General features: G+C 47.2%; 3 protein-coding genes across 3 annotated transcripts in view; 2 read left to right on the top strand and 1 right to left on the bottom strand.

The window, feature by feature from the left end:
• The first annotated feature begins 22,229 nt into the window (after positions 1–22,229).
• On the top strand, positions 22,230–47,393 carry LOC144139196 (uncharacterized). Its single transcript, XM_077671624.1, has 15 exons — positions 22,230–22,381; positions 24,095–24,162; positions 28,690–28,796; positions 29,775–29,971; positions 30,711–30,943; positions 31,545–31,719; positions 33,223–33,297; positions 35,522–35,632; positions 36,901–36,954; positions 37,586–37,657; positions 38,670–38,744; positions 43,205–43,273; positions 44,179–44,281; positions 45,977–46,149; positions 47,018–47,393. The coding sequence occupies exons 2-15, from the start codon at positions 24,137–24,139 to the stop codon at positions 47,087–47,089; spliced, it is 1,542 nt and encodes a 513-aa protein (XP_077527750.1). The 5' UTR covers positions 22,230–22,381; positions 24,095–24,136; the 3' UTR covers positions 47,090–47,393.
• Positions 47,394–57,588: 10,195 nt separating this feature from the next.
• LOC144138116 (nuclear receptor subfamily 1 group I member 3-like) lies at positions 57,589–83,740 on the bottom strand. The gene is made up of 4 exons (XM_077670223.1): positions 78,318–83,740; positions 63,951–64,995; positions 60,258–60,414; positions 57,589–57,889 (listed from the first exon to the last, which is right to left on the bottom strand). Exons 2-4 carry the CDS (start codon positions 64,991–64,993, stop codon positions 57,686–57,688), a joined length of 1,404 nt encoding a protein of 467 aa, XP_077526349.1. The 5' UTR covers positions 64,994–64,995; positions 78,318–83,740; the 3' UTR covers positions 57,589–57,685.
• Positions 83,741–110,740: 27,000 nt separating this feature from the next.
• LOC144138115 (polycystin-1-like) overlaps positions 110,741–121,896 on the top strand; it is a 113,762-nt gene continuing 102,606 nt past the window's right edge. Inside the window, exons 1-3 of the mRNA XM_077670222.1 lie at positions 110,741–111,502; positions 118,990–119,178; positions 120,646–120,959. Of these exons, the coding sequence (XP_077526348.1) occupies positions 111,406–111,502; positions 118,990–119,178; positions 120,646–120,959 (600 nt within the window). The 5' untranslated portion in view covers positions 110,741–111,405. The remainder of the gene's footprint in view (positions 111,503–118,989; positions 119,179–120,645; positions 120,960–121,896) is intronic.

Below are 121,896 nucleotides of genomic sequence, written 5' to 3'. Positions count from 1 at the left end.
GAAAACCGGCCATAGCCTCCGGATATGCGTTGTGGTATTCGAGGAACCACTGTAGCCGCGTGAAGATCATTCTTTCCATGACTTTGCCAAGGCAGCTTGCCAGGGCAATGGGACGGTACGATGCCAGATCAAGGGGATTTTTGCCAGGCTTTAGCAATGGAACGAGACGGCTTGTCTTCCACTGTAGGGGTACGACACCATCTGTCCATGTCTGGTTAAATAGGTCCAGAAGCGCTTGTCGAGCTCCAGGGCCTAGGTGGCATAAGGTGGAGTACGTTACTCCATCATGACCCGGTGAAGAACGACGCCTGCAGGATGCCAGGGCTGCCTCTAATTCTTCCATTGAAAAGAGAACATCCATACGTTCTTCACGGGAACAAGGAGCTTGGCTGTTCCTCGCAGATACAACGTTATCAGTTGTTGCAGCAACCCTCACGCAGAAATCCTCCGCAACTTCCAACTCCCTACGGTTTTCATGGAGTGCCAATGCCTTGAACGGGCATCGCTGCTGCACAGGCATCGCCAGTCCACGCACTGTTCTCCATACAGAGGACAGAGGCTTCCGAGGGTCGAGAGACTCACAAAATGATTTCCACCTGTGTGCCTGGACCTGCGCGATGAGTCGCTGTATTTGCTTCTGTGTGCGTCTGGCAGCCCTTAAGTCATGCACGGATTTTGTACGCCTGTACCGTCGCTCGGCGCGCCGCCGAATTGCTCGCAGGCGTTCGAGTTCGATATCAAAATCCGTGACTCTTGCAGATAACGAGGTATATCTCCTGGATGATTGGGTTGCATTACTGATAGCAACCTCGAGGCTTGTTGAAAGCCCATCTCGGCAGGCGTCCTCCATCGTGGATTGGAATTTAGGCCAGTCAATATAAGCGGTTACAGTGGGCGAGAAAGACTGATGGAATCCCGTAATCTTGATGTATGTGGGAATATGGTCGCTGCCGTGAGTTTCAATATCAGTGAACCAGCGTAGACGGCCAGCCAAATGAGTTGAAGCCAAGGAAAGGTCTAGAGAGCTCCCGTATGATGTGCCACGCAGAAACGTAGGGCTGTCATCATTTAGCAAGCACAGTCCATATTGAGATGCCAACGATGCGAGTCTTCGGCCCCTGTGGTTCATCTTGGAGCTTCCCCAGAGTGGGTGGTGGGCATTGAAATCTCCGGTGATGATCCAAGGGCCGGGTGCTGTTCTGAAGACATACTTCAATCTCTGGACGTCAATATTAGCTGATGGAGAGATGTACGCACCGAGAAGGGTGAAGGAGAGCTTGTGATTCTTTACAGTGAGGCACACATATTGGTTGGTGTCATGCGGCCGTAATGAATGCACTGTATAGATGAGTTCTCGGCGGATGAATACCACTACTTTGCTGCGGTTCCCACAGGTTGAAGATTCGATGCTTTGATAGCCGGATAGTCTAATGGGAGGGGGTAGGTTTGGTTCACATATCACAATAATCGGGAAGAGATTCGTACGCACAAATTGGCGAAAATCAGAGAGTCGAGGTTTTAAGCTTCTGGCATTCCACTGCAAAATGGAAGCTCCACGTATTTCCTGACGTACTGATGAAGACACCTTGGCCATGTTTTCACTCGAGGCTAGCAAGTAGTGGATCCAGGGCGTCCAGGACTTCCATAGCGCACGAGGCGGTTGGCGTCTTTAGAGTATAAAGAAGCTTGCGAGTGGCGTTGATGAGCGCCCTGAGCACTGCGATGACTTGCAGATCTTCTTTCTTTGAAGAGGCATTCGAAGACTGGTGAGACTTAGCATCCTCCCGTCGGGGCTCCGTAGGTGACAGAGACGGCAGCCTGGGCCAATCCTCCGCCGATGGGGACGACTTCCCAGTTTTGTTGGCTTTCTCAGTTGAAGCTGTAGCCAAGCAGATTTTTGGCTCCGCTGGTGGTGGCGTTGCAGGTGGAGGTAGCGACTTGGGCGGGGGCGGAGGCAGTGCCTGCGACGCTGGAGGATCCTCACGTAAGATGTCGTGGACGGCCTTTGTCACGAAAGCGCTCGATGACCTACGCCGTCGCGATCGTCGGCGCCTTCGCACTTTTGCAGATACGTCTTTATGTGACGAGTGGTCTTTTACCATCTGCTTCAGAATCTTCTGTTCCTCTTTTAGGCGAGGGCAGGTCTTTGAAGAGGCATCGTGTGCGCCTTGGCAGTTGGCACATTTAAGGACACCTACGGTGCAAGCTTTGGCATCGTGAGATCCGGAACATTTCGAGCATACAGTGGTGCGTCCACAAACGCTGCTGACATGGCCGAGCTTCAGGCATTTGTGGCACTGTAATGGTTTCGGCACGAAAGGCCGAACTGCGTGCCGAAAGTGGCCGACCTTCACATGTGCCGGGATGCAGTCACCTTGAAACACCAGCTTAACGCAGCGTGATTTTCCCAGACGAGTGACCTGCTTGATGGTCGCGCCTTCCGTCGCCGGTTTTATGAGAATGGGTAAGTCGGCATTTGGAATGGAGACGTCGACATCATAGACGACGCCCACGGACGCGCCCTGGCCTGGAGATATGTAGGCACGAACTTTCATTTCCCCCAACGTGGTTAGTTGGTGCAACGTTTCAAATGCAGCTGAATGCTGAACGTCTATGGCCAAAATATTCTTTCGTGTGTTGATCCTGACCTCCTTAATTTTCCCCGGCAGAATGGATTCCAAGGAGACAGAAATCGCTTGCCGGTTGAGCATCCTGAGGTTGTCGTTCGGGGACTCCGGCACGAACAAGACGGTGTGAACAGGGGGCCTTGCCGGGGTAGTAACAGTCGATGCGCTCGACGTCGAGGATGTTCCAGTCGACCGCGAAGCCGCTGCCCGCAGCCTTCTTTTAGCCTTCTTACCGAGGACCAACTCGAAGTCGTCGTCAGTGCTGTCATCGCTGGGCACAGAATACAGCTCGGTGTCCTCGGAGCCCGCCTCACTCGGGAGGCAGATTCGTTTCCTTGGCGTGGCACTGTCCGACGGCGGGTTACCTGGCGGAGTGTCCGCAGGCTCCACTTCCATCATATCCGCTAGCAGGGAGCGGTGTCCCGACGAGATAAACGTAAAAAAACGCAAAAACTAGAAGACCGACAGAGCAGCGATCCGCTGAGAAGCACTTCGTCGTCGTCTTCCCCACAAAAGAACTGGGGATATTATTGTTGAGTACAAAAAAACTGGGGATATTATTGAACTCAACGTGGAGGTCAGCCTCATACATCCCAGACCAGGGGAGGGGGAGTTGAAGTTTCAAGTTTCAAAGAATAGAGAGAGAGAGAGAGAGAGAGAGAGAGAGAGAGAGAGAGAAGAAAATGGGGAGAGGGAGGAGAGTGGGGGAAAGTTTATGTCGTATTCGTCTCGTCCATGGCTCGACGGCTACTAACGCTGCGCTAGTCCAGTCACTACCAGGAGGAAGCTGAGTAAGTGCTAGAAGACCCCCCGTCGGGTGGAATGTCTCGCGCCGTCCCGCCATACCTCCTGCCCTCGCCCTCACACTTCCGCCATACTTTCCTCCTCCACTTTCCTACTCGTTTCATCTCATTCGCCTTCGGTGTCCCCATCGTTCCCTTGGTTACAAGGAGGGACGACGGCGCCGTGAAACCACAGGAGGGGACGCTTAAGTGCTGCGCACACAAATGCGATGCGAGCGGGTATTGACAATAGCGACGCGAATTTAATAATCCACGGCGTGCGGATCGTTCGGCGAGCCTGCCTGCGAGGCATACCTAGCTTTCTCGCTCAAATTTTCGACCTCTCAGGAACCTAGCAAAACAACTTTAGCAAAATGATATTTGGCATAAAGCCAGAAGTCAACGTGAAGATGAAAACGCTAAAAGAACTTTCCAGGATTCTGAATACATTTTGCGTAATTCGCTGTCAAATCTTACTTCCCATGCATTTCTATGGGATAGTTTCCATGGCTCAGAAACCTAGTCGCGCAACGTGCGCGACTTGAAACTGTGCACAAAGGAAGTTTTCACCCCAAACATTAGCTGTGCAAAATAACTTTACATTTCGCTAAAAAATTACAGAGTAATCACTGTTGAAAGGACTGCCATGAGCGGGAAAGCTGCACATGTGGCACATGGGCGACGAGCGTGAACCGACAATGAACATCGTGAGTCAGAGAATGTCGCAAAGCACCCTTGATGCCAAAGCGCCACCTTAAAAGAGTTTAAGGGCGCGTATGCCAGATTCTAGACAGACTTCCTTTGTCGTTATTTCACCTCAAGCTGCAACGTGTGCGACAGACTGCAGGTTCCATAGCGGCCTGACCGCAGACACGAAACTACGACACGCACTGGCCGAAAAAAGACACGGCTTTCACACCACCCAACGCACGCAGCTTCGCTGGGAAACCACCTTTACAGAGTGGAAAGGCTGGGGTTTGTTTTACCAGCACAACTGTTCAAGTTTTCGGCTCCTCCGTGGAGCTTTACCAGGAATCTCAGCCCAGCCTAGCTCACATGACGGTGCGCCTATTGGAGAGCGTCCGGGGTCATCCAGGCCTGTCCGTGGGCTTGTGCCACATGAGGAGCTCGCAAAAAAATACAAAAATACCGAGCACACGTGAGCGTTCGCCTTGTGAGGAGCGTCCGGCGTGGGTCAGCTCGACATTCGAGTGTATACACTCTGCCCAGCGTTCGTGTCGTGATCGCTCCCGTGGTGTTCTCATCGCCACTTCACTTGCGTTCACGCCTGAAATGGGGAGCCCAGGCGCCGAGTTTGCGCAACAGAATCCGAGTTCGCGAAGACCGTTGCCGCGGGTTCTAGCGCGTGGTAACATGGTCCACTTTGGAGAGGGACATGAAAGCCTGCGGGCAAAACGATCCAGGCTGGCCAGAGATGCAGAGCTTTCGGTGGAAAGTGCGGAAATCCCTGTAAGGAGCAACAGCCGCGTCTCCGGCAAATGTAGGGGGACACGAGCTCCGCTGTTTCTCCGGCCTTGCACCAAGCTGCGCCAATTTTTTTCTAACTGCTAGCAGCTCCGTATTTTCATGTGCGAAATGTAAATATCTCTTTTACGGTTCACTTGAAAACTTTGAGAACTTACTTTCGCGAAAGTTACAGGCTCCTTTGGCAGTGATAATACAGTTAAACCTGGATATAACGGAGTTGGACAAAAAATCGCAATTTTTTTCGTTACATCCAGGTTTTCGTTACATGCAGGTTTTGAGTTAAAGCTGGCGGGATTGAAGCAGAAACGAAACCAATATGCTAGGCATCAGTGATGCTGAACTCGCCCTTGTTCAAGGATATATTTCACACTGAAAAACTGCGTGATTTGCGCTTGCTGCTACTACTACACGGCCCCCGAATCCACAAACGTAACTAAGCATCACTTTTTCTTTTTGATACTTTTCGGTGCCTTAACGCGTTTCAAGAACCAAACTCATGCTGAAAGGGCGCCTTTTCACCGACTTCATGCTCTTTTCTGCAGTCAAAATTGCTGAAGGGATGCTATCTGGGACACTGTACCGGGCGGTGACGTTCCTCTTTCTCGCCGGCGGAGGCGGCATTTAAAATTGCGAGCTAGTCTTGAAAAGACCAATCTCTCCGTATTCAGGCAGCAGAAGTCATCCACGAACCCATACCACAGATATAAGGGGACACACGTGACTACAGGCCAACAGGCAGGCCTAGCAATTGACCGACACCGCACTCAGACGTAAAAACGCAAAAGAGACAGCTGTGTGGGCGAAATTCGCTAAATTAGTGCGTTTTTCCAACCGATTGTTTGAGAAAAAGGGCAAGAAACCTTGACTCATCCGCGTAGCAAATTCGTTCCGTCCAGGTTAACCATCGCAACTCGTTCGTTACATAGAGGTTTCGATTCGAACACATGGCATTCAATGAAGGTGGAAATGGGGAATTTAAAAGCTTCGTTAAATCCAGGAATTCGTTGGATAGAGGTTTGCTACATCCAGGCTTAACTGTAGAAGGCGACACTCCTCTTTTTCTGCCTACCGGTTATGAGGGCTCGACCTATTTACCGGTTTGTTCGGTATACCCCTCCGAGAGCATCATTAAATGTGTTCGCTGACTGCTACGAGTCTAAAAATATGCGAATACATTAAGGTTATTCAAAATACCCGTTCAAAGATCATTCAGTGGTCAAAGAGGTGACGAATCGCTCCCTTGAATGGCTTCGCTGCGGATCAAGCCGTTAAGAATTGTGATCACTGCTCTGTGGAGCAATGTAACAACAGTAATTTTAAAACGCCCATGGCGTATTTATTGCATTGTAAAAGGCCAGCTTACGCTTTTGGTAGAACTTGCGGAGTGTTTCATGATCGTATGGAAGAAAGAAAGTAAAATTCGAAAGCTAATTGTAGTCATCCCCTGTAAAGAAATTATTTCCAACAGTAACTACATTGCTGAAATTCTACCTAGATAATTTATTTCGCTGAAAAAATATTGCCTTATAAGAGACACTGTCTCGTAATTTGTCTGGTTCCCCGATAAGTCTAGAAAATAGGCGGACACGTAGAAAGATTGATTGATTGCTGTGAAGCTGGCTGTTAAAAGAAAAGGAGTAAATGATGGAGTAGAATTTTGAGCTACCTTCCTAACAGTATTTTTAAAATAACTGTTGTGAACTGTAATAATAAAAAACAATGGAATTTCAACTGCCTCCTCCTTCGGGTCTTTTGAGTGCAGGGAACGATAGGATTATTATTATTATTATTATTATTATTATTGCATCCTTTTATATTTCCTTGAATGAAGAGTGTTTCGAGCGCCTAAATGACCCCGCTGTTTGGCCGAAAGACTGCCTCTTTAAGGAGTTCCGAGGCATGTTTCGCGAAGGCATGCTTCACAGCTCTGAGCGCATCACGTAAGAAAAACAACCATGACTAGTTTAGATGTTTTTTATCAGAATGTGCGAGGTCTTCGAACTAAGGCGACTGAATTTTTTGGTAACGTTCTGGCTTCTTGCTTTCCGTTAATAGCTATATCTGAAACTTGGTTGTGCCCTGATATCCTATCCAGTGATTATTTTCCTCAAAATTACCATGTATATCGTAATGATCGTGCTTTAACGGGATGCAAACAAAAAGGGGGCGGGGTCCTTCTCGCCGTTGACAAATCTCTCCCGTGTGTGCTACGTAGCGATATTGATAACGCAGATGAGTCTTTATGGGTCGAAATTCATTTCTCTAAATCTGAAAAACTTCTAGTTGGTGTTTTTTACATTCCTCCTGATGTAGCTCCTGAGGCGTTCAATAAGTTAATCTCCTCCATTGAACAGGTGCTTATCACTCATGGCAACCGCAAAGTCCTCCTGCTTGGAGATTTTAATGCTCCTGGCGTGGAGTGGAGCCAGCTAACTTGTTCCCACTACAACCACCACATTGAACAGAAGGGTAATAGGTTGCTAGATTTTGTGGCTTTCACTTCTATGGCACAGTGTAATCGCATAAAAAATTGCAGTGGAAATATTCTGGACCTGTGCTTTTCGAACTTTGATGGCGTTAGTGTGTTGCACTCTGATTGTTCTTTAGTAATACCGGACAGATTTCATCCTCCTCTTTCTATTTCCTGTTGCCTCCCTTCATTGCTCCACCGTTCCGTAAATTCCAACAACACGCAACCTCATTACGCTTTCGCCAGGGGAGATTATGCTGGGCTGTATGGCTATTTTTCCGCTGCCCCTTGGTCGACCGTCATTGACCACACTGATGTCAATGAACAAGTCGACCGTTTCACAGAGATTGTGCTTTCGGGTATGAAGGAATACATCCCGCAATATTTACCGAGGAGGTTCAAGTTTCCACACTGGTTTTCCTCTGAATTGCGGGATGCCCTGAAACTCAAGGAACGTGCGCACAGAAAGATGAAGCGCTCTGGTGCCAACCAGTTTGCTCAGGAATTCCGGCGCCTACGTGCCCTATGTAAAATATTGCACAAACGTGATCATACTTCGTACCTGGCGTCGGTAGAAACTAAAGCAACTCACCAACCGGGAGCCTTCTGGAAATACATTCATTCTAGATCTAGTACAACTAAAGATTCTATTCGTCTTCTAGACTCCAACGGCGATGAGGTTGTCAAGGTGGCCGACTGCTTTGCTCGTCAATTTTCTTCTTTTTTTGGGATTAGCGGTGGTAGTGACAACAGCAGCGCCCCTTGTCACCAGGGCGAGAACTCCGGTTGTTTACAACTGGACGAGAACATCATTCGGACCAGCATCAAGCGGCTCAAGCCCTCGCTTTCTTGTGGGCCAGATGGTATTCCTGCTGCAATCCTAAAAACATATGCAAATATATTCGTTCCTGTGTTCACTTCAATATTTAATAACTGTCTCCGGTCGGGAACGTTTCCTCGCTCATGGAAAATCTCTCGCGTATTCCCTGTTTTCAAGTCAGGCCTAAAAACTGATGCTATAAACTATAGGCCTGTCTCGCTGCTTTGTTCTGCCTCTAAAATTTTCGAGTTATCTCTTCATACAGTCTTGTCTTTCTCATTTAAACATGTCCTCATTCCTAATCAACATGGATTTATGCGTGGTCGTTCAACTTCCACGAACCTTGTATGCTTCATGGAGCAGGCTGTCCCAGCAATCGTTGGCAGAAGCCAACTGGATGTGGTCTACTGTGACATGAGCAAAGCCTTTGATGTTGTCAACCACTCGTTATTGCTTGCAAAGCTCACTCTGTTAGATGTACACGCTTCTTTGGTGGGTCTTATACGTTGTTATCTCAAGGAGCGATATTGCTATGTAAGTGTTAACGGTCAAACATCATTTAGGTACAAAGCAACCAGTGGTGTACCCCAAGGCTCCGTTCTGGGTCCCCTTCTTTTTTCCATTTTCATTAACGATGTTGCTTCTGCCATTCAAAATTCTTCTTTTTTGTTGTACGCTGATGATATAAAAATCTTTAGAGAAGTGCGTAGTGTTCAGGACTGTAATTCTCTTCAGGTTGACATTGTGTCATTCCATCGTTGGTGCACCAAAAACGACCTTATTTTGAACCCTTCAAAAACTAAAGTTGTCTCCTATAGTAGAAAAACTCAACAGCTGCAATACCCTTATGAAATTGCAGGCACCACACTGCCGAGGGTGACCGAAATTCGAGACTTGGGAGTACTTTTTGATTCTCCTCTGACTTTCTCTTCCCACATTGCACAAATTACCCGTCGGTCTCTTCGTTGTCTGGGTGCTGTTTGCAGGTATTCTAGAGAGTTTAAAGTTCCGCTTCCTTTCTTAAAGTTGTATTCGGCTCTCTGCTTACCTCTTCTTGAATACGGGTCTGTTGTCTGGAATGGAACTTGCAAGTCCAATAGTGACCGCATCGAAAGGGTTCAAAATAAGTTCCTTTCTATCTTTAGGCACCGTTTCCGTCATGTACAAGAAGACGCAAACGGCAGCATGTCTTGTCTCAAAAGTATTCCTTCCCTTTGGTGTCGACGAATGAGAGCTGACATTATCTTTCTTTATAAACTTCTTCATGGTGATATTTTGTGTGATGACTTGGTTGCACTTATCAATGTCAACTTGCCGAACAAACTTTTCCGAAGATTTCGAACTTTCAGAACAGATGCTTTAAGTAGACGACGCTCGTCCATCTGCAGAATACAATGTGCATATAATGAATATTCCGATCGTCTTGATATTTTCCAGAGCTCTTTGTCTTTGTTCTCTAATGAATTGAAAACTGTTGTAGCTTAAGTGCCTTTATGTCATTTATGTGCTGTATTTCTGTTCCATATTTAGTTTATACAAATCATCATCTTGCTTGTTTGTTTTTCACTTTTCCTGATTTTGTGTTGCTTGAATTTCTGTCGGTTTAAGTGTCAGTGCTTGTAATGCTGAACTTCGCTTTTCCATTTCGAAACTTCTTAGCATTTTGTTACAAAACCTTTGTTTTATGTGTATAATCTATCTCCGTCATGTTCATTGAGTATTTGCTTGTATATTTTCAATTTTTCACGTGCCTTCAACGTTTTTGCTGGCCGGGTGTCATGGCTTCTAACACTAGGCTTCCTTTTTTTTTTTTTGCTGTTTTGCATTCTGGGATCTCTGTAACTATTTTTACCTTATTGTTTCTTTCATATATATGGTTTTCTGTGTTGTGTTGTCTTGATTTTAGTTTGTTTTTATGAATGCTTGTATATGGTGTACCAGTACCAAGACCCTAGGGTTGTTCCTGGGCACCAAAAATAAAGGTTGATTGATTGATTGATTATTATTATTATTATTATTATTATTATTATTATTATTATTATTATTATTATTATTATTATTTGTCTTTACACTCTTGCCGTTGTTTCTGCTGTATTACTGTCAAACTTTGTTGCTCTGCCTGTCGTGTGGCCTTTACGACAGGCAGAACAACATAGGCAACTTTTTCTTTTTTTTTTTTTTCTTTTTTTTTGCCTGTACCCAGGCTCCGCCTGTGCTTTACTTCTGTCATCTTCACTACTTCAACTTGTGTGTGTCTTGTCGCTTGTTTGTTTCTTGCTATATGTTTCTTGTATTTTGTTTTTCATGCAACTACTCGTGCGCCAGCACTCAGGCCTCTGGCTGTTCCTGGGCACGTAAATAAACATGATTGATTGATTGATTGATTGATTGATTGATTATTATTATGATTATTTCATGTTTATGGCGCAAGGCCAACTAGGGCAAAGAGCGCCAAAACACTCAGTTTTGGCCAAAACAGCCAGAACGATAGGAGTTTGTTCAATGATTTAAAATACGATTGGGGTATGAATCGGACACAACAATACCTGGGGTTTGTTTCATGCGGGAGCCTATTCTGATAGCGCAGTTGTTTCAAATGCGACAGCGACAAAACGTTGCCGCGATACATACGCGCGCACGTGTCTCACGCATCCCTGCTCGAAATTTATTCCGGAGTTGCCAATTACGGTAACTGCCGCTTCCTCCCGGAAACGGAACACCGGAACACGCCTTCAAATCGCCTGCGGGCGAATTATCCGTAGTTTATTTCTTTATCACCCCGACAGTCATAGAATCACTGAAACACCGGCCCTGCAACTCCATAAAGCTGTGCTCTCACTGTAACTGTCTAGCGCCACTCTCTTTAACGCCTGCCCGGCACAGCTGTTCGCAATCTGCACCTCGTTTGATCATTGATCCGGAACCGATACGATCGATACATCGTTATTCTCGGTGTACTCTTCCTTTCCGTTCCTATTACAGCGCGGACCATCAAGCCACGAATACGGTAACCGCAATTTGGTTGCAGAACACCACAGGGTGCAATCACGAGCGCCTTCTCCCTTTCTTTTTGTATACTGGAGCTGGTTGCTTGGATTCTAAACCAGTCGTCTCTAACTACCCATTCCAGGCGGTTGCCGGAATAAGCGTTCTTTACTTTATTTGGAAGGTTAATTCGCGAACTTCCGGATGGGCAATCCGGGAAGTTCGTAAATTGCACGGCGTGTGCAAACAAGGTTGTGTTTCGATGCAGTACTGGGCTTTTAAAAAAGAAAACTCCAACTGCCGAAACGCCAGGGGCTGTTCTAGTTAACCTGAAAGGGCCGCGCTCCATTCTCCGCGCCAGCGCATTGGAAGCGTGTGTTTTATTACCCTTTTTAGTTCACGCGGAGCGCGTTCTCGAGGAGGGGGGTTCGTTGTTTGTCGAGAGATAATGACTCTCCTGGGGTATTGAGTCGAGAGCGTCGATTCTCTTTCGGTGGTTCGAAATTATTTCTGCATACCTTCGTCGGCGGAGAAAAAAAGGTGGGATGAATATGGCTTCGGCGTCGCTAAAGAAAGTACAGAAAATATGAACGCGAATGCTGCGAGTGAACAAAATAAAAAAAAGGAATCAGACGGAAGTAATCTTTAGTGAGCATCAATGTGATGCTATTACCGTTCTTGCTAATGTGGGACTTAACTGCGTTGACGGAGTGCTTCCTCTTCCCCTTAAGCCATCCTCCACTCTGTCCACCTTGCACGCTTTTCCTCCTTCCCCTCCTTCTCTTCTTCCTCTAGTCCTTCCCACCTCCCAACCACTCTTTCGCCCACCTTGGTATCCAGGTCATACCGACGCAATACTGCAGAAAACATTTAGAAAGCAAAACGGTTAGATAGATACCGACAGGCAAAAAAAAAAAAAAAAATGACCACCGTCCCGCCCTGCGAAAGTGGACGTCCAGCGAAGCTGTTTTTTTAAACCACTACACATGCTCACGGGGGAGATATAAAATGTTCCTCGTTGTCTCGGCGGGCTTGTCGCTTGCACTCGGCTTCTCTGGCGGCAAATGCTGGGTCCTGCCAAGCCCGACGCTTGCGCGCGCCCTCGAATGACGTACACCCCTTTTTTGAGAGCAGCTGCGAACATCATCTTTACAAGCAACACATGAGGAGAGGGTGAAGGGGGGGAGTCCCATTGTTTATAGGCGCCTTATAATCCATAATCCATCATGCGGTTTCGGTGCTTGTTTTGTGGTTTTATTACATGAATTCTGAGCTCTATGCTGTATGCCTGATTACGCTTGTGCTTGGCGTCTTGGGCGTGAACTGCTGGGTCCTGTCCTGGTTTTTTCCTTACGATGACACGAAATATTCCGAACAACGAGTGCCTAACAGCTTCACTCATAAGCGGGGTAAATGGCGTTATTGGAATGCATGGTAAAGCATATTTTATGTGCGGTGGTGGTGGTTGTTGTGTGGGATAAGGCGGGGTTAGCCTGCCTGGATATGCCGGCAATTGCTCCGCCCAAGCTTCTCCTAATTAGTTTATGTTAGGGTCCTTTCACCACGAGTTTGCCAGTTCCGTCTCATGAAGAAAGCTTAGTAGAAGGCGTAACACGTCTCTGCGCAGCATCCTATGACCCCTTGGAAAGACGACGTGGTCCAGGGTGCTGTGTGGGGCTGCCAACTTTCGAATCACTGAGAGCATTGCAGTCCGCTCGACATCATGATCTGGTGTACTAGTGGTGTACATCCCCTATCGCAGCACATGACAAAGACAGAGGTGATCGCACGAGGCCCACCTTGAATAGCCATTCTGTGGTCTTCGCTGAGTTCGTTCGGATGCGGTACAGAAATGTTGCCTCCGATCTCGTAAGTCCCTTTGTGTCACAAGGCTGATGATAGGGATCTCCCAACGACTTGAAATGTTCGACGACTGTTCGCCTGAAGTCGTTCCAGTGATCGGCGGAAACCCTAACATTCGGTGCAAATTGCAGCGCGTTTCGTGCCAACTGATCAGCGATTTCATTGCCCTTGAAGACAACATGGGATGGAATTCATTGAAACCGCAGATTAGAACCTTTGCTTCTGAGTTCTTGCACAAGCCGTAAGAACGCTGGCAGACCCTTTTTGTGGGGATCCCACGCTGCAAAAGTTGTAGTGCTGCTTTTGAATCAGTCAGAATTACAATCAGTCAGAATTACAGCAGCCGCGATGGCAATGCACTCGGATTCGGTGGAGGACACCACATGATCCAGGCGGGCAGCTCATGAAACCTGGTTATCAGGAATGATATACGCCGCTGCACTAACCCCTCTGTGTGGATTGACTGAGCCATCCGTAAAAATTTGAAGGTGATTGGGGTAAGTGTTCTCCAAATGTTCAAGAACCAAAAATCTGGCTGCTTCCACTGGCGTGTTTCGCTTGACTCTCATGTGAAAAACATGCAGCTCACGCTGAAGGCTCTCCTAAGACCATGGCGTTATTGAGATGGGAAGTTTCCCCAGCCACTGATGGCACAATATCCTCAGAGTATTAAGAGCAGTGTGCGCATGATAGGCCGTCCTTGTTCCAAGCCGCCTTATTATAGCTCTTCGAGGACTGGTTTCCCCTAGACGCATTACCTGAGTCAGTAACTTCTGTGACGCCATCAAGGGGAGTGTAGCGACTGGCTTTTCCACATGACCTTCTCGTTCGCTGCTCCCTGTGGAACTCCAATTGAATGTTTGAGGAAAAAATAGCACTACCAAAGACGGGGGAGAAGAGGAACGCGCACACACAAAACGCGCTGTCCGTATGCGTCCCACGCGCCTTTTTTCGGTAGCGCTATTCGTTCCTCAGTAACGGGAAACAATCTCGACGATGCTACTAGCATTGAAAATGGCTGCTTAAACGATCAAGGGAGAAGGGAAACAGCGATTGCATTCGGGCTGGGGATTTGCGACTTCATAACTAGAATGCTATAGAGGTCGGCTGAGAACTCGATGGAGGGATGAGCTACGAAAATTGGGGGGGAGGGAGGGGGAGGGGGAGAATGAACTCAGCTATACTCGGTGACAACTTAAGAACGGCACCGAAAGTTGCCGCTGTGCCTTATCACCGTAGCCGGATGTTTCTCCGCGCGGCGCAAGTAGGGCGTTACTGGGAATATTTCGAACATGGCGTGAGCCGTTCCCGTGATTTTTTGGACCTAATATGCTTATAAACTACTCCAGTGACGACAAACAAACTGCGTGAGACAAGGCAGACGATATCACGCATTCATAGCAAACCCCTTTCAAAACGCGCGCGCACTGACGTCACGGGTCCGGCGCTTTGGCGGAGTGATACCCTACGTGAGGTGGTGCCGTTCTTGAGTTGTAACCGGGTATAGCACAAGATAGGCGTGACTGGAGATCTTTGGAAAAGGCTTTCGTCCTGCAGTGGACACAACCAGGCTTATGACCATGGTGATGACGATGATCATGATGATGATGATGAGCTAAAGAAAATTATGAGCATATTATGACCACATTTGTGCCACTATTACGATTGAATGACGAGAAATTGAATATTATCCGGGGTCCAAGGTGGGACGGTTCCTAGTAATTTGTACGTAGGCCGTGTCTAGTAAAAGTGCTGATCATTTGAGCTATGTTTCATTGATCTAACACAAGTGCCTGCATCGTCCAGCGGACCATTTGCGGGGTTTCTCGAAACCAAGATGTATAAAAATCAGCAAACATTAATCAAAATAGCAATGTAGCACAACAAATCATTAAAATAGCTCAGAGAAACAAAAAAAAATACCCAAAACGCTTGAAGCCTTTACACCTAATGTGGAATAGGCGATCTATGTGTTACAGTCTGTAGTGCTTTCCCATCGTTAATGGTGACGAGAACGTTTTAATGCGCTTATATAGCGATGGTATTCTCAATTTTTTTTGCTTTGATCTCGCTGTCCAAATACGTAATCAGATTGCGTTAACTACTGGTTTGCATACCAGTTTCATTGTTGTACGACGAAGAAACTAAGATCTGATAGTGCTTTTCAGTAGTAACAAAGAAGCTTCCAAACATGTCTCATTTGGGAATTCCCTATTGTGCTACCGTTGCAGAAACCCTGGAAGGAAGTCAGGCGCCTGTCACCAGCCCTGCAGGGGAGGGGGTGCATCTGCATGTCCTCAACCGACGCAGGTACAGCAGGAAAGGAAGGTGAATTCCTGAAAATGTGGTACTGCTATGTTTGAATTTTCTTTACCCCAGTGGTTTCTGCATAGTATTAACACACGGCTCGCTTTTTTTAAATGTGGCAAGGATACAGTTAGATTTTTCAGGCACAATTGTATGAAACGAGCACGCTTTTTTGTAATCTGTTCTGCTATGAGTAAGGTTCTGTCAGCACCAACTTTATTTAGTGCTACGTGCACATTAACTTAGAGAACTTTGGAAGTTCATTTATGAAAATGCCATAGGCAGGTGATCCTGGCAAATATTATCCCGCCTTCTGGGCCCGAAATAACGATGTACAGAAACTAATGTATTTTTGAAGACCAATGCTTCAACTATTTTTTAACCGTAATCAGCCAAGTAGAGCTTGAGCATCAATTGTACTAATATCCTGGTAAATGCGGGCTGATTAATGTGACCCGGTGTAACAAAGAGCAGTGCAGGATGTAACAAATCCCACTTCTGCGATGACTAGTATTCCATTATAATGCAAAAGCGTTGTAAAAGCCATGATGAAACTTTAAGCACTCACAGACGCGGTGTTAATAAGTCGGCTTGGTTGTGAAGGTGGCGAAATAACCCCCTCCCGCCCCGTAGCACACCTGTAGCCCTCCTTTACTGAGCACCTCATAGACCAGGTCCTGTCCTGTACTACACATTTGCCACATTACCTCCCGTCCCTATTCCTTGGAGAGCTTGGTCACCATCTTGCTCCGGGGTCACCCCGCCTGCAAGTCTCCATGCGATGCTATGGCCCCTACTCGTGGAGCACATGACTTCTGAGTGGGTTGGACAGGCAGCCAGCCGCCTTCATCGCCGCCTGCCAGTGCCGCACCTTCGTATACTAGCCTGAACAACACCTCCACGGCCCAATGAACTAAACCTCCGCAATCCGAACCTGAACTGTGTAATAATGTGATCTCCCTTTCCCCCATACTCTAAGTGCAGCTTTGGCGCATAAACACCAAATATTTACTTCAAATCCAGTCGTAGCAACATAATGCCACGGAAAACTCTATGTAACACCGAAGCAGTTGGTCTAGTATGTTCATTATTGCTGGAAATGATGTAGTATTTGTTGCGTTTTATTATTTAACACTGTTTTGCAGCGTCAGGTAATGGTCATTCTTTTTTGAGTTATAGGCATACCATTCCAAGAACGGCTCCAGAATACAAGTGCATGTCCTAGGACTCAAACAGTGAGTACATATCCGAATGCAGGTAGGCTATTAGAATTTGTTCTCATGATTCTTCGCGTACAAGCTCTATTTATTTTACATTTATGTTCCGAGTGCAGCAGCAGCTGAATTATTGCTTCTGTTGCGCCAGCCAGAAGAACCCGAAACGGCCAAAAAGCAGTTCAAGCAAACACAACGCGTGGCTGGTTCCAGAAGGTTAGAATATCTGAACTGCCTGTCAGAGACCATTATAGTAACAATTTCACAGGCGTGTCAATTGCTAAAATTTTGAACAAAGTGGTTGCACTGGTCAAAAGTCTAGAAAGCGAGAACAGAATGGAGCCCACAGTTCAAGACAGAGTTGTTTTGGTGCTGATTGTGCTGAAGCAAACGATGTCCTTTTCTTCGTTAGCTGCACTTTTCCAGTGCGGCGTATCATAAGCGCACAGCTATTTTGTTCACACACTTCCTCTTGCTGATGAAGTGCTCCAGCCAGCCATTCAGTGACCGTCAAAAAGAGGACCTTTTGAACAACATGCATGCGTGCTTCAAACATTACTCGAGGTTGGGGGGTGTGGTGGTCCGTGCAGAAATTGTTGTTGAAAGGTCCACTCCTTGACTTGCCAGTTACTGTCGCACTCGCACTACAACTCAAATTATACACGGAAGTTTCTTGTTTGTGTTAGTCCAGCAAGAACCTTAACTTTCATTAGCAGTGCGTTTGGCGCCCCAACAGATAAGGCAATCACGACATTGGTCTGGGCTTCTGGAAGAGTGGGAGCCATACACTGATGATAACGTGGGAGAGGAGCCACGGGCTTTGTAACTGATATAAGCTCTCCAGTGCTTGAGCAGTTGGGATTGTAAGACCCCCTTTGTAGGAAAGGCGAGTAAGTTCAGCTGCCCCGATGCTGTCAGTACTTCTGACAATGCTCAAGCACGAGTGCATGTAGAACGAGTTATTCAGAGGATAAAAATATTCGAAATGTTCAACTCTACCATTCGACGACAAATGTTGTCACACATTGGTCAGCTGTTTACAGTCGCATGTGGCCTGCCGAACCTGTGTGTGCCAGTACTTCCTGATGACAAATTTCTTTGAGTCCATTAGGACACTCCTAAACGTGGTACGAAACGAAAAAACAGGACCCGTTGCTTTATTCCTGCGACTGCTGAGCTATGCAATAAAGCTGCGTAACCTTCCTCAGTTCATATTCTTTTTATTTAGTGCACACCCTTGTTATAGTAGTAAGGCAGGACACCACCTAACTGGCATAATCGACTTTGCCACCTGCGTGATCTTTTTTGTCGAGTCAGATCCAATATTTCCCAAAGCCACTCCTGTGAACGACAAAAAACGGCCCATGCAGGTCTGATGAGCACAGGAGCGGCAGCGCCTAGCTCAGTACCGTTCCGCCACATGGGAAGTTAGATACACGCTAACTCTGCGAGTCGTGCAGCTTCAGTTCCGGTTCCTGCTGAATTGCAGCATTTGGAGGCTACACGGAGTGTAGCCTCCAAATGCTGCAATCACCTTTTGTACCTTTCGTATCCCCTTTTGTAATCAACTTTTGTAAGGAAGCTAGCTCTCGTAAAGACAACGCTGTAGAAGAGCAACTGACCTTGAATTGTAAGATAGATTGCCAGCCCATCTTGTCGGCGAAGGCAAAGAAAATAAATTATTGAAGCGAAGCTTCTTGGTCGCACTCGTGACGTTGTCGCAACGAAAACTCACGGCAGGAAAACCAACTTTACACATGTGGAGGGCAAATGGTTATAATCATGATAATGATCATGCTGAAACAAGATGAAAACGCTTCCCGTGGTCTGAATCGGACGTGGGTCCCTCGCGTTATGAAGCCGGTGTGTATCCTATTGCGCCGTCATCGCATTCAGGTCGCTCAGCATTTTGTCACGCACGCGTTGGCTGTGGACTTCGGCTGATTTGGAGTGGGCATTTGTCTTTGGACTTTGGCAGCGAGAATTTTGGGTGAAGATGATAGTATCACGAAGACGAGAGGTGTGTGTGTGTGTGGGGGGGGGGGGGGGGGGACGCTCAGCTTTCTCGTGAAGGATTCATTTGCTGTTGTCTGAATTTGGACTTTGACTCGCAGGCCGTTTACACTTTAATCGTTGACACGCTTTGACTTTGATCTCAGCGGCTTTTACATAGGCACTTTGCTATTTGATTTTCGCACCCAAGAAAGCTTCGCGTTTCAACCAGTCGTCGTCGTGTCACGGCAGAGATTTGAACTTTTTTTTGTTTTCATGACTGCTTACGGTCACAGAAAAGGCGATCTTCCCGTTGAAAGCTGTCACTTAAAGAATAATGTAAAAGCAGGAGAAGTAGGCATTAAAGACCAACAAATGTCTTCCTGTTTCCGCATTCTGTCGATTCCTTCTTCACTAGAGAATCGATACCTTTGGAAAACCAGAGAAAGCGCTCGCAAGAAAAATAAAATTAAAAAAAAAACCACTGAACGAGATCCATTTAAGGAACGCTTTAAAAGACGCGGAACCGATATGGGTGGTTGTTATGTGCTGATCGTCTGGAGATAGTTAAATGGAGCACGTCAAATAAGGACAGAACGATTGGAGCGCAGACTCCGCAGTCGAGGCGTGACGACGGGTCGTCGAGCGGCTTCGACCGCTTCGAAGTGTTGTTCGCCGCCGCCAAGCCGACCGTGCGACCGCAGAGGGGATGAGAATCAAAAGTTTCTGGGATGGAAAGGGCGCTCGTTTTCAAATAGCGATTTTGGATACTTTTGACTTACCTAGTGTGCATACACTTGTTTTCAAACTTTAGTGTGTATACGACAAGGTGTAGACACTTCAGTGTACTCCTAGTGTTTACACCTTAGTGTATACACACTAGACACTAGATAATGTATACACACACTAGATGCTGGTGTGTTGTAGGTGTGTACACACTAGTGTGCATACATTTGTTTGTGTACATTTTAGTGTGTATGCACTTAATGTATAAACACCGTACTGGGGATCCTCGTGACTCATTTCGCGTGTATAAACTTTCATGTATGCGTTTTAGTGTGTATATACCTAATGTAGCACACTAGACTGTGGATGCTTGTGACATGTTTAACATGTATACACATGTGTGTATGCATCTTAGTGTGTATTCGCTAGAGTGTATACACTTTAATGTACACGCTAAACGCTTGACTCTTAGATGTGTACGCACTAGCGCATAATCACCAGTGTACAGTCGAACCTCGTTATAACTAAGTAGTTTCGGGGCAGTAATTTAGTTCATTATACCCGATTTTTATTGTAACAGTAGTGCTAAAGATAGGTTCAAACCAGTCGGTAATCTGTCCGCCGCAAAAATTCTTGATACAAAAACGCAATATTTTATTCCTCGGACCTACGATAAACAAGGTAACCCTTATCTTTCTCCTTGTGGCATTTCAAGCTCAATGAACCAGAACATGAAAAGGGAAATTACCACAGAACAAAGCTCATTTGACAGAACAGGCGTACGTTCATATTTTTTCGAGGAGGGATGTGATCTTTGTATGGTGGCTATTCACAGCACTGAGCCGGATGAAGTTTTCCACAGTGTCCACGAACAAAGGGGCCTTTTCTACTTTCGCACTTTCGGACGCCTTGAGTTTTCCGAGTAGCTTCTCAGCCTCCTGGTCAAATATTTCTTCGTTATATCCGATAGTGCGCGCGGCTCTCGCAGTTCCCCTTTCGTTATAAAAGAATAAGTGTCACTGGAATGAAGCGTGACCAGCCAAAGTTCGTATTTAGTTCGCTATGGCCGATAATTCGCTATATCAGTGTTCATTATAACGAGGTTCACACACGAGATTTTGAGATTTTGGGTGCTTTCGAGTTCTCCAGTATGTGTACACTCGTGGATGCACTTGTGTTTATGCACGTAGAGAGAGAGAGAGCGATCTTTAATGAAGTCTGGCGATGTTAGCTGGGCTAAAATGCCTAACTTGCTACGCCAGTTGATGACGTGATGAAGATGATGGCGATGATGTTCAAGAAGTTGATGCGTACAGATACGTCGAGTTATTCACAGCGACGTAATGTACACACGCAAGTGTATATGCTTAATATATACACCCGGGCTTTTGGATGCTTGAGAGTTATTTAGTGTAGATACACTTGCTAAATACCATATGACCACGTGCGAAAGAGCGGCGTCATGCCAATCCTTTCAAATTTCCTCGTTGCCGCTACAAAGGTTTCTCATCGCGCAATCTCGCTGTAATTTCTTTTAAATTGTGTGCGCTAAAAGCCGAGTTGCAGCCGTTTCGCGCGCCCGTATTTATCTAACGAGAGCCTAAGTACTTCAGATCGAGTACCGGCATTCCCAAATGTTCTTCCAAACGCAGTGTGAGCGATTTGTTAACCACAAATTTGCGAAGTTCAGCACGGCGTTAGGGTACAGTTAAGGGGCCTACACTTGCCTATGGAGGCCTATGTGTTTTAAAATACGTCGTGTAGCATCCCATAGTGCGCTTTTATCACTTCACTGTATTCATCGGAAAGACGCGTTTTGGCAGCCGAGCTCAGAAGATTGGACAATCAACAGTTCAAGCTAGAGACTATTCTAGGGCAAAGACCCCTACAATCGATTTCGCAGAAGGAAACAAAAGCCCTTCTGCGTTTTATGAAGGACACAGGTTTCGCTGAGAGACTCTAGTGCCCACGAAGGGACTAAAGTGTGTGCGCGACCCCGCTCCTATCCCCCCTTTTTCGCCTGCCATCTCTTTTATCCCCTGAACACCCCTTCCCCAGTGCCGAGTAGCAATCCGGGCTCTAAGCCTGGATAACCTCTCGGCCTTTCCTTTCGCTTTTCTCCTCCTCCTCACTGTAAACGCAGTAGCCATGGCAGAATGTAGACGACTTTATAGAGTCACCGCGGCGTATTGCGGTTATATACTAACGTCTTGAAGTGCGGGTTTAATAGGTTTTTACGAAATGGATTCCATGAGGTCTGCTTCTGGATGACCAGCCTCAAGAATAGTACATGGTGGTATGAATCGCCTGTGTCTGCTTCGTACATGAAGGAACGAGCGAGGAGGAATTATCTTTGAGGCGTTGTCTGGAAGGCGGTTCAACAGAGTTTCGAAGGATCATTTCAAACGGCATGACATCTAAACCGGCCCTGGGCGACGCAGATGGGGTCGTAAAATCGTTAACAGTGATCCCACGCGTAGTGCTTCGTACACTCGAAGAAACCAAAAATATGAAATGCGACAGATTGCAGTCACGGAGACACAAACCATGCCCCGTTGAAACCAAAAAGTTCTCAAGAAGTGTAGCAATAAGTTTGAAAGGCGCAGCAATTCTTCATTGCCTCGCAAACGGCGACGTAAACTAGGCCTGTTCGTATGCGCAACGCCGTCACACGTGATGGACCCTGTATGGACCTGAAAGAAAGCAAAAAAAGGAAATGCCTCAAGCTCGTAAATCGAGCAGCCCCGGGCCACGATCGTAATATACATATACACTTGTGAGAGGGAAGGAGTCCAGATGCCGGCCGGATCGAACGAGGACGCGCGCGGGACAACCACAGGGAGCGCGACCGATCCCCGCCGCCGCTCCGGGACCTTTCTTCCCAGTGCGGGACACTTGGGGCTTTGAAAAAGGAAAAGAAGGAAGCAAGCGGGAGAAGCGCGGCGCGCTCTTCTGCGCATGCGCCGAGGGCCAGCCGTCGCGCCTTGGAGGCGCCGGCTGCGTCTCCTTGATGCCCGGCAGTGCACGTCCCCCCTGCCCGGGTCTTCAGAAGAAGCCGACGGCCTTCTGAGTGCACGAATTTGGAGGATCGGTCGAAGGCTGCGAAGGTATGTTGCGCACTCGAAGCTGTTATAGGCTGTCGTCCGTATTTAGCCAGTTTTTGCATGCACGCTTGACTGATAAGAAAAAAGAATGCAATGCATGCGTGACCGACCATGCCTGCCTGAGGAGTAAAAGCATTAATTATTAAAAATACTGGCGAGTATTCTTGGGGGTATACAGTAACATTTGCTGGATGGGAACTGCAAGTCGCAAATTTTTTTTTTTGAGGGCATGTTCTGGATGAGTGGGAACATAATTTTGCATAATTGACTGTCCTAGTTGGCATTTCATTATGTACAGTTCAGCGCAAAAATAGAAAGGGACTAGAAAAGACGCTCTTGCGTGGTCTTTTCTAAACCCTGCCTATTTTTGCGCCGAACTGTACATAACTTTACAGTTTCCGGGCCTCGCTTCTGTTTAAGTTTGTCGTCTTCTCAGTACAATTTTTAAACTGGTTCACCACCACGAAACTTGGGTAGACAGAGGGTTATTCAACCTTTCTCCTTAAATTTTGCGCATTTCTTTGTTTTTTTTTTTCTTTTTTGAAAGAACAGAAGGTGTGTCGGAACCTAATTAAAGCTAAGCAATCTAGGTTTCTTGTTAAAACATGGCAGTAGACTTGACGTTTCTGTTTCAGTTTTTATTTTATTTTTATTACATTCGGCGTCGACCACCGAATGTAACCTATAAACCTTCACCCTTTCCTACTTCCCTCCATCCCCAAGCCGACCGACGTGCCCGCCCTCTCTAACGAAGCTCTGTTATGTCTTTTGATATTATTTTTATAGCGTGTAGCCTTTCCTTTTGTTGAGCTTTGCAGATTTTGTTCTCACTACGTGTTTTATTTTGCAATCAGCTTCACTTTTTCTCCGCTTAGTGGCGTTCGTGCACAGAAGTACGTTATTGCCGCAATTACTGTTTTTCTTTTACCTTCCAGGCAGCCTACGTTATTCAATTATCTTTCGCCGCATTCCCATTTTTCCATTCTTATTTTCTTAAGTAACAGTTTTTGACGTAAAGGAGCATTCATGCTAGTTTCGAAATTTGAACGAAGTCGCAGACTTCAAACTGCTGGAGGCGAAATGACCTATGCGGCGACAATTTTGCTGCAGTGGACATTTAGAATAGCACCGTCGGTGTACGCATTTTTCCGACTGATGAAAGCAGTGTTGTAACTGGATATCGACGTGATTTAAACAGCACGGCGCAAACGTCTTTTTTTTTATATAATAGCCTAGAACGGTATAGTTGCTCTAATACAGCCTAGGAACCAGTTTCGCTTACATAACGGTACTACTGTGCACAATTACACCACGGAAAGTATACAGTTCTGTTCGTATACGACTTTGACAGGCTTCTTTTCGCTATGTTGGTGCCAGGCTGGGTATTCACCGTTCCAATTGTGCTGTTTTTTTAGGCTCCAGTCCCCAACTTCGCTTGAAGGAAGCCGTGTTTATTTTGGCCCACACGACGCTCGCTGCAACTCTCCGTAGAGGAGGCCTGCTCGTGGGTCTGCGTTTTGTGGTTGATGCCGAGTCATTCATTCCTTCGTGGAGGCTCGCGTACCCGGCCATCATTTGCATTGGCCGGTCATCGGAAGCTGTCTCGTGGTGCATACGATTTCCCCACGTGGTGATGCAGCATATATTTTTGTGTGCCCCTTCATCCTCGTGCGTGTGCGTCTGTGCTTGATCGTACTTTTTTTGTTTACGGCGCAGGTCTGACACGTGTTTGACCTCCTGCCGGCGCAGCCCGGGATTATGACGAGGACATCATATATCCCAAAGTAAGCACCCTGAGAATAAATTGGCTGTGGTAAACGAGCTCGGCTTATTTCTGCCACGTGGGCTCATAGCCACTGCCGAGAGCCAATGATTAGTGTAAAGCTTCATAGTCCTCGCATACGTTAGGGAGTTTTGCTCCGACAGTTTCACGCGGCTTCTTGGAAATTTCTTGCGGCTACATGGAAATGTTGAGTATCAGTACGTTAACTGTAGATATATTTTAATCAGCTGGGCCTTGCGAGTGTTCCGAAGGGAATGTTTACGTTCCTTTTGTGTGCTCTTCACTGCTTGAATGCTAGCGATGCGAAGTTATTCGAACGCGATATATTTTTTCCTTCCACTAAACCGAATCCCGTTTTTCCCCGGTTGGAGTTGATGAAGGTGCGAAAAGGTAAGGAAGCTTCGACTAGTAAAAGCCCTACAAATACCGTATTTTTGCGCGTATAACCCGCACCAGAAATGCGAAAATTTCAGGGGTGAAGCAGGGGTGCGGATTATATGCGAGGTATTTCCTTCGATGCAGCTTCAGCGAAATGCGCGTTAGGCCGTGATGCCTATACAACAGTAATAGGGACTAAGCCACTGTTATCCCATTTACAGTGCTTATTTTGCACACACAGCTCAACAATATACCAACCTGACAAAATGTATGCGGCAAGTCATCTAGTTACATAGTCAGCTAGGTAAGTTCTTTTGCATAAACAAATATGTAATGTTGCTTGAGTAGTAGCTTTGGTCCGTCCTTTTATGTATAAAATATGCGGGCAATACGCGGGGATATGTATATATATATATATATATATATATATATATATATATATATATATATATATATATATATATATATATATATATATATATATATATATATATATATATATATATATATATATATATATATATATATATATATATTTATTTATTTATTTATTTATTTATTTATTCGCCGACGGAGATGGGTGTGCGGGTTCTTTGCATAGACGGGTTATACGCGCAAAAATGCGGTATTCGAAGAAGGGTCTCTTTTTTGTTGTTGTTTTTTACCGGTATAGAAAATTGCTGCCGCTGTAAGGAGTATAAAAGACATTTGAGCTTCTTTCGAAGTTGTACACGGGCACCCAGATAGGGAGCCGAGTGTGTTACCGCACCGCTACATCTGCACGTTCTGACTGGCGGAACAAGGGTCAGCTTAAGGCGTGCGGCGCTGACGTCATATCACGTGATGGTGAGCGCGACGGCACGTGGGAAAAACAGGTGCAAACCAGCCACGGAGAACACTGATGCTGGGGAGCTGTGGCAAAACGTGTCGCCACTTTGCATGCCGAAATAATTCGCTCCAAATGAAAAAGTAACGGGCGCAAAAGAGGCGGCAAAACATGCACGTAGTAGTAAAGAAATGCTGGTTGAGTTTCGCCAGGACTTTGCCCTCAAAGCACGTAACCAGACTTGAATGGCCGGAGGGATTTTTAGAAAGTTCACCCTGGCGACGAGTTGTTCATTATTATCTTGAGAAATTATCTTCACGACTCCGCTCAATGCTCCTTGTCGCCCTCCCAGCGATGTATCCTGGAATTTCGTGACACGACAATCGATTCGGTTGGCTTGGGTGAACCATAGAGGCTAGGACACTTTGATCCTGAAAACTGGTTGCGCCTCACCGTTAGAGGTGAGGTTAAAGGGACCCTGAAACACTCTCGATAAACGCTTTCACTCTTTCCTTCGCGTCTGGAAGCACGGCGAAAGCTGATATATCGCCAGCTCGGAAGGGCAATGCGTGATTTGCTCGTCGCAGCAGATGCGCCTTACGTTTCTGCGTTGCTTTTGCGGCTTCATTTTTAAAGGGGTTGCCGAATGCGTTCATTGCTGCAGCTGAAGGAAAGCCGGCGAATAGCCGCTACACCGTTCTAATGACGTCATACGAGAGCTCGAAGAACGCCAAAAGCGGGAAAGAGAGAAAAATCTTTTGAGCAGGTTTTTAAGCTATCTCATAGGCATAGAGCAGCAATTTTTGGCTGAGGTACTTTGTGACCTGTTATTCTAAGCTCTGGATGTGTTGGTTGACAAAGTTCGAAAAATTAAACGAAGTATTGCAGGGTTTCTTGAATGGTGAGGAGCATTAAACGACGCGTAAAAGCCCCGAGTCAACAATCCCGAGTCGTATATACGGCGGTCCACGTAAGTTGAGCCAAGAATTAAAATGACGAACACTGCTTTTACTCGGGAAGAGTTATTTATTGCTCATTGACAGTTGCGTTAACTTTATTATTGCATTTTTGTAAATGTTGGTGCTCATTATTTTTGGGCTAAAATATCGAACAAATGAAGCAAGAGAAAAAATTAAACTGATTAGTTCTATAGAATGTCGTTGTAGAATTTGCATAACTTTCTGCGAATGAATTTCAGTTAAATATAAACAAAACAAGGTACATTGCGTACACAGCTCTATGCACACCCTTGACAGACAACTTTGTACTCTGCTTTCGCAACAACATAATACAATCTACCAGACCTATTAAATTTTTAGGAGTGTTTTTCAAGGGATATTTATCCTGGAATGAACATATTGACCATATGAAACTAAAATTGTCTGAATAATAGGGGTACTGTGGGAGCTTAGCATATATTTTACCGTGATTAAGTCTTATTTACAGTATTGCCTACCAATCTGTGGTACTAAAATAGATTCCAATCTATGGGCACTATTTCTACTACAAAAAGGATCTATAGTTGGAGATTTTTGCGTCAAATACAGTTTGATTGACGTATACCAGCTTCACAAGCGGAAGCTTACGATGTACAAGTATTCACAAATAAAGAAATTCGGAAGAACATTGAACGAGCCTATCCCATAAGAAATCATTTCTTCGAATTTACAACGAATAACTGCAGACCGCCGAAAAGCAGAACTAATTACAACTATCAAAGTTTACCGTACCTAATTCCTAGCCTCTTAAATAAAAACAAGGATACAATGAATACAATTGATCAGGGACGATGTCTTATTTTTTCAGGGATGACCTGACTTCGTTTGTGTTTTCTGTCTAATGCTGACAAGGTACAGAATTTGCTTAGTTTAGGCTGAGTTTCCTTTTGTATTACATATCCGTTTTTCTAGGCGTCAGAAACTGTACATACCATGTGTACGTTTCTGTATGTGCGTTCTCATTGTAATTATGCCTGTTTCTGTTTTAAGTGCAATGCACTTCTTAAGCGACCCTGAACCTGCGTCCACCGGCGATGTCCGCGCACGTGGAGATGGGCGCGCGCAGCCTGGCCGCTGACATGGCACATACCCACGTGGGGGATTGGCCAGGAATCTCCTCGTCTTCTTTGGCAACGGGGGGAGATGGGCGCGCGCTGCCTGGCCGCTGACATGGCACATACCCACGTGGGGGATTGGCCAAGAATCGGGCGTGAGAAGGGCTAATGCACCCGCTTAAAGGAGTACTGACACGAAATTTCAAAACTGAGATCCGCTCTAGCAATCAAGTACATCGACAACACAAATAGGTGTCTGTGAATAAATGCATCTTTCTTTCTAGTTGTGTGTGTGTGTGTGTGATCTCTCTTTCGCGAACATTACCGAACCGCGCAAATTCAACTCGCGCATTCGCACTTTCACATTCTTCCCCTCGGGGAAATGCGGGGAATTTTCCCGATATGCAGAATGCATAGCGTTAGGGACCCGGTCAGGTGCGGTTTTGCACCTTTCGTTCATGGTCCTTTAGCTTTCTGTATTTAGAAAACTGAGGAGATTCATAAAAGAAAGAAAGAAAGAAAGAAAGAAAGAAAGAAAGAAAGAAAGAAAGAAAGAAAGAAAGAAAAAAGAAAGAAAGAAAGAAAGAAAGAAAGAAAGAAAGAAAGAAAGAAAGAAAGAACTACCGTACGCAGCACTTTCCGAGAACGTTTGCTCCGTCTAGACGATTTCTCAATTTCTGAACGAAAACGAGCCGAGTTCGAGCAACCAGTAGGGAAGACGCATACTGTTGCGCGAGTTGGTAGCTCATATAAAATAGTTGCGGCCCCGCTACAATGTTTACAGGTACAGTTAGGTAAGGAAATGCCATCACGTAACCATAAACCTAGCCAGTGCGCCTCATTGCGTGAAGCGCAGGGTGGTAATATCCGGTGGCCACTTATAACGGCGAAAGAGTGTTTGCTGGATCCCCCGAATGCCATGCTCCGTGAATCGTGAGAGAGAGCGGGAGGGAGAGAGAAAGAGAAAACTTTATTGGTCATCTTTGCTGAGCGCGACCATCCGAGAGCGGTGGTCCCGGAGAGCCCTTCGTCAGACGACGGCAGACCCCGTGGGCCCTGACGGCGTCTTCCACCAGCTGGACGACCGCAGTTTCCACTTGGGGTATAGAGCTGCGTGGTGATGACGCGATCCAGCGACGAGGCTTGCTGCGTTCGTCTACATTCACGCGATGCTTTGTCACGTGTGTTCAATGTTCATGCGTCGTTACTGCGGCGAAGCTTGACCGGAGGAAGCGCACGCGTGATCACTGGCGCATCCGTTACTCGCACAGGTATTCCGCAGGTTTCTTCGGATGCTTGCTGGCGGTCGTTCTCGGGTCCCCGCCGAGGTCGCCGCGGAGTCTGCCGTTCCCGCTGCGGGACATCTCGGCTGCCGTTGGTGAGCCTCGCACTGCTGCCACACGGGGATACGTAAAGGGCCCCGGGGTGGAACGCAAAACAAAAGAAGCAGTGGCCAGCTAGTGACGACAGACAGACAGACAGACAGACAGACAGACAGACAGACAGACAGACAGACAGACAGACAGACAGACAGACAGACAGACAGACAGACAGACAGACAGACAGACAGACAGACAGACAGACAGACAGACAGACTAAAAACAAAGTTCAGTTACTCAACAGCATTGCTTGGAAAACCCTACCTTTTTATTGTGTCAAACGGGTGTCCGATTGCATGCCGTCATAGGACGCAAGAAAAAGAGACAGAGAGAGAGAAAAAGCTGTAACGAATGCTGAAGAGGTTAGCCCCACAAACGGCGGGGCTTGCTACTTCAGATGGAGTGAGCATAGTGTAACGAAAAAAGAAAAGAAAGAGGGGGAAGAAGTACGCAGTAACAATGAATCAGACGAAGAAAATGAAATCACTTGAGAACGTAGAAAAATAAACAGCACTAGGCGAAAAAAATCTGAGGATCTGAAGGTTAAAGAATCTCGACTAATCCCGAGTCAGACAAAAAAGTCAAACGGTCTTTGTCCCTTGCGTGGCATCAGCGTGATTTTAACACGGACCAAGAAAGTGACTCAGTTCTAAAGAGTTTCCGCATGGCGGTCGCAGAAGAGATCTTTTCGCTGTTTCGCGTTGAGTTGCATGCTGCGGGCAGTGGCACAAGACATGCCGTATGTCTTCTGTCACAGAGGACACAAGGGCTGGCGGAAAGAGTAACGCAGGATCTGACTGTGCTAATTCTTTGAGTCACGGCCAGAACCATGATCTCTTTACAAAAGTTTTTGGTCGATTCAACTTGCTGCTGCCTGATTTTCAACGTCACTATTTTGGGTGAAAATGCGGTGTGAGCTCCTCGGATAACATCAGAGAAACGCCTTCAGCAAATACTGCACCGACACGGCCACCCAGGCTACCCGGCAGCCGAGGTGGACCTCCTGCGCCGTGTGCGGCCCAGCGGAGACGCGTCTCCTGAGACGGTGCGTTTCGCCGCCGGCGATCCAGAGTCCGGTCCCTCGATCGCCCTCGAGTTCGGGCCCAGGGCTGATGTCAAATTTCCCTACCGGCTCGTGTTGCCCGCTGCACTCTTCAAAGACTTCGCACTGCACGTGAGTCAAATCGCCCGTGTCCTTGGTGCTTTCGTCTAGTACCTTCAGGCTGACTTGATTTCATGGCTGATAGATCGATGTATCCATATAATGTCTACGTCATTGCCGAGCCCGTGACTTAAACGGAAGCTTTCTTAGTGGGAACGATGGCGTCCTCTCAAAAAGGAATGCATTTCCCCATAGACTGGTTGGTCGACCAAAAAGGTATGGTAAGATCTCTGAACACAAAGCGCGTGCGTGAAACCAGGTTTCCATTGTGTCAAAACCGCTACTTGAAAAACGCGAAAAAAAAAGCGCTGATCTAGATAAGACAATACACGCATCGATGGTGAAGGAGGAGTACAATATAATATATACCTTTATCTCATAAACCAAGTATCGGTGCACGTTCAGATCCGTAGCGGATGCGTCTACTTAGTTGCCGAAATATCGTCGCGTGGGGTTCTTCTTCGTTTGCGATTTGGACCTTTGGGGATTTCACGATCGATTGGACGCCCTTTCAGCGAAGTTTGGACGAATTTTTATCGCTCGCTTTTCTTTAGGCTTTCTTGGGGTCCGCAAATTGTTGTGTGCCATCTGCTCTTATTACATATCACCCCCCCCCCCCCTCCCCCCCATTCTTCTTGCGACCGCCCGCATGACTGGAGAATTAGCAGCGTTGGGATAGCGGTGGCGTGTCCGTGCATGTGCGAGAAGCAAATTTTCGTACATATACTCACGAGTCAAAATACGCCTGCAGGCAGTGTTCCGGCCAAACATAGACACCACCGATGGGAACGGTGCACCGGACGAGCAGTTCCTCTTCGCTGTGGTGAACCCTTCCGAGACGCTCGTCCAGCTCGGACTGGCCGTGTCTCGCGACTCGTCCCACGTGACGTTGTACTACACCGACGTGTCCATGCACCTGGACTCTCAACGGCTGGCAACCTTCCGCCTACCCAAGCAGGCAAAGGGGCCCGGAGGGTGGATCAGGTGAAGGTTCATGAAAACTATGTCATGATTTCGATCGACGTGTATACTACGATTCAGGTTACGAGGGCTTTTGATTCGGCCTTGACTTGGGACTTGTAAATGGGTGGAGATTGTGCATAATCGGGCTCACCTAAGTTGAAATTTAAACTTAAGATACAGCGCAAGGCAGCATGCTTACTGAGCGAAATCGTCAGATGCGTGCTTGAGTCGGTCGTGTAATACAGCAGCCACCCGTTGCTAAAGAATCATAACGAACGTTTTTATGCTTAAACACCTTCAATGTTATCTTTGTCTTGAGAAACCTCTAGTGTGCACTATGTTAAGCTCTTGGTATCCGCTGTCTTGCGTAGAGAGGAGGCTTCAACAGCGTTAGGCCCAAGTTCCAGAAGCAGTGGGGTTCGGGATGATCATCCTGAGTCCCCTTAACCCATTGGTCAACGCAGCATCACCGGAGGGCTGAAACAGTTTTCGTCATTCTTCTGCGTTGCATGGGCGCATGCACACTCCTAAAAATACACTTCTGCAGAATCATATCAAGGAGCAAGCACCCAGTAAGCTGTCCGCGTGTGGACCATCTGAAACATTGATGACGTTTGCGCAGGCTGAGTCTGACAGCAAGGGGCAACGAGCTGAGCCTGGAGCTGCTCAACTGCAGCACGCTGGAGGATGTGCGGTTGGCGCAGCACGTCACACGCATCCCCAAGGAGCTCGTCTTCGACCATGCGTCCACCTTCTACCTGGCGCAGGCGGGCCCCATCATCGGGGCTCCTTTCCGGGTCAGTAGATGCCGAGTGCGCTAAAAACACGTGCATTGTAGTCGGTGGGAGGATAGGGGAACTGCACGATCACCCTCCTCGTCCCACTGTTCATTAATGGTTCCTGAAGGCTTGTCAAACGCATGTGGCGACTATCTGAAGCGTTATAAAAACTTCTTCCAAGATACAGTACGCAACGGACACGCCCTTGTGTTTCGCGTTCATTGATGACACAGTAGATGTAGCCTCCACAGTGCGAACTGAACCAGCCACTTCGGGCGGAACGCCTCAGTGGCTTGGCTTGGCCATGGGACAGGCACGGATTGGATTTGTAGGACAATTTCGTGATGTATGTTTGCGCACATGTATTGACATAACTTTGCCTGAGTGAAACATATATTGCGTCTGAATTGTTACAGAAGATATCATTAAAACGCACCCTTCGGGTAGTTGCCATTTGCAACTAAACGTGTTTCTGTACTCACCGCGTGTTTGTTTACTCCGCAGTGCATCGAACCGAAAAATAAAAGGGCGGAAATTGACGCCAGAGCAGAAGGCGTTCAACAGCGGAATAGTTTTAGCGCTGGCCTGGAACTACTCTGCTAGCAGTCTCAGCTGGAATCGTGTCACACACTCTTGGGAGTGGGCTTCCGCCTCTCAAAAACCATTTCCCAGTATAGAAAATTTCATAAAAAGCATTACAATGGTTCTAGGGCCTTCATATTTTTGATACAAGACGTTTTATATTGCTTCTAAAAAAGGGTCTTTCCAACAATGCATTTGTGTTCCTAGGTGAAGCCGACGTTATGAAGATCAGTGCACGCCTGGCTTTTGTAAGCTGGCTTTGCCACACTGCCTGTTGCGCAGTGAAGCATGATCATCTAAGGAAGGAGTATGAGTAGAGAAAACGGCTCGAACTGTCCTGTTATCGAAAGAATCCCGAAACAAATTAAATGAAAATCAGCTACTAAATCACAATAAGGCTGCTAAACAATTAAACGACAATAAGGCTACTAAAAGTACACCAATTTTTTTATTTGTCATAGTTAGGTTATAAACATTGCATAATTACTGTCTGTTGTCAAAACATGGCCACCTACGGAGAAAGCATGACTACAGAAAACGCCTGTAACTGTTGTTTTGCCTAAACTATCCAGAAACAAGTTATATGACAAATATTCGCATAGACGACTCTAACATTACGCACAAGTAAGAAAACGAAGCTAAACAGAATCTTTGTAAAGGCAGCTCAAACATCGGCCGTTTCAGCCGATTTCCCAGTGGGTGGAACTGGGTCGAATTTTCTAAATGGCCCGCAATCGACGTTTAACCGCATAGCGGTCAGATACCGATTTCCAGAGGCTTCAATGACAAGGTCCTGCAGTGCGTGCCAGTAAAGCATAAATAACTCAGCGCGTAAATTACAAAAAAAGTAAGGGACCATTACCAACAACTGATGCACAAACGCTGAACGTCGGGTCGCTTCGACTTATCGCGTGTCAATTTGCTTTCCTCTTGCCTCAGGGTCGCATTCAGACGCTCCGTCTCTTCAGCGTGCCTGTCCTTGTGCCTCTCTGCCAGGACACGATAGGATTCCAGGTGAGCAGCGTTATGAGCTGATGATTTCGCAGTGCCTCGGGTAACTTTAGCCAAAATGCAAAATGAGTATAAGTCATAATGGAGCCATATTGTGCAGCGAATATCCATGTAAGCAGGAATTTGAGCAGACCGCAATGGCTACACGAGAATATTGCAGCGTGCCCTTGTAAGCGGCGAAACAAACTGCGAACCGATAGCGGAGTCACAGCGGCTTGACAGCCTAACTTACATGCTTAACTCACCACTGAACGACTATGCGGAGCTTACGTTGTCGTACGCAATGGCGTGGGGGTTATACAGTTATCCTACCCAGTGATATCACGCTAATCTATCCAGTTATTCTCAGAAGTGGCGTCTGAGGCGTGCAGCGATGATGTTAAAGCCTCCGCACTTGCGTCAAAGCGGCATTGCCTACCTTCCCATTGCTTTGCACCCACATCATGCGCGGGTTTGCGTCGCCTTAGGCCTAGCACCTACAAAAAGGTTCACCATTCACGGAATTAGCGCCTGACGTAGTTGCGGTTTACGCCCTCTCTTGTGACGGCAAACCAATGCGGCTCAGACCCATACCTCGCGAGGTCACTGCGTAAAGCCATACGTATGCACTTCCTTTGGGTATACCACGAATCTTGAGCTCGGTCACGTGCACCTACGCCGTGTCGACAGCAGCTGTCATCCGTGTTTCTCGCGTTGTCGAGGCGAGGGAACGCTGAAACCCGCTAATTATGACTGCGGGTTAATACGGGAAAGTACGTCCCTACAGCAGGGAGGAGTTGTTGGTGACGGCATATCACAATGACCAAGAAACCCACCAAAGGTGACGTAAAAGTGCTTGCCATTTAAAAGCGCAAGCAGTTAACCGTTGAAGAAGCGGCTGGTGTCATTTCCGCTGTGTGACCTAAAAAGTCGGATGGGTGAGACGAGCCACGGCCGTGGACGAGCGATCAAGGAGTCTGCTATCGCGAGCCGTGTGGAGTACGTGGCGCACTTGTTGTCCACTAACTGGCCAGAAATAAGCGAATTCCTGATTGGAGAATACGAAGCTTACTCAGGATGGTGCCGCCCTTCTCGATTTCACGAAATAACCGACTTCACTTCGTACAATTGGTCTACCCCAATGCCTCTCAACCATGAATGTACCGAAGACCCATTCCTCGGCTTGCAAAAGTGATGGGGGAACCTACGAGAGTAGGGTAGCCATAAATAATTTTCGTGAGGGGGGGGGGGGATATTACATCCCATCGGTAAAAAGCAACCTAAAAAGAAAGAGAGCCTGTCTCAAACATTGTTTGAATCATTTTTCATCCTTGTAATTTTTGTTTTCGTTTTCACATAATAATATATCGATTCGGCGTGTCAATGTGAAAAAAAGACTGAAAAAGGGGAGATACGGCGATTAGGGGCGTTTTGACACCGAAATACCCCCTTCCCCATCCCCCGCACTGCTACGACCCAGCCCCACAATGAAATAATGTTGATCGTCTCACAATGTCAAACAATTTGCACTTGTAGCTAGAGTCGCCAACATACTTATTTAATGTCCTCCTCTTGTGTCTGACTTTTGTGTTATGCGTGTAATATTGCCGAACTATTTGCCCTTGCAGCCAAAAGTCACACAGCCTTCTGAATGTCTGGCTTTCAATGGCTAAGGCGTTGCGCTGCTGAGCACGAGGTCGCAGGTTCGATTCCCGGCCGCGGCGGCCACTTTTCTGATGGAGGCGAAAAGCAAAAACGCCCGTGTGTACGAGATTTCGGCGCACGTTAAAGATCCCCAGGTGGTCAAAATTAATCCGGAGCCCTCCACTACGGCGCGCCTCATCGCCTGCGTTGCGTCGGCGCGTTAAACCCTACAATCAATCGAGTGTGTGGCTTTTTCGCATAGCTTGCATATCGTGCAAAAAGCCAAGGTTAAAACTCTGGTTACGCGAAGAAATTCTTAATTACTCTGAGTAGCCACAGTTTTAACGTGGACTTTTGTACGTTTAAACGCACAAAAATGTACGTTTAACGTGCAATTGTACGTTTAAACGTACAATTAGGTCACGCAGCGACGCCACCTTTTCGCATTTATAACAAGGTTTAGCAAAAAAGAAGAAATGAATGGGGTGGGAGGGCTTCACGGACACCTGAAATGCTTTCGCGGATCCCTTGGAGTCCCCGGACCCCCGTTTGAGAACCAGTGGTCTACACTGCTCGGCCTAACTCTGAGCACCTCCTGTTTCAGCGTGACGCTCCCGGCACGGGATCCTGGCTGGACACGGCAGAGACAGCCAGCAGCCGTGAAAGGCCACCAGAGACAGACCCCCGAAAGCGGTCGGCGGATTCGGCTCTCAAAGTGAGCGCGCCTTAGTTCACCTGGTCCTGCACCGGTGACCGCCTTTGCATGGTCACCGATTGCAAGTCTCACAATCGGAAATACGCGTACCACTAACGGAACACTCGGCTGGTGGAGTGAAAAAGAGTGGCACAATAGTCTCGCCTTCTCAGACGTGAATTCCTGCACCAGCGAAAGTTCTGTATAGGTGGCGCTTTATAGGTCGGCCGATCTTTGGGATACCAGATGCGTAGTACCCGCTCTGCCCCAGCCAAGGTACCCGGTGAGATAAAAAGCTCGAAGTCGGAGTATAGGTTGTATTCACTGGTGATGCACGCATTCAGGCAACCATGTGAGTGCGCCGTCACTGGTTACGTCGGGCCCCGCGGGATGGCGGTACTTGTCCGTGCTAAGCACATGATGTATCATACTGAATTGTGCTAAGCACACGGACGAATAGGACGCTAACAGGTCTGGGACGAGGCGCAAAAATATGACGCTAACAGGACTGCACCTCGTCCCAGTCCTGTTAGCGTCGTATTTGTTTGTATACTTAACGCGATTAAGTATGAAACATCATCAAGTAGCCCCATTCTACGACCTTTTGAACATGATGTATGTTGGACGTTCCAAACTCTACCCTACCAAGCGCAACGCAAAGTAATGCCTGGACTCCAATGTGAGTCCGATTAATAACATATCTCTGTTGACACCACCGTTGAAAATCCGGTTGAAACGAAGGAGCAGACGACGCACGCCGGTGTTTTTGTTGTTTTTTTCTGGGGTGTGCGGGCGCAGTGGCGCGCCATGTCCGTGGCACTTCGGCCATGTCCGTGGCCGTTTGCAGTGTTGCCAAGCGAAAAAATTGACAGCTTAACGTTTCAGTGGATACCATCTATACGAACCACAAGGAACAGTTTGGGACGAACCACAAGGAAAAGTTTGGGTTGCGCGTCAAGCGACGGACTCCCGGAATCGGGTGCTAGCCCAAGGAAATGCAGAGTGGGCAACGTTTCTGCAGGGTACAGAAGATAAACTATTGAAATGTTTGCATCCGGTTCACACCTTACTGAGGCCAATTTAACTATCTTGTCAGCCGTGTATGGCGATACAGAAGAGACAGCATATAAAGGATGTCCCGCCATCGCTATAAGCCTGTTATCTAGGCTAGATTTCATTCAGTCGGTATGGTTAAGCTTACGTGCCAGCTAAGCGATCTGAAAGATATGTGTTCACTAGAATTGTCCAAATTAAGACGTCTGTGCTCGTTTTGCCTCGGTTTATTACAGGGCGACAAAGGGGACCAGGGGCCACGTGGTCCGCGTGGACTGATTGGACTGAAGGCGAGTATCATCCATCTAATGCAAATAATTGTTAGCTCTACCGTGAAATATGCTGTCGCCGGTTTGGGTACAGGGCATAAACAAGTGGCAGGAGGTGAACAAGGCAATGAAGTGCTGAATTGAGTGAAACAATTGTGCCCTCATCGGCCAAACGAGTACCGCCGACAGCGACGGCATCTTCACAAACTGCAGTGCAGTCGTTATTGTTACGAAATGAGTGCGAGATGATAAATTGTTATATCCTTTAGATTTGGATTTCACGCCCTTCTCACTAAATCACCGCAGCGAAATATGGAACGACTAAGTGGATGCATAATTGCGAAAATTGATGTTACGAAATTTACATGACAATTAGTTCGACAGCTAAAGGACTCCGGCTACGGTATCGACAAAGACGGCCCCTCTAATAATCGTATTTGGCATTCGTACTTTTGCACTCCGTATGTGTCACATAATTCATGCGCGAATACCCTTTAGCTATGAAGTCCTTGAGCGTACCGAATTGAAGACTTCCCCCAGTGTTATTGCGCGGTGCCTAACCTATGGTCGTATCAAAGGGAGTAATTGCCGCCGCACATTGACTTGTGAGCGGTGTTAACGCTCACAAAACATCCCGTTTTTATGGCCACAGGGCGAAAAAGGTGATCCTGGAGCCAAGGGGGAGGCTGGAACGTCCTTCAGACTGGAAGACTTCGTCCCGGAAGTCGGTGGCCCCCATTTTTTACATCGTCTGGGATGCATTTTGTCACATATTGATTACGGTTAACAATGTGCATTCGAAACCGCGTATGTAGACCATGACAATTTTGTAATTATTGCTTTTATCAAAGAGCCTAAGCATCAACTTAATTTCTTTTTTGTATACATTATGCACTTCGGTGTGTCGAATGATCGGTTATGCCGAACTATTTATATTCCTTAATGTGGTGGTGTTGGTGGTTGTTGTGTGGGACAGCTTTCAAGTCCTTGGGAAATTCCTATATTCCTTAAAATGGGCGTATCCATTTGTCATTACAGTTTTGACTTCATATTAAAGCCGAACGTTTTACTTATATTATCGCGTGAAGGGTTGCAAGAATTATGCATGTAACTAATACACGCTAGAAAATATACTTTCAGATTTCTTAATAATTGCTTTAACACGACCAGATGGGATGAGATTCACTGGCGCTTAAGTTATTTGAGCCTGGGTTTATCGGTGTATCCGAATGATTGTTAATATAGCGCGTGCGTGAACGCGCCGATGTGAGATGTCTCTTGGGATTGCGGTCTGTGGCCTGTAGTCTTTCTCCTTAGAATACCAGTTGCTGCTGTCGGCTTTGGGCCGCTTTAAAGAATTACTAAATTACTGGGGGCTGTTAAGCGCTGCCCCTCCCTTCACCGTAAATAAAAGATAAAGCAGGATGACGCTGGGAGTAAGCATTGTGCCTCACACCTGAATTTTCTCGTGACAATTTGTGCTGGAACTCACTGGTAGCACTGGTATAGCACAAGATACCCACATTTGACTTTCCATGTTTATTCTCTACGCTCAAGATCCTTCCGTCACTTTACGATTACATGAGAGAAAAGCGTTGACAGTTTAACAGTGATGACTGGCGGGTTTTGAAAGCGGTAATTTCATCTGCTTTTTTTTTGTCTTTAATCGCACATGACGCAGAAAGGCGACAAGGGTGAACCGTTTTTTTTTTTTTCTTTAATCGCACATGACGCAGAAAGGCGACAAGGGTGAACCCGGCCGTCGTGGCAGGAGAGGTCATCCAGGACCACCAGGCCCTCCTGGCAGCCCGGTACGAGTTGTTTTTCCGTACTAACAATCTACCAACTGGATTTGTATAAGATGCCTACATATTTTTAATCTACTCTATGTTATCTTCTTTCAACTTGACACTCATTCTACACGGCGTCCCGCATTCTCGGTGCAGCCGTCGTTTTCCGTTTGTGGTCAAAAGTTGCTGACCATTGCACCGACGCTTTCTCGTAAAGATAATAAGGTTGGGCGGTAACAGCTTCCACATTGACCGTGTAGGGACAGGATGCTGGACGGGTGGCGCCACCACTCGGCGCTCCCCTAGTTAGCCGGTGCATTGAACTACGCAGTATTCCGTTGTTTTAAATGCAGAGCATTTTAGTAACTCACGATGTCACCCGCGTTGGCGTCCGTAGTCCGCACCCTACACTATATAAAGAAACAATACCTTCCGGCGCCAGGTTTCGATCCCACGACTCTGCGGGCGGAACGCAAGGTACACGGCATTTTACCGACTGCTCCACGGAGCCGACACAGAATGGAAGGTTACGCACGCGCCTTATACACCATTTTCCTTGCTAGAGAGGGGCGCCGCCATTTGCTTTTTCTGACCGGACGCTAGCGCCGTCTATGAAGCGACCGCCGAAACCTCCGCGCTGGGCTGTTAAGTGCGCCGTTCTTTGCGTGCGTGTGCTCGGTATCCGTGCATTACCAAGTGAACCGTAGTGGTTTGGCGTTAAGTTAGCGGTTGCAGTGCTTGTGTGTGTGTGTTCTGTTTTGTTTTCATCATCTGCGGACGGATTTTAGGTCTTCATTTGCTGCCAGAGCGGAAAATGCCGCTCCCGGCTGTTGCGAGCAGCAGTAGCAGTGTAGTGGTGGTGCAGGTGGTGCTCCGCAGTTCCGTGATGCAAACGTACCGGTATGGCACCGACTGACATAGAAATCGATATCGGGGAGTAAATACGTGTTTTCAATGCCACCGTGCTTGTTATGTTCACCGATTAGTCATGTTTACGGAAGCGCGGACGTCGAATGCGAAGCGCGCACAGCATATGTGGGTCACGGTGATCCGTGCTCGCGATGGACTTTCGACGAGGCGATTGCTACGCTGCTGACATTGCAATGTAATCTTACTTAACTAGACTTATGACGGTTACTGACGAAACGAAATTACCTGGGCGGAAAAATAACGCGACTGCACAACCAGACAAATTACTATTCGAAGGTTGAGCAGAAGGGTCGACGTTCGGGCGAGTTAATTCTGGTTGATCATGATCGTGATTATGATTGACCTAACTCACCGCATGTGGCCTGTCGCTCGGAGCCCAGCTTTGTGAAACCGCTGCTTGCACCACAAATGCTTTACGCGACCAGCAGTAACTGTTTTGTAATTGTAATTAGATTCCGTGACAACGCAAAAGGATAAGAAGCTTTTCCTTTGACCGCGTTGTGAACAGGTTGAGCTATTTTCCAAATGCAGCGTGCACGCGTATCTCGAGCTTCGTTTCCACATTGGGCTGCCTGCTTATCCTGCTATCGACCAGCAGTGTGCGAAGGAGAAAGTTATCCTTTCATATCGTTTGGCAGTGTAATGCGTTGGCCTGAAAAAAAAGTAAACAAAACGCCGTGATTTTAAAGGTTAGATTCGATGAAAAGGGTTTTGTGTAATGCCAATCGGCTGTAATGACCAAACAATATATGGTATTTTAAATTGACTACAAGGAACCAGAAGTTATTGTAATGTTGTATTGTATCGGCGCTCGTGAAAGATCCTCAGGTGGTCAAAATTAACCCGGAGCCCTCCACTACGGCGCGCCTCATCACCCAGAAGCGTCGGGGCGTTAAACACCATAATGAATCAATTAATCAATCAATCAACCAATCAATCAATGCTGTATGGTAAAGGATAAAGTTGCTTCTAACATTTCAGGGGGTTCCGTTCCCTGTCGCAGCTTTGCGTGTGATAAATGGATTTTGCTCAGTCTGCTTGCCGTCCAAGTGCACCCAACAAACCATGGAGTTGGTCGTTGGTACAAAGTCGTTGCGATTTATCAGCGGCATCCACCAATATCTCAACTCGGTGTGTGTTGGGAAGCGATGCAGCAAAAACACGCCGCAACCGCACTGCATTTTCTCCAGGCAGTGTCGTGCACATGCGTGCTGTCAGCGACTGTTTCTCGCTTTCTCTGGTTGTTCAATAACCCACCACCGCGCAGTGCTGACCAAGTGACGTTTGCGCCTTGAACGGTATCGCAGCATTGGCTAAAACAGTTGAAAGTTCCGCAAAAACTAAGCACGCGGTGTGAAATACCCCCTGTATACGCAGCGGAGCATGCCGCGCCGAGCGATGTTAACAGCCCAGCGCGCACAGGCAACACTGGTCGGCCGCCGAGAGAACTGGTTTGAGAGTATTTTCCTCCTTTCCCGGCTGCTTATGGAAAATGGTGTATATCCTTGACTCATTCAACCGTCGGCCACAGGTGCGCCCTCTCCCCCGCGTCCTCCTCGCCTTCTCTCCGCTCGCAACACCCTCTCTCGCCCCGTTCGGTTCGCGTTCATGTGGTGGCGCGATTTCGGCGCTATAACACTCTCTCGCGAAGGGCATTGGATTGGATTCGATTGGATTGGATTGGATTGGATTGGATTGGATTGGATTGGCTTGGCTTGGCTTGGCTTGGCTTGGATTGGATTTGGATTGGGTTGGATTAAATTGGATTGTGTTGGATTGTGTTGCGTCATAGCCGCGCCACGTTGCGTCGTAGCCTCTCCACATTGCGTAATAGCCGCGGCAGGGGGTTCACGGCACGTTTCACGTTTCACCATCGACTTCATCGACAATGTCTACGCTGGAAGACAACAATTACAACAACAACAACCAATACGTAATCCATAAGACTTGCAGGCACGCCCCCCGCGGAAATGCTCTGCATTTGATCGTGCCCCTCGCGAGGGGGATGTTTTTTTTACTTGCACTGGCTGCACTGGTGCAAGCAGTGCAACACATATCTTTTTTGCCGTGTTCGGTTCGGTGCGTTGAGTGTTTAGGGGGTGTTGTGAGGGGATATGTGCGGAGAAACGAAGTCTGGACAGATGTGTTGGGTTCTTAGGTGCACTAACGGCTACGTAAACTGGTCGGGAGCTTCTAAGGTTGGGTATGGGCTACATTGACACGGGCGCTTTTTGCAGGGCTCTACGCTTGGCTCTACCCAATATGAGTAGGAATAAAACTATTGGTATTAGTATTCATTTCTTCTTAAATGCACAAACGGCTGCGTAAACTTGTTGGACGCTTCTAAGGGTGGCAATGGGCTACATTGACATGAGCGCTTTTTGTAGCGCTATGTCAATGTAGCCCATAGCTTTTTGTCTTTCCCTCGTGCACGACGTTTCGTCATCAACTGCTGAAGGCCAGCGCCGCAGCATTCCTAGATCAGCTGCACACAACGGCTTTGCAGGAACATTTAGCTGCAGTATATTCTCCGATACACCGAACTGCACGCAGGCATGAAAAATTTGCACGAAGCAACGGATTTGCCCTTCCAGCTTGACTTACAGCTTGGAGCATCGAACGTCGTCTGCTATTTGTAATTACTGAGTATGGGCGTAAGTCATACACATGGCATGCCTCGTAAAGGTCGCCTTTACTTTCAAGATTTACCGATCTGAAAAAGTCATTGTGGTTATCCACGCTCTGCAAGCCGCACCGCACCAGAACGACAGAAAGCCGCGCACAACTACGCTGCGCTTACCGCCACCGGCATTCCACTGACGAGCGTTCACCATGGGCGGCGCTGTTCGCAGAAGCGATGGTGGTGCCATACAACGGCCACCCGGTCCCTACAGGGATCCTTATCAAGATGAGGAAATAAAATTGGGAACGCAGGTTTTTTTACCTATATCAGTTGTTCCATGGTGAAATCTGCGTTCTGACGATGCATGTCCGCTTTCTGGCCATGGCGCGGCGAAAGGCCGTGCCGAGGGTTCAGAGAGAGAGAGAGAGAGAATGCTGCTCTTTAATGTGAACTGGTGAGGTCAGCCCTGCTAGGGACAAGGCTTGCTACACCAGATGGGGGGTGACTATGTTGATGAGTGGTGCATATCAGACATCAGGGTTACAGTAGGAAGAAGACAAACATGAAGAGTTAAAAAAAAATGAAAAAAGAAGGACAAGAAAAACAAGAGATTGCTGCCAACAGAGTCCGGACAAAAAAATACAATTGAAAAGAAAATCGTTAATGGAAACGCTGGAACAAAATGAAAAGTAAACGACGGGAAAAAAAGTAACAACACGAACCCCAAAAAAATAAATAGATGAACGCCACAGTGCGAAAGAGAAGATATCGTGACACACTTGCTCTGTCTCTGATCTAGAGAGATTTGTCCAGTTAAGTCTCTCGTAGGAACTGGAGCAATCGGTCATTTGCGTGAGCTTCGTCAGCTCCTTACATTTTGGGAACATTACGGCACTCTTCAAATGCTGTGCGCATTTCCACTTCGCAGGGTACCGGATTGAAAGCGGAGAGTTTAGTTCGTCCATCCCGGAGTCAGAGGGGACCTCCTGGACAAAAGGTGCTTCTTTTCTTCTTTGGCGGTGCGCCAAGGAGCTGCATTTTTGCGCCTCGGGCTCAGTTTCAGTACGCAGGTGGCTGCAAATGGGTGAGGTATTCTATCTTCATACTACAGCGCAGTAAAAACCAAGGACCAAATCTGAGGCACACAGGACGACCGCTGACTCTCAACTGAACTTTTACTGCCGAAAAAACATCACATGTTCATATAAACGCGCACAGAGACTTACGAGGAAAACAGACAACTCGATAAGTAGGGTTTCCGTCGGAGGTGTCTGTGCGCGTTTATAAATATGACATTTCTCTGCAATAAAAGTTCATTTGGAAGTCAGCGCTCGTCCTGTGTGCTTCAGCTTTAGCCCTTGTTTCTTACTGCTCTGCAGTATTAAGGTGGATTACCAACCCGCCTAATCTCGCACTCTGCTGAAGCCTTCAATTTTACACCGTGTATAAAGAAAACGGCGCAATGGCTAGGAAAAATATGCCAAAAACTGAGCCGCTGTACGCCCAAGCAGCCAAACAGTGCGCCACTCTTTCTCTGCGATAACCCAGTGCACGAGCTGTCTGCATCTTTGATTTCTTTAAAGGGAATCTCTTTCATCAAGGGCTGGTCATCTCTAGAGACAAGAAAAACAAACGTACCAGGGCTATTAACGCTGACCCTTAGTATGCCTTGGGCTCGCTGGGATCCCATGGGCCCATGGCCGTGTGGGAAGCAGCTGATTTACGATGTAGTAACGGCGGAAACGGCTTTGTAAAGGCCTTGGCATTGTCTCAGTTGAACGAATGGCTTTTAACCTTCCTTCAAGAGGCAGCGCTGTTACGTTGAGACGTTGCAGAACCCACCAAAAATACCACACTTTTGACAGATCAGGCTCGCTTCAAAGAGAGCTGAATTTGACGCAGGGTGACTGCGGTCCGCCTGGCCCGCCAGGACCGCCGGGACAGCCGGGTCTACCGATGCCATGGGTTGACGCCACCAAGACCATCCTCCAGGAACAACGCACAGGTAGAACTACGAGTGAAGTAGGACGGGCTGTAGAGGCATTCGTTACATGAATGTGTTTTGCATCCCAATGATATGCCCATTGTTGGTGATATTGGCACTCATGCTAGAATAGGCACACAGCTGCCTTTGCCTGTTAGCTTTTCGTTCCGCCGTCCAGCGTAACAAGAAAAAAAAAATTGCGCCCACCTCCCTGCGAGGGGAACCCTGTGTAGATGCGACGCATCGTGGGGTTCACTTGGTGTTTCCGTTGGATTGATTTTGAAATCGCGTGAAACGTGTCGGGAACGCGTATGATTATTATGTTTTATGATTATTATTATATTTTATTGGCCAATCTTGGTCAATCTCTTTAAGTGGTATGCTTGGGGCTTCGCTGTCGCAACGACCTTTACTCCATCATTGTTGCTCTAAGTGGGAGCTTCTTTTCTTTCATTGAAAGTGTTACTCATTGCCCCATCATGCGTTGTATCAGTAGCTTCTTGACGTAGTTTGAATGAGTCAAGGACATAAGGCGCGTTCGTAGTATTTGATTCTGTCTCGGTTTTGTGGCGCAGTGGGAAGAGCACCATGTACCTCGCGTTCCGCCCACAGGGTCGTGGGATCGACACCGGGCGCCACTAACTATTATTTTTATAGTGTAGTGGGAGGGGTGTGGACGGACAACAACGCCGTATGGAAGGACAAGGCGAGTGAATGAGATGCAGTTGCATCTAAAAATACCGAGCGCACGTGAGCGTGCGCTTCCTGAGGAGCGCCCGGCATCGGCCAGCTCGACCTTCGAGAACACTCTTCCTTGCCTTCGTGGCGTGATCTCTCGCGAGCTCTTCTCCTCGCCAGTTCACGTGCATTCGCTCGTGAAGTGGGGAGCACAGCCACCGAGTTCGCGCTACAGACGCCGAGTTTGCGAAGCCGGTTGCCACGGGTTCTAACGTATGCTAACGAACGCGATCCACTTTGGAATAAGTGTAAAAGGCGGCGGACAAGTCATGGAGAACTTTCAGCGGAAAGGTCGGAAGCTCACGTCAGGTGCAACTACCGGGTCTACGACGAAGGAAGAGGGGCCGCCAGCTGTGCTGTTTCTCCAGCCTAGCTTGCACCACTAGTGCAAACTGCGTCAATTTTTTTTTCGCACTATGCCTGGCGCCTACTCATTCCCTTCTTCACAACTGAGCCTCCACTTATCTGCTGTGGTGGAGTGCCAGTCAAGGCTGGGAAGCATTGGCAACCTCACTCGGGTTCCTCGCCACCATACGCAAGGTCATGAGTTCGATCCCCGGCCGCTGGAGAACCTAGTTTAAACGCACTCTCCCTCTGATAACTAGTCCCTGAGGATGACAACTACTCCGACCTTGAATTGGTAATACCACTTCTAAAACTAGTAGAAGTGGAATTGATCTGGGGTGGAGAGGCCATATTGTCGCACCTGTATCCTGCTATATTCCCTGCCCCCAGTATTAAATAATCATTTAGGGATTGCAGCCTTTCCTGTTGTTGATTCATAACCTTGTAATTTCACGTGCGTACCTGCACGTTACTAATCGCCGAGCATGGGAACCTCCGCGATGTTTGCGTAAAAAGAGCCAAATCGGTAAGAGGGGTAAATTACAGTGAACCTGTATGGCGAAGGGTACATGGAAGGTTTTGTACAAGGAGCAGCTCAAAGCAGAACGCTGCGTGGCATCTTCACGTGCCCAGATGAAGACTACGGTGACGAGGCACCCGAGGCGGCTCATCTGGCAACAACGGCTTGGCACGACGCGGCGTCCTTCCTCAGGTCGAGCTCGTCCTTGCCCGTCGGAAGCCTCGCGTTCGTCATGGAGTCCGACGAGCTGCTCATCAAACTCTCCCAGGGATGGAAAAAGCTAACGGTAAGGGAGGCAAAAAACGAGATTGCTTGTAAGCTAAGCTTACATGGCTATGGTTATACATTTTTTTAGTCCGAGAACATAAACTCCTGAGGCTCCACATGGCTTTGAAGCGTGAAGTGTTTGGAAACGAATGTCTCGGTGTGTGGTATTAGCACGCAGTCACCACCAAAGTCGCACGCATGCGTGCGACTTTGGTGGTGACCGCGTGCTGCAGTTTAAAATTGCAGTTTAAAACATGATTTAGATCTGAAGCTTCCACATCTCATATGGATACGCATTTCGAGAAGATTAGTTTGTAATAGTCTCTATTTGCAAGATGAAAACATGATTTATAGATCTAGCTTATACGTATCGTCCCTTGGATAAGAATTTTAATTAGATTAGCTATCAATAGACATTGCTGTCATGGTGAGTAGGGCCAAAGTAAATGTTGGTGCAGATATGTGTGTCTCTCTTCCAGCTATAAGATGACCGCCGTCAGCGCTCAAGAGAAATAAAATCTGTTGATACCATGTTTCACCTAAATTATGTCACCTCTATGCCGTGTGCTGAAATTCTTCGCTACCCGCCGCGGTGGCTTAGTGGCTAAGGCGTTGTACTGCTGAGCACGAGGTTGCGGGTTCGATTTCCGGCCACGGCGGCCGCTTTTCTGATAGAGGCGAAAATCAAAAACGCCCGTGCGTACGACATTTCGGCGCCCGTCAAAGATGTGGTCAAAATTAATCCGGAGCCCTCCACTACGGCGCGCCTAACCGCCTGCGTTGCGTCGGCGCGTTAAACCCTGCAATCAATCAGTCAAATCCTTCGCTGGTCATCCACCTTCAGGGAGTGAAATGGCTCATGAATTTCGTCTCTTTTTTTTCTTCAGGTGGGGACGCAACCGACATGGGTCGAAGAAAAAGTCCAGGAGGTTCAACTGGAAGACATTCGAAAAGAATGAACGCGGATCGACGTAGCGTATTTTGTAAATAAATTAATTTTTCCGACTGGAACGTTAGCACAGAGAATACAAAAAATTGGTCAAGTCGCGCACAGAATCGCGGCGAGTTCAGACAATACGGGAGAAGCAGACGAAGTATCCGGTATTATGGTGGATGGAACTGTGTACCTTAATTGAAAGAAAGCCTAGCACAAAGCCAAGGACAGTGACAAGATATATGTTCTACCACTGTATTGAGATGTCCTGCTTGTGCGTTAACACGTTCTGTCTCTGCAATTTGGAAGACCAAGCTCTACCTCAGTGTTCGCCATAAAATAAAAATTCGTTGATATTCAGTGCTCCCTTCTGTGTCTCTCACTAGCGTTGTCGTTTACTTAGTTTCTAGACATGCCCCTGGTATAGGGGCCCGTCTGTATAGGAGTTGCTGCATCTGCGCATGTACTACTCTTGATTTGTACCCCTTCTTCAACCTTATCAACGACTGCACCGTCTTATCAAGCCAATAATTCACCTATGCTCCATCCTACCACTTCCAGATGAAGAATGTGAAAAGCTACAGCAAGCTGAACCCTTCCAGGATTGAGTGCGAAATAGAAAATATGCTTTGAGCTGCCTTCAGACCTCACTGATTTCTATGGTGTATTATTGAAAAGCTCCTTCAATACAGCTATACCATCCTCACTCCAAAGAAAATTGGCTGGCGATTACCATGCTCCCTAATACGATATTTGGGCGCAGCAGCAGTGCGTTGAAGCAGCACCCACTCGTGGGTTCTCTCGACGGCAGCGATGATGAGCCTCTGCGTATATGGGCGGCGCGAAGTGCGTCTCAGAAAGGGACCGCAAACTGCGTCTTTGGAAGCGAACGCACATCATAGTCACGTGCACGCCTCCCTCGCGTTTTCGCCAGGGAGTCACGCCGTCTGGCGCCTCGTGCGGGCTCAGCATACTGCTCCCTCCCCTCCCCCACCGCGCACTTTCGGAGAGGCTGCCACATGAATCACATACGCTGCTACATGAGCTGGAAAAGTACACAGATCCGCCCAAGCAGCCTTGAGAGTAGGCTTCAGACAAGCGTGGAATAAAAGACAGCAAAATCCTGAGAATTGTCTACTAACGCGTAAGCTTCTCCTTTTCAGCAACCTCGCGTTCCCTTGTTGCCATTGCAGGAAGACGTTAGCACGTGCAACGTGTTTTTTTATTGTTTCTTGTTTATTATTTTTTAGCTCATCAGGCCAGGGCGGCACACCTTCGTGATTTTGCAAGTTCCTTTTGAGCTGTATATGTTATTTTGTTGTTGTTGTTGTTGTTAATCGCGTAAAGGCGCTGCATTATGAAGTCTCATAGTGATGCGACAGCGCGAACAGACGGGACATGGTAAGAAAACAACACGAGCGCGTCCGCCGAAGCTGTGGAAGTCACCATGTGCATTCGTATGGCTTGGGGGCGCCGAAACCTACCGGTAAAATAAGCACAAGCGACTCCGCGGTCTGGTGCTCGGCTCTTGTGTGTGACTACAGTGCTTGGGAAGTTGACCGGGTTTGAACGAGAAATTGTCCATATCGAACAGGGCGGCTGCAAAAACCACTGTGATAGGTATGTACAGCACTCGCCTCGTATGCGGGAGGTAGTGGGTTCGAATCCGCGTACCTCCGGGCACCCACCCGTTTCTCTAATAGGCACAGCCATCACTGGTCGAGTGAGAACCCTTGAAAAGGGAATTTACGCCTGGAATTCTGCCTTTATGGGGCCTCCAGACCTCGAAAACACCGGGGGCGAAAGAGTCTTGCGGCACGCCCTGCCACAGGCGGTGACTGAGTTGAGCGCCCACCGTGTCTGTGGAAGTCACCGCGTGCATTCGTGTGCTGCGCCGGGTACCTTATCGGTAAAATATGTACAGGCGACTCCCGGCCTGGCGCTCGGCCCGTGTGGGGAATCACAACGCTTGGGACTTGTATACGGGAAATCAACGCTATGTAATGGGGCGGCTGGAAAACGAAACATTTTTAACATCGGAGCTGTTTAAGCTTTTTTCGGTCCATGCGGATCGTTAACAGGAAATTCCGCTCGGCGGAGTGAAGAGAGGAGGAAAAACGCTAGGACAAGAAATGTAAGGAAAAGTGGCGAGGAGTCAGGAGCCCACGAGTAGGTACAGGGAATGCGCGCCTCTAGAAAAAACGCTTCCCGTGGTCGCAAACGAACCTGGGTCATTCGCGCTATGAAACCGGCGTCTTTCCAATTGCGTTATCATTTTTTTCTTTATGCTTGCGATATCCTCGCATTCAGGCCGTACAACATTTCCTTGGGGTTCGTAGAGTGGGTGTTGGCTTTCGACTTTGGCTGACTAGAAGTGGACGTTAGGAGGGTGGATTGTGGACTTTGATTTGACTCAGTTTGCATGGACATAACTTTACTCTTTTACCATTTATTTCTTAAGAAAGGGACAGACCTAAGAAAAGCCAAGTCAAAGCTAGTGAAGATCACCTCAAGCTCCGCTGTTTCGGCAACCTATGCATCTGAATTACGAAGGTGCACAAATATATATATTTTTTTTGCTTTTGGCGCTGTTGTACTTCTGTGAGTCTGTACCAACTGGCCTAATTCTCGACTCTTGAATTATTAAGATGTTCGCGCATTGCCACTTCTTGTGTGGTGTTTTTATTTTTTATGTTGCTTTTCTTTTAATTTTCTGCTACCGACGACAGCCCAGACAACACAAACACATCCTCTGGATGTTCTAAGAACGTCCTACGGAGGACATTATGACGTCCTGAGGACATAAACTTATTATTCTGTACACCACTCGTGTATGTCATCGTGCCAACAATAAACATGCTGTGAACTCCCACAACTACAGCAAGTACTGTAACGCATTTTATTAACCTTACAAATACTTCACACACAACAAGCCAAGACCTGAGCGCTCCCCCCAGGAAAGCAGTGTAGCTTGGCAGCTATCAGCAAGAAAGACACTATATGCCACCAAAAATAACGCAAGTCCACCCTCCGTGGTCTTGTTTAAAAATGCACAAACGAAAACGTTGTGATCGGCGAACTTCAAAACACGTCGAATATGCAATGCCTCGGGTGACTAACAGATGGCCGTTAGATGGCCAACGTTAGCCTGTCGTTGTCCTTGGACTGCAAACACGTAGGGCTTTCACACTTGCGCTTAACCAGGCCTCGGTGAGGAAGGCGAACCGACCTCTTCATTGATGACCAGGTCGCCTGGTTGTACGTCTTCACTTAAATCAGGCGCCAAATAGGCATCATAAGGCGACGCGACATACACACCTATTGAAAGAACTTCACTAGACACAAGTTACTGGCTCCATACGTGCGTAAACCTGGAATATTATCTCCCATCACGCTCTGAAACAACTTTACGGCTGATATTTTGAGGACATACTGAGTACGTCATTCGAAGAACGTTTTGAGTACATTTGGAGCGAAACATACTGAGAACATCCTGAGGACGTCGAAGGAAAAGTGAGGACGTTTGTATCATTTGAGTACATCCTGAGTATGTTGTGTGTTGTGTGAGAGCTGCCATATTTGGCTATGCAGCCAAACTAGAGTGAACAATATTCCAGTTCACTGTAGCCAAACTGTGCGACTTGTAGTTCTGTTTGGTTATTTCCTCCTTAGTTTTTTTTTTCGCTTGCACCGATTTACACATTTACAGAAATAACTGTATTCACCTATTACGCATTTTTGTGCAGATGCAAAGCATTACATTCGTGTTGCGGTGCTCGGCAAAGAATGCTTACGCATTGAAACAAGCGATTACACCATGGATGTTTCCATTCACCGCAGCTGCTCACGACGCTATCAGTCACGACGTTTTATTACTGTTATTAAAGAAAAGGCATGTGACCGATTTATTTCCTCCGAGCCTTCAGTGAACTAACCGGGCGCACGCTCTCATCGTTCCAAGGAGGTTGTTGCGTCTTTCGCACCACTAGCGCCTCATGTTATGTTTCCGCGAAACTTATAACAAGCGGTTACTGTTTTCGGCGCAAGAGAGCGCTAGCGGTCCGCTTCTTCATGAAGCCATAAACCGCTGCTCTTCAGAAAGTGTGGAATCGAATCAATTGCGCTAAGATAAAAGCGGCGTATGCACTGTTTGTAAACTTTGTAGAGCTCCTGCTCGCAGAGCTTAGGAAATCGCTGGTAAGAGTTACCTGCCGCAGCCTTATTTGCCCCAGTTTTAATAAGAAGTGTCATAGCTCGGGCTCAACCGAGGCTTCAAGCTGATATGCGGCGGATGCTTGCGTGTTTCTCCCGAGCACCAGTCTTGGGCAGTATCTTATTACTCGTAACGCCGCGTTACCGTTAACTAGTGACTCCAAGCTTTGAGGAACTTCTGACTGTAAGACTTTTACTTTTTACATAGTATTGTAGCAGAGAGTACCGTTACAGTTACTACCTTTTATTATAGAAAGTACAGTTTGTGCTTCACTTGTCAGACCACGGTGCAGTTCAGACCACGGGTTCAGACTATCTTCTTTCCCATATCCTCTCCACCTTTCGCTTTTCCACAAGTCGGCTCCCCTCGCAGTTTAGAAGGGGAGGTCGCTGGCGGATGAAGAGAGCGAGAACAAGAAAAAAAAATGGCCGCGTATCTGCTCCTTTCGTTGCAAATGCCTTCAAAAGACGATAGTCTTTATCGGCTTTTGCGAAGTAAATGCCTCCCTTCGCTTTCCCGCTCACCTCTCATGTTGTTCCTCTTGCGTCGCGCTCCTCCCAAGGTAAAGACGCCAAAGGTTTACTTAAATAATTTTAAATTTCCCGCGTTCCACTGCTCCAAACCGGGTGTCTCGATGCGAACGCTGCCGTACGGCGAAGACGCGCCTTAATCGAGACGCCCTACTTCAACGTTTATAGAACCGCGTTTCCATACTCCACGTTCCATACTCCACGTGCGTTGCAAGAAGAACGTGGAACCTATCTAGTGGAACCTTGCGTAACTGTTGCCGTTTGATTTCTTAAAATGACGCCAGAAGCTATAGTGGCGCGGGCGACAGCAGGTGACGGCGGAGTGAATTCTTTTTCTACAGTTGATGAAGTATTTAATTTCGCAAAAGTCAAGCATGTTTTATTTTCTTATAAAGGAACACTGCAAATATCACTTCTGTATTGACTTGTTGTCTCATATTTGCGTAATGTCTTGTTCTTCTTCAACAATGTTGACAAGTATGAACATTACACCGGACATAGACGGGTAGATTTTGCTGTGACTATATAAGACTATTGCGCAGGCATTGTTTTGCTTTGGCCGGGTGGCTGAATCGAGTCACAGACAGACAGAAATACGGACAGACAGACAGACATACAGACACACAGACAGACCAAAATTTCTGGGTTTAAGTAGCCCAAGAAAGACTATCGTCTTTACAAAAAGTTCGGATTGTACTTCCGCCGAGGAGGAAGCTGGTCTACCCTTGTAAAGAAAGACCACTGAGAAAATGGCGCAGATAAACACAACAAAGGTGCATCAACAAAAAGGGACGCGTACACGACTGTGGTATTTAGCTTGAGTGTTCCCCCTATATGGTTCCTTTCATTTAAGGTTTTACCGCGTACAACTTTAACTACCAGCATGCCTTCGTGCATTTTATTATATAAACTTTTTTCATTTGAGAAAGATTCTATCTGCAATATATTACATGGCAACGAAAAGTAACGGCTTTACTTTTACACAGTAACTGTAACTGTAACAAGTTGCTTTTGAAAACGCTGTTCCAGTATCTGTAACAGAGTCACTTTTATGGCTTAGGTGACTTGAACGGTAACAATGCTACTTTTTAGTGACAACGTGCTCACGATTGTCGCACACCGATGAACGCGCGTATAAATGACGGTTATTACTAATGTGAACAGTTAACGCACGACCACCTATATTGTTTAAATTTTGTTTGAAGGATGTTTATAAGTTGCGTTCCTTGGCAGAATTGGTCGGTCACATCAGAAAAAAAAAAGCGCGTAAACAATATTTATGAGGTCGGTTTGTCGGCAGAATTGGTCGATCATGTCAGGAGAAACGCGGGCACCGTCTACTTTTCGGTGCTTAGCATTCCTCTCGCACACTCGCGCGGAAGAACGTTGGCCCGCTCAAATAAAATGCACGAATGCATGGTTCGAATGTCCCGTTCGTACAATCAACGCAGAATACTCACCGCCACATAATTTACCGCATGCAAGGATCCCTGTGCTGCCTGTACCAAAGGAACTTGGGGCTATCGCACAACCGGAGAGCGCGCATCATTAGCCGATGTTTATTTATTGTGAAAGGACGAATATCACACCGCCTATTAGCGTTCTACCGTTGTTGCCGCAACGTCTCCGGCACCGCAAACTTGTTTGTCCGGCTGCTCCTCCCCTCGTTTTGAGAGGAATACGTGACTCGGGGGAAGGAGTCGGAGAGGGTACCCTCCCCAGAGAAGAAGATCCGGAGAAGAAGACGCGTTATATGCCACCGAAAGCGGCTTTTTCGGCACCGTTGCCGTGGCCTAGTGGTTCAGGCGTCCGCCTCGGCATCGGGAGGTCCCGGGTTCGATTCCCCGCTCGCGGCGTTGCGGGGCTCTTTCGAACTCGCGGCCGCGCGCACACCCGGCGCGTTGGTCACACCAGCTCGGGTACAGGGGAGTCCGCTGCCCTTGACGCGGGGTTTGCAAGCGGGCCGTGCCCCTGGGAGGGACGGGGTCGCGGGGCCCCCGGGCCCCAGAGCCGCGCGGGGTTCATTCGGGGTCCTCGCGAGGAGGCCCCTCGCCGCCACGGGATAGACCCCCGGATTGACCGCTGGCGCCCCGTAGGAGTAGGTCGCCGATGCTTGTGCCGGTCGCGGCGGCAGAAAGAGGGGCGCCGCTGAAGTGCGTCTCCGGGCGCGGTGTCTGTGAGGCGACTCGGCCTCTGTCCTCGTCCCTTTTGCTGCTCCCGTCACGCCGTCCCGTTTGATGAGTGGCACGAGATGAGTGGCAGCAGGAGGAACTCAGCGATACTATATTTAGGTCCACATATTACGGGACAATGGCTTCGCATTTCTCCTCTATTTCAGACTTCAATAGCCTGCCGGGTGCACTTATATAACTCTCATCTTTACGGCATCTTAAATAGTTTCTTTTGCAGTTTGATTCATACATAGTTTTGATTCATTCAACCTTTGCGTGTTGTTTGTTATTAGCTGTTGCGCAACTGCGTGTTGTCGATTCTATTGCAAACCTATGGTTGTGGTTCTGTACTGTTTGTGCGATACAAAACATGCGTACCTTCAGCGTTAGCTACATTCCAAATCAAATGGCTTCTTCTTTTTTTTCTTTTTTCAATTACTTGTGCTATAATAAGCCATTGAACTACGTTAGCTAGTGTCTACCATGGCGAAAATTGTGGAGAGATTTTGCTTAGATGCGCTGTTTAGCCAATTCGATTTCCTAAGTATTCGTATTCTAAACAGTCGTTTTGCTCAGAACTGTGACTTGATATATATTGCAGAATGTTTGTGTTCAGTTGTTCCTTTTTCTTTTCTTTTCTTTTTTTTCTTTTGTATTTCTTTTATTTTTATGGCCTTCTTTTCTCCTGATTCAGTCTAGTTCCTTTGTTTGCATTGCTCTGTTGTTATTCTTCCTCTGGAAGTGTAAATTTAAGATTTCTGACTATGTAATTTGTCTTTGGCTGCATTCACTGTAATTTTTAAATGTACCAATATACCGAGGGTGCCGGTGCAGTATCAACTACGGGACCCTCGTGTGGATATATCTTGCTCATGTAACCGTCCACTTTTACAGGAGAATGAAATTTCTTTCTTTCTTACTGCATGACGAAGGCTCTCCCACCGACCTCTATCCGCTACTGCCGTGCGCTTCCCGGGTCCATTCCTTGCCCCAGAATTTTGTTATTTCGTCTCTCCACCTAGTTAATGGTCTACCCCTTCGTCTAGACTCCTTTCTTGGTGCTTACTCTGTTGCCCGTGTTGTCCCCCTGTTTTCATTTCGTCTCTCTACGTATCTAAAGGGAAAATTCGTTAAAACGAAATTGGTTCATTCGAAATAACGCTTTATTCGATGTGTTTCATGAACCCCCCAAAACTCATCTCCGCTTTAAAGTGAGTATAGTTGTAGCGAAGTCAGTTTCTGTTTCGAGAATTCCGCTATAGCAAGGGTGTACAGTGTTCCCGGGCGATGTATCTCCCGTAAACGTACGTATTTGACAGGAAAATCACCTTTTTTTTATTCCATTTCCTTTATTTTTCTGCAGCAGAAAGGCTGCATCACTGCATATTTTTTTTGGACCCAGGACTAGCCGTTGGCTACGGGTCCGAACAGTCTGATGATCCTTTGTATTACATTATTTGACAAATAAAATAAAATGAAATCAAAATGAAAACAAAATTCTTTTTTTTAGCACCACATCTTGCTTTTCCGGCGGCAAGTTGCTTATTAAGTCCAACATTTCCCGCACTATTTCGCATACTATTATGCGAAATAGAAGTAGGGTGACGCTGCCTGGTCCTAAGTTTCTGCGGTTTCTAAACTTGTTTTCCTTATCGAGTTCCTAGTTTCAGCTTATCTGTGTAGGCGTGAAACTCAGCCATGCATGGCATAGTTGTAAACTGGGATCATCAAGCTACCGGTAAAACTGTCACGGGACAGTTTAAAGAATTGAACAAACTGAGGATGTACAGTCTCTCAAAATTTTCTAGGCCGAGCCGAAAGTGCGTAGGCCGTAAAAAATCCAATGTACAAGCTTAAGTCCCAAACGATTCTGAGTCGTTTTATGCCGGAAAGGTGGAGAAAACACCTTTCTATCTTAGTGTCACAAAATATTATCGCCACATTTAATTATTCTTTCCTTTCAACTTTTTGAACTCTTTGTGGTCGTGAAGGATTAGGATTGGCCTAGAAAACTTTGACAAATGGTGAACATCCATATTTCTGACTTGCGCTGGAATTTAATGAGGAGGGCAGACGATTTCGGCTACTGGTGCCTTTGTTGTCCATCTGGCGTCGTCCAGAATTGTAAATAGTGCTACTTATAGATTGCAAAACCTTGTATCTGCCCCGGATGTAATAGCCGTGCTGCTACTCAGAGTCTCCGGAAGAGGGAAAACACAGGAATGAGGGGGGGGGGGGGGTGAAGAGGGGGAGGGGGGGAGGGGGCTTGTCAAAAAGAAAAAAAGAAAATGATCAAATGATCAGCAACACCCCAGTGCTCAGCACGATTAGTCAATTCACGGCTCCAAGAGCACCCTCCCCCCTCCCAGAAAAAAAAAATTGGCTGGAGTGGTCTAAAACGCAAGGTTCAATCGACTGAGTTAATTTGCAAGGAGCTTCGGGACTATCAGCTTCGGCAGACGTCCCGTCTGCCGAAGCTGATAGTTATTTAAACTACCATTCGCCTTATTTCTTTTTTCGTACTGACACATTTCCATCATAAGAGTTTCGCGGTTTCGTAAGAGAAAGCCATAGATTCTCTTCCCATAATTCCCAATGTGATTGCATCTCGACTGAAGGTACTTGCAAGTGCGTTTTGAGGGCCACGCATAAGCGCCTTAGTTACTATATTGTGTGTTTTAATTGGATGAAATACGTTTACCTGAAATAAGCGGTGTAGGAGAAAATATTCAGTTTGAAAACCCCTTTTCAAGCTATGTGAAAAAAAAAACGATTAATCCGCAGGAAAAACGCGCACTCTGGTTTCTAGAACCACCAATTCAAAAAGGAAAGGCGAAAGGTCGACGCTCACAAAATTTGAAAAGCCGAAGAGGTGAAATCAAGCAAAAGGTGACCTTGAAGCTTAAAAAAATCATGACCATTCTCACCGGCTTCTCGGAGAGGCTTAGAGTGGCCTAACGTTAACTTCGTAGCTCCGGTATGGTCGTTGCGATTGCCAGGTATAGACATTGCCAATTTAGAAGGGGGCGCAGTGGTACCTATCAGCAGCTCTCCAAACAGGGTATAGCATTCATGCGTAACTTGGTATGGTAATTCAGTCTGTGCAGCCGCGGGCCGTTGTCGGGGGGGTGATGACTAGTATTGTCGATATACAGCACTACTCACTGGTATGCCAGCTGCTTAAACGGGTATGGTTACGGAATTGTGCCGGTAGTCACAGAAGAAGAGGCTACGGACGACGCACGTAAAATCGTACAAGTTTGCCTTGAGCAAGTTGCGTCGCATTTAAAACAGAAGTAAAATTGATGCGCAAAAGACTTCAACGCTAGCAAAAAAAAAAAAAAAAGGAACACGTACGATAGAGGAAAACTTGGGCTGTTCCCTCTACGGTGTCTTGGTTTTTTTTTTTTTTTTGCGCTTCAAGTCTTTATTATGCATTAAAAAACACTTGCGTCACGAAAGTAACGGGGTGGGCTCAGTCATTCCCATAGGCCTAAATTGCTGCATCACTCTAGATACACTAATCTGACATGGTTACCGCATCATCTGGAACGGACCCATGCTCATAACGCAGTCGAGCAATTCTAAAAAACACCTACAGACACCAGGATATCTTTATACATGCGTTTAATTTAACAATAAAAACGTGTGAGATCGCATACAGTCCTCGTTTTGTGGCGCTACGGCAGCGCCGCTAGGAGCCAGTGTCAGCTCTTGCGGGCCTTAGCCGAGCGATCGGACGAGCCCTGACTGGAGGACTCCTCGGCCGATTCTTCCTCGCCGGACTCGTCGGCGGACTCCGCGGCGCTGAGTGGCTGCAGGTCGCCCGGAAACTTCCAGCGCTGTTGGCCCGGAAGTGGCTGCGCTTCTCCCATGGCGTCCGCTTGCGTCGGCACCACCACGCCCCGCACCTGCGACGAACGAGACCGTGTACAGCGAAATCCCCGTTATAGCGAAATCACTTTATTCGAAATCCCGCTTCATTCGACGTGTTTCGGGCTCGTGAAGATAGAGTAAATCATTTGTCTTTTAACGAATTATCGCTTATAACGAAGTCATTTGTCTGTACCGAGGACTTCATCATAACGACGGTATACCGTAAAGCGAATGCATACACTAATGCATTGTTCACACTCCACTTTTGTTTAGTTCTTCAGATTTCTTCGTATTAATTTCCGATTTACTACCACTCCTTGTATATCGTCTGTTTGTATGCCGTATATTCCTTAAGTATGCCGCGCATCACCCGAGAAGGCGCAACGCTGTCGGTGAGCACTTACAGTAAACAAACAAACAAACAAACAAACAAACAAACAAACAAACAAACAAACAAACAAACAAACAAACAAACAAACAAACAAAAAAACAAACAAATAAATAAATAAACAAATAAATAAATAAATAAATAAATAAATAAATAAATAAATAAATAAATAAATAAATAAATAAATAAATAAATAAATAAATAAATAAATAAATAAATAAATAAATAAATAAATAAATAAATGGTTGTCCAAACTCCCCTGCACACGCCGCTCTTTGCCGTTCCAAGTAAAGGGCTCCCACCTTAGTGGCAGATCGCTGCTATTGTAATTTCGGTTTTGTATTTTTATATGCGGAGTACCAACTGTTGTGTCATTGGTACAGGCGGCCCAGCAGTTAAAAATTGTCAAAGGGGCCTCCCGTGTTCGGAAAATTTTGGTTGTAACTAAGCAAAAGTAACTTTAACATTAGTAACTGTAACTTTACCAGCACCTGCATGCACGGGAGCAACACCGAGCCTCTGGGCAGCAATGACGAAGGGGGCGATCGCCTCCTTTAGAGCGCCCTTCCAAGCCTACGGGGGGAGTCAGTCATTCCGTTTGTGGCCGTACCCTAACAAATACGAGGAGGTCACACTAGAAATCTGAATATGTATGTCGGAGGTTGACACACGTGACTATGTTCGTACACGGCCGCATCGACGTGCGAAAACAAATATTCGCGCATAAAAAGGTAAATCATGTGTAGCGCGTAATGAGCGTACAGGCGCCATGCTTAAGCTTCTAAGTAGCATCCGATTACGTATCTAAATAAATCACCAGAAATCAGAGGGGAAAGAGAATCCGCTAGGCACGGAGAGTCGTTTTAATAAACGCACCACTGCTGACGAATCTTGCTTTTCTATCAACAGAAGGAAAGACCGCCGCCTGCATGGTTGAGTTGCTTGAAACAGGCGCACGTTTACGACTTAGCGCCTCACGGGTTGCTGCAAACAGGTTACAACAGCGTTACTGCAAGGGCACGTGATCAGATGTGCGGCGCCGAAGTCCCATGCCAACTCTTTCACGATCGTTTCAGGGACGCTTGAGCAGCGGGAACATGTTACGGGGAGAAGCAGTTAATGGTTCATTGTAGGGGCCCACAAATGCCGTCGGCTCCGAGCGCGAGCGTCTGATCGCTATCGCCGTATACAGCGCGCATGCGCACCCGTCTCTCAGCGGCGCAGCTTTCACGGTCACTGAAACACTGCTTGTTGTTGCGGTTAAGTGCGCTCGTAGAAGGAGAATTCGGACCAGTTCGGGCCGGTTGCAACCAGTTAAGTCTCGAACCGAGTGCAGGCGTCCGGTAGTCCGACCAGCGCATTTATTGAAGGACTCTGGCCCGGCCGGCCGTGGCCAGCAGCGTGATGATTCACCTCTTGCACGATGGAAGCCCCGGCCACGGCGACCGCTTTTGTGATGGAGGCGAAGAGCGAAAACGCCCGTGTGTACGAGATTTCAAAGATCCACAGGTGGTCGAAATTAACCTGGAGCCCTCCACCACGGCGTGCCTCATCGCCTGTGTAGCGTCGGCACGTTAAACCCCACAATCAATCAATCAATCAATCACGAAGGAAGCGCCCCTATGACTGCGGAGATTTCAATGGCTAGAATCTAGAAAATGTCCCCGACGACAAACCAAGCGTAGACCAAGAATTGTCAGCTTATGGAAAAAACTTTATAAAGAAATATAAAAGGTCTAGGAGCCTGCATATTTCGGTAAATCTTGCATTGCCCCTGAAAAGCGTTTTTCTAGCTATGCATCTTCGTCAGAGGTGAAGCCGACTTCAAAAAGAAATGAGTGTAAGCTTTGTTTTTGTAAGCTGGCTTCGCCGCATTATTTGTTGCACAGGGAAACATGGCCCCCTACGGAGGGGGTATGGTTATGTAACGACCGATCTTCCTAGCTGCTTTGACCTACAGCGGCTCGGGGACAATATGGGTGCTACCATGGCGGTCTTTCATGCTCGCGCTATACCATGACGCCGGAGAGGTGCCGCTGCACGTCGGCAGCTTCCTTGGCGTCAAACAGCAGGTCCGAGTCCGTGTGCGCGTCGGCTAGCTCCCGCAGGTCCGGCAGCAGCATGAGCAGCTTGGCGTACTCCACCGGCGCCATCTTGCGCCAAGCCACGTACCTGCGCTCGCGAGAGACGGTTTTTATGAACTCGATTAGGAATTCGTTTCAAAATTTCTTGGCGGCATTGTCCGCGCCCACTCACTGGCACATCTACACATTAAATATTTAACATAAATTTCACTTCCACCTCTCTTGTATATCCACTGCGTCGTTGAACAAGACGTAGCAAATAGCGACCAGTGCAGAGGCTCCCAAGGGCACTGTTATTACGCCTTCTACCTTTTACGTTAAGGTTTGCCAATAAAAAATGCTTGATAAGTTGGCTGATTCCACTTTCACAATTTGCGACGCCACTAATTGCAGAATGTGAATGATTTGATGTGGAATCCTCCCAGCACGCTCTTCAATGCAGTGCCTCAGCAAAACGTGTCACTTTCTTCAAGTTTGGGCAGACAGGGCTAGCCAAAACTTGAGCTCGCCCCGTCTACTTTGTGCTCCATGTGTAAGATATTTGTGTCTCAACCAAAACTTCAAAAATGAGTCAACAACTACCTCAACATCATAACAAAATCTCTGGTGATGTATAGATCACCTATTACCTCCCTTACAAATGGTACTTTCCGTTAAGTACTTCGAAAGGACTCGAAAGGACTTTTATCAGCAATTTATCTCGGGACTACCCTATCTCAAATGAACTCTCGTCTGCCTTTCTTGAACTGTGTCAGCTGATAGACGCGACCCCAGAAGTCAATGCCATAATAAGACCCGCTCTTCAAAGCACAGCTTGCATAATTTGAAAACACGTTACAAAATTTAAAATCAAGAACATAAAATGAAAAGTTAAAGACATTTTCTTTGATGGATATAACGGTTTTTATTTTCGTATAGATATAGCGACTGCAATCACATCCATTCACTTCCGTTTCGGGGAGCTATATCTCGCTCAAACTTTTTTTTTTTTTTAGATGCGAAGCATCTCATGGTCGGGGCTATGTCCCGCGTGCGCCGTCCGCACTCCACTGCACATGCGCGTCTCTCCTCCATTCTCCTCTCCTCCAGTTGCATAACACTGCGCATGCGCGCCTCTCCTTTATTCTCGTCTCACCGGCTGTATAAAAGCAGGTGCGCGCGCTGCGCGGCGTTCAGTCTGCTCCGAGGCACCGCCTGCGCCGCTTCTGCTTCGTTGCTGTAGGATGAGTTCGGATGGAACCAACAGCCCCGAACCAACGGTACCCACAAATGGGACATTGAGTGAACCCCCATGCTGCTTCGCATCCTACTCATGGCTCCCCTATGGGAAGATGGTGTAATTTTTCTTTTTGGAAACCGCAAGGTACTGCATGGTCATTTTAATTAGCGCATTGCCCTTTCAACTACGAAGGCCCACGTGACATGGCCATCCCGGTAAACAAATTTTTCTTTTTTCCAAATAGACTTCGTACCTAGAATAGTGCTACTTAGTCCCGGAAGGTTAATGAATAACTGAGAAGATTCCCACGCTTTCCCTGTTTTGATTGCGGTGCGGTGGTTACGTCATATATAGGGCTCCGCGTTTTCGGAGTTTCTTTTTGGTAAAATTCGGGGGCTGTTGTCCGGAGTTTTTACCTTGTAAATATCAACTTCTCCGAAATCCGGATTTTATTCCGCTCTATTTTAAACCAACCAAATTATGAGTGAAATGATATCTGAACGTCAACACCACAGAGCACTAGAAGCAAATTTCTATTGTCTCAAAGATTTCAATAGGAGACACACATATATGTACACAAGCACTAATAGTTAAAAACAAAATATGTACAGTCCTTGTCAAAATTTTGAGGGCCACGGCGACCGTGGCTGGAGCGGGCGCGCGGCCGAGCAGGGGGCGCTGCTGCGCTTGCCGTCGTCGGCTGGTTACGCGGCTAAATTGAGTGAGTGGAACTTTCGCGCTTCCTTTCGCAGTATGGCTGGCGCGATAAGTGCAGCGTGGCCGGTTTCTCAGAGCAGGTGCACTTCGCTTCAGCGCAGGCACTTCGCGCAGCACTTGTCGCTCCGGACACACTACAAAAGCAAGAGCAAAAGTTCCCCTCGCTCTCTTTAGCCGCGCAACCAGTCGACAGCGGCAAGCGCAGCGCCCCTGCTGGGCCGCGCGCCCGCTCCGGCCCCGGTTGCCGTGGCCCACAAAATTGTGACAAAGACTGTACGTTTCTCCTCTTACAACCTTAAAGTGCGTTGAAATGCCCGCTAGCATACTTTACAAGATTTTTATCGCTGACGGAAGCGTGCTTTTTTCGATCTATGATTCTCAGCATTGAAAATGCCCTTTCAACTTTTGCGCTAGAAGTAGGTAAGGCGACTCGCCTCAGCGCGCAGCGAGAAAGCATTGGCCATTGTTCAGCGTCAACTTTCCAAAGCGAGAGAAGTTTAGCAATGTTACTTATTTCATAGCTTTGGAAGTTTGCAAAATCTTTCATGAGCTGGCTTATGTCGTCAGTTTCAAGACACACTAACCTTCAAGACACACTAAAGGATTGTAACTCTGCACCCGTCTTGAGGAATGCAAAGTTTGGGAAAAGGCAGGCATGTCACAGCACGTGATGTCGCAGAAGCTTTTTGTGTCTAAACAAAAGTCAGGGTAGATATGCCTTGTTTAGGCAAGTGCGCTGGTCTGCAAAGAGGTCATAATAGCCCTCCTGGTGGGACCGGTGACAATCCATACTTATTAACAAAAAGTGCGATAACCAGTGGTTATCGAATAGTGCGAAAAGTTCCAGTGGTGCCGGTAACTTACCAGATATCCTGAAGGCCCAACTTCCATCGTCATTTTATGCCGCCGTGTGCTCTAAAATGGGGGTTATCGGATAAATCCGAATTGTCCAAAATTTCCCCGGCAAGTGTTTTTCGGATTGTTCCGGATTAATCCGGAAACCTGGAGCTTTACTCATATCGTACATTGTAGAGGGCCTGTGCTACATAGGCATGTTTACTGTGCGTATTGATAAAAGAAAATACAAAAAAAACGCAAACTTTCATTTTCATGTGAGTGGCTGAGCCGAGAGGTATATTCTCTACATCATGGGGATGCTTTTGCTGCAGAATGCATTAGCTTAAATACTTATTTTTTGTGCTTTTCATGTCACCATTTAAAAACTTACATAGAACTGTATGCCCTCTAAATGCGTACCCAAAGCTTTTAATGATTTAGCGTAATTTATTCCATACGTCTACTCCCACCCATTAAATTTGAACAGCCTGTGCGCTCTTGTGCCTAGCACGAAAAAGGCAGCCCCACTTCACTGCACACCTAACCAAAATTATAGTTTACCATAGTGGAGCATTTACACAACAACCAATTGTCATAAAATAAATTGCCGTATGTATACTCGTATCCGCACAATTCGCAAGGATGACTACAGTCAATCAATCAGTCAGTCAGTCAGTCAGTCAGTCAGTCAGTCAGTCAGTCAGTCAGTCAGTCAGTCAGTCAGTCAGTCAGTCAGTCAGTCAGTCAGTCAGTCAGTCAGTCAGTCAGTCAGTCAGTCAGTCAGTCAGTCAGTCAGTCAGTCGGGCAATATTTCAATAAATGAATATATGAGCAAATGAATAAACGGATACCTGCGCAACAGTGCACAATAGCGCTCCTGCCCCGTCGACAAGGTCTCGAGGTCTCTAAGCCCAGCCCTGTCCGGACACAGTAGCGCTATCGCCGACAACAGCAGCAACGTCAGCGCGTCGGGCTTCAGTCTTCGCGTGGCCACCAGGAACTTACGATGTAACGCCCACAAGTCTACCGGTATCAGGCGCGCAACGTCAGAAGCGCACACGAGAGGCGCTGAAGTCACCTCAGCGCCGAACTGAGTTCTCGAGGGCCACCGATCGTCGCCGTCAAAGTTCACTGCACTGCGGAGGAAACTCATCTCGAGCACTGAGGTCCTCAACAAGATCTGTCTGTCGGGTTCAGGGACACGAGCGAAGGCGTCAAGCCCCTGGGCGAAACCACTGATCTGCTGCACGAGGGTGAAGAACAAGTCCAGCAGCTCTGTCCTGGACCTCTCCCGGTCGTGCCGGAAGCGGCTGGCAAAGGGGGCGTAGGCGCAGCCGGTGACGTACGCGTTGACGAGCTCCTCCAAAAGCTCGACGTCTTCGGCTCCAAGCCGCGACGTCGGCCGGTCCCCCTTGGACAGCTGCCGCTGCTGCATCCGGGCGCGACGCTCTTGCTCGGTCATGACCCAGCTCGACTCCATTCCGATGGCGATGCATTTGGCGAACCGACACGCCTGGCAGCTCTTCCGGGAAGCCAGGGTGATGCGGCAGTTGCCACGGTTCGGACACTGGAACTTGGACTCGTTCTGCACCGAGCGGCGAAAGAAGGCCTTGCAGCTGTCGCAGGAGATGCCGCCGAAGTGGTAGCTCTTGGCGCGGTCGCCGCACACTCCGCAGACCCGCGGTGGCCAGGGCTTGTGGACCGGCTCGGTGGATCCGGAGGCTGCTGGGCTTCCGGCCGCGCCTGTGGATGCCGAGGCTGTAGCGTGAGGATCGACCTGCGCAGCGGTAGTGGCGAGGGTGGTGGCGAGGCCAGGCGGCGTGGCGAGGCTTTGAGGCTGGCTGTGGCTGGGTCGGTGGTGCTGCGGCCGCTGTTGCTCCCGGGTGTCGCTCATGGCTGCGCGAAAGCGGCATAAAAACGAGTCACTACTGATCAGATGCATAAAGGTTCACTGAAGACGTGGGAAGCCTGACGGCCCCTCTTTGTGCGATAAACTGGCTCACTGAAAAATTTAATGGACACTGAAAAACAACGCGCCACTTATACCCATGCCATGTACACGAAAAATGACATTAAGTTTTTACGGCGTTAAGATACCGAATGACATTATTTGGGTGGGCCGTGCTACACGCGAAAACGCGAAGGAATTAAATGTGTTAGTCATGATGGGGAAAATGACCAAAAAGAGAAATTCACTCATATTTTAAAAGTCTTTCACCCAGAGAAAAACGTCCCACAAGGGTTGAAAATGTTTTCTTTTGTGAAAGAAAACGTTATTAGAAATTAGTGTTTTCTTAAAAATGGTGTGAGCCGTTTCTAAAAGTGGCTCCAGCAGCTGCCGTTGCCCGTCAGCGGTAGCCATATTTGAAGTATTCAAAACGACGAGTAACGCGATGTTTTGACTTTTGCCACTGATTTATTGAACTTCATCTTCTTCAGAACTTTGCTAGCAAGAGTGCACAAAAAATCGTCTTATTTCGAAGATCATTTACGTTTCCGCGTCAACACTCTGGTGCTGAGAGTTTCGTTGGTTTCATTCGGTGCTCATCGCGTTCGAGAGTAGGCAGATTTAAGGCGTTCGTGAAGGTGAACAAGTTGTGCGGAACTCCTTAAACCAAAAATCACATTAGAGTGAATGGCATTAGTTTTTTGCGTGTAGCAGCTAATTCATGGTACTGAAACTTAAGGATTAAGCACTTAATGTCATTTTTCGGGTACGTGGGGCACGGATATTACCTTCGAAAGATTGTTTGTTTGTCACTACAAACTTTTGTCGACGGTAAACAATGTTGCGATCGTTCAGTACTTACACTCTGAGGCAATCCCGTGGTTCAGCTTTAAAACGATGCCCTTTGTTGACCAACTCATGCTTCCAACAATGAAAATTCCTTGAAAGACAGCAACATGCATACAGCAAAGCGAGTGTCGGCCTAGTTGGTGCATTATTTTAAGGGTTGAAAAAAAAAACTGCGCGTAAAAGACAAGACAACAAGGTAGGGACAGGACCCTTTTTCAACCCTTGAAAAGAAACCATGCATTCAATTAGGCTAAAACTTGTGATCTCCGCTGCGGCACGAACTTGATGTTCGCATTGCATGGTGTCACAGCGAAAGGCGATGTTTCGCATCAAATCTTATGCTCTATATCGTCGTTCGCCAAACTAATTTCATTGCTCGCTTCATGGATTGGTCAAACAAGTGCGTTGTGGTGAAACTAAACATAGGGTTGCCTTAGGCGTAGGCATTAAGTGCAACTTTCAAATTACCCTGCTTGTCCTCTCTGGCTCATGGCGCGATTGAGGACAGGCTGAAACGCACACAGAGACTGTACGCTGTCTTCGCGGCAAAGACGAGCTTTAAGATGAACCAGCACCGGCGTCATTACATACTGAACCTAGTAGAATCGTTATGGTGCTTTGTCTTAGTAACACCGTCGCCATTGTTTCCACCCTGTCTTCGGGCAATGAAGCTCTCGCTCAAGAAGAAAGTCAGCTAGAATTCAACAGTTTCATTAGAGTTGAACCCAATACTTTTGACCGGGTATGTATGTGGAAGAGAGAGAGAAAAAGTAAAGGCAAGGCAGGAATGTTAACCAGGCTTCTATGTAGGTGGAAGTCTTATTTTAATGTAGCCTTTTAACCTTTACCCCCCTCAACTTCCTTCATTGCCCAAGTCGACCGACGTGTCCACCCTCTCTAATAAAGTTTTATTGTATTATGTTATGTATACTATGTTATGTATGTTATGTTACGTTATGTTATGTTATGTATGTTATGTTATGTATGTTATGTTATGTTATGTTATGTTATGTTATGTTATGTTATGTTATGTTATGTTATGTTATTTAATTGTCTCGAAGGTGCCCGTACAACGGCCACCCGCAGTTGGTGCCATGTCCCAGGATTCTTTAGGCCGCTGTTTAGGTGCACCGTGATCGCACCATTGTTGATTCAGCGTACCGTGTTGAATTTTTTTTTTCAATGACTGGCGCTTGAATTAAAATAGCTTTCCAACTCTTGATTGCTAGCCTCAGGAGGTTTCACGCAACATGTTTGGTGAAGTGGTGAAATGCCAACGTAAAACGTTCCGGCGATGTGCAAAACTCTCCGGAGGCCCAACTCCGGATGCCATGCTTCTAACTTTTACTGAGCTCCAAAGCTGCCTGTTAACGGAAGAACGACGCAAGGCAGACCTGAGCCATGGCTGCCCTTAGCGGGGATGACAGATTTATTGACACGGTCTACACGATGATGGTGATTATGATGATGACTGGTGCATAGCCAGTGGGAGATTCAACATCCTCCCGCGCGCGCAACGTTCGTGTCTGCCTCTGTAGAAGCGCGCTACTGTACTTGCTGGCCAGAGGACAGCTTCTCCAGCTGGAACGATATACGCGCCGAGAGTCTCATAGCAAATCGGAAAGCTTGAGCGTAATGTGGGCTCTAGTCACTACGCGCTGATGTGTCGCTTTCACACTTCTTGAACATCTCCGCTCTGGTCACTACCCACTCACTTTGACACTTCTTGAATATTTCCGTCCTCCGACGCAGCTTGAACAAGCGAATCTGGTTCTTTGCGGCATCACAACTCTGAAACTTGGCACTGAGGCACCGCTAACACCCGGCTGGGAGATTTTACCATCCTCCCAGGTCTGCGAGATAGTTCATGGGGAGTAAACAACAGGTCCAAAAACCTAATTATCGGTCCAGAAGGTCATTCCTTGTACAGCTGCCGGCAAACGCTGTCCATTTTCGTCTCCAGCGGTGCTTGCGCCGTCTTGCCACCTTGAGTATTGCAGCCTGGCCTCGAAAAGGCGAAGCGGGTGTCAACCAAACTCTGCGCCTAGCGTCCTCAAAGGTGTGATGTCTTGCAGCATTGCAGCCTTTGCCGGAAAGCTGTTGTCGGGTAACTGTGAATGTCTCGGTGGGACGGTAGCTCGTGTGCAGCGAGTCCAGCCGCATCCTTATAACGGTCTTCCACCGACCTCGCATCGGCCTTTCTGTAGTTTCTGGTCTCGACGAGTTTCTTTTCGTGCTCGCTCTCAGCTCACTGTACAGTTCTTGTTGTTCTCGACCAGGTCTCGCTGTCTCCTGGCATAGCGCAGAAGCGGTGAGCAAGGGTTGCTCAGCTTTTCCAACATCAGTGAAATGCAACGACTCAGTTTGGCACTTGGGTACAACCGACCGCACAACTTCGTCGCTTAGAGCTGTTCGGCGTTTAATAACTTCTGCTAAGCATTCGCCTTTCGTTATGTCTGAACAGGAGACATGTTCGAACTCACACGGTGGAGGCAATGTCTTCTCTCGTTCTGTATGGAGCAAGAAGCTCTTGTCCGCGTCGCACGTCGCATTGGACGGAACTGTATCTGCTTGCATCTCGGCCCTATAGCAGTTGTAGTCCAACGAACTTCCTGGTCTCATGCTACCAGAAGTCGACATTGCAGACAGCGTGGTAGACGTGAACATCGACGTATCTGGCTTCTGCACGTTTTCAGTATCGGGAACGTCAAGGTGGCTGTGGACCGTCGCGATCAACTGCGGCAAAACTACTCGCGAGGTCGACGTACGCGAGCCGACGTGGGAAGGGTCGTCTGGATAGGGTGAGGTGCCCTTGCCGGTACATTTAATGCCGGGTGCCCGCAGGTCGCTCAAGGTCGACCGCAACCGACTGAGGGCCCCGCATATCCTTTCCTGATATTGCATTACGTCGTAAAAATCATGTTCAAAATCGTCTCCTTCGAGAAGCTCACCTATCGCCTCGTTCAGCTTGTTAAGTTCAGTGTCCTTCTGTTCCAGCTCGTTTATAGCTAACTGCAAGTCCAACGCAGACGGTGAGGGAACTTGTCGGAGCTCAGTCGCTGCCTTTAGCAGCCTTGTAACAGCAGCGCGCAGAACCCTCTTTAACGAACGCAGGGCGTCCAGGTCATCACCAGCTTGGTACTCGGGGGACGTACAGTTGCTCCCAAGCGTGGTACCCTGGACGTGACGGTGCGTATCTGCGTCCCGTTGGAGGTTCCGGTCGGTCGTAAGTGGGCGGACAGGGCCAGCCATGGCGACCTCCGGCTGAGGGCGGGGCAACGGCGGTCAACAGTAGTCAAATCACGGGGTTCTACGAACCTCAAGCCGGAGGGGACGTTGCATGGTCTCCTTCGCCGCACGTGTTCATTCTCCCGGGCTTAACGGCACCAAAATGTTAACGGAAGAACGACGCAAGGCAGACCTGAGCCATGGCTGCCCTTAGCGGGGATGACAGATTTATTGACACGGTCTACACGATGATGGTGATTATGATGATGACTGGTGCATAGCCAGTGGGAGATTCAACACTGCCTGTTTCGGGTAAATGCTGGCCAGTCTACACCAGGATGCCGTAGCGGCATTTCTTGCACTGGTAGTACGCGTCACACTATACGGTCAAGAAGGGAAATGACCTGCACTCGGCTGCTGGCGAGAATCTGACATCCATTTGCGTTCACAATAGCAACCTTTCGTTACTACAGGAAGGAAAAGGACGGAGTCATCCTTGCTGTTCCGCATACGGAGGAATTCAGAGCGAACACCGGTGTATCTTAACAAGCTAACCTTATGTCATCACCCCTGCGTCCAAGGTGTCGTGTACACGGTGGCGTGTTTCCAAAGGCTTCGCTGCACAGAGCACCCATGTGACAAGTGTGATGTCACTGCGCGCGCTAATCCTTTGAGCGCCTGCTAAAACGAGCCCACCGTTCAGGCTCTGTGGCCTCGATTAGTACTGAGTACTAGCACTTACGGCTTGGGTTGCAGCCCCAGCAGGTCTAGCTCTAACTTTTTTCATTGTTTACTTTTTCTTTCAAAATTTAATTTTTTACTAAACGCAAATCTACGCGTTTGTTTTGTTAATAAAAACGATTTTGTATGTTCTAGGTCGCTTTAGGTTTGGGGCGCAGCCAATGACGATATTTAATTACCGTTCCGCATTGCGCGAACAGACATGTCGCGTAGGTGCTATGTGCAGCGCAGCGTTTGAAAATACGCTACCCGGTGAGGTCGGACATTTTTTCATTGACTGGCGAGAGCATGCGATGAAGAGGTAAGTCTTGTTTAAAGAGCTTCCCAGGAGAGGTGGCCCTCAGGCCTCTTTGGAAGCAACAGCGAAAAACATTTCGCGCCAGCTCCGCCGGTTTTTGAAGGACACAAATTTATGCGATTCGCGGTGATTTTCCGCGCATTTTGTTTAGAATGTGCTGATTGGGGGGAGCAATCGCCGGCACACCTTTTAGGGCTAGGTCCAACCGTTAATTAGGAACAACAAAAACAAAAAAAAAAAAACAATTTACCAAACAGAGTCGACTACAGTGTAAGGCGGAGCGGTGTATGTGGCTTGACTCTGCTCTCTTCCGCGAATCCTCTCTTCATCATCTATGATTTGAGGCAATGAAGGTGGTTCAGTGAACCAATGAGGCTTCAAAGCCGCCTTCATAAAATGCCCATTTGTTGTTACTCTTACTGGCTTAAGCAAATCACAGGTTTGTATCTATGATATCACCCTGGTAAGCACCGGTACGCGTTTTGAAACGTCGTCACTATTTCTTCTGTAGTTAAACTGATTTCAGTGAGCGTAAGACTTGCCATGGTTACTACTCAAACATGGTTCCCGCCTCTGTTGCCCTCAGGAAGCAAGGTGCGATACTGCGCGCCAACGCAACCGGTTCAATGTCTGGCTGTGCTGAAACAGTGGCGTGCACAAAGTAGGGACAAACAAAAATATCAAGGGGGACGAACACCTTGCCATGGCGCCCGTTTTATTTTATAACTACAAACACCAATCCTCATTTTCCATGAAAATAAAAATTGCACTGAAAAAAGCACGCACAGGGTTTCCATTCACGTAATTGCATTGTGTTTTAGACCTTCGTAATCGGACCGCAACTACAGACCTACGTCATTGCACTATCGTTTAACTATACAGCAGCAGCACTGATTTTTTTTCTTTTTTTTTTTGCGTTATCGTATGTAACAATCGTCCGCTAGTTCACTTTTTCTCATTCTTAATATTACTTGATCGTTAAAATTCGCGCATAGGTTCACAACGAAAGCCGAACTACTGAAGCAAACAGACACGCACAAGCGAAAACAGTTCCGAAATAAACACGACACTCCTGAGTTAGCCTTTTCCTTCACTTCGATCATCACGTCTTCTTCTCCTCGGCATCCTTGCTTCACTTGGCTCCAGTCGGAGACATATCAGCGGCCTTGAGTTTCCCTTCCTAAAGCCTATTCTGAGCACCTGTTTCTGCATGCAGGTCGAGCGGCGCGGTTCATTTGGCCATAAATGAAACTGCATCGTGAAGAGCAAACAGCATGTGCCCCCTTTCTCCTCCGCAACAACTTCGCATTTTTTTTTTGTTCGCTGTAGGGAAAAGAGAACGAAATGAAAACCATTTGCGCGGTTAAACCAGTTTGACTATGCAGACGTGAAAAAATCCTGAAATTAGCTGCAAACTTGGCGTTAAAACTTTGCTTGTACAAAACAGATAAAATGGTCTGCGCGTTTTTTTTTTTTTACTTCCGCTTGTCTAATCGTGGTACGTAAGGAAATCACGTCCGTCAAAAATCATATCCGTTAGTAAATAGATCCGTCAACGATCATACCCATCAGCAATCATATCCGTAAGTTTCGATCCGATGTGCGGCCGAAATTAGGTGAGAAGAGGATTGAATCAAAAGAGGCATGGGTTCTTGTTGAAGCTTCCATAACTGTTAGCAGTGTATGATACTGGATCTGATAGTGGTCTTATAGTGCCTACATTATAGTGCCTAAACCCGTGTAGACGTGAAAATGACCGCAAGCGAAGACTTCGGGGAGATTGTCGTCGAAGAAATATATGTGTGCTAAGAGGACGTGCCAGAGGCAAGAACGGTGAACTCGGTGTCGGAAACAGAATAAACTCTTCAACATTACGGATGTAGTACGAATTATGTTGTAATGTCGTGGAACCTCGCGGAAATCCAACAACAGCAATTCCTCCAGTAACGAGACGCCAACAAATAAAGACCATTCCCACCTTCGATGATCTTTCCCTGGGAAATCGAAAAATTGAAGCAGTTACACTCAGCGGGAAAGCTGTCGGAAGTGGAGAGCAGTTATTCACCGGAGGGGCTGCGGTGCTGTTCTTCGCTTTTAAGTGCAGAGCACTTTATGCCCTCGCATTTTCGTCGTAACTCGCTAACGGTTGATGTCAAGCGACTGCCGGAATCAGGCGGCGCAGCGGGATAACGGACCCACGAAGAGCTTTCTGTACCGGCGTCAGGGAGTCACGCCGACTCTTCGAAAAACCACGCTGTTTAAATAGTCACAAACGTTCAAACCACGTGAACCGCTGGCGCTTGTCACACATCTCTCCATTACATAGCGCGAAGAAAACCGCAGGCACATTTCAGGCAAAATCTGCGTATATAACCGGCAGCGCCCGCGTTCGTTTAGTTAGGAACGCTCCATGGGTTTGTTTTTACGATGGTAAGCGTAAAAAGCGGCCCCGCAAGAAAAAAAAAATGGCGCGTTCGAAATGACGCGAAACAGCTTCAGCATACGAAATTAGAGCAAGCACAAAAAGAACAGATGGCGCAGTTTCAGGACGGGGGCGCGCGAGCACTTCGAAGGCGGGAAATTTGAATTGCATAATTATCAAGAGAGGAGTGAGACAAAGCGGCGAAGAGTGTGGTTGGTGGTAGCAGTGAGCGGATAACGGCGCCATCACCCATTATGGCGAACCACTGCTCTGCCCTTCCGACAGCTTTTACATTGAGTGGAACGGCTTTAATTTTTGCGCTACCTCCCCTCACGCACTTCCCCTCTCTGTCTCAGTACTCCTCTCTTGATGAATTGAACAGAGCTTGCTTCAATTCAATTCAATTTTCCCGCCGTCGCAGTGCTCGCGCGCCTTCTCCTGCACAGCTCGCATCCTTTTCTTTATCTTTTGTTTCTTGTTATGCCTAGAACAGCATCCGCGTGAGTTCTGTTCTTTTTGTGCTTCTTTTCATCTCGCACATGCTGCCTTTCGTCGCCATTTTGAACATGTCGATTTTTTTAAAGAGCACAGCGCTGAAGGGCCCAGCTTTTCGTCGTAGCTCGTCCACTGTCACGCTATCTATAGCCACCGCAGTCACGTGCTGTAACGGTCCCAAACAGAGCAGAGGCTTCCAAAGGATACCCGCTTGTCCCTCGATTCAACCTTCCGGCCAATAGTTTAGAGGTTACATGAACGAAAGGTTTATATGAACAGAACTGTGCGAAACTTCTGAAATCGCTGGCGCTGGTCAGACATGTACCCGTTGGTCAGCGCAAAGAGGTACATTCGAGGCAAAATATATGTACTTAACGGATAGTCCCTGCGTTCATTTAGTTAAGAATTTTTGTTGGGTTGGTTTTTACGATAGTTAGAGAACGCGTTCCGATTGGCGCAGTAAGGCTCCAGCACGTGCGATATGCAAACAAGCACAAAAACAACAGAACTCCTGCTCATGCTGTTCCAGGCAAATGGCGCGCGAGCACTGCGAAGGCGGGAAAATTGGATATCGTTGGGCAGACCTCTAGATCTGTTCAATGAATTCATCAAAAGAGGAGTATGACAGGGAGGCGAAGAGTGCGATGAGTGGTAGCAGTGAGCGGACAATGGCACCACAGCCCATTATGGCGAAGCACTGCTTTGCACTTCCGATAGCTTTCACGTTCAGTGGAATTACTTTATTTTTTTCTTCTTTACTTAATTTTTTAATTCCTTCATTTTTTCGCTTACTGTCGTAAAAAACAACCCAATGAGCATTCGTAACAAGATGGGCGCGGGGACTGCCGGTTAATTACATGTATTTACCTCAAATGTACCTGCACCGTTCTCTGTGGTAAATAATGGGGACACGTACGACAAGTGCCAGCGATTTCAGAAGTTTTCAACGGTTCTGCGTATATAAACCTCTCGTTAAATTATGGTCTTAACTCCTGACCAGAAACCTGGGTCGAGGTAAAGGCGGGTATCTTTTCGAAGCCTCTGTCTGGGTGCTTGACGCCGCGGGGCCCTGTTTCGGTGAGTAACGCCGCGTGACTGCCGTGGCCAGATAGAGTAACCGCGGACGAGATGGGAACACAAGCCTGGCCCCTAAAGTGCTCCGCACTTAAAAGATGCGATTTTGAAGGGGTTGCACAATGAGGTCCCCAATCAACACCAGAGGAAGCGAGCTTCTTGGACCAGCACAGCTAAGTGTTCCCCAGGTGTACGGCAACTGCGTACAGGCGTACGGCGTACAGGCGTACGGCAATCAGGCGTACGGCAACTGCGTGTGTGGAGGTAGGAAGCCGGGGATATATGCTCGTAAGGACACGGTGACATTAACGTTGCAATTAGAAATACTGCCTCCACGGCAGGACACCGTGACGTGGTGGGAAGCAGATTTTGCAGAGTCATTACATTGCACCTTGCAGTATCCGCTGCGGCAGGAAATTGTGAGAGCGGGACTGAGTCTTAATAGCAGAATTGCATATACAGGAGTCAGGCGTATATAGGTAGTTCGGCGGTAAAAATGGACAAACAACTATTTGAGGCAATGGGACGGGAAGCGTGATGAAGGATAGTCATGGGATATGCGGCGCATTTGAGAATCACCGCGAAGTTATTACCGGCGCGTTAACTCTGTACGTATACAGTCGATGAGCGCTTCTAAGCTCTCTTGCGGGATGGCAATTCCGGGTTTTGCGAAGCACTTAACGGGAAAGTTGACACGAGCTGAAGGTGTCCTGTAACGATTATATGTGTCACACTAAGTGATAAAAATTGACCATCGTAAAAAGCAGGGCACATTAAATTCAGTGCTGCCTGGAGGGATGTGCGGTGCTGAAATCGAATAATAAATGACCCCGCAACTGTCCCTATACGGGTCGACAGGAAGCGCAAAATGTGCGGGGAGGAGATAAGAAAATTTTAGCAAAAAAATGGCGTCGTAAATGCTCATTTCGTTGCAAATGTTGCCGAAAGATGATAGTCGACTGGCGCTAAATGCATCCCTTCGCTTTACCGCTCCCCTCTCATGCTGTTCCTCTCCCGTCTCGTTCCTCCCAAGATAACACACTAGAGGTTTGCTCAAGTCAATTTAAATTTACGGCGTTCCACTGCTCCGAGTCGGCTGTCTTGATGCCAGCGCAGCCGTACGGCGGAGACGCGCGTGAATCGAGTCACCCTACTCCAAGGTTTCTAGAACCACGTTGTCCTAGCCCACGAGAAACCTATCCAGTGGAACGTTTCGTTACGGTTGCCATTTGATTTCCTAAATGCCCCCAGGGCTATAGTAGCGCGGGCAACAGCAGGTGACGGTTGTCCGCAGTTGATGTAGTAATTCATGTGCTATCGCAAAAACCAAGCATCTATGAATTTTTTAAAATAAAGGAACACTGCAAATATCATTTATGTATTAATTTTCAGCCTTATATTTGCGTAATGCCTTGTTCTAGCTCAACATTCTTGACAAGTATGAACATTGACACCGGACTTAGACGTTTAGATTTGGCTGTGGGTATATAAGGCTATTGCCCATCTTCTGTTTCATTTTGACCGGAAGCCTGAATCGAGTCACAGACAGACAGACAGACAGACAGACAGACAGACAGACCAAAATTTCTGCGTTTAAGTAGCCCAAGAAAGACTATCGTCTTTAAAAAGAATCGATCGAAATTGCGCATCGCATAGAGCGGACTAGGAGACGCCATCTTGTGTGTTAGAGTGGGCAGTTGCATTCGGGTGATGCAAATCTCGTTGCCTGAACGAGTAGATATGGGAAGCATAATGTTTAATCTCGTCATTCCAAGAGCATCACGTGCAAGACATTCGAGGCTGTTATGACAGAGCGCGCGAAACAGGAGCTGGAATATTTAATCCAGTGATCTATGCACGAGACAGGATCTGCAACGTTCAAAACAGTGAACTAGAAGCCTGATGTCGTGCACAGGGAGGGCGATAGATTGCCCACTTCCGGCAGGAGTTGCAGGAAACACTAAGATTCTGATCAGCAGTTGCGGCGTAGGCATTATTGCAAGCGCTAAGCTATATACTCAGCGCTTGCAGTAGAAAACTCTCGTGGGTCGAGGGTCCACTGCGAGGGTTCCCACCATGAAAGCTACACTTTCACGCACGTGCATGTCACTCTATCCGGAGGGCATCGTTGTCGCGTTTTAGTGTCCTCTTTTCTACAAGCTCAATAAATTTTTTTTTATCGAATACCGTACACCCTCGTTATTACACAATTGAGTTATTCAACATGTCGCTTTATCCGAAGTATTTCGCGGTCTCCACTGCAGTGCATAGTAAGAAAAGCACACCCGCTTTTAACAAAGTATCGCCTATAACGAAACAGCTACCTGTCCAGACGGGTTCGTTACGAGAGTTCCAGCTTTTGTAATTCATTGCTCCACGCAGCGTGCACATTTTCGGAGCAAATATATTCCGTCAGGAATTCCCTCGAAAGGACCCACGCGAGGCAGTTCATCAAACTTTGCCACAAAATGTAGTAAACACGATCACAGTACTGTAAGTCTGAAAACACGCATATAATGGACCGAATGAAAAAAAGGAGCGCGTTCAGAGACCATTGTGCTTTGAGTGTTTTGAACACTAAAATTGTCCGAGCTCTGCCATAAGGTGGGCCTCGATTTATTCATGTATGTATGTATGTTTGTGTTTATTAGCGCAAAGGTATCTAAGACCAAAGGGCGCCAAAATATGTTACGTGGTCCTTCAATAGTCAGGTTTGATCATAAAATATGCATGAGATTAGTTTGATATATCTAAAATATTGTATATGTGGATGTAGAGGACCTGTAGATTGAAACATGGAAGTTTTTTACAATGCCTAATGAAGGGGATTGTGGATGGAAACGTGACTGCAGCTCGAGCCGAAGTGCCTGCTACACGAGCGAGCTCCCCCTTGCGAACAAAGGAAACATCAGGGCCTTGCTCAATGCACGTAGGCTCTGAGGTCACGCAGTGTACGATATGAGCTTCAAAAACTTGATGTCTGCAAGATAACTTAAAAGACATATGTTTGTGAACATAGGTTCACCTCCTAAATACATTGAGGGATGTAGCGGAATGCTGTAGCTATAAATTTTAGGAAAGGGCCGTTTTCTGGTTTCATTGCAGGATGTGCACTCAATTAATACATGAAGGATGGACAGCCGTTCCCCACAGTTGTCACAAACTGGCGGGACTGTGCCATTCAAAAGATATGCGTGTTTAGCGTAAGTGTGGCCTATTGACAGTGTGCAAATGGAGACTTCAACGAATCTGTTTTGTTTTTATGTTGTGTATATTCCCGGGTGTGGTTTTATTGAGTGGAGTTGTTATCTGTCTGTGTGTCCCATGTGTGCTGCCAGGATTTACGGATTCCTTTCGAATCACTGATTTCAAATCGAGGTAAGGGACCTGGGGTATGTCAACACCAGTACGGAGGTCCACCGCCACAGTGAAATTCTGGTCGGGAATTTCGTTTCCCAAGATTCCCCTGTGTCCAGGGATCCAGCAAACAAGTATATTTAGCTTTGACTTATAGGCAGTCATAAGAGCTTTAAATAGGCGATTTAGGACGGCATTTTTTGCGCGTTTAAAAGAATCAAATGCTGTAACAACACTTGGGGAGTTTGTGTAGATAACTGATTCTTGTATCTTGTGTGCTGTGTGTTCCACTGTGATTAGAATACCATAGGCTTCTGTTGTAAAGTACTACTATTTCTGTTCGTTATCCTCGTGCTGACAAAATCCGGCCCATGTGCAGCACAGGACACAGCGGAAGAAGATTTGGAGGCATCCGTGTAAAATGAGGCGTATGGATATCTGTGTTGTAAACTTAACAAAATGGTGTAAGATAAATTCGCGGGGCGCACTACGCTTGTCAGTGAGTTTAAATGATGTGTCGCAACGAATTGGGGACAAGTCCCAGGGTGGGACTGCGTCGGCGATACAGGTTTTCATGCCATCATCAATAGACACTCCTATCTCTTTTGCAAGGCCTTTGACACGCAAGGACATAGGGGCAGGGATCGACATAAAAACACTTAGAGGGGCGGAGGCCTTAACTGTACGTCTGAGCGTGTGGTTCTTAAGTTCAACAAGAGTGCTTCAGTAGGTAATGAAGCACTGTAGCTGAATACAACCACAAATATAACGCCCATGAATGGTTCGAAGCAAACAAATGGACTTACCCGAATGTTACATCCCAGCGTCGTTATAAAACCATGTAGAAGCCTGTGATGTTTGCAGCTGCTCGCTCAGCCGATTATCCAAGACGGCGCTAAAGACTTGGGGAAGAAGGCCACAAAGTAGTCAGCTTTTGGTCCGCGTTGTACGGTGCCGGATTGTTCGAGGCACTGGGGGGCCTCTCACAAAGTCTGTGGAATGCACTTATGCGGAACACTTCTCTGGAACACACTTATGTGGAACACAAATCGGACGAAATTTCGTCAGGTCCACGCAAAATGCACTGCCGTTGAATGCACTTTGCCAAAACTGTACGGCTGCTTCCTTGGAGGAGCAACGGGCCACGATGAGATCATTCCGTGCGATCTTGGAGCAAGAACACTGGTTGCATTGTTATTCCGTACATGGACTCGAACTAAACGCTCTTCACTTAAAACGCATGGCACGAGGACACTGTACGTCGGGAGATCAGGCACGAACAACACAATGCGTTGCATGTTCGCTAATTTGTCACAGCGTGTAGCCAGAAATATTCACGTAACGCTGAGTCACAAAGAGATTAAGCAGAAACAAGGTACAGAGAAAAAGTGTCTGCCCGCAGTTACCTGCTGGATACGGTACTGAACCACTACCGCTCTAGCAGCGAGAGCTGTGTGAATGCAGCTATCGCACCAGTGATCTACACACTGTGTGAAATCGGACAACGTAAAGTTACTGTCTCATCACCGCCCAAAAGGCCCATGGCGAAAAGTCTACCGTTTGTAAGCCCGCCTCCAATGTAAAATTATAAGGAATATACCGTGTGACTGAAATCACGTTGAATGGCTGGCAAACGCAAACATTTGTTGCCTAGGGAGTTTCATTTCAAGATCGTTCTCGTATGCACAGCGGTATCGTTACGCAATTTTCCAGCTTTACGTTTCGTCATTTCTTTTGCTTTTAATGTTAACTCTGTTTATTTATCATTCATCCTGCTGTCATCGGGCCGTATATTGTTCTTTCCTGTTGTTTGTCACTCCACTGCACCAAGTCGCCTTTCAGGAATCTGGCTAAGCGTGAAGAACGTGACGATCTCAGATGTCTGCGAGGAGGCAAATGTAGCATACAAGGACAAAGGAGTGCTTATCAAGAAAATAATAACGATCCGCTTTCTGTCGATACAGGTTATGCTGCATTATTCTTTTTCTTCTGGTGTCGCGAAAGTAACCGTCCCTAAATTAAGTACAATTTACTTTTATTCTGGAGCCAAAAAGTGTCTACGTCTACGGAAGGGGCGCTTGACGTTGTGATACTACACACAACGGATCCAGTTATTAGCGAGAGGCAACGTCGTGCACTGCCTTCCGACTGGCTCCTTCGCAGCACCGCGCCAGGCCGTCAGCGTTGCATTTTGTACGTGGCCTGGTAAGTTAGCACACATTACGTGAGCGCGCTACCCCAAGCACCGACGTTTCGGCCAAGGAAAGAGCAAGGACGCGTCAAATGGTGGTGCCGCCTTCTCGAAGGCCGAACGCGAGATCAAGGAAGGCGACGGCGAAACCTGCCACTTGGACGCGCGCACCCGCTCGCTTTGCAAGCGGCGAGTCTGGACAAGGATACGGATAGATGTGTGTTAATTTTATTGTAGGAGCGTCAGTAACGAATTGGAATTATTGCTAATCTGGATGCAAGTAACTAAACAAATAAAGTGATACGGGTAATGACGGGCCTCCTTCCTCGGGTTTTTTTTTTTATTGTCGAGAGGGAATTCAAAATGGTAGTTCTGTCACCGGCATCGACTGCTACTTCCCATTCCTTACGTATGATGAAAAGTAGATCTGCCGGAGGCTGTGGCTGATAAATACGTAGTCTTCAACGATAAATGAAGCAAAATGCGCCTAATTTACTGAGAAATTTATAATTTACTCAATAATTTACTGAGGAATACTGAGGAACCGGTCGAAATGAAGAGCCTGGTTTGCTCTCTGAACCGACGTCAGTGAAATATGTTCCTCGTATCTTTCAGTCAACAAAGACATTCGTATCATCGTTACGTAACCGGGACTGCGCACGCGTCCTTTATCGGGGTCTTCAACTGCACTCGTTCTATCCGGGGCAAATGTCGAGAGCCCTGCGCGAATTACCTCCCTAGGGGAAAAATATCTCAAGGAACATGCGCGTCTGTGGCGGGATATATGACCTAACGTTCAACCTGGCTCTTGTAAAATTGGACAAAACAGACGCCTCGAATCGTTAGGGGAAACTGATAGTCCAAAATAGGCTATGAATTAGCGTATGCCGCATTCCGAGTCTGCGTATAACGGAGATGAGTGAAGGTAATAAAGGGAAGCTTTGAAAAGCGTGATTTGTGGGCTAATGTGGCGGCTTTCGGCCGCTGCTTGGCAACTGTGTGGATGTCTGACAGCCCTGCGAGGACTACCGAGACCACTTGGTGAGCAGTTCCAGGACGTGTAAAGCGTATCTGAATTGCATTAATACAATGTCAAGTTTGAGGCTAGCGATATTGACCCGTATCTTTCACAATTAGGTCGTTACATTGTCTATGGTCACACGTATCAGCGACAGAGACCCAATGCTTTTGTTTGCCAGTGGCGCTAGAACCTCGCAAACTTGTTCACGTCATGGTACTAGTACTGCTCCAGAACCTATATCCCTTAGGTCCCATGTCATTGCTTATGATATAGAAACAAGAAACAAAGAAAATTAAGTATACTGGCGTTATTTAGGAACATCCTCCTCTTGCTTGCATTTAAACTTCAATTTCCAATCTATGCAACACAAAAAAAACCTTCCAACTGTGAACGTTATTGGCAGCCAACTTCCTATACACAATAAAGATCAGGTTCACAATATATTAGCAAGCATTTATAGTCCACGCCTCGTTCAGTTTCCGTTAGTAACAGCGTGTCCGAATAAAGTAAGACTGAGCACTGTCAATTGGCGCTCGTTTGGTCACTGGTCACTATTGTTGGCTAGAGTACAGCAGTGAACTGCATCGCGGCGTCACCGAGCGAGTCACTGAAGAGGAGAGTGTGCCACATCCGGCCTGGGAGATGAAACCTGTTATTCAAGAAGCATCCGAGCACAATTGCGGATTAAAACTGCCGCCCCGCTCTGGACGGGTCGTGTATACTTGATTATCTATCGCGTTTGGAGGAACCTGGCTTGCTGAGAACTGAGGACCGTTGATTTGAAAAGTGCAGGTCAAACTGAATGTACAAGCGAAGCATTACATTCGACACATATGCACCGACTCCTAGACTCGTAATGACTGTACTAAAGTGATCAAATTAACATCGAGAAACTCGTTTTCTACATCATTCACTCTAAGTGCGAGAGGTTTGCTTCTTTAAGTTTCTTTTGTCTTTAACTATTTTGTTAGTTGCAGACTTATTTTGTTAGTTGTAGCCATCAAGGGACTTGAGAATAAGTTTAAACGTTTTTTTAACTTCACGTTAGGTCGCTGAATGTGAGTCAGAAGTTTTTCTTTTTATTCCTCCTACGTTGCGAATCAGAAAAATAAAATGGCTCTCCGGAGTTCCAACAAAAATTTACGCTAGAAGCAGAGTTCTAAAGGTAATCCACTACGCTCACTGACTTCCGCTACAGTTTGATCACGTAACGAAGCCACTGGGGTACGGAACGGTGGAACTGGAAGCCCTTTTAGCCTTGTAGGTATCTAAGTCTATTGTAAAACAGAACGAAATCTGCTCACTTTGGCTTGAAGTAGAGATCAACTTTAAACCGGTAGACAGCTAGCCCAGAGTTCGCAGGGAAGACAGCTACGCCAGGGCTAAAGTCGGCAGGTTATCACATGGTGCCATAAAACGAAGCTTCGTGGCGAACACACCACCATTCAGGCTTTCTTACAGTATTTTTTAGTTGATACCCTATAGACTAGTCACCCAACTAAATTTGACATTAGTCACTTCGGAGGGAATAAAACTATAAAAAACAATGCTACCGATACATGGCCAAGCAACGGGACTGCAAAAGCGGCGCTTGTTATAACTGGGACGATAAACGTTGCGTTCACAGTTCGACCAAGGCTAAATACTTGAAAGGCTCGAGACAGAAGAAGCTGACGCTACCTGAGACTTGCCTCCTGATACCGACTTTGAAGCGTGTAATTGATTGTTGCACATATTTATCACAGATAAGGTGTCGATTCCTCCATGTTCAACGCCTTGGCTTGTTCAAGAGTCAAGATCGGCGTAATCCTCAGGGAGGCCCCAATCATTAATGTCGCCACTAAATTCGGGCGGTCCTTTCGTAGTTTCTTGAAGATTGACGCAGCGTTTGGTCACCCGAACGGGAAGGAATGCATGATTCCGTAAGGTCTCTACTTGCAGATTTCGGTTTTCCGGATCTGTTGCACACGTCGTAAATCCAACAGAACGATCCGTAGGCTGATCCGTCCTTGGCGACTGTACGAACGCGATCGTTGGTAGGGGTCCGCTTCAGTGCAGACGATGTCTGTTGGCAAAGCTGTGTCCGCCTCTTCTGTCCTTCGCCTGCGGTGCTAATCCGACAGCGACGTTTGAAATGCAGCCGTACGGAGAGTGCACGATTTTCGGGAGCACTGTAGTCTCTACTGTCACACACAGCGACACGAATGGGCGCTGCGGGTTTGAGAGAAAGGCAGAATCATGGCGACGAGTCATCCGGGACTCTTCCAGAGAGCCACACTGGACGACCTCGGTCCGCACAAGACGCTTCGGCTTGCTGTTGGCAACCATGAGCGGCGGGACTTGGCGAATCACCGCGGGTGACAGCGCTGCTGGCTACGTTGATGTTCAGCCTCAGGTTCCGCACGAAACGGCGATTCACTCATGGATTTCTGCAAAAGGGACGTTTGGACGTCAGTGGCAATATGCAAGGATGATGGTAGCATTTGCAGATTAAGATGGCGGGCGACGAAGTCGGGTGTTGTTCCTGTAGAAACACAAGCACTCTCGATTCCCGAAGCACAGCGGACGAAACCAGAACGTGTTCAAGAATAGTGTGGAGAGACCGTTCACATGTCAGCTAAACAATACCACCCACGGTTTGAGCCACAGACCAGACACACTCATGACGCGGAACTGGTAAGACTTTGAGATGAACAGGGCCGAATCCGCGGTAAGGTTTCCAACGTCGAGTGAACGGGGCTGTTTGTGACTTCTCTTATTCCTGGTTTCCTTAGGGTGACTCTAGTCCTGAAGCTGTCGGCGGTGATGTGTAGATGCAGAGCTCGATGAAGCCGGACGGCCGGCTTTCGGTACAGAGCAGCGGGAGCAACGCGGGTGTCGGAAACCGCGGCCGGAGACAGCGTCGGCGCTACACCGGCGTGATGCCGAGAGTGGGGCATGTCCTTGCGCAACCGGCGACGACGCCTTGGACGCGGCGCGAAGTCGCCACTGCGGCGACGGCCAAGGCTGCCGCCGCCGGCCGCTCTCTCCCCGGCGTTCGACGGCAGCGGCGAAGCAGCGCCGGCGGGAAAAACCCGTTCCTTTGCTTTGCGCATTAGCGAACAGCAGTCGCATCATTGCTGCGTCCCTCAACCAGCCTTCGTTAGTAACGCGAGACCGCAAGTCGCAGTGATGCGGGGTTCGAAGGAAGTTCCGGAAGAGGCCAGGAACTGCTCGAGCTTTTAATCTGAGACGCAGAGTCGAGCTACTTTTCGTGGATTCACTAGTCAGGCCAAATTCCGGCCAGCTTACTGTATGAAAAGAACAGAGAGAAGGGCTTTATGCATGCAGTGCTTTTTTGGCGCCCCCCGAGCTGTCTTGGAACTTTGGGGGTTGCACGCATGCTTATTTGAGTGGACTTATTTTTGCGCAGACGCTAAAATGGGCAGGCACGAACCGTCCGCAGTAAGGCTGGAATCCCCGCTTGACAGCTTTCGATGCAGGAATCGTAATATGCTGTTCCGTGACTATGCTGCTTTCTGGCGGGTGTACTGCGCGATTTTCTATGGACGCTTGACGATGATGTGTTGCCCCAGAACGAAACAACGCTTTGGCAGGTCCGAGGGGCGCCTAAGCTGAGGTCCTCCACCAACAGAAACGGCTCCGATGACCTCATTGTTTGCTCAAAAAAGTTTTTATGCTCCCCTTATCCACAAATCGGAACTAAAAAAAAGGCCGCGTAGCTGCATCTTTCGCTACAAATGTTGTCGAAAAACGATAGTCTTGTTGAACGTTTTTAACTGGCTTTGGCAGGGTGGTTGATTGATTGATTGATTATGAGGTTTAGTGTGCCGACGCAACGCAAGCGATGAGGCGCGCCGTAGTGGATGGCTCCGTAGTATTTTCAATTGCCTGGGGATCTCTAACGTGCGCCGAAATCTCGAACACACGAGCGTCTCCGCTTTTCACCTAATCTCGAACACACGAGCGTCTCCGCTTTTCACCTCCATCAGAGCGCACGGCAATTGAATTGAGTGGTAGACAGACAGACAGACAGACAGACAGACAGACCAAAGTTTTCATTTTAGGCATCCCAAGAAAGACTACCTTTAACAAAGAAAGTGGGGAAAGTATAAACACAACATCCCATAAGTGAAATGGAAACATGTTTTCGAGCACTTGTGGCTTTAGTTGCCCGTTTCGTGGTTGTTTTCTGAGTTTTTTTCTCTGCGTTTTCCTGGGGGTGGGCACGCCATCGACTAGCGGCTTGCTATGCTCACTTTCACGTTGTCTTGCTTGTTGGCTGTTGGCTGGCTTACTCGGACAATTCATTTTACTTCACGCCCTTCACGGATCTTCAAGGGACAGTCAACTTCCATTTATTTATTATTGTGCAAGCAATAGACGGGGCCCGTGGGAGAAATTTTTGTAATCCTCCACTCTTTCAGGAGAGCTCAAAACAACAGAGTGGCGAGAGCTTCATCGAAACGATGTGATGGAGACAAGTCGTAGCGCGTCTCGTCAACAACCTCTGACTCGACGGGACCTGTGACTCCGAACTGGGCATCGTAACATATGCTGTTACCCCGGTGCGTGACGTAGTTCCGATGCATTATAAGTCCTGTCCGCCGCAACAGTGCTTCGGAGAAGCTGACACATTTGACGTCGCTATTGTTTCATGGTCCTAGAAAGCCTCAGCACATTGACGACGCGACCTAGCTATCTTTCTAGTGCTATCTGCAGTCAGTGGGTACAGTGGTTTTTCACAAATGCAGATACAACAGCCATTCAAGCATGATCAAAATGATAGATGTTTTGAGCTTGAATTAATCTTCCTGGGTTATGTTAGTCTCTTTTAGCGACAATAAGACGAAACATTTTGTGTCAGAACATCGTCTAAAGAGCGGTTAAAAAAAAGAAAAGGAACCGCCGCAAAGCAATTCATCAGCCCAGAGTTGTAGACGTGGCCGCTCTGCGTTGTGGTTCGTCATTTGATCCGTGCTGCGCTGGCATTTATAATTCACTTGGACTATTTCTCCATCTTCAGAGGCAGCACTTGGCCTTCTTTTTCTTGTTCTAAAATCAACGAGGATCTGAATGTGTACTTTCTCAGGAGTGGCACGGAGGAGGATGCGCCGTCGGGGCGTGACGCGAGCGCCGCCTACTCGCCCACACGAGCACCCGTAACCAATCAGGGTCCTCTAAGGGCGCTATTTATATTACGTAAGCGCACTCCATCACCAATACGAACAGGGCGGCTGACCCCATCGCAGGTGCTAAAAGAGAGGAAGACCCCTCCCATCGCAGGTGCTGTTGTCTTGGAACCCTTCCAGGAAAGGGCGCGGTGAGAATGATTTCATTTGGTGACCGCCTTATCTTTTCTTTCTTTACTACGCAGTTGCGCCCGTGGTCACATGCCAGTGAGCTAGCGTTCGCATTAAAAATATGCGTTCGACGAAGCTGTAGAAGAAGGTCGCTCTAGCCATCGCCGGCCGGATAAGATCAATAACAAACGTCGCAAGTTCTTTACGTTCACACGTGGTACCACAGAAACGTGAGATTCACCTCGAATAGAAGACAGGGGACAAGGTTAACAAGAACAAAATAAAGGTTCACAAAAGGTTAGAGAGAGAGAGAGAGAGAGAGAGAGAGAGAGAGAGAGAGAGAGAGAGAGAGAGAGAGAGAGAGAGAGAGAGAGAGAGAGAGAGAGAGAGAGAGAGAGGGGGGGGGAGGGATGGAGGGAGGGGGGACAGAAAGTGCTCCTGGAGAGCCGTGCTGCGCATGCGCGAGGAGCATTGGATTGGATTGGATTGAATTGGATTTGGATTGGATTGAAATGGATTGGATTGTATTAAATTGTATTGGATTGGATTGGATTGGATTTGAAATTGTTTTAGAGGCATTAAGCACTCGCACGGGTGATTTACGGTAAGAACGATCCCAAGTGCTTCGCCCACTCGTCATGATTCACTTCGTGGAGATGCGTGCATTTTTTGTAGCGTAAGCTACGAAAGTTTGAGCACTTGAGCAGTTTCGCGTGTGCCGTGAAGGGCCGTTCTGCGCAAGCGCTAGGGACATTGGATTGGATTGGACTGGCTTGGCTTGGCTTGGTTTGGATTGGATTTGGATTGGATTAAAGTGGATTGTGTTAGATTGTGTTACGTCATAGGCGCGGCAGACGCACTGGCGCCGGCGGGTGCCCAGGTGTGCGCCTCGATTGCGCAGTAGCCAAGTCTGACGCTGCACAGGAGCCGCTTGATAGCCGTTTCGCGTGGCTACTGAAGAGCCGTGCTGAGCATGCGCGAGGAGCAGTGACTGGAGTGGACAGGACTGGACTGGACTGGATTGCTGAACCTTAGCTCACGCTACGTATCTCCTGTCATAGCAGAGCTAAGCCACTATTTTTCTACATTTATCCTGGTTGGGTTAGACCTGTCATCTCCGTCGCACGAGAACTACGCGTGAGAAAGCGTGCACCTGCTGAGCTAGTATATCTTATCACGTGCGGCATTGCTTGCCACCCGTGTTCTTTTCCCGCACTTTTAACAGCGGAGATGTTTAAGGTTGAGTTCCAACTGTGCCTGGCGTCGCTCAAAACTCGGTTATCCAGAGCGGAGAGGAGAAGAATTCTAGACCAAGCAGTGTGAGGAAAAGTCGCGAGGAGGAAACGAGCCGACGAGCAGGTGTGGGGACTCCACGCCTCGAGAAAACAATGCTTCCTGTTGTCGGAATCGAACCTGGGTTCCCCGCCTTATGAAGCCGGCGTCTATCCGATTGCGCAATCATCGGAATCGCGGCGCTCAGCATTTCGTTTAGGTGTCCTCCCAGTTGAGAAGAGGCGTCGCTCAAAACTCGACGCAGCAAAGGGGAGACGAGGAAGAAGTGTGGGAGGAAAGTGGCATGGAGGGAAGAAGCCGACATGCAGGCGTGGGGAGTGTGCGTCGCGGCGCAGATGTTCGGGTAGGGAGGCAGGCGTCCGAGATCAGCTGCACTGATGAAGTAGGTTCTGACATGCAGGTGATCTCCTAGTTGAGAGAGAGAGAGAGAGATTAACTTTATTTCTGGCGAGGCTCAGTCCTAGCGAGTGTCCCTCAGGTGAGGGAGGCGCGCCAGGTAATCCTGAGCCTAGTGGCGGTCAGGAGCTGTAGCTCGGGCGAGGAGCTCCCGGTCACCTCCAGCCAGGTAGTGGAAGGGTTGGGTAAACGGAGCGGGGGTTCACCCTTGGACAGATTATGGCGACAGTTTCAGACCCATTCCCTCCCCACCAGACACGTCCCCCACCTATCCCCCATTATATCCCCGCCCCTCCTAGTTGAGAGAGACGGCGGGCGCTCGGCAGACCTAAGAAAGCTTGTGAAGACCAGCAGCTTCGATGTCCTCGCATCATTCCTCGCATCTTAATTGCGGAGGTGGCCGAATTTTTGAGTTTGTGTGAGTTAGTTGGCCTTCTGTGCAGAATAAACCCGGGCCCTTTGTCAGACGAGTGGCCTAAGCATATTTCGGTACGACCCCTACCGAAGAATATGAACCCCCACCTAGATCCCGAGCGCAGGACCGCCCGCAGCCAAGCCCACGAGCGTTTCCCGCCAAGTACACTGCTCTCTGCAAATTTTGTCCACAGATAATACCTTGGAGGGTACCTATTCTAAAATACACTCACAGCCCAGACCTACCGGTCTGGGATGCGCTGACAGCCCAGACCTATAGCACCCCTCTCCACCCGTTCCTTTCCTGAGCTCTGGGAAACATTGTTGACCAGCTGTCGCCCGGAGTACCAGGCTCTCCTGGTGACACGGGCCAAGACGGCTAGGGAAACGTATGGATTGCCGCACAATAGTTCCACCCCCACTATCGTGCTCATTAAGATGTTTTTTTCTCTCTCGTTAGTTCATTTGCATTGCGGGATCTAGGATAGACGTGGCACTACCATGCAGCGCCGCTTATCGGGCACCTCGTGACATTATTAGTAACATCACGGATGCGGGGCCTCACTGTAGATACTCACTAAATATTGCTGGTCGCGACAAAGCCCCACAATGCAGGAAAACATCACACGGGCAAACTTTAAGGGAGCTTGAAGAAAAGTTCTGTTGAGTACTTTAAAAATGAAACAACAATGTTGCAAAGGAGACGCTATAGAGGGCGGAATGGTAAGTCGTGATTGAAGATGTGCAATTACTTCGACACTTCTTTTAATATCACACGCGCATTTATTGTGCTTACTTTTGCATGTAAGATCCCCGCTGCAGCCACCTGGGGCGGTGTGGGCCATATTTGCAATGCGCGCATCGGCCAACAGACATGCATGGAAGACGACGAGGTAGTCTCAATATGAGGGGTGCGCCCTGATCCTCACCAGCTAGTTTGTCCTACTCCGTAAAATTCTTCGACTGACTGCGCATCCTGCTCGTTGCGTGACGGCACGGCTACATTTAAATGGGGCATGAAGACGGCACGCCAGTTTAGTTCGCTAAAAACATGCTTTGTTCCGATAGCAATGATACTAATTTTGTACCGAAATTGAAAAAAAAAAAAAGTAATTCGAATATTAAAGAAAAAAAGATGGAGCAGTGGCGACTCCAACGTCACTTTCCGGAGATGTCTCCATGAAGTGACAGAATCTTGTTTGTGCGAATGGCGGCCGCTAACCAAAGCCACCGCCAACAAACATGTCTGAGTGATTGGTCTCTATTCTGCTTCATCGGGCACTTGAATGCTAACATATAGTTAACCCACTGTTAAGCCTACAATTCTAGTACTCGCCTCTATTGCGTCAGTGGTCCCGCCTATTTCGCCACTGCTAACTTCGGGGGAGGGAATTCTGAAAGGTTTCAAATTTAGCTCATTTTTACGGTTAAGATTCTGTATTTCGTGGTTGGAATATAGAGCTGAGATGCCAAAGACTGAACGAGGTTGTATTTTGTCGTCATGGCCTCTTTAATGGCGGCTATTTTAAGCCTTGTCGTTGCCGTTCTTGGTTGAGACGACCAAAACAAATGCGATAGATCGTAATCTATTCTTACATCTTCGCGTGGTTCGTATCTTAACTTAACAATAGTAACCCCTGGGTATAGCGAAGTTTTCGGTGTAGAAAACTGTAGATTGGTTATAAGCGATACTTTGTTAAAAAAAGTGTATTGATTACTTCCGATACACTGCACTGGAAAGCGTTATTAAAGCTATTTCATTGTTACGAGGGTTTACTGTACATGTTTCGCAGCCTTGACCTACCATCCATCCCAGTCGCCAGGGGTCTTTACAAGTAAAGCGCTCAATAAAAGCTGCCACAAATCAGGCCTAGCTATTACGCTTGCTTGCCCTTAACCCTAACTTGTACAGCCGGATTTCTATCTCAGGCTACGCATATGTAAGTCGCTATATCATGGTCGGAAGCACTTGCCCTCCTGTCCGACCCCACGAGGCCCCATGAGCAACGGAGCAAGAAGTATCGCCGTGGCGCGCCGGTTAACCTTCGCATTGGCGACGGCGGCGTTCCTTGGCATTGCTTCCCTTCCAAATCTTCCGGCGGCCAGAGCGAAGAGAAACAACGGGCAAGGACGTCGGAGGGCTCCATCGTCGACCTCCGTATCCACCGCCATCGTTAAGAACGCCGAAGAGAACTCAACATAAAAAGAGAAGGCGTAGTGCGCGGCCTTGCGGGGTACCATATATTCCGGTTATAAGCTCACACTAAATTTCTCGCGCATCTCCCCGAATTACTGAATAAATAAATAAATAAATAAATAAATTAAACATCACCCTTTAATTAATAATGTATAACTAACTAATCAATTATTTATTTAGTTTTTATTTATTTATTTATTTATTTATTTATTTATTTATTTATTTATTTATTTATTTATTTATTTATTTATTTATTTATTTATTTATTTATTTAAAAAATAAATATCCTGGATATATAACAAATCCGTGGACAATTCCCTTCAGATGGTTCAATGAATCCGATGAATTTGTCTCCGAAATGTAAAGCACTCTTCCTCTTGGGAGACGAAATTTTCTACCGCGAGTACTGCGTGAGGGTAGTGCAAGTAGGCTTCGCAGAAGTATTTCGTTTTCTTCACTGCCAGTGCTTCTTTTCAGTGGTGCGCTCTTTACTGGAAAGTTGGGGATGCGTAGCTTGTCGCAAGGGGCTGATAGCCCAAGCGCGTTAGATACATCGGAGAGTGAAGTAGCAATGATTTGCATTAAAAATAGAACAGGAGGTAATTGCGTGCGCATGCAACTGTCAAATCTTGCTAACAAGAGCCTCCGATACTCAGCCGACAGTAGTAATTCAGTAATTCAGACCTTCCGGCTAAGAATACCGGTGCTTTTTTTATGCCTACAAAAGGACCACTACATACCTGCGCTCCGCACTATAGTGGCCGAATTACTATAAGGCATACGGGTCCCACTGCGCGCACTTCACTTCCAATCTACCCCCGCATACCTTAGCCGAAGTATAACTGTACCCCAATACTTCGAGTTTCCTAAAGTTTTTGATTTTTTTATCAGCGTCCGTTATACTCGCGGAGATACGGTAGGCGTGCATATTACGCGAAACGGTGGCGGCGGCATTCGGCCAAGGACTCGGTCGGCGCCGCCGCCGATGCCTTCCCGGTCGACTTTCTTCCGAATGCCGCCGGCGCGACACCGGCGACGGCCGTCTGAGCTCGTATGTGCCGCGTGTGTATATTTATGCATATTGGCTGATGTTTATCCACACGACCCTCAATCAAAAAACTGCCCAAATAGAAACTCTGTTGTAGCTGACTGGCGGCTGTCGTTGAGTTATGGGATAGCTCAACCTCGCGTTTTTGTAAGAACTATAGCCTTTTGTGACCCGTTCAGCCCCATTCCAGTCACGAAAAGCGTTTTTTAACCGAAAAAGTGCGAAAAATATTCTAAAGAATCCAAATTTCGCGCTGCTATACGTCAGCAGTGACGCAATAGAGGGAATACTAAGCACACAGTTATCCATGTGTTAGCTTCACGTTAGCATTAAGTGATGCCGTATTAAACGGAACTACAATTGGTTATAGTAGGTGACTGCCAGTTCCACAAACAAGATTCTGTCATGCCATAGGGACTCGGCCACAAAGGAACCGGCGAGTCGCTAGTGCTTCATCTGGCTTCCTTAACACCTCAGTCATTTGTGGGAAGTTTGCGGTGAAATTGCTACCGGTTCTATCGCGGACAAGCGGCATTTTAAATTAACCTGACTTGTATTTTGTATTCCTGGCCTTTTTAAATCTTTTTGGTATGTGGCGCGCTGTTTTGACGGGTTGCTGCCGTGTTCCATGCATATGATCCTCTAGTGCCAAACGTCCGTTATAGCCCGTTATAACTGAATATACAGAGCCAGCATTGACATGGTATCACCTTCGAAGACGCTTGTGTCTTGCGCGTCACTTCATAGGTCCGCCGCATATTGCACACTGCTCGTTCAAATAGTGTGCTCTGCTAAAATGGTAACTTAACCAGATAAATCGGGTGTCCTGAACTGCCCGCAGAATATCCAGGTCCATTCTAGGCGGGACAATCGAATACCGTATCAGGCTAGGGCACGGTGTAAGTGGGTTGTGCTAACAGCGCCGAAGACGACACATTATGAAACAAGAAGGCAGATTCGGCGCACGACACTCGCCCCGCACACGCGCACACGCACACAAAGCACGCATGCACGCACACTCACTCACTCACTCACTCACTCACTCACTCACTCACTCACTCACTCACTCACTCACTCACTCACTCACTCACTCACTCACTCACGGAACTGCTCTCGTCGATTTCTCGCGGCAGTACGAAATGATTAATCGAGGAGTCCTTGACATTTAACTCCGCCTTGTTATCCTTTTATTACTATCTAAAGCGAAGGTGTACCCCGAAAAAGATATTTTAGCCTTTAACGCGCCTAAACTACTTATGCGCTATGAGGTGCGCAGCATAGTAGACGTTCACGTATTAATGTAGAATAGCCGGGAATCTTTAAAATTTGCCGAAATCAGAACACGCCGGTTGTAGAGGAAGGCATTAGGGGAGATCGCGTGGACCAGACGTCCAAAAATTAGCTACAGCTCTTGGAACAATTCAGCGAGGCAGAGGGTGCAGCTCATTTTATTATTCCACTCACTGAGCTAGCACCCCCTACCGGCGTCCATCTCCCCCTTTATTTACAACAGGCGTGTTTAATTTAATGCGCGTTTAGTACGCACTAACTTCCTCACGCGGCGCTTCAACACAATCATAAAAATGGGGGGCTAAGTTGTAATTTATTGCAACGACTTCGCGCTCAACAACGGACGAAATAAAACGACACCAGGCTGTAATGGTCATGTCAAGTTGAACGGAATGGAGCTTAACGAAAGCCTTAACTATGGTATATCGCAAACTCTCATCTACAGTCGGGTGTTGGGCGGTGCTGAGCGCTTGGGTCTCGCAGGAGAGAATGAGGAAATCAGAGACAGCGGACACGTCCTTATCTGCGATGTTATCTTCTTTTTTCGTTCCTCAATCGGAAAATTTCGAGCTCGTGGAGTAGTGCGGGCGAGCAATAAATAAACCGGAATGGCTCTTCACCTGCTGCCTTGACAAGGACAAAACGGAGAGGGGGAGTGGGAGGAGCGTCGGAGCGAGATAAAAGCTCACGCTGGCATGGGAGCTCTTTCTGGCACCTTGGCCTTTCTCGGTTCTTTCACCATTCCGGGCACGTCCCCGGAGCGTCCGCTACTGGGCCAGCGCTGCCGCTACACTGCTGCCTGCGACGACAATGTTTGCGTCCTTGGCATTCCGCGGAAAGCGTCTTTTGCTGCACTGCGTCGCCTCCGAAGGCGAAACAAAATGGGAAAGCGACCGGACTGCATGGCAACGAAAGCTTCCTCTTGTTTTGTCTTTTGTGCGCGGCAGTCCTAAAACCGGAGGTTATGCCTGCTCCGTTCCCGGCGACGCGTTTGGCTGGACGGAAAATGGCGGCTGTTGTCCAACAAAGGCCCGACGTTTAAGTTAGTGATAAGTTGTCCTAATGGTGAACATTCTCAGTTACATAGCCACTCGTCAATGACACCTGGTCTCAAGGAATGTTACAGTGAGGTATATTGTAGTAAAAACCTGGCTTGGGGCTACACAAGTACAGATTTAATAGTGTTTACATATCCCCAGGCCGTGCGGAGCGCTTCCTGGTTCGGTAGAAAAAGCAACATTGGTAACCAGTCAATAAGGCTAAACTAGGTAGGCGGAACCATGCCAGGAAAGCTTTCTGGGACAAAAAAGCTACAGCGATTCTGAGGATTGCCTAATAATGTGTACGCATTCGACGCCACTTCTCCGATTCGCCAACCTTACGTTTTCTTGGTGGCGTCGATTTTTCGTTTTGTTTGGTTGTGTATTTTATGGTCATAGAAAGCGATGAAATGTCTTAACTCCGTCAATTACTATTTTGATATGGATACAACGAATCGCACTGTTCGTGTTAGAGAGAGAGAGAGAGAGAGAGAGAGAGAGAGAGAGAGAGAGAGAGAGAGAGAGAGAGAGAACGATCTTTAATTGAGTCTGGCGATGTTAACCAGGCTAAAATGCCGAATTTGCTACGCGAGTTGATGAAGTAATGAAGATGATGGCGTTGGTGTTGAACTTGATGCGCACAGACACGTTAACTTATCTACACAGACCGGTCTAGACCTGTGCGTTGCAGGTCTAGCACGTTTGGGACATGCCCACGGTCCTAAAACGTCCTTTGGTTGAATGCCCACGGAAAGCGGCAGTACCAAAGACACTGCGAGGGACACTGCACACTAAATCGTTTCATCTTATAGAGGAAGTTGCGAGTCTATGCGGAATTCAACCGCATGTGATGTATAATTGCTTCTACCCGCTTGGAGAGTCATGGTGGAATTCTGAATATGCAGATTAGATCAATGGAAAATAGTGGCGTGTAAGGACATGATACGTCGTCCCAGGTTGCTCGCTGCATGTTCCATGTCACGCTATATGCAAGGACAGCTGCATCTTTCCTTGAGAATGGTATGGATATTGCCACCGACTCACGATGGTTATACGCAAAGGATGCTGCAATGTCCGCCTTCACATTGCCAGTTATCTCGCAACGGGCTGGAATCCCCTGCACTGATATGTAATGGTGTGCTTGTAGCGCTTGGAGATGTAGGGCGTGCATGTCGGACACAAGCTGGTTTTTTGGAAATGACGTTAGACATTGAAGTGCAGCCCTGGAGTCTGTGTAGATAGCTCTCTCGCGCGGGCTGCTTGATGATGTAAGCAAAAACCTCTCAGAGCTGCAAGTTCTGTAGCCGTAATTGGAATTTTCTGACTGAGAATGGCACTGATGGTGCCGCGTGATGACGGTGTAGTGGATGTTTCTCATCTTGCGCATTAAAACAGCATACCCTCACAGCAACAGGGTTGGGCCACCCTGGTGCAGTATTACGCTGAAACTTCCCACATTGGGAGGAGCCTATGTCTCACAGTGTACGTGGATGGGTTGATGATGATGAGTTGTCAGTAATAGAAAAACGCCAATAGGAAACGTATACGCAGCACTGCCCGCTGTTAACGTCTCTTGTACGATGATGGCTCAAATAGTTGCGTCCCAGAAGCTCTTGTACAAATTAGTGAAAGCAAGATCTCCGCACGAGAACGGGATCTATCAGCCTTCGTGTAATAATCTTCCAAAAAAAGAATTTGATAGCTTATCTTTGACGTTCGTTTCAGTGTAATCTGGGGACGCAAGCGTTCTTTGCCAGAACATGACGACGATGACGACGACGGTAAGCAGAAGACGAAGACGACGATGATGGTGGTGGTGGGGATGTTGTTGTTGATGATGATGATGATGATGATGATGATGATGGTGATGGTGATGGTGATGGTGATGGTGATGGTGATGATGATATGGTGGTGTTGGTGGATGGATAGACCGACGGACGGACGTACAGGTAGATGAACGTGCAGACGGACAGGCAGACCTTTTGTCACTGCTTTCAACCTAATCCCTTACATAGGTCCCAAAACCAGTTTAACGCTGGGGAATTGCAGATCCGCATTGCTCGCAAGCATGCCGTTCCAACTGTTCTAACATGTCCTTGTGCTGGCAGTTCTCAGAGACGTACTATATATAATACCGTCCTCCCATGCTTCCCAACGGGGTCTCTACAACGCTCAAAAATTATGACGTGTCTCCCAAACGGTGCAGCGGAGATTATGAGCCAACAGGCGGGCGAAGCGGAGTTGGGTGAAGGGCGAACTCGGGCCGCAAGCATTTCTCCCCGCACGTGTCCTGTAACGGAGCAAGCAGCGTTTCAGGTCACGTTCGCACTCCTCCGCAAAGCTCATCCGGCATTCGAGTGGCGCTTCGCAGCCACCTGCATTGCACTTCTCACTCCTGCAGTGCACTGAGAAGTTCAAAAATAAAGGCAAGGACTGAACAATTAGAAGAAGAAAAAAAACCTCGCCAGGCTTACATAGGGGAAGCAAAGAAGTAATTCACAGTGCACACGCACCTTGATGCAGTGCGGGCCATCCACGGACGCTCTCTTCTTTCAATTTTTTGGTCCCATTCGAGGACGCCTCAGAGACGATCACAGCTGAGGCACGATTCAGCGAAGGCCAGAGTTTTTATCTTTTACATGCAAGGGCGCCGAGAAGAAGAAAGAGGAAGAGCGGTTTGACTTGTAGGCGGGGCACGCCCAGGGAATACAGAGCAGGGTTGACAAAATGAAGAAAGAACGCTGCTGCATTTCTCCTGAGCGGAAGCGCGATCCAGCTTGTCCGTTGCATTGCAGCGTAGAAAGAAACAAAAAGATGTCAAGTGGGCTCTTCATGACATAAACTTTTCACCTGTCACAAGCAGTTTTTAGCACTCGGCTCGTATAAAGAGGGAAGCTTGTTTCTGCCGGTCTGGGACTCTTGTTGCGCAGTGGTGGAAACATCTGTAAGGTTGGGCGTTTAGGCAGCACACCAAGAAAACATGTAGAAACACAAGCAATGGGGCTGGAAATTCACGAAGAGGATACTTAAAAAAAGCAATATGTAACTCTTTTGAAACAGTCACTGCCTGCCACAGATGCGGCTGTTTCTAACGAGAATTGACTCTCCATTAGTGAGTGTATTTTCTCCATGCTAAAGTAAGGTTACTCTGCAGGAAACGAAATTTATTTTGCTGTAATGTAAATTTGCCACAGTATGCAGTAACTACATGTAAATTTAATCTTCAATAGAGTACATTCATTAAAAAAAAATAAAACACCCGGGCCATCTTTACTATACGTGAAACCTGGGGAGGGGCGAAGCATGCAGTGTATAAGTGAATTTTTGGCGCCTTGCCGTTTTCGCCAACGGAGATGAAACGGGGTGTAGATGTCTACAGCTCTGCTGTAAATGTCTCTTGTCTTCGAAGCACGAAGCTCCCTAGCGTGAGGCGTAAACGAGTGCCCCGGTATTTTTTTTTTAGCGCGCGTTAGGTTCTAGTGCGAGGCGTAAACGAGTTTTCCGTTGTTTTAGTACGGTGACTACATGAGACGACGATTACGACGACGTCAGGAGGCGCCAATAGCCGAGCAACCAATTTCTGCGCAATGGAGTAACCTACCACCATTTCCGAAGTCTATGGGGAAACTCGGCGCCAAAAGTAACAAATATATAGTGAGAGATGAAGATGGGAACATAATAACGAATTGGGATATACCTAATATCTTTGCACTCTGAAGATGGTTATATAAAGTTTATTTAAATAAAGGAAAGGAGGCAGACGTGAGGGTGGCCGCTTAGAATTCTACACTGATTAGTGAACATAAACTGTGTAGAATTTCTTTTATTGAAATTCGTGAACAAAACAAGACACTGAGGATGTTGACACACCCTCTCGCGTGCCTCGCGTGGAACCTGTATGCTCGATAGGCACGTGCAGAACAGCCCAAGCAACGTACGTAATGCAAAGCAAACATTCGTTACAAAGAAGTTCTCGGGGCAGGAAACTGACTTTGTTAGAAGCGATATTGCGTTAAAAGCAGGATGATTTGGTCTATATATGCACTTTACTTTGGATGATGTAACACTGCAGACAAAGCGAGATTTCGATTAAAGCGATGCCGTCGTAATGAGGGACTTCAACCGGCCACTGGGGTTGGGAGATCTAAGGCAATCCGGTGGTTCAGCTTCACCGTAATGTCTTCGATTGACCAATCCCAGAAGCCAACACTAAAATTTTGGTGAATGGCGATGTCGAGCATACGATTTGAGCCAAAATTAAGCTCTCCACTGTAACATCATGCTGTGCAAGCATGACGTTCTGCCACAGCACTACAGCGCAGAAAACACTTTAATGCGTAGCGTAGCATTCCTTGCCAAGTACCGTCCCAGCCAGGACCGTGTAACGCCCTGCATTCCCACAATAACGCCGATTTCGCGAAAGTTCCACCTGTAATCGTTACAATAGCGTAAATTGAGATAATTGGTCGAACGATATTTTTGAAAAACCAAGAAATTCGGCTGTAAAGAACTCACCCTCTAGTCAAGCGGCATAAGGATGCTACGCGATAGTATACACTTCTCTGAATTTCTGCAGATTTTTGGGTCAAACGCACGCTGCTGTCTTTCGCCGAACTTGCTTTGTTGGTGCACGGATTTGTGATTAGAGTGCCAGGTGGCAAAGCTGAACCGCACTATTGTGTCGAGGCGATTGATTGATTGATTGATTGATTGATTGATTGATTGATTGATTGATTGATTGATTGATTGATTGATTGATTGATTGATTGATTGATTGATTGATTGATTGATTGATTGATTGCAGGGTTTAACGCGCCGAAGCTGCCCCTGGGCTATGAGACGTGCCGTAGTGGAAGGCTACTTGCAGGGGATCTTTAACGTGCGCCGAAATGTAGACACCCAGGTGCTTTCGCTTTTAGGGGCGAAGCTCCTAAAGTAATGGGTCTGTCCATCCCTTGTGTCTCGTGGTACGTGACCGCCGCATGCTTTCGGAGATGTCGCAAAGTGGGCCGCGTTGCACGCGCAAGAACCGGCTGCAACCGGCAGCGCAAACTCGGCACCGGGAACGCGAGCTTGTCTGTGTTCGCCAACGGAGGCGCGAGCGCACGTGCACTGCGAGGGGGAGATCACGCAAGAGATCACGCCACGAACGCAGGCAGTCGTTCTCGGAGATCGAACGAGACGCAAGGACCTTTGCTCGTTTCCTCTCGTCTTGTTCGGGCACAATTCGCCCTAAATAAAAGTTCTTTCTTTACCGTTGTGTCCCATCCTACGTGACAAATTGTGGTGGAGGTGCGGGGTAGTCCTCGATGGCGCGGGGTCTTTCACCAGGTCTGGGCCTGGGAGCATTGACTCCGAAAATAAAAGTTGATTTGCACAATGTACGCACACAGTCTTACGTCTTTCTTAATGATGTAATGGGCGAACTTTCACGGGAGAGTTACGGTTACCGATGATCTCCCCCTCTCGAGCTTCGCCCCACTTATCATCATTCATTCCGTGGATATGGCGTGATTTTTTTCGCCTCCATCTGGAAAGCATCCACCGCGGCCGAAATGGAACCCACGTCCTTGGGATCTATTGTCTTGAGCTGCACGTACTTTGAGCGGGTTAGCGAAGACTGTTGAAGGGGCGAGTTTGTCGACGCATTGTTACGAACCTCATCTGCGTCCAAAACACGTGTCTTGTCGTACCCACACCACGCGTCTCCCCTCAGATGGTTCCTTCTGGACACTGAAGGACGCTGGAAGCTACATCCCTTCATTCACAAGAGAGCATCCGGGCCCGGACGTCACTTAGCGGCGGCCAAGACTGCCGCCGACTCTTCAACTAACCTTGAGCTAAGCGACTTGGCGCTGGCTAGCGTCTGCTTTATTTAACGCGGCGTAACCCAACCCAAGGGCGCATATGCACGGTCCGCCTTTCACACCGGCGCGTCAAATTTCTCCGCTCTCCCCCGGTTGCCTCATGGCCGGCAAATAATGGCGCGTAACCCTTGTGGCGCTGCCTCGAAACCGTTTCCTGGGCAGTTAGGCGGCGTAGTTTGCATTCGTTACGTAAGCGGAGACATGGCGGTAATGATAACTGCTCCATCCGGTGCTGGATTGATGACGGCAGGAAATAAGGTGCGAACGTGCGGGTCGGCAGTAAGCGAGTTTCCGGGCAGAGGTGCCAAGTGTCCTCCTCCCCTCCTCCCTTGACCTGTTTCCGGCTCTAGGAAGGGAGCGTGTGACGTTGTGATTGTCGGTTGTCCCGTACTTGGTGTCGCGGGACTGCTGTTCGGTGTGGATGGACGTAGTCATTCGCCTAAAAGGATGACTCCGCAGGGGGGTGTGGCGAGTGTTAGCTGTTGCGTTGGCACCGAAGGGGCATAAAAAGCGAAATAGTCTTATAAACAGCATCTTAACAAAATGAAGGTGTTTGAGCATCGCGCGAAAAATCAAGCTGTCCCAAGTGTACTGCAAAAATTCAGGCGTGCTTAGAGACATCCTGAACTATTTTTCTACATTATTTTCATACCTCTTCTCTTTTCCAGCTCTCCCACAGTCCCTGCAGGGTCTTATGACTTCCTTCAATAAACAGCCAATCAATCAATCTACATCGAATTTCTCAATGATGAAGAAACTATTAAAACCGTTACTGGTCATGTGTCTGGCGCCATTATTTTATATTTCATGGAAATTGGATGCGTGTAGTAGTGTAGCTTGTCCAAACTTCTAGGCAAATTTAACCCCGTCCTCCCGCCGCTCTGAAAAGAAGTAATATTTTTGCTTGTACTATTTCCTTGTGACCATGCACAACTCAACCCAAGAAATTCCTAGTAGAAATAGTCGAGCAGAAGCCATCATTTAGTACCAAACCAAAGGACTCATCTTAGGCAAACCCCGGTTGCTGTACGTTTGGAATCTGCGAAAAACGTAATCAGTAACCAGAAATGCCCAAGGCCAGATAAAAGAACAAAAAAAAAACAGCACAACTGCCGCGTAGCCTTGGAACAACTCCGCATAACCGCATTTCTGGAATGACATCACTGACCACGAACTCACCCCTGCGGCCAGCGTAGTGCGCCTCACTCCCTTCAGTCGGGTCCTTCCTAGGAAGAAATTCCACACTTCAAACATTCGTTCTAGCTGTGAAACATCGTTATTTACGACTGTGTACAATTCGAGACAAAACTTCGAGAAAAAGGGTTTAATTAGGTAAGGCGGGGTGCAGTGGGGGCCCTCAAACAATTTCGCTTTTCGCGCCATTTCTGGCGAACCCCTGGCACCGAGAGTGGCAATAATGGCCCAGCCTGTAAGCCTCCGATGCTTTCAGCAAGAACCTTCCACTGGCATGACTGCTACGTGCCGTACAGGGCCGTATGAAGGCACAGAACTCGAGAATCCTACGCTTCGCGCAGAGAAGACGATAGGAAAGTGAGTGCAGCAGACGACATATGCGTCACCCAAAGTCGAGGTCACTACGAGCAAAGTGCGTCCGTTAGCTCACGGATGACCTGAGGAGAGCGCAATTACGGCGATTAAGGCGGCCTGGAACAGAAGATTGTAGGCGGTGCGGCGCACACGCACGCACACGATATCGTTTTCGTAGAACCATTGCTTCTGTGAATTCTTCTCGTGTCATTCGGCTTTGCCGGACGTCTGTAATTGTCGAAGCGCGAACAGGGACGCGGGGCGTGGCTTCTCCGGCTTCTTCGGTTTCTTCTGTGGAACGTGAAAGGGTCGTTGGGTTCGTCCTGAGGCAGGTGACGTCAGCAGTGTTCGCGTCTGGTGTATAAAGGAGTAAGTAGTCGCATTTTCGAGTCATGAAGAGATCCGTGAGAAGCAATGAAACTGATGATTGATTCATTGTAGGGTTTAATGCGCTGACGCAAGCAGGCGATGAGGCGCGCCGTAGTGGAGGGCTCCGGATTAATTTTGACCACCACCTGGGGATCTACACACTGGCGTTTTTGCTTTCCGCCTCCATCAGAAAAACGACCGCCGCGGCCGAGAATCGAAACCCCGTCCTCGTGCTCAGCAGCACAACACGTTAGCCCATGACCCACCGCGAACGGTTAGGAGCGATGAAACTACATACCATTTAACAATCAGCGCGCAAACGACCAGGTGTGAAGAGCATTTTCTCATATTTTCCATCTCGTTATGTCTCGCCGTTTGCGAGACGACAGGTAAGCTATGAAGATTCAGCAACTCACAGACCTTTTCATCAACTACCGTTTGGTAATTCCCGATGAATATTCGTATGAAACATTATGCAAGTCAGATTTGCGTTAAACACTGCCCTAGAGTTTCCAACGTTAATTCATACCAATGACACATATTATTCGTTGCGCCTTGTTTTACGGGAACACAAGCACAAAATAAAACATGAGAAACGTCGGCGGCTGCGATGTACTTAGTTCTAAGAGGTCAGCCTTTAGCGTTATCTGTGACACGTGCGGTAACCGTGGGAAGATTTGCTTTCGCTTGGTTGAGACGCGTGGGTCTCGCCTAGGCCTTTCGCCAAAACACTTCTTTCCTCACAATGCACGTCTTGCTTCTTCATGTGGGAACCAAATTTGAACGAGGGGCATCGTGTAGAGAGGCTACACTTGTGCTAGCTGGAAACTTTGTGAGGGCATCAATTATAGCGAAGACGTGGAAGTACGTTGGGGAAAATATAGATATCCACAAAAAAACAAAATACCGGTGAAAGTATGTTTCAGCAGTCGTGTAAAGAGGCTCGTGGAATTGTCAAGCTTCTTTAAAAACATATTTTTCGACCAGCCCTTATTAACTTGTTTCAGAAGCTAGAGCAAATAAATAAAATTCAATTTCAAGTTTAAGGGACCGAAATAGTATGCTAAGTAGCTGAGCATCAGCGCGGAAATGTAATTACTAGCAACAAGTGAACTATTAGTTACTTTAAAAAGCAGTGAACTATTTTCTAAAGTAGCGGCTGAAGTCGCGGTTGCTGTTTTTCTAACGGGGGATAAAAACGAAAACGCCTGTGTATCAAGAATCCCCACCGGGGCCTAAATGTTATTTTCACAGGCTGTTCTAAAATCTTGACAAATTTGGCCAGCGTGCTCACGTTCAACTTTAATTCTCCGCGTACAACGAATCTGACCAAATCTTAAATCTCAGTGCGGAATTCCGACGAAGTGCCCCTGCAGAGACAATCATTAATCCTACAATCATTAACCTTACCAGAACGACCTTGATGATGCGCGCATACGCCGTATGTCTACGAATGTCCACATATTTGCACCTCTTTTCCGAATGAACGCCGTTGGAAGTAAGAGTAGAACAACTGCTGGGTTTCTTCTATTTACTCGCAGAACCATGAATATCGCACTTCAGATCTATCCTCCTAGTATCAGCCAACTAGCCCGCATCTTCACCTTCCAAGAATCTTCGAATCCGAGAAGCGTCTTGCCCATCCTGAGTTGCCGAAGGAAAGGGCAACGCAAATATTTCCCCTGGCCTTTTGTTACGGAAGCTTGTTTCCTTCGGCTGCCCTCCCGTTTCCGCCCCTGTCCAAATCTTTCAACGCAAAATGTTGCTTGTCCAGGATTTCGGGTGAAGCCCGAAAGGCGGGCCCTCAACCCTCACCGTTGACTGGTGGGCTGGTGGGGAGAGGAAGAGTATCGATGGAGAGGAGGAAGGTTGAGCATTGATTGGTTAGAAGGCTAGGCGAGAGTAATGACGTCACAAGTCTATTTCGACAGAGGTGCTTATCGAGAACATCGCAGCGTTCTAGAGGCGTGGTTCAACGACGGCAGCGCCGAGCCTAGCTGCGAGGGAGACACGGGCTAGGCAACGCTTATAAGAGGAACAACCGGCTGCTAGGCGAACCGAAACTTGAGTAGAATCATCGCGCAGAGGGACGTTAGGCTTGGCAGGGCCGGCGGGTGGCATTAACCAATGATCACAGGTGTGAACAGCGGTTTTCACGACAGGCTACGCGAATTGCTGACCATGATGATGATGGTGATTATTGCTAGTAGTATCACCTTTGTAACGGGGTGATGACGTGTCACTTTACCAAAAAAAAAAACTCATATATACTAGCGTCGCCCCTAGGGGAGGCACAGAAAACTTATTAGGCGAAAAATATTTTTTTCTGTCAAAGGCGGTAGCTGTCCTAAACAATTATTTCCTCTCTGCTTTTCGTCCACCAGCATTCTAATCTTCTCTTCATCGCCTCGACAGCCTTGAAGTTAACTCCCTCTGTGCCACTCTTAAATCCTAGGGCTTCTGGAACCACTGACCTAGGAAAAGCGACACCAGCGGGAGTTGACTCAACAAGCGGCATCAACTGATTGCTTAGCTGAACGGGCTGCAGTAACAGGGCTGCCCTAACCGATGACCGGCCTAATCAATGACTAACTGTTGAACAACGTCTTTCGCCGCGGCGGCTCAGTGGCGACGATGTCGTGCTCCTGAGCCCAATCCCTTTGCCCAATTATAGGGTCGATCCCGGCCGCCGTAGCTGCGTGCTTTTCAGATGGAGGCCAAAAGCGAAAGCGCCCGTGTGTCGAGAGTTGGGCGCACGTATAAGATCCCCAGGTGGTGGAAATTAATCCGGAGCCTTCCGCTACGGCGTGCCTCATACCCCGGGTGCTGCTTCGGCGCGTTAAACGCCAAAATCTCTTAGCATGGCGAGGTGCTCTGCTAAGCTGAATGTTGGCCATTTTGAACGGGCTCTGCAGAATGGATAGGCAGCACTGGGGCAGTCTGAAATTCTTGCTCTGTGGAATAAAGGATAGTCCCGGTGAAACACCGTAAAGAGCCTCTGTATCTTTACTGAGCCACAAGCATGGGGAAAGTAGGTCAAATGTTGCCGATTAGGAATGTTTCACTTTTGCAGCAAAATACTTGTCGAGCAATTTGCCGTACGTATTTAAGGTGAAAGCCTTAAATGCCACATTGCGCGAAGGCCGTGTCTAGAGTGCCATCCGACGGTATTATAAGCACTCCACTATATCGACGTCGACCGGCGTTTTCGACCAAAATTGCTGCGTCTGGCACTCGCTCTAGATAACGTAAAGCTATAACCTAAGCGTAACATAACCTTCCGCACACAAAAACAATTGATTTAAAACACCAAAACTAACCTAAGCCATAAAAATTATAGTTAAATTTAAAGATGATACAGCAACAACAGCAACAACAACAAAAAAAAAGGGGGGGCAAGAGCCGGTCTCGAACCACCGTCCTTGGGATCGAGAAGCTAAGACGGATCCTCTACGCTACAAAGACTTTTTTTTCTTCTTTAATGCGTGGAAATTCTAGAAAAAAACTTTAGAAAAACTCAGAGAAGACGATTAACACACAATATACACAAGTGCTATATATCCTAGCCTTAAATATTCGAATGACGTCGGACGGCACTCTAACTATGCCTGCAGCGATCGGCTAGAGTGCCGTCGGAAGGCACTCTAAACACTGCGTTGCGCGAAAATTCGCCGTCGACTTTGTTGTTGTTGCCTGGCACGGAAAATAGCCGCCGCTGTAAAGTGCAAATAATAAAAAAAAATTGAGGTTGTATGGTGTTTGATCCCAGGTCTGCAGGACAGGTATCCAGTACGTTGCCACCGCGTTGCCACTGCAACAAAATATAGATCATGTCGTGCTGGGTGCGAGGGGAACGTGACGACACGTGAGTAGAACAAGTGCACCCTGGAGATGGAGAACTCGGATTCTGGGGAAGCCGTGGTGATCGCTAAAATCTGCTCGTTGAATTATTCCGCGCCGAAAGACGAACAAACGAAAGCGAAAAAAGAGACGCAAACACGGCGCGAGCCTTGTCCAAATTTTCAGCCAACACAAATGTGACTATGTTGAGAGATAGGTCTAGTCTACACAAAAGTTCACACTTTTAGACTTAAGTGCTTGCTTTAAAATTAGTGGTTAAAACGAACAGGCTCCTCCGCGATACTTTTTTTTAATAACGTCTTTATTTGTGCTTTGTGCAGGTTATAAACCTTGCGACAGAAATGGGGGAATTTATGGTGGAGGGTGAGGGGGGCCTCAGTCCACGTCTTCGAGGTGGGGTGGTCCCGAGTTGGGCTCTACAAAGAAACGGCCGGGTCCTCTCTCGTCTTTAAAAACTTTTCTGCACGCATTTCTGACTATGCAGTTCCTTCTACAGTATGAACAAAAAAAAGAAAAGGGGCCTCGCAGTTTTGCATTTGCCTTCTCAGTGAAAGCTAAGTAAGCGGTCATAACAGGAACAAAAGGCAATGCAAGAGAAGCAGGAAAGGTGTACATTAAAACCATGCAAATGAAGTTTAAGGTGAAATTTGAAAAGTTTACGCTTCAATGCGCCCCAATTTCATGGCGTCTTTTTAACCACTAAAGTCATTGTACCAACGCAAGGGCCGCTAAAAAAGCTTACAGGGTTCCTGGGAGAAGTTTTGAATGCGGCACATAAACTCGCCCAATCGGGAGGATATAGTAGTTGGACACATCTCAACATCATCATAATCAAAAACAAGCACAGCCTATTCAGGTCCACTGCGGATCGAAGGCCTCTTCTGTTGACCTCAAACCGCTCCTGTCCTGCGCTGCCCGAGTTCATTCCTCGCCTCCGAATTTCTTATTTCCTCCCTCCATCGAGTTAATGGCCTTCTTTTTCTTCTAGACCCATTTCTTGGTATCCACTCTGTTACCCTAATTGTCCACCGCTTCTCGGTCCGAGTCCATTTCTTTTTCTTTATTTGAATTATGAAATCTTCTACCCGAATTTATTCTCTGAGGTAGCTTGTTCCCTGTGTCTGAGTGTTACTCCTATCATTATTCGTTCAATGGCCCATTAGGCCTACTTTTATATCTTTTCTTTACAGTTGTTTAATAAGGCATCAAGCTTCCGCTCCATACGGTGTAAACATTTTTGGCGACTCCCCCTGAAATCTGTCCGCCTTTCCGTAATGCCTGACGACGCGCTTTATAGTACGCGTGGTAGTAAAAATAATTATTTAAGGACCCTTACTTAATATAAGGCCCCTTATAAAAGGTCCTGGGGAGCTTAAAAGGTGAGCCCGTAGAAAGAATGATTCCTCACTGTCTCACAATTCCCACAGTGGAGATCCAACAAATTTATTTTGTAGTAACGTCTCCAATTCGTGCGTTTAAAAAGTGGTTTGTAATTGGAGCAGAAGTTACTCGGGGTGAGCATTTTAAGTAAACTGCCGAGTACCAGAAGAACGTGATCGAAAGTTACTATATTACTAGTTAAATGACGGCATATCCTGCGTGCAGTAGTTGAATTACGTGCAAGTTTGTGCTTCAGTTTCCACCGCTGTCACGCCTCGTACTTTCGTGAGCGGGTAATGTACGCGCAGTGCGGAGATGGCTGGCAGTCGCGACCGTGGTCGCGGCACTGGTCGCGCTTGGGTGAGCGGAACCATTTCGGCAAATGGGAGCCGATTATATCTATGACCACAAGGATAAAAAAAGAGAGAGAACTCGCCTCCCTCCCCGTAGTTTTTAACGGCGTAGCATATGAGCTGTTAATTTTTGTTCTATCGAGCATGTGTGCCAGTTTAGTTTGTTCAATTGTCGCTGCGTCGTTTATGTTGCGCCACGGATCAGAGAGTGCCTTGATGATACAGCTTATTATTTACATTTGACACTTCCTTTTTACTCACTTCGTTGTTCGCTTTGTACCTTATCCGTAATCGTTTGACAAGCGATAACCCCAAAAAAGGGGCATGAACTATTTGCCGAAGACTTGGGAGGAAGGGTTTTTATCTTCTGTTTTCAAACTTGTCGGGATGTTTTGTTATTAACAAAGTGGGGGCGGACGCTATTTCACTGCCAGGCTACTGATCGAGAATTTGTGGCTTGCGTATGCGTTGTAGAAGGGCACAATTATTAATAAAAAGTCACGGCGACCATTCGTTTGAAGTTAATCGACATTTGCCCCATCTCCCTCCAGCCACAACACAGCGCCAACGGATCGTTTAACATCGTCTGATCTTCATAAATTACAGAGTCATCAGCGTACAATGTGAATTTGATTGCTGAGGCTAGTAGTTCTGCGGAGCATTAAATGTAAATAAGGAAAACAGCAGTGGCCCAAGAACAGAGCCTTGCGGAACTCATGACGTGACCTCAACTGCATGCTGGTCACAGAGCATGGGTCAATTTGGAAAATGTGGACCGTGATTGCACCTAATCCTTCATCTAAAAGTTCAAATTCGGTATTTGCTCCAAACCTTGACCTGCTTCTTAGGTTTGCCGTAGCGGAAGACTGCGAATTAATATAAACCGCCTCGGTAGCCATAATCTCACGCGCCAAAAATTTTCCCACACCACCGTTTCACAGAGAAGCTGTGTGTGTCTCGGTTTTCCCATACGCGTGCGTGGTATGAATCGGCGTATAACGGAATTTGCCGTCTTTAGCACTTGTGTTTTCTGTTGCCTTTTTTTATTTTCCACTAGAACAAAAGTATAAAACTCTAGTCTTCACAATTTTCATTCGGCTAATTAACTAAGATGTATGCACAATCTCAAATTACAAACAAATGTGTTTTGTTTCGTGTACTTTTTAAGCCGCGCCTAGCTTCCTTGGTCATTCATCCTTCTTCACAGACTGAAAAAGCCTTAGCTTTTTTTTTTCCGCCTCCTATTCGACAGGGCCGAACCCGCGGTTTCGTTCTCAACAGCACAATGCCTTAGCCACTGGACCACTGCGGTGCTTAATTTGTAATCCAATCAAATACTGCATTTGTGACTCGTATTTTCGTCGTTCCTGTGCACTTTTGCGCTAAACTTAATAAAGTGTGGAATATCAACTCGGCCAATCCATTAATCTGCTTAAGCTTCCTGTCACAAGACAGTTGCGAAGCTTGACTAAGAGCTTACGATTGCCAACGGAATAACGCATTAAGCTGTCCTTGGTTGCTAGGCGGAAAGGCAGCGTCGTGCTTGAATTCAACAAACTACTAAACAGTCATTTAGCCATTTCGGAAGTTATTCTGTGGTTTGGAAAGAATGCCCCATCTAGGTACTTTGCGGTGTACTTGAGAATGATACGCTGCGGTAGTTTAGAGCTGGCGGAAAGAAAAATTCTGCTGTAGTTAGGTATTATTCACTCGTTTCCACACTTTAGTAAAAGCACGACACTTGCTATTTTCCCCAGTTAAAGAAAAAAACATATTGGCCGTACCGCTTAGGTCCGGACTTTTTGTCGTGTCACGACTCACGAGTTAATATAAGATATGTTACACCACAACAAGCTATTTCAAGGTCATGCAGTAAGAACAAATATATTGCGGTGCGCAGTACGGAAATTTGTGGCATTAGCGTTACCAAAAGTAGATTTGAAATACTTAAGTAAGTCTTTTGATGAAGCTTCCGGGCGAGATTTACACTTGTAAACGCGGGGCTGCTCGATCTCTAGAGACTGAATGGATTGTTTCACAGATGTGGCCAGGGTATTAGGGAAAGAAAAGCTATTAGCTTCATTGTTTTAGCAGTTAGTTTAGATGTCAGTGCATTAAGTACGAGAAGTATGCATAACTTCTTGTAATCACTTGTAATAACCATGGAATGCGACGTGTGAGCTAAATTATATATTCGTTGTGCCCCGGTTGTTTCCGCTACGGTTTGACTTAATTTTGACGCACGTATCATTGTATCATTCATACGCATCCACGCACAATTGAATCAAACCTAAGGAGCAACTTTCCTACATTCCGAAGTTCGCTTCACCATATAATTTCAGGGTCATTCGCCGCACAGAAGCTCAAAAGAGTTAAAAGGTTTTTATCTTTGGTCTATTGAAAGGTCGGGCCCTATTCCAAGCCTCCTGGACACCTTTTTTATTAAAATAACGATCTATGACTGAGCAGTAAACTCCACTATGTAAAAGCGACTGTTTTAGAAATATATGCCATGTAGTATTGCTTGTTCTAGCGTAGCTGAACCAACAAACTGCGGTGTGCGCAAATAAACTACATAGCCAAGTTGGTAGGGTAAGTGCAAAAGGGCCTTACCACGCCCCGTTGGAGTAAGTGAACACCAGTTATTCTATGAAAGATTGAACTCACCTGCTCACAAAAATTTACACTCCTGAAGTTTGTTATTGGCGGGGCGGCTGGTAATAGGAACATTTATAGCCTAAAAGCTCTTCGTCAATGTTTTTATACATGTGTTGATAACTTTGCTGCGACACAAAAATTTAGGTCTACCCGATCTTCCGGGTGAAGTGATGCATTCTTCAGCGTAATACCTAGTAAGCCTTACAACCATCGCAGGTGACCTCTGGTTTCGCGCCACAGCTGGCTTTAAATTACCTATTACCTGACAGTTACCTTTATGAGTCTGCGTTTGCTTTAGTAAGAAGTAGCGAGCTAGTTGCAAAGGGGCGACGTGAATAAACCAGCGCTAGATGGCGACAAATACGCAGTACTGTTCAAATAGTTTCTCTTGTTGCGAAGACTTCGGCTTCACCTCATGTATAGTTGTCCCCACTCTTTTCATGAAGGGCTGCCCATCCTAAAATGCATATGTAGCTTTGAAAAAAATCGGCGTAATGCGCAGAACGAATTATTAGAAATAAGTAGAGCGATCTGGACTAAATTTTCTGCAATGAAGAGGCAGTCAAATCTGTAGCGGTAGACGACGGTTGTGTTGCCACGTGGCGTCTACATAATGAGGTTCTTGTAGTTAATGTAATTCCAGTAAACAACCTGCGCCTTACATCCTAAAATGAACACCTCAGTGGTGCGCTTCCCAACCAATGGCGACGTTGGCTGTTTGACGTCAACTACCAACGTCACGCGCCGGCGACTATTCGGATAGTTGGCCATTCCGACGTCTCTTTCGTTGTGGCCATAGGTCAAGCGTAAGCAGGTGGACTTGCCACGCAACAAGCGCTGATTGAAGTTGAGCTCATCGCCATTCGCGACACGCTACGCGAGCCGCGGCCGACCTTGGCGCGACCGTGGTTGCCCATGCGTTGCCGTGGTCTCCACGGTGACCGGTCCATAACAGAGCGCGGTCCAGCGCGCGCAACACGCCGTACCAACAGTGCCTTCGCAGCGCAGTTCCCTCAGAATCCCGCCGAACTCGGAGAAGGAGACGTCGGTGGGACTTTCCAAGGACATTTGCTTCTTCAAGTGTGGTTGCGGCGTACTAGTCTTGAGACTTGTCAAGCGCTAAGCCCTGGACAGCTGCTGTAGCTGCGTTTTGGACTTTAACGGAAAGTGCTCGGAACGTGGAGGCCCGTACTGACGTACTGACATATAAGTCGCCGTGCAAGACGAGAAAAAACGGGTTTGGCAGTCTATTTCCGTAAGATTTAGGCTTCATCTGATGGTATAGACTCTACCGGTCAAGGAGAAGCTAGATCTGCAACCTCTCGTTCAAACGACAAGCAGGAGACGTTACCAGGAAAAAGAGGAAGCGAAGGCACGAGTTTCCTTTAGGAGCTGTATTCGCTATCAAGCACTCTCTGGAGCTCCTTAGACGTCAAAAATCGGAGTGCGCCCCAGACACCAGGCCTTGCTGAGATTTATAAAAGCAGGGAAATATCCCAACCCTTAGCAACAAGAGACGCTTCATTGGGTGTCTTCAAGATGGCATCGATTCATTTCTGATGCAAGTTTCAAAGGAAAAACCACAAGAGTTGCTTCAATCAATCTGATTCTTGCACCTTTCAAGACACCGAAGGCACACAGGCCACAGCGACAAAAGAACTGTCCATGAACCGACCCGAAATGGGGGCTTGCGGAGCCCCCGTTTTTCTACGCTTCAAACTTCTGTTGCTTGTCGCCATCCTGGACGTTACTACGTACAATGGTAAGCTGACATTTTTCTCGCTTCAAGTGCACAAGGTTCACAACTAAGAATATGGAAAGTTTGCATGCTTGATGCTTTAGAATATATTCACTAGCCGTCCAACGATGAATATATTTTTGGGGTTGTTGAACACCTACGTTTCCGAGCCTAGGACCCGAAATTTTCAGTGTTTCCTGGAAATTCAAGTGAGAGCAAAGAGTCAAATCACATTCTATGGTCGAATCTCACACATAAAACACTATCCTTGCTGAGTAGTTCACTGGTGCGTTTCTCAGCAAGTTGGTCAGCATAAATTTTACCATCGAACATTTCACATTTCAAATGTCTTGAATACCGGCGTCAGTCATTCTTGGCATGCAATGTCAGCTGTTGCCGTGAACGCTGTTTAAATTTTCTTTGTTTAAACCTAATGCTTTACAAAGTCGTCGTCCCTGAGAATAACACAAAGGAGTTTTAAAAAATGACTTTGTCTTCTGACGGGATCATCTCTAAGTGACCGTTTCTCGCGCAGTGTCTGTTAGAAGGAAGCAAAAGCGTTTTGCTCGTCTGAATCTATTTCTTGACAGAACAGTCATGCTTAAGTGGTTGGCAGGTTGTTCGCAGGTTGCCAACACTATTAAGAAGGCATTATGAGGAAACTAAATGCCGAGTTGAGTTGTTAGTTACAGGAGTGGCAACAAAAATAAGGTCAGCAAACAATAGGGACAAGCAGGAGTTCATGGCACTTTTACGCAGACAAGGATCGCTACTGGTCTCCCAGGAGATATCGTAATGAGGCTGATTGATAACCTGCGCCATCCCGGTTAAAATATCAGAGTCAGTTATGCCTTCATCTTATTAGGAGGGAAGAGCGGATGGCGTGGTATTGCGACTATCAGAACAGCCTAGCAATTTTGAGCAGACGATCCGTGATATCTGCGTTTTTCAAAGGGATGCAGAATGGAGTTGTAAACATCGTTTAATTATACAACCAGGTTACATTCTAGAAAGTGTAGGCCATGTCCAGAGTGTTCCCTTCCAACTAACAGACATTTTTGGCGGGAAAAGTGCGTTCTAAAGTGCCATTTCTCTCGCTTCATTGTTCTCGCTGCACCTCTGACATCAGTCATGGCGACACTCTTGCAAGTCCGTAAGACTACATTTAGTGGATTGTAAGGTGTTTAATGAGTACAGTCGGCGTGCGAAACAAAAAGTCTCAACATTAAGCATGAAATGTGGGAGAAAGTTTAAAATTCGAAGGGTAACGTAGCTTGAAAGCGCCGTGCAATCTGTGTGACGTCATTACAGAAGTTGACGCGGTCGCCGCTAACGGATCATGTGGTTTTCTCTTCTGCCACCCATATCATATAACTTGATGCTATAGGCTACCATTGAATTGTCAAATAATAAAAGTGCGGTTAAAGTGCACACTCCAGCCGCAAAAAAAAACTTCCACAAATTCCCTTTAGTGTCCCTTAACGCAACAATTTTCACATTCCACGGATTACGAACCGGCCTTTTCTTTTTTTAGGGCACGTCATGTTACTTTCGCGCCAAAGGAAATAAAAACAACCTCTCCAAATTTGCCGAATAATGTCACCTCCACATTTTACGGTTTATTTGGATTACAACTTCTTCATCCTTTTCACCAGGCTTGAAAGGGGCCATAAAGACAAGATATAACTTTGTTCAGTTTGAAATAATGAACTAGCTTTTGGTAACTCACTGAGCTCTCTTGTAGCCACGAAAGACGTTTTTTTTAACCAAATAAATAAATGAAAGCCGTTCCATTCAATGTGAAAGCTGGGGGAAGTGCAGAGCACTGATTCGCCATAATGGGTTGTGGCGCCGTTATCAGCTAACTGATACCACCCCATGCATTTCAAATTTCCCGCCTTCGCAGTGCTCGCGCGCCCCCTGCCTGAATTTGCTCCAGCGGGAGTCTGTTCTTTTTGTGCTTGCTTTTCCTTCCCACGAAACCATTCGCGGCTCCCGGTGACATCGATAGATCTTGTTTAACTGTGTAGCTTATTTAAAATTATAACATCAAAGGCGGAAGCAATCTTGGGAGGAATCGAATAATGGTGGAAGAACTTCTGAAGACTTCCGATTTCGTGTCTACCCTATGTCTTTAGTATTCGGGATCGCCGCAGCAGTAAAGCACTCGAAGCACTCGAAGCACTTATTTCACCAATTTTATTATTGTATATAAACACATCGACAAAGCCTAACACGTTTTCTGGCCATTTGGGCAATTAAAGCGATAGCTTTATGGGGTCCGCTAACCTCTAAAGACGTGTGAGACTATCGGTCGTTCCGTGGGTTTTAGGGGCGAAGCACTCAAAAAACAAGTGCACAAGAGATATAACCGGTTCAAAATAAACTAGCATGATTTAAACTAATTTCAAATACAGGAGTAATCAAATTTAATTGCATTAATAACAGAAATTTGTCAAATTCCTTTGGAAATTGGTTTCGAAAGCCAGGTTTTCTCATGTAAAGCATACTTCTTAGCATGCTGCTGCGTCTGACAAGAAGGCAACTTACGGCCAGTCTGTCTCATTCAATTACTTAAATCCGGTTCAACGCCATAGAGGGCGCCACCGCCTCAGCAAGTGCGCGGTTGCTCCTCCCACCGGCGCTTCTCCGGCTCCCAATCAGCGCGCGCCGTGTGGCAAGAGAGAGGAAACGGCGCGCTTTGTCTCCAGAAATGCTTTACGACGAGGGAGAAGAACCCACGAAATACATTATGCATATTGACTGGGATTAGCTACGCAATTACTGATTGTATATAATAAATGTTCATATGTACATAGTGGAAAGAAAATCGTCTTTTGTCCCTCATTGGCCATTAGCAACGATTTGGCTGTGGGAAAACACCGGCGCACACTGCATGCTTCGCCACTCCTCAGGTTCCACGTTAGTCGGGATTTTACTGACCACCACACCCGGTGTATGGAGAGGGGAACGTTTACGCAATGTGGAAATGGGAGAACATGAAGGCGTACAGTAACTTGATCAATTGCCGTTTGTGTTCTTGTTACCAGCAGCCAATACGCAACTTTTCTTATAAGGGCCCCTGAGCTTTGGCTTCTTTGACAATTCTTTGGGACAGTCCAACCTGCATCCCGCGTGATGCCCGCAGACTTTCGGGTTGCAAATTCACTAAACAAAGACCCCATCTTAGATGGTATACAAGCGAGAACTTTGGGAACGTTTGGCTGTTTGGTTAGCAACGTGATACACAGGTTTGGATAGTAAACGCACCAGAGGCGTAGCCACGAGGGGAAAACACAGGTTACAATATATAGCGTATGTTTATTTTTCAACGGGTACTCAGCCGGGGAAGTGATTCAGTGTCAGAACGCCCAAGAATTTTTTTTTTCGTGCGTGCTATTCCAGAAGTTGTCAGTCCACAAAATCTGCCTCGGCTCTTTTTGTCGACCGCATGGAGCCTTCGGTTGAATATGTAGCCCGAATGCGAGCAGAGAGCGAGACTCCTTTCTTACTTGTTGCGCATCAGGATGCGGATGTGGACGGATTATTTAATGTCATCTTCAGCTTGTAGAGGGACTCGCCGAAGGTTCATATATTGCCGCTGCCATATTCCAAATTGTGCTCTTTTTCCCACCGATAGTTGAGCGTTGAATTTCACAAAGTGGCGCTTATTTCTGTACTTCAGTAATTCAGAAGAAATATATTCTGGTAAATTTTCGTTATGCTCGTACCAGTGCGCGCGTGCGGGCGTGCGTGTGTGGTGTGTGTGTGACAGAGCGAGAGAAAGAGAAAAATAAATACTCTTCATGAATAAGCCCCCAGCATTCGTATTTTTATGTAGACATTACAAACGAAACAGCTAGCCGTTCCGTTTTATTGAAGCAGCAAAATTGCTAATTGTTCTAATTCAAACTCTGTTTCTTTTTTTATTTCTTATCGGCGGTGTGTGCCCCAAAGAATATTTATAGCTACGCCAGGTCCGCACTTTTAAGTAACCTTTGTCACGCCTGGTTAGCCCATTCTCATAAGGGATAATGAGACTAGAGCAATCCACGGAGAACAACGTTCTACTACGGCAGTATAATTATTGGAGACGATAGAAAAGACATAATTGTAATCAGATTATTATTGCGTGTACTTTCCGCCTTGCCATTTGGCTGCCTTTGGGATCGGTACTACTATACACGAGCGGAAACGTTCTGGTACATGTCGCTAAGTGGTCTACAAAAGACGACGCGAACGCCATCGCGCAAGGCACGTGTATACAGACGACCAGAATAGCACGCCTTAAGCGAACGAATCCAAGCCTTCCATTTGCCCTTACTTGGTAAGCCCCGATTACTTCCACGCGGCTCGGATACTAAGCTCCTTTCAATCGATAACGCTGTTTATGGCACCTCTATGAGTCTACTATCGATATTATTCGTTAATATGCATCAGTAAGTGTTATCAATAATATCGACAGTAGTCGACCGCATTATAATAAAGAATCCACTTCATGGCTCCGGTGCAAATTGTGTGACCAGCAATATCAAGCGCTTCTTAAAACAACACGTCGTCATTTTTTCACCCATCATTTACCCTCTATGTTAAATAACAATCCGCAAACGTTCTGGCGCATCATTACCCCCGATCTCATCCGCTTATTACGCTTTCAATGGTCAACGTTGACATGATTCCAGAGGCTGGCTGTGATAAGGTCCTAAATGATAGTTTTTGCTCAGTATTTAAACGAGGAAACACTACTACTAGTACGGATTCTTGGGAAAGTTGGTGTGGCGATCTTGACGAATTCATAGCGCTGTGTTGTGTGTTCTCTCTATGTCCTCGTTCTTTTTGCGCTATGAATTCGTCAAGAAACACTACTAGTTCTCCTAATCTTAGTCAAGTCGTTGATAGCACAATGGTAGAGATTATCATTAACGAAGCCGGTATTTTATCCTTACAAATCAAACTAAAAATCTCTTCTGCATCGGACCACATAGGTTTCAATAACAAAATACTCAAGAATGCTTCTGATGGCATTTATCGCATCTTGTCCGCCCTTTTTCACAGTCTCTTTCATCTGGTATAATCCCTGAAGATTGGAGAATAGCAAAAGTAACGCCAATTTCTAAACCCGGCAATTCTTTACCACCGCGTAACTACAGACCTACAGAGTGATCAAAGTTAAGTCGACAGGTTTTTTTTTTTAAATTAGGCGCTTATAAATGCTTGAAAACTACCTCTGCAGTGAGGTTATGCGCCGAGGGGAACACATAATGAGGTGGAAATTGTTGATGTTGGTGGCTTAATTACCTAAAATTGAATAATTCACTTTTTAGTGGATGCAATAAGCAAGCATGTTTGTATTAAAAAAGTTAGACGCAATCGTGTTTCTACGCAGTTTCATATGGCAGAATTTTTCTAGCTCATCCGTGCTCCTAGATATCGAACTGCGAAGTTTAATTGCCGTTCGCACGATCACGCATGCAAGACAGTGAGGTCCGGAGCAAAGCTCCCCCCTTTTGTGACGTGCCTGGTGTGTACGGCGTTTAGTTCGACAACGGGTCGGAGGCATAGACAAAAGTGACAACTAGCACCATTTCAGTTTTGGTTGGCGTTATCGCAATCTGCTGTCCTCGGAACCGCTATCGAAACACAGAACAAAGGGGAGGAGCTTTGCGCCGGTCTTCCTGTTCTAGCATGCGTAATCATGCGATCGGCAATTAAACTTCGCAGTTCGATATCTCGGGCTAGGAATGCGCTAGAAGAATTCTGCCAAAAGAAACTGCATCGAAACACGATTGCCTCTAACTTTTGAATACAAACGTCACTGCTTATTGCGGCCATTAAAAAGTTGATTATTAAATTTTAAATAATTAGGCCACCGACATAAATAATTACAGCTAAATTTTGTGTCCCCCTGTGCGTGTAACCTCACTGTAGAGGTGGTATTCACGTAAATCTAAGCTTCTGTTTTAAAAAAAAACCTTTTGACTTAATTTTGATCACAGGCCTGTATATCAATAACAAGCTCCATATGTAAACTTCTCGCACATATCATCCACACACAAGTGATTAACTACTTGGAAGAACATAATATCATCTCGCTTCAGAAAAGCATACTCGCGTGACACTCACCTTGCTGGATTCATTAATGACCTTCACTCATCCGTCGACGCTGGGCTTCAAATAGACTCAATATTTCTAGATTTTTCTAAGGCTTTCGACCATGTACCTCACCACAGATTGCTAATCAAACTTACACAACTCAATATTCATCCTCTTGTAATCGCACGGGTTAAAGACTTCCTGTCATCAAGAACTCAATTCACATCGGCTAACAACGTTAATTCTCCATTCGGTCAAGACCCCTCTGGTGTCCCCCAAGGCAACGTCTTGGGTGCTTTACTGTTTCTAATTTTTGTTAATGACTTAAATAATTACGTTACTTCGAGAATCAGGCTTTCTGCCGATAACTGTGTTATTTATCGTAAAATAACTTGCATCCCTGACCAACTAGCCCTCCAAACTGACCTCGACTCTATATCTACTTGATGCTCCACTCGGTTAATGTCAATAAACAAATTCCAAAACTAAGCTTGTGTTTTTTGCAAACCGCGCATTTCACATTCAAACGTCTTATTTCTTAAATAACACAACTGTTGAGCTTACTAACACTTACAATTATCTGGGCCTTACTCTGCACGCTGACCTGACATGGAATCACCACATCAACATCATTCTTGCGTCCGCCAACCACTCATTGGGCTATTTAAAACACAGACTGAAACATACCCCATCCCACCTTCGCAAGCTTGCTTACACAACTGCTGTCAGGCCTAAAATTGAATACGCATCTGCCATTTTGGACCGTAACAAGGCATATCTAGTTGATCGAATTGAATCCCTTCAAAGTCGTGCCGCTCGGTTCATCTTTTCAGATTATTCACGTCATACCAGCGTCATGGCTCTTAAACTTCGTGCATCCTTACCAATCATTTCACATCAGCGTAAACTATCACGGTTATTATTGTTTCATAAACTGTGCCATCACCCTTCATTTCATGCCGATTTCTTTTCTGCGTCACCAGCCCTTTTTCTCCCGACGTTACCATGCCTTAAAGATGATGCTTGTAAGGTGCCACGCGTTTAGCTATTCGCAATCATTCATACCTCGCACAATTCTTGATTGGAATTCCCTCTCATCTCATATTGCAGCTGTCACCGATCCAATCAAATTTCAAGAACTAATAAGCACTACCATATCATTTTAACTTCCCTAAATATTTTCTTATGTGTGTATAAGTGTTTTCTCGGTTTTTGCTATTTTTGCTGTACACGTATTTTTTGCCATGCACCAGCTTGTTGCTGCTTCTTTTGCCTATAACCTGTATGTTAGCTTTGTTTGCATTGTTCTTTTCCAATGTTGTTCGCCCCCTATGTAATACCCTCCCAGTGAGGGCCTTTAGGGGTATTTTGAATAAAATGAAATAAAATAATTTCCCTTTGTACTCCCCACCTTCCAGCTTTGGCTCTGAAGAATGGAGACTGCCTCCGGTCGGACTCGGCCTCCTACTTCCAACTGTCTCCGGGAGGCTACGACCCGGCTAAGGGCATGGACGGCGGCCGCTGCCAGAACCTCTGCGCATCCATATCGGCGCCTTATTCTGGAATTCAGTCGAACCGCTACTGCCTCTGCTCCGACGACCCATTTGGTGAGTGCCCTACGGTATCCGACTCGTGTCCTTTTTTTTTTTTTTGTTGCATGTTCTAAATTTTGGGTGTAACAAAAACCCTGAACTCGGCAGTTAAAAAATCGAACCTCTACGGCTACTGCGCAGGATGTCTTTAAGCGGGAGCCTTAGTGCTGGCTGAGTTTCCAATGTCAGCTAATGATAAATGACGAAACAGTAAGTGCGTCATAAACACTAAGTGCCGCATAGGGATATCACGTCGGCAGAGCAATGATAAGAGCGCTGAGGATGTCGTGTCGAATGGCTATATACACTATAGCACTACACACTAGAGGAACTTTAACTAGAACTGACGGTGTGGCACAGGCGGAGCGCCACTATGAGAGACAACGTCGGCCAACGTCGCAATGAGCTATTTTTCTTTCTGCCAGCCTAGTGACACATTGAGAAGTGATTCGAAAGTTTTCGCTTTTATAAGTGCACTGAGTGGTGCCCCCAGCGTCTGCAGTTTGTATAACATCCAGAACACAAATTCTATGTCTTTTATGTGCCCTTTTACCCCAGATGCTTGAAAAGATGTGTGTTGTCCAAGTAGTATAAATAACGGCTCCCGTTAGCGCAGCGAAGAGTTTCGCTGGTATTGAACCAGTTATGAAAAAAGTAACGATTGGTTGACTCCGTAAATCTTCATTCAAACGAGCAAGCGACCGTCGTTACGGACCCGCCGCGTTCAACGCCGCCTTATTCCGACATAACTTGCATTCTGATGACAGCCCACTCCCTCGACTCTCACCAGAATGGACTGGATGTCTGGATCTGGACCGTGGAGGGAAGCACTCCTCTGCTTGATAGAGCGGTTGGGGATTGGAGTGAGGCCTGGGATTTTCTGGTACTCCCACGCCGTATAGTATTACGTGTATTCACTGGCCAGACACGCACGCAGGCAACCGTGCGAGTGCGCCGTCACTGTTTACGTCGGGCTCCGCGGGATGGCGGTACTTGTCCGTGCTAAGCACATGATGTGTGTTGGACGTCCCAAGCTCTACCCCACCGAACGCAAAGTAATGCCTCGACTCCAATGTGAGTGCTATTGATAACCTGTTGACACCACCGTTGAGAATCGGGATGAAACGGAGCCGACGACGCACGCCGCTGCTTTTTTTTTTTTTTTTGTGCGGCGTGCAGGTGCAGCGGCACAAGCTGCGCCATGTCCGTGGCCGTTTCCAGTGTTGCCAAGCGAAGAAACTGACAGCTAAACTTTCCAGTGAATACCATCTATAGGGAAGCGGATTGACGACAGCGGGGACAGAGCGATGGGTATTGTACAGGGAAAATAAAAGTAAGACCAGTTGGGGAGTAGAAGGGTGTATTTTTGCAATATTGAGTGTACAGATTTTTAATATTCCATCGCCCCTCTTGACCGTGAGGGATCTCTGGTTGCGAATGAGCCCGTTGTGACTGAATCGGAGCCTAATGTCGATGTTGCAGCGGAGCGGCTGACGGCCACCAAGAAGGACGTCTGCGACAAGGGCGAAGAGCTGTCCACGCGCTTCTACCACTCGGACCTGTTCTCCCCCGTCGAGGGCCTGCGCGTCATGCCTTCCTCGTCGGTGGTCAACGTGGGCGAAGAGGTCTCGCTCCACCTTGCCGTCAAGTCCGGCCGCAACGCCACCGTGCTCTTCAACTTCGGTGACGGCCTGCCCGGCACCAAGGGCACCTTAACCACCGAGCCGCGCTACATCTACTGGCGGCCCGGCACCTACAACATCGTCGTGCTCGCCACTCCCGTGGGCGCCTCCGATGTGAGTAACATTGGCGTCTTTCAGACTGATTGAGAAATTCCTGCACAGGGTGGCATTGAATACCGGGTGGCACCATTGTCCTAGTGATGTAGCGCCCCCTCGGTACTACCAGGTAGCAATGGTGGGTCCTTATAACCAATAACCTAATTAAATATACAAGACTGATATTCACTGCAGAGTGATGGTTGCCATGGGGTCCTCACTGCAAGAATGCATTCGAACTTACCACATCTCCGGCCTGCCTGATCGGTTTTCTCTGAAGCTCAAGACTGAGCTAGCAAGAGTTGCAGAGTTGCCTACCACTACTCTGGTATCTGCTGTGGTGTTGTAATGTCTTGCTATTTATCTATACATCAGCCATTCAATGTTGTGTGATTTCGGTTTACCGCCGTAAATGTGGCAAGCGTCTTGATATCGATGTGGCTAAATTGAGCTGTATTCATGCAAACTTGGTTAGGTTATTTCAACAAGATAAGAAAGCGACGTGTTTGAACACTCAACTGTACCCTTATGTGGGCTACGAGAGAAAAAAACAAAGGGAACCAACAAACACTCTTATTAGAAAAATACACGGTGAAACTACTCGTCGCTATGACGATTAGGAAGCAAAAGTTAGATCGCTACCACTCCTCACCTGTGTTCATTGAACAGAAATTTCTGTAAGGTGTCCACCATGGTCACTCAATGTCTTCCGCCTTGAACTACGTAGAAAAAACTCCCACCTCCCCTCGCGGGAACCCCTGTGTAGATGCGACGCATAGGCGGAGCGGCGAAGGGAACGCGTTTTATAGCGCTCATAACGTTGAGGGGACTGCGTAAGCTGGTCCCAGTCGATGACGACGTTGGCGTACTTGTAAAGCGGCGTGGACTCTAGGTGTTTGAGCCAAGCGTGGATGTTGCTTCGCCGGAGAACGGCACACCGGTTATATGCGCAGCG

This window comes from Haemaphysalis longicornis, unplaced genomic scaffold, assembly GCF_048455015.1.
Source record: "Haemaphysalis longicornis isolate Haplotype H1 unplaced genomic scaffold, Haemaphysalis longicornis Haplotype H1 scaffold_5, whole genome shotgun sequence".
Taxonomy (NCBI): Eukaryota; Metazoa; Arthropoda; class Arachnida; order Ixodida; family Ixodidae; genus Haemaphysalis; species Haemaphysalis longicornis.
Note: the sequence above shows the minus strand (reverse complement) of the source record. Positions and strands in the feature narration are given on the sequence as shown.

Excerpts from the sequence above, each read along its gene's own strand:
- LOC144139196 (XM_077671624.1), top strand. The coding sequence starts at position 24,137 with ATGACGAGGACATCATATATCCCAAA. Across the intron at positions 29,972-30,710 it reads TCAAAGACTTCGCACTGCAC|GCAGTGTTCCGGCCAAACAT; the intron begins GTGAGTCAAATC and ends ATACGCCTGCAG. Across the intron at positions 46,150-47,017 it reads AGGGATGGAAAAAGCTAACG|GTGGGGACGCAACCGACATG; the intron begins GTAAGGGAGGCA and ends TTTTTTCTTCAG.
- LOC144138116 (XM_077670223.1), bottom strand. The coding sequence starts at position 64,993 with ATGAGCGACACCCGGGAGCAACAGCGGCCGCAGCACCACCGACCCAGC. Across the intron at positions 60,415-63,950 it reads TATTGTGCACTGTTGCGCAG|GTACGTGGCTTGGCGCAAGA; the intron begins GTATCCGTTTAT and ends TCGCGAGCGCAG. Across the intron at positions 57,890-60,257 it reads GGCACCTCTCCGGCGTCATG|GTGCGGGGCGTGGTGGTGCC; the intron begins GTATAGCGCGAG and ends CGTTCGTCGCAG.